This window comes from Astatotilapia calliptera, chromosome 7 (genome assembly GCF_964374335.1).
Source record: "Astatotilapia calliptera chromosome 7, fAstCal68.1, whole genome shotgun sequence".
Taxonomy (NCBI): Eukaryota; Metazoa; Chordata; class Actinopteri; order Cichliformes; family Cichlidae; genus Astatotilapia; species Astatotilapia calliptera.
Window position 1 is genome coordinate 52,755,828 of NC_137428.1, and position 112,058 is coordinate 52,867,885.

Genomic DNA, 112,058 nt, shown 5'->3' on the forward strand with positions numbered 1-112,058 from the left:
TATTCGGCATGTCCGGTGAAATGTCAACAGGCGAAACAAGCATGGCTCACTGTAGAAATGCTAATTAGCACAGTGTCATTCTTCTAATGAGGGTCTGGTTGGCTTTCTCTTCCAGGCTGTGTTGTTCTTAGCTGTACGTTTGTGCGTGTGCTCCTGTGTCCATAAACAGGGGAAGGGGGCTCAGCGTTGGCACGGAAGCCTGTTGGTTTAATTTTAGACTATCGCCTAATGAGAGGCAGTGTGGCTATAGATGATACCGTTCTCCCGATGAAGTGTCATTACTGCCAAAGAGGGAAGAAATATTGAATTTAAATTAGAGGACATGGCTTGCAGATAGAAAGGTTCTGGTTTTTTTTTTTTTTTGTTTAAATTACATTTTAAAGCAAGCAGGCTCAACAAAATGAAGAGGATTTGTTGATTGTGCAAGCGCTGGAAAGGTGCAAAATCTCTATGAACGTGTTAATATCAAACCTGAGCTGCAAAACCAGTCTGTAGGTTTTACCACAAGGAAAACACCCACAGCTTCAAAGAGTGCCAGGCTACAAGTACACGACGAAACCAAGTCTCAAAATGTTTTAGTGAACATTTTCAGACTCATGCAACTGATGACTACTTTCTGTATCAACTAGTTAGTTTATATTCATTTGGTAATGTGGTGAAGAAACTGACCGTCGTTCGTTTTGTCTAAATAATCTTCAGAAGCCTTTTGCTGCCCAGTCAAGTTAAAAACCCAAAGATATTCAATTTACTATCACAAAAACTTTAAAAGATAATATTTTGCTTAAAAAAAGGGTGAAAACACTGAACAATTCTGTCAATTTAATATGTGTTTGTAGTTCTAATTTTCAAAAATAATTGTCAATCAACACCAACATGTGATAAAACAACCAGCATGAGCTCTAAAAAGCAAAAAGCAACACCATCAAATGTAATTTCTTGGCTGATTAATAGTTCAAACCCCCCAAATACTTAATTTTAAATCGTATAAAAGAGAGAAGACCAACACACAGTCATCACTGAGAAGTTTAAAGCAGCAATTATTTGATATTTGTCCTGATTAATAATTAATATTACCAACGAACTGAACCCAACAATAATAATAATGGTTCCTTTTTTAAAATCAAATAATTGCTGAAGCGGTTTAATCATCCAGGACATTTCATCAGTTCTCCCAAAAACATTCAAAACTTAAGAAGATGACTTGTGCAGATCTTACAGAGCAAAACAGAGACACTGTGCCCCTAAATGCCATTTAACCACAAAGCTGATACATCACCTTTATCTCCGTGTGTGTCAGTAAGGATAAGTCGCCTCAGTTTGTGCATTCATTGCATGAAGCCAGTTCAACTGTCATAATCCCGGTGGTTGTTTACTTCTCGACGTGTCTGCTGTAACTGACTGACAGCAAAGAGAGAGGGGTTGGTTCCCTCGCACACCCAAAACCCCTCCTCCAAAAAACAAAAACCTCCCCTGACCCTCCCTCCCCTCTCACAGTGGGATTAAAACAACCTTTTGTGTCTCTACAATAGAGGTTAAACATTTCCTGGTATCACATGAACTGCTCGCAGAATCCACATAGTTACTGGGTGGCAATTTCTAGTATTTTATGCAAGAACATGAAATATTTTTAAAGTTATTTGTTTTTATAAGACGTAACAGTCTGCGAAATGAGGCAATGACAGAAGCGCAACATCCTGCTATATGAATCTGGCAGAGCATAAAAGCAACAGTGGCACTATAATTGCATGTTAAATCAAACTGCACCCAGTCTACAGTAAAATAATTGTCAGCTGCACTGATTGTGCTCGAATCAATGCGGCCTTCGAGGCGTTCAATAGAGGGTGGAGGCTGAACAGCAACGTAAGAAAAGAAAAAAAGAGTAAAAAGCCTCAAGGCACATCCGAAGGACTTCCTTTCCCATACAGTTAGACACCAGAGAAAGTACTCACCTACAGTCAACAGATGTCCCCATGCAATCTAATCTAGCTGACACAGTGAGAGGAAGCTTATTTATTGCCGACTCCTCGCCAGCATTATTGCAACCCATTTTAAGAGAATAGATGTGAAAAGTCTTTTGACGTCCGTTAGCTATGGTTGCAGAGGGTAACAATGGTTTGAAAGAGTCACTTTTCTCTGGGCCCAGCCTTAAATAACACCCCCTCGCTACAAAAGCACTGAAAATGTAACTTTATCTGCATCAAAGAGGATTCTCGCTCCGGCTGAACAAGGACCTCAACCCTGGTATTCAAAAAGCCCACGTATTTACTCCAGAGTTTTTATGTCTTTATGCTTACATTTGCTCCACAGAGTAATTTTTAAAATTGTTTTTTTTTTTTGTTGCAAGTAACTATTCGAATTATGATTTTAAAAGTGCAAAACATTTACAAGAGATTAAACTAGCCGTTCACAGTTTTTGTTGATCTGTGACTTGTAATTGTCAGAAAACAGCATCACACATTAATTCCAAAAGGCACACTTCCATACATGCACACAGATGTATAATAGCTTAAAAATAGGCATACAGTAAGTGGACATGGTACAATGGAACATATCTCTCTAAAGACAGATATCAGGAAATTAATATGCAGAACTTGTAGGCAAAGGACATGAGTTTTGACACCATTGGCACAATATTTATCACATTTTTGGTTTCCGTTCATAGCTTAAGGTCTATTGACCAATCACATTTGTTCAAAGAGGGATTGCACTTGTAGATATTTCATCTTTAAGCTATTATTAATTACTATACATTGTTAATAGTTCTTCTTCACTTTTACTGAAGTATTTTTTCATTGTTCAAATGCTTGCATAAAAAAAGAGAGGGTCTCCATTCACTGGTTGCGCTTTTGGGAATACCCACTTCATAATACTCCATGGCATATGACATCTGTCTGCTCCAGTGGGAAAAGCTGAATGGCTTCACAACATGGTCATTGTTGCAAATCGCTGTGAGTACATAACGTCCACCCACTCACAATGATGAAAACATCAGCCCACAGACCATCAGAGTGTCACTGGTGGTCGGGAGGCTCGAAACTTTTGCACTGCAATTCCAGCTTAATCTGCTAATGAACAGCTTCGGTCGTCCTTTTGTGTAAACATAACTCAGCGCGTTGAGCTTTCTCAGCATCTACCGTCTCTGCATGAGAAGCCATTAACTTAAACAAAAAAATGTATCATAAATAAAAGCATTCATTGTAGCGGACGTCTTTCAGGGAGATGATGGATAGCAGTGAGGTGTACGTATTGTGGTATGAAATGAGTGAAAGGGCCATATTTCACTGAGCGAGGGGCGTGATTGACCAAGTCTAATGGGCATTATTTCTGCACACTGACTCCGTAGTGCAGAGACACTGGGCGATCCCTGCCGGCCCATTTGCTCTTTCAGTCTCACACTGAGATAGGACCGGCGCCCTCCCCGGTCTTTGTCAAGACACCAATAGAAGAACGATATTTCAATGGCAACTGCATATTTCAATAGAAACTTTTAACAGAAAAATAAATAAATAAAAAAACTTTCATGTTGCCGTCTAGACCTGGCCCTCGTAACCGGAGCTGCGCACAGTGTGCATGTGACTGTTTGTGCACACTCATAAATTCATTTGTCTCTGGCGGGGACTCTTTTGAGCTTCCTATTCAGAAATGTGAATGGGAGTGAAATATGATTGGCCTGGAGAGAGAATAAGAGGCTGGGTTCACAAGGCTATCGAGGCTGGGCGGGCGGGCGGGCGGGGGACACTTGAAATACTTCATTGCCTGTCAGAAACAGAAAGAAAAGACAAGCATGGATGATTTAGCCTTCTAAAGTTTGCTCCTAATACATCATTCCCACACTTGTTTGCCCAAGTATATCGCACAGTAATGTTTTATGTCTTGTTTTCAGGTCAAATTTCAGTTATTAAACTGTTTAAATGTGCTTTGTATAAAGCAATAAAAGCATGAAAATGGTCTGACAGGACACTGCAGAACCGTCCTCGTCCATGCCTGCATCAAATTTAGTCTTGTTAACTCTGCCTGAACTCATTAGGACACAATAACACCGAGGAGATCAGGTGTCTGAGGTATCATGTACCAAGACTATCACGAGATAACGTGGGGTAACTGGTAAAGTATCAAAGGAGCTAAATGAAGGTGTAGGAATTTCACGGGGAAACAGAAAGCATTTCACAACAAGCCGCGCTGATGACAGAGGCATCGGATTCAGCTGCAACAATGAGGAAAACAAAGCTGCCGGCGTCTTAAGGGAATTTACATGAATTACAGAAAGACGGCCCTAGGGACGGCCGCGACCTCTCCTCAGCTTTTAAAAAAAAAAAAAAAAAACCTAAACAAGACCCCGATCCCGCCTATCGGCGCACAAACACACACGGCCACGCACGCGCACAGGAACACACCAGCAGAGAATGGTGTGACTGGTTTCCATGGTGCCATGAGGCTCACTGACAGGGCTGGAGTGTTAACATGCTCAAAGACAACAGGGAGGATGATGGTGGGGAAAAGAAAAGGACGGAGGGAGAGAGAGGCAGAGAGAGCACAGTAAAAAACAATAAACAAAAAAAAACAAAGCGTGTGTAGAAAGGGAGAGATTTACCACACAGAGGCCATCCCTGAGGTTAAGGACCTGTAGTGCTCTGTATCGTATTTCTTTTTTTCTACTCAAAGACCCTGACACAATTCAAAATACACAATAGTTCAACTTAACAAAAGCCAGAGCAGCAGCGTCTCTTTATTTCCTTCGTGCTACTAACTGTTTATAACATCAGTTCAATTTATGTACTCTAAATCAGCGGTCCCCAACCTTTTTTGCGCCACGGACCGGTTTATGCCCGACAATATTTTCACGGACCGGCCTTTAAGGTGTCGCGGATAAATACAACAAAATAAAACTAGTACCGGTACCGAAAAAAAGAAGATTTACTCATAACACACGTGAAAAGACCCAGGAAAACCGAGTAAACGATAAAAACGATAACAAAATAACGCTGAAAACCGATAAAAATCCTGAAAAACATACATTTCACACCTGAGCCTCAACTGAGCCGGTACCAAACGACTCACGGACCGGTCCGAGGCCCGGGGGTTGGGGACCGCTGCTCTAAATTGTTCGGGGACAATTCTGTTTAATTTTACTTCAATATAGAGCACATATTGTAGTAGTTATAATAACACTGTACTAACAGTTTAAGATCAACGTTGTAAAAAGTCAGTCATAAAAAAGGGCAGAAAGGCCAATATTGCTATGGTCTAAGCTTTTGAAACAATTTCTAAATGAAGGCAAATAAATTACTTTAAAGATTAAAGATTTCTTTTCATATAAAGTGTGTGCTTACTTTTAATTTGGTTTCTGCAGTCCTTCTAATGGCCAGCAGGGGGAGACTGACAAAATAAGCAAAATTGTGTGTGTAAAAGGTTTGTTTCACTTCATTTATGACTTGAGTATATTTTTTCTTGATGGCTTGATTCTGTGAAATGGTAATTTAACAGCTTATCAATGTGCTTATTATATAACTTACAGTGTCCACAAGAAGGATAAAGCAAGATAAGCTGTAGGATGGCCCTAACTTGCTACCTTTGCCCCACCTGGCTCATCAGGTGGGGCAAAACAAAAATTGTTGTTTCAAAACAAAGGCATGTTGCAGGATGTTCTCAAAGGTTTGTCTCAGAGTTTCACAACAGGACCTCACTAAACTGTGGCTGATGTGACAGTGGCTAACATCTTTGATATACAGTTTGTGATTTTACCAAAACTTTCTGTTTGCATGGAATCTGTTGTAGTGGGAAGAAATATGGAATGGTACCATCAATGATATGAATCATAGCAATCTACTGAGCAATAATATGGAGCAAAAGAAACAACAATAAGACAATCATACCAGTTTTAAACAGCTTAGATTAGAGGAGCTTACTAATTAGAACTTAAACCGTACAGTTAGTACATCTGTAAGGTCACTAAAGTTCCCTCATTACTCAGAACAGCTGTGAGTGAACACAACAACAACAAAGACTTTGTGGGTTTTATTGTCCACTTCTTTTCTCTCCCAAATAACAAGGCTAACATGGACTTGTACAACCTGTCTGATGGTCTTATTGTTCATATACAAAGGCATTTGATTCTAGCTCTTTGGGGATTCCCGTGTTATAATAACAGGCAGCACAAAAGGGTCAGAAAAACAAAACCTATGGTGTAATAAACCACAATTTTCCATTAGGACCCGGTAATCCCACACAATCAACATCACAGGCCTCAGAAGAAGTACAAACTTACAACTGTCAATACAAACAATGTACTTGCTGACTTACCTGTAATATTGTCAGAGGCATCTTTATGTTTGTTTGTACAGCCTTTCTACCTTCTTGTTTGTTAAGTTGCTCAACTTTCCTCTGCAATAAAGGATTATATGGATATTTCCGCAGTGCTTATTTTCAGTTTTAACCCTCTCGAGGCAGGCGTTGCCGATTTGCAACAGTTAAAAACTAACAACCTGATTACCCCACATACATATTTTATGAGTTTTTTTTACTCAGAAGTACCACTGCAGGACTTGGTTGTGCATAAGCAACAAAAAACTTAATTTGAGCCTGAGAGGGTTAACTCTCAAGCAGTCCAGATAATATGGCCAAACTGTAATAGTCTGCAATCATTCTGATCATGTGAGCGTTTTTAAAGCGATGTTATTGTGTTTCCCGATTTCAACACTCGACTTGGTGAGTGCAATCGCATTAGAAATTAAATGAATAACAACTGACACTGCAATAATAATCCCAGCACTAAGATTTAGCTTTGAGGATGTGGAACACCTTAACTGCTTTTTCAGCCACTAAAACAGAAATTCCTGCTCCTGTGGCTATTGTTAGCTCACCATGTTCAAGCCAAAGACTTTGACTGACTTGCCAACCATAGCCATACAGTATATAGCAATATGGCAACCATCCATGTGATAATGAAGCAAGAGAGGAAGTGCTGCAGCCAGGTCTGATATGGTGTGTGCATGGGGCTTGTCTCCAACTGCAGAGAGCACCAGCTGAGGACATGAGGGGAGGTGGCAGACATCCAAGAGTTTTTCTGCACCAACACAGAAAAGCCCCCCAAGCAGATCTCCCCCTCTATATGCTCCATACTGTCACCCATAAGAAGATCATCTTCGGCCCAGTGAGCAGTAAGCATCCATAGATGTCAATACACCCACTCCCCAACACACACACACACTCACCCTCACTCTCTCTCTCAGTATGTGCATGTGCACTGATCCCCGCGTCCATATGTGTCCACAGAAGGCGCAGGCATGTGTGCACCTCCTTTGCTTCCCCACCAGGACCAATTTCCATCCACCGTCTGTGAGAGTGTGCGATCGATGCTGCACGGGGCGCGTCATCCCGGCTGTTCATTACCGTTGGCAACTCTGTGACCATAAGCACAAACAACCTGCCCCTCTGATGCATTGCACACCAGCTAGAGACGGATGAATGGACGGAAGTTTAATTTAAAGCTGTGCATTAAGCATTAACCTATTACTTTACGAGCAGCTAAAGGAATTTCACTTAACTTTGCTGCCTGAGTGTCTCCAGAAGGAATCTTTGAAGTGCATGTTTGTGGCAGCAGCAAGACAAAGGAGAGTTTGCTCCCTTCTTCATCTTCATCCTCATCTGAGCCCTCTTTCCAGCTCTCATACCACCTGTCTCCTCAACGCAACCGCAATCTCTCAAGACTATACAGAAGCAGTCAGGGATGTCAACAAACACAGCTATTATTTCAGTTTAAATAGGTTCATGTTACATACCAAATGTAACATACTAAGAATTCTAAAGCAAAAAACACACAGCCGGTATAGGAGGCTGCAATGAATGAGGAGATAAAGTTCAGACAGTCTTTGCTTTCTCTGAGCACAATCAAAGCTTCCCCTCAAACAAACAACTACACACTTGGACTGAGAGCAGACGGAAAAGCCAAATCCAGGGAAAACAAGTCTAGCCCTGCTCTCTACCTCTCTTTTCCATAAGCAGAGAGGTGAAATTACCAGCTTCCGAGTGACGCCCTAATATAAAGTCTATATCACGTGCAGTGGCTCAAGAGCAGAAACAAGGAAATGAAAGTTTCTGCTCAGTCTTTAATGCAAAAACTCCTGAGAGAAAAAAAGATGGATGGGGGGGAGTGTCAGTGACATCAGTCGTCATGAGTGGAGCGGTGAAGGAGACTGTGCTGAAGGGTATAATCAGGCTGTCTACAACAGACTGAGGCTGCCACACACACACACACACACACACACACACACACACACACACACACACACACACACACACACACACACACACACACAGAGACGTGCACGCACACATGATATTGCTGCTGAGATAAAAATGTAAAGGGAGGGAGACAGATGTGTCTGTTAGGAGAACAGACAAATGAAAGGTGCAGATGTGCAAAGGACCGCAAAGGTGCTGGCTATTCATACCTGAGATTCCAACACGATTCCACACATTCTACACATTTTACTTCTTTCTTATAACCACTATGTGCCTTTAAAGATGCATTTTGTGTCACCTATGTTTGATGTTGTTATGTGTTCTCCTTCATGTGTTCTTGTTCTTGTCTGATCTGAACTGAATTTGGGTGTAAGGCTGGGCTTGATGCTGATATATTATATGACTTCTCCTATTGGTGGAGCTTTAGTAGTGGAATATTGCACTCACACTTACTGGGTTAGGTGGAAGCTTGTTACTGGTTGAACACCATATGTAGAAGGATTCGGTGTGTCCATGGACTGAAACGTGTTGGAGTTTTTGTAACCTAACCTTACTGTGAAAATACAGGTATTTTAATTTTATTTTGAAAAGAGAGTTTTTTGGATATTGAAGCCTACATGTATCCCTTCCAAATTACACCTCAAATATAGTGGGTTGAATCCACAAATGTTTGTTTTTGTATGTGTGACTATGTCAATGAAAACATGAATCCCCTGTCGTGTGCACAGTGTGTGTTACCACTGGGCTAATGGCTGGTAAACATAACTAAAGGTCAAGGAAAACACTGAGGGGATGGTGAAATTACCTCTGTATTGCCTTGGCTGTTTTCACTTGTAATTTCATGTTAATCATTCCTCTGCCTTTTCCTCTTTACTGCTAAAGACAGTATCCACCATTTCAGGTAAGACATCTGTAACTTGAGCCGCTGATTTACAGACGTGAAAGTTGTAACAAACTCCAAATCCAGATCTTGGCGAGAGAGGGAGATTATCCAAAATGTTTTGTTCTGGTGATTAAATCATAACACTTCCTGTACATTTCACATTAAAAGCATTGCCTTGGGCTGTTAATAGACTCATTGTTGGTGAGCTTGGAAAGGAGGCAAGAGCAGGCGGCCACAGCAGCAGGGGGCAGAGACAAAAAGGCTGCAGTCTTGACGGGCAGTTTCCAACAACCTTCACATACTGCTAAATCTAATGGAGTATTGCTAGAACAGTCTAATCAGTCTGCAATAAGAGTTTTTCTTTCTGTAAAGCTGGGAAACTTTTAAAATCCTATATAGGAACGTGACTATTAGTATTCGCATTTTAATTGTCATACTCATCAATAATATTCCTGTGTCTGATAGTATCAGTTTATTTCTGTTGTGTCAGGTACCAGGATCCTCACATCTTTAATAGCAAAGTTACTGCAACAATTTATAAGCCTGGGACAAAATTTAGGAGACTTTTTTTGTTTTTAAATTATAGGAAAAAATAATCAACATTCTCTTCCTTCAACCTTCTCCTCCCTGTCTTGCTTCTACAAATATCTGAGGTAAATACATATCCAAACCAATATTTGTGTACTCAAAGCCTGGCCGTCTCTGTTTGCCCTGAAAAACACGTCTTTGCAGCGGTTGGTGTTCCCTAACTGGCCCCAGTGGAGGAAGACAAAGCAGCCCTCCATGCCTATCGGGATGTTTCCATCCCTCTCTCGCACTCTAATCTCATTCCTTCTCCACCTTTCTCCTACATCCACTTCTCTTTTCCTCTCATCTTTGTTTTTTTCTCTTTCGCCTCCATGCTCTTTGGTGCAGGTGACAGCACAGGGACAATGGGATGATATCACCACTCGACTCTTAGCAGCTTGTGCATGCTGCACAATAACAGACTGCTGCAGCTCAAGTGTGGCACACTGTAAAGTTTATGTGTGAGAGAGAAAAGAGTAGAAAGAGCACAGGAGACAGAGGGTGAGAGAAGGAAGGGTGGCAGGGGAAGCAAAGAAGGGAAAAAAAAGCAAACTGTACCGCTCAACAGATCGAGAAAAGGAGTGGAGGGAGGAGGGAGAGTGAGAAGGACTGTGTTTTCCATGTTCGTGAACACTCTAGTGGTCATGCGTGGATGCAAGGTACACTGAGCCTATAGCCTCTATGCCTACAGCTGTATCTGTGTGGGCAGGACTGCAGACTGTGCTGCCTTTTAATTGCAGCACAGCTCCTTCCTCCTTTCTGACAATGTCTCACACACATAAACACACACACAGAGACACACACAGAGCAAACAGAACGCAGCACACCTGCCACGAGGCAGATTGGATTTACACTGCATCAATAATTCACCCTCACATATATCCCCAAACACACCCAAACGCACACATGCAAGCACACTGAATGCAGGCCGTCTAGAGAGAAGGTACTGGCCAAAACCTGCAGTACCAAAACTGTGTTTGAATGTGGCAATGACCATGTAGTTAGAGGATAACACATATCACAGCCACTGATCCTGAATCATTAAAGCACAAATTACCTCAGTTTTTAAACCAAGCACGAGAGCTTTTTTTTTTTTGGTGTTTCTATTCTTAGAAATGCATGACTAAAAACCACATCCTCGGGCTTGCTATTCTCAAGATCCATCACCGCATCTCATCTGAAGCAGGCTGAGCACAAGGAACACTGTCACAGTGAGACTTTCATCTCCAACAACGTCTTATGCATTAGCCAGAATCTTGGCTGCCCTTACTTTAGCAGCGGAGTGGAGGATGCAAATGGGCTTCTGTTATTGTTGTGTTTGTCTGATGTTTTTCACATCCAGCCAACACTTCACAACGTCTCTATTGTTGCCAGCTGTGGCCAGGTGTTATAACAGCCTGAACACAGGGAAGACGATCCCAGCTTCTCAAGGCCCAGGTTCATGTTCCCAGATTGCAGACTGCGCAGCACTAAATGTACTGAAATTTAGATCAGACAGAGATTATTCAAATTCTCAAATTTGAGGAGCTGTGAGAAACACACGCCAGGCACTTTTCAGATAAAAGACTAATTATATATCAAAACTTTGAAATGATCTACTGACTTAAGGTTTTTAGCAGAAAGAAGAAATTTGTTAGCACTCATCTGCGCCAAGTGCAGACAGATTTTTTGTTTAGCGTGTAAACCCTGGAGGGCTGATGTTTTCTATAAACTGATGTATTTCTTTTTCTTATAAATCCACTTCAAGGAAATGTATTTCAATGCTTGTTGTGCTAGCCAAATGTTTGGCCTCACATCGACTTAAAGCTACAGGATTATAATGCGCTGTTTTAACAGTATGAGCTCCTTTAGAAGGAATAAATCAAAGTAATGCGATACACAATAGAATATTCATAAACTTATTGTTGCAACCCAAATGGCCTTTGGATTGATGTGTACATCTGATGGATTCAAATGCCGTAAAAAAGCTTGCGTATTGATCACATGTGCCATTAGCACTTTGAACCATGCTTTTATTGGAATCACTTAAAAGTGCATTCCTGTATGGTGTTTTGAGAAAATGGATCCCTTGCAAATGCATTCACAGTGGATAGATGCTTCCATTAGGCTTAATATGAAAATCATCAGTAGTGCAAACATAAACAGAAAGCTTGACCTTGGAGGATGCGATGCAAATACCACGAAAACAAATGTGAAAGTGCACTGTCCTGTTGATCCGAGAGGACACTTTAAAGGGAAAGGTTGGATTTTTCTGGGGGTTATTAATCTATTCAGTTGGATGTTAAGCACAGAAGGGGGCAGGAATCTTGAAGAGTATCTAACAATTGGGCTTTTATTTCCTCAGAACTGCATAATTATTGAGGTTAATTCAACTCACAGCTTGTGTGCCATTGTCTTTGAATATGGCTGCAACCGCTTAAATGAATAAATTAGTGACACAACGAAGCTAAAAGACAAGCTCTGCCTGAATGCACAATGTCAGAGACACTGGCTCCGAGCATAAGACAAAAAAAAACGCCGTCACTTGATTTGCTGGAGACAAGCTTTGTATTTTACAGGCCCGCGTTTGATCAGTGATACGGTTTCTCTGGTATCTGTGCGACATGCTCAGTTATTCGCAACTGGAGGGATTTTACACAGCCTCCGCTGTATATGGGTTAGTCTCTGTGGTCTGCGTTCCCTCGGCTTCATTCTTGATAAGGAAAACTAACATTCCTCCGGTTGTGACAAGATGCCGTGTACTCTTCAGGGAAATGATACAACAAAATGGGACAGATGCTCCCCGCTAAAATAACTTAGATGACAGCACAGACAGCAGCATAAGAAGAAAAAGTGATGGAATGCGTTTTAGGTGAATAGATGGCAATTTTTCCGATTCAAAAAATGTGAAAGTGTTGACAACACACTTAAAAGTGCTCTTCCCTTACTTACTCACACCAAGTCTCTTCCTGGGGTGGAAAAATAAACTGGTAAACAACTGCTTTATAGCACATAAAATGAAGTAGGATGCAATTTTTAAATAAAGTACAACTCTAACCCTTTCACACATAGTGGTCACTGCAGTGGACAGCTATGCAATGGCTGTTTTCTTGTATTTGTGTAAGTGTTGATGGCATACAATCAGACCCCCTATTGGCAAGCACTTTGGCGACAGTGGGAAGGAAAAACTCCCTTTTAACTGAAAGAAACCTCCAGTTCAGGGAGGGGCAGCCATCTGTTGAGCTTGGGGGTCAGGGGAGGGAGACAGGACAAAAGACACGCCTTTGACCTAGAAATTAATAATAACTAATGATTACATGCAAACTGGTGTATAAACACAAAAAATAAGAAAATCAAAGATATTCTGGAGTTGTCTGGAGCTAAACTGGCATGTTGTCTGTTGATTAATGGTGCATATTTGCCTGTGTCTGCATCCCATTGAACAACAATGTCTTTAAAACAGTTTATTAAATGGATATACTCTTTAGAAAAGCTGCTCAGGGGGACCACGACACTGTGCAGCTCTGTGCACAGTGATGCTCTGAGCTAAACGCCAATCAGCATGCCCAAACATGCCCACAACGCCAATGCCAGTATACTGATGTTTATCAGGTTTAATGTGTGCAATTATCAAGATAGACAAGTGTTTTAAAAAGCCAAAATTTGCTCAATAGCAATTAAAGAAAACACAACACACATACACTGAAAACGAGGATGTTATTAGAAAGTCTACAGCAGGTTTTGCAGGTTTAACAAACTGAAGCCTTCTGCAAGTCTAGACTTCTATAAAAAATAAGGCACTAAAAGCATTACTGGGGTTATTAGACTATTCAGGACTAAATGTCACAGTAAATTGTTGAGTATTTGCTAAAACTCTGCAATACTAACCTCATAATACCCACAAGAAGCAAAACATTCAAAACACCTTCCTATGTGAACCAGAAATCTCTCTGCAAACTTATTGCAATGCATGCATTAACTTGATCCAGAATGCTGCTCAAAATTAACTATAAACAGCAGGAATGTGCGAGTGAGTTCATCTTAACACTCAGCCAGCTGCAACCACTGCAGGTATTTCCCACAGTGCCATTCTTCCTCCAAGGTGTCATTTAAATATACTTAAAAACATCCCCATCTGCGCTCCTGTGTCTGTGGCGCCGCTGTTATTTCTTCAGGCTCTTGACATGTATGATGTGTGTCCTTGACATGACTGATGACCAGCTGGAGGCCTTAGAGAGCTCTTGGCTAGGAGGATAAGCCCTCTAAGTGGTGCCGAAGGGCCAAAGAGACCTTAGCTTCAGGAGTAGCTTCCCTGTCTCTGACACCCCTTGTATGGGTGGAGAGGAATCTGACTGTGACCAGTCTGTGAGGTTGGGTACCTCTGGCCTTTCAGGGTCCCTCACTGCTTGAGTGCTTAATTACTCACTACACCTCTTGCTGTCAGGCCACCACTAAGTCCACCATTAGGGCTGGTTTAACGCTGTCTTAGTTGTTTTTCCATAAGAGGTGGAGCAGTAAGACTTCATAACAAAGCGAGGCCTGAGGGCAGACAACTTGGAACAAGCTGAGCGTCATCAACTTGTCGACAACAAACAGCAACACAAGAGAAGACAGGTACTAGTCGCACAAAGATAATGATTTAACTGCAGGGGGTTTCTGTTACACCGGATAAGCCTCTGCAGTTGAGATGTTTCCACTTGTTAGTTCTTGATTTTTGACTTCCAGAGAAAGAGGTCGGAAAAGATCAGAGACCTCATCTTAGAGAAAACTTGCCACAGCTGTATCAAAGATCAGGGCCCGATGGAATAAGAGATTAAATGATCTGTTTTAGGTGGGTACGTAAACTGCAAGTTTCCTCCCTATTTATCTGCTATGGGTGCAACTGCTGACAAGCTCATATGGTGTCACAGTAATCTCTGTATTCAGATAAGTCTAAAAAGCCCTGGCCTGGGAAGAATAGGCTGGATCAGCACTTTATACTGCATTTCCTCTCTCCATGCAGTGATTACAATGCCAGTTAAAGCTGCGCGCTCCTTTTCCTTCCAGCGTGCACTCATTATAGAGTGGCAAGTCAAAAAGCCCCACACAGTGGTAGGCATCCTGATCCCGGTGTGCCTTTCACATGGTAAACAGTTTCAGATGGGCCCTGTATTGTACTGCTAGAATACAGCATCTGCTTTATGGCATGGAAAAAATGCATTGTCACCAAGTGGCAGTGAAAGGGCCATTGAAGAGCAGCCAGGGCTTCACCGAAACGCTGACGCTTTGACCGTGACGCGGACTAGTGGCTGGTGGTCTGCCCCGTTTGCGCACTGAGGTTGTGAAGCCGAAGGTCAGGCCATAAAAATAAAATATAGGTGCACGCGACTAGAGTGACAAATGATCCTAGTCGTCTGGCCAAGTTTGCAAACTGTCCTACTCAATATACTGCATAACTCCAGCAGAGCTAAAAGGTCTCCAGAGATGCTTTGTATCTAGGCTCAATGCAGCAACATAGTGAGTCAGAATGCTGCAGTGAGCACTGGAGCTCAGCCAGACTGGAATGAGACACTATGCAGAAAGAGACAGAAGATGGCCCTTATCCTTTAACTCGCCATTAAACATTTAGAGCGGCACTCTTGCACTTGGAACCACTGAGATCAGCCACTGTGTGAAATGTGGGAAAACTTCTTCATATCCCGCTATCATAAACGATCCAATAAATGCATCTTTACGTGGAGCTGTTTATACCACATAATGCATTCAGTATTTCCTCTAAGATGGGTTAGTTCTGTGTAGGAGATGAGGTTATGGAGGAGAGGAGGGAAAAAGGTAGATGTAGTACAACGACAGAACTTACTGAAATTAGCCTTTGCAGATTAATCTGATGTTATCTTGAGTTATATTTAATCCACACACTGCCATGCTTGGGATCAAAGGGAATAAACTAATCATAGCAATTCATGTTTAAAACTCAGCAAATGAGTATTCAGGACTGAAGTGATACTCTGGAAGCCAACGCAAAACATTCCCATTAAAGCTGAACAATATGAAGACACATACAGTGTTTACTGAACAACGTCTATTAGAGTTGCTGCTAATGATTCATTTATTTATGATAAATACATCAGATTAAATGGCCATTTACCAGGCCATTTAATCTGATGCGATACTCACTAAATTGTTAAATTAAATGACTCTCAGCAGTTTTTCAGGTCCGAGTCTGCATGTTGACAGGTTTCTTTTCACCACCAGTCTAAAACCCAGTGTCAGGGAGTTTTTATTGTTTTATTTGCTTATGCTTCAAAAGTTATGTTATACATATTTCACCAGACACAGTTTTCTGTAGAAACAGGAAGCTGACCCTGTGACACTGAAAAGAGACCAGTACAGAAATACATATCCGCAGAAGTTGACTTGCATTATATTATTCTTAGAAATTGACTTGCGACACACATACTTTGTGACACACACACACAGCTTACACACAGACAGCATCAGGACCTGCGTAACAGGAAATGTGATTATATTTGCATATTGACGATGTAACCTATAAAAATAAACGAATACTGCAGTTCGGTGTGATTTGCTCTGAGCTTTTCACCCGTGCAGCACGTTAACCTACACAAGTGTCTCAGTGTTGTTTATTCACCTGACTGTTTGTTAACTGTAAATCTCTGACACCCAGAAATATGTTGTTTATCTAATTCAGAGTTGCGATGGGTGCTGTAGTTTATCCCGGCTACCATCAAATGAGAGGCAAGGTGTACTCTGGAAGGATGTGGCTGAAAACATGTCACGCAGCTAACACAGAAACAGATACGCAATCGCATTGCGCGCAATAACCAATAATCTTAACCTCACTAACTGCATGTTTTTGGACCGCGGGAGGAAACCAGAATACTCAAAGAAAACTTCTGCTCCACCTAGAAAGGCCCTGGACAGATGGTGGATTTGGCCTTCTTGATGTGAGGTAACAGGGCTAACCACCACAGCAGTTAATTTTTTTTTCATTATTTCCTATTAGAATATTCTACCCAATGTATAGGGTAATAACTGTTTCATAAAAACTAAATAACCTGCATGTGAAGGGAGCGAGGATGTCGATGAAAGCTGGAAAAAACATTGAATGGATGCTGTTATTCCCGAGGTCAGGAGTGAAACTTCAAACTCCAGCTTCTCACCTGATTTTTTAAAGAAAATGTAATATATCACAAGATATTTATATACAATGACGTACACATCCACGTAGCCCACAGCAACAAATTCACCTCCCCTATTACCATATCAAGCACATGCCTCAGATCCTGCTAATTTTAGCATTACAACACAGATATGTTGAAGTTGCTCCGGTTTGAATTAATCGAGCCCCAGAGGAGAATGAAGGAGGTTAAGCACGCAATTGTCCAATGTTATGCTAAAGAGTCACTTTTATACAATTTTACCATGTCTGGTGTGAAAAAAGAAGTGGCATGTCAATCAAACTGAAGTGCTATGACAAGCTGTCCTGGGTGGCCACCTATTCCATTATCCTTTAACTCCGCACACAATATGAGTCACGTGGGTAAAAATGGATGGTTTCACAAAGACACTACGGTTAAAAATTGAACCTGTGCCGTAGATAGCATCAGATCAGTATTAGCTTGTATTCAACACTCTTCTTTTCATTCTTTAAACCAGCCATTTGGAAGGAATTAATTCAACAAGGCTGTCAAGGACAAGGCTCTGCCACTTCTGCCAGCGCTTTGCTTCCACTCAAAATTCATATCCAAAGTCCCATTTCAGCTGAATCACAGCTCAGATAAACAGGCTGAGTGAAACTAATTCAGAGGCTTTTGTTTTGGGGCCAAAAGAGCATTTTTAGCTTTCAGTCTGGCTGCATTTTGATGCGAGACTGAGGGGAGAAAAAAACCCCAATCACAATCAACTCCCGCGAGAAGGCGGGAAGAGATCACAAGCTCTTGCAGCCTTTTAATTTTGTGGCTATGAGTACAAGAAGGAAAATGTAATGATAGTGGAATACCAAGAGCTGTACTCGCATACATAAAGTGATACCTTGATGATAGACGGGAAAAGGACAAATCCTTAGACCTCCAGCAGGTGCACTGTCTCCAGGATCAAAAGAAGAGAGCCATATTTTAGCTGCATCCTGGTGAGATGGAGACCATGTCCTGGTCACTTGCACATCCGTGTCTTTTACCCCATCTTGACCCCCTCACTGTCCTCCACTCTTTCCCCCTTCATGCCCATTTCCTTTAGGGGAACAACTGGTCAATAGCGGTCTCCCGTTGTGAGTTATCTTCCGAACAAAAAAGCTGTTTCGAGCACTGTGGTGACCACAACAAACATGGACTTTTTGCTCAGTGGAAAATCTACATCCAACCCACATCTTAAAGTTGGGACAAAAGAGAAGATACTTTGGTGGGTTTTATTTGTCTCTGAAAAAGACAGATTTGAGTAGGAGGGGGTAGGGGGTGAGGGTGGGGGGTTAAAAGCTCTTTCAAAGCATGTTTTCTGTTCTCTAATCTGTCTGTCGTTTCCACCCATACAGACACACTTCCAATTTGACTTCAAAGCTCAGGGGATTGTGAACGATACGGATGAAACTCTGCATGAAATCAGTTTTTTTTCTATCATTATCTCTTCGAAACACACTGTAGCTATTTGCACTGTGTCCTGCTGTGGCTTTGAATGTTAACACAAACTCGACTTTGGTAAATCTCGCACTGCGATTTTTGATTTTAACTTAATTTACACCATATATTTTTTACGTGACTCAGCTATCCACGCAGTTGAGTGGGTGAGTAGATTCGGTTTGTATGGATTTCATTGCCAACACCCCCCTCTAGGCTTCCCCGGCTTCAGATTATGGGAGTAGAGTTATCACAATCTCCCAGGACCAGGTTTTGGGTGCAGGGCCAGGGTAATCCTATGGAGTTTGACTTAGGTGCCTGAAGCTTAATTAGATTTTTTTTTCACTGCAGATGACTGTGGAGAATCCAATCAAGTTGACCTCCATGTAGTTGCCCTATTGTGGACGGATTAAGCGCTACATCAGCGAACAACGCCTGATTTTAAAAGGCAGCAGTGGAAGAAGAAAATCTAAATTCATAAAATCTGCAAGCATATAATGAACGCTACTGGGCTGTACCACTGGGTATCATTGTATAAACTTGTAAGCTCTTGAGATACACGCAAACCTAACCCAGACATTTCTGGGATATCATTAATGGTCTCATCTAATGTGTGAATACTGACAAACAAAAGTAAAGGTTACCAAATGGAGAAACGAAATCTATGAAAAGTCATATAGAAAAGACTTAAAAAGGAAATGAAATAAACAAAGAAAAAAAACAGAGGCAGAAACCAAGCCAGAGTGGTGGAGATCCGTGCATAATCTGCTCTCAGGGCACGACTGCTCCTTTTTATTTTTAAACCCCATACCTACAATCATGGATTATAAAACAGGTCTAAATAATTCCATAAGCACTGTGCATATCATGATCTCAGGCACAGGCTTTGGAAACCTACAGTTTTAATCATGATCCTTCAATCGGGGAAAACTGAGATTTTAACTCAGATAGCAGCTTGACTGATTGTGTAAAAGCCTCAGATGTGCACAGCTTATGTAAAAAATAAATGTATAGAGAAATCTAGGAATACTTCAGAATGATCCGACCCTCACCTCCCTCTGAGTACATTAACAATTTAATCCATTATTCCAAACCAAACACATTTCATGAAAGCAGCAGAGAACATCTAAAGAATGCCCTTTGCCTTATGCATTCCCTTAAATGTCAACTACAATCAAGATATTGACAGCAGAACTGTGAGCTATATGAAATCCACCTCAGAGTGAAAGTGTGCTATTTTTCTCTTGTATCTGTGGAGGCGTGCTCCCTGTCATGCAGTAAGCCCTTTGAGTAACATGTCCACTGTGGCTCCACTCATTGAGAGATGTGGTCATTGTGCCTTGAGCCCCTGAGAGGCCCAAAAACCAGCCAACCTTGAAGACCCGAACATTAGGTCTGCCTCAAACCAGAATCTTTTCAGCTTGTACCGGCACAATGCCGACTAACACCAACACCAGGACTGCCATTCAATGCCAAGGTCCAAATATAGTGTGAAAATGTAAAGAAAATAGTAAACAAAGATTATTATTGAGACTTTTTCTTTCTTTGAGAGTCTGCATTAGGTTTTTAACACCACAGGGCTCTGGCTGTCAACAATGGCACATTGACAAAGCCTCATTGATATTTCCACATGGAGAACTGAAAAAAGCCTAGTGTTCGCCCAGACAGCTCTTAGTCACACTAGACACTTGATTGGGTTATCAGGCCAGCCAGCCACAGCGGAGATCCTGATAAATGAAGTTGCCATGCCCATTCTCCCTTCCTCACAGATGGGCCGAACTAGCCCACAGAAAGGAATGATCTTACTGACAATTACATTCCTCCAGTTCCTGAAGATGCACAGCGCTGAGAATCCAGCACAGGACTGAACACACAGAGATTATACTGATTGCTATTCCATTGCTCACGTTTGATTCTAAATTGCTCTGGCATAATACCCTCGAACACCAGAGAGGATGACCTTGGGTTTTAGTTAATAAATCAAATTCACAGGCTTCCCATAGTTGAAAAAATTGTGCTTTTGATATAACAGGAATTTTAAAATGCTTGAATCTACTTGAATATACTGAGTAATAGCAGCTTGAGATTTAATTTGAATTTAAACTGATTTAAAAATTTTCAGTGCAGAGGAAATATTTCCAGGCTCCTTCTTCCTGCACTTGGGTCCATCAGGGGACACAAGTGCTGCTATTCACCATCATATTCTAGTCCAAGATTAAATGATGATTTTCTGTATTGATGGTGTTAACATTTTTAGAGTAAAGGGGCAGAAATACATACTGCATTCGGCACATTTTAACATTCGAGGTTCTGCATAAAACAAATATTTGACGTTTTTATGTGATCATATTGTGTCAAGGGATCAGCTGACAAATTTCCAAACTAAATTTTATAAAAACTTAACAAAGTCAACTTCCCAGAGATTATTGCACATCACAGTGGGACTGTGACCGGTGTGGAAAAGCAGAATCAGCTGCAGCTGCAATGCAGAGTGAGTAACAGTAATGGCAAACATGCATGATGCTCGTTATTGTTTCAGATAATGGATGGCCCATTTGAACCTCTGTTAACATGTGGTCCGCGGATCGCTCTGCCGATTGGTTTAAAGGCAGGAAAAGGGATTTGATGTGGCAGCATCACTAAATTTGATGAGTCTAATGGTTTTCTGACCTCAATCTTCCCTAATCATTCTGAAGCCTGGACAAAGATTATCTGGTTATAGATTATGTTTTTTACACTACATGTGGACAAAAAAAATAGCAGCTGAAGTCAACACTGTGTGCTTTTGATATCTCTGTGAATGTGCACATTTATCTGCTCTACAAAGGAGGAATCAGAGATCCTCCCTTTGATTTGTTTGCCATCCTATTCCTCTGTCTCCCCGAGAACTGCTTTTTTTCCCAGGATTCCTGTGGTTGTATTTGGGAGGTTTAAGGGATGAAAAAGAGGGGAAGAAAAGCTCATTGGTCTCAGCACTGCAGAAACGGCATCCAGAGCCAAACTGTCATCCCACTTGGATTAAGGGCCCTTCAGTGGTGGCTGCTGAGCTTCTAACATGGTATCTTACCCTCAGCCAGGGTGTGGGAGGGGGTAGAGGGGTGGAGCAGAGGGTAAGGGCATTAGAGCGCCTGGCCTAAATAAGACCTCGAGGTCAGCAAGTCCTGAACCATGGCAAAGCCACTTTGTGTTTCCATGTCAACTTTATTCATGAGCTGACAGCGAAGTGTCTCCTTCTTTTCCTGTTGATTCGCTGTTGCATCATGCGCTGGGGCAACAAAGATAATCTAAGCCTTTGCTCCGCTTATCTCTGCAGACCCCCACTTCTGCAAGTTTTGTTGGATGTGGTGTTCAACAAGAGACTAGTAAGGCTGTGGAGGCTTGGGGATTGCGTTGGATTTTTGGCACGGTACAGGCCAATTTTATAAGCAGAGAAAGAGCTGTGGTGATGTATTTTCTGAGCTATTAGTCTACACAAGTGGGCTGCATCGCAGTGCCAACAAAGAGTGGGATGTGCAACGCGGTTTTGTTTTTTTTCTCCTTAAGCTCTATGCAAATAGGAAGAAGATGGAAGCTTGAGAATGGAGCAGAAAAGCTTTCAAGTGCACACTGTTCCTGTATTCCCTGCAATTTTGGCCAGCCTGCACCCTGCCAGTGGAGCAATGCCCACCTCCTGTTGTTTTCAGGACAGGAAAGGGAAGCACCGGTTGTTGTTATGTGCTGCCACTCGGCCACCAGCTACCTCTCCAACATCTGCTGCCCATCCAAAGTTGGCCAGAGCTTCAACAGGCCCGAGGCTGTCGCTCCAGCAAGGACTGCCTCTCCAGCCCTCTTCAGCTGTTCAAAGAGAGGCTCCAACACCACAGTTTCTATTGTGGATCTCCTTCAGGATAACCCCTGCATCACCCCTCCCCAGCATTATCACCACCCCCACCCACCCACACACATACTGCAAGGCAAGAGGCAATAAAAGCCTCCCTGCCAGTAGAGAAAGAGAAAACAGACCCCCTTTGTTCCCCCCTGCCCATTCTCAGCGTCCATGGAGGTACATGATCCACCCCTCCTCCCTCCCCCTTGGAACCCCAAAAGCTTGAAAACACTCCCACTTCTTCCTTTTCCTCCCTCCTCCTCCCCTAGCCAGTAGCAACGAAGCAGCGCATCTGATGAGATCTCAGAAAATGCACTCCTGGAGCAAACATCGAGTTGAATTTCCATTTGTTCCCATTGGATCTCTAAATTCGAGGTTGAGTGGTTCAGATCACCTAGTTAACAAGGAGGTCTAAAGGGGACAGAGAGAGAGCATAAAACCTGCAACATTACGTTCCATTATCTCAATGTCCCATTTCAAAAGGGTCTATTGCTGTCACCCCCCTGGCACTTACTTAGGACGGAAAAGAACATCCTTAAATGCTTTGTACTTACTAAAGGGGGTTGATAACCTGACATGAGTAATATTAGGGTTCCCTTGGCAACCTTGAGTGACTGGGCTTGATGACCGTCATGGTGTGAAGCTCCAACGTAATGATTTGGTCACAGGGGGCCATCCAAGGAGGTCTTCACTGACCTCCATCCATCCAACATCTGTCCAACTACCTGCTGTCCAAAATCTATAGCCGAATTTAACAGTAAATCAACTGAGCACAGCATCTCTGATCAGCAGGGCTTCCGAGTCGGGGCTATGACTAACAGCTTTTCCATCACTTAAAGTAACAATAATGCCTCTTTTTTGTTGTTTCCAGAGCTTAATCCAACATAATTATTAACATACAGCTCGCTTTTTTTTATCCAAACCATAGCCAATGGTATTTAGTTTATTTCAAAAGATGACTAAATAATAATTCCTCACATTTGAAAAGCTTGAATTTACTCAAAAACAAACACGCTTAAAGGATGCTCATTGTTTTCTGTCATATACTGTTGCAAAGGCAGATGGCCAGTATGTGCCAAGTAATCCCTACTTGCCAAAAGCTCAGGCTTTAGACTGCTCTGTTTCAGATATTAGTGTGAGAAAACCTTAACACGTGCGAAGCTTGAATCAAAGCATTTTTATAATTTTACTTTTATTAAAATTATTAGAAACATGTCCAAACAGCTGATGATGAATTTTCTGTCTGTGCACCAATCGATCAAATCATCAGACCCTTGTGTCAGCTATTTAATGTGCTGTTACAAGCAATGAAAGGAATCAACTACTGGTTCCAGTTAAAACCCGGAACCAATCCATTATGAGTTAAATGCGTGAAAGCTTTTGCACACCAAAGTCACATCCAAGTCTGTTTTTGTACAGTAATTAGAGTCAGGTCCAGGTATTTGAATTGATGATACAAACCTGTGCAAGCTTACTTTTTTTCCTCACATGTAAATCCAATCAGTAAACAACATGGGGATCAATAAAAACAAATCTGACCTATAGGAAAACTCAGCAGTGGCACTGGTGTTAATAAATTCTTGTCAATATCCATAACAGCAAGAAGTAAAAGGAGAAGCCGAAACCAAGACATCTATCTAATCGAGGTTCACTTTGTACTTTTTACTTACTTTGTTTACCCATTTTTCTTAGTCATCTGTTGCCATTTACTCCCGATAATAAAATACAAGTCTACGGTGTAAACACCAACAGTTGCAGCTGTGTGGAGGGATTTACAGGAATGTGTCAATTCCCATTAGAGCTGCTGCTTAACTGACTGTGAAACTCTAATTGTACCCACCAGCTTGCAACCAAGCAGGCCCGACTCACAGAGAGAGACAGAGAGAGAAGGAAAGTAAAACATGGGCACATGTAATGAACATGTATGAATGCCTTTCTTTGCTTCTGCATACGTTTGTCCAAATTACAAACAGTGAAAGTGATCAGGCAGCTGTGAAGCAGGCAGAGCACCGTTCCCTCTGTGGTGTGATAATGAGGCACTCATCAGTCCCAAAATGAGACGAACATGCCTATGACAAGGAGGTCCAAATGATGTCAGTGTGCTGCGCTGCTGTGCGTGATAGCTCCACTGGGATGAAACACCCAGACCGCAGTGACACTAATGGGTAGGCATGGGCCTCCATCATTCCCCAGGGAATTTAGCCTCATCACAGCCGAGCAGCACGGCGTTTCTATTCACAATGGCTGCTGGATCCTCTTCACTCGGGACACGAGAACACGTGTTGCCAGAACTCACTCAATCATTCAGTCAATCAGCTGGAGTGACTTATGATGGTAAATTATTGATTAGTGCGTGTGCACTTTTGCATGAAAAAGAAATTATTGCAGGGGGTATTTATGGTTGGTTTCAGCGCATCAGTCATAATTTCTACAGGAACTGGAATCAATATCAAGATATTCGCTGAGATCTGGGTATATATATATATATATACATACATAATGTGTGTGTGTGTGTGTGTGTGTGTGTGTGTGTGTGTGTGTGTGTGTGTGTGTGTGTGTGTGTGTGTGTGTGTGTGTATAGCATGTGCAGATACCAGATTTTAGGTAAAAACTGAAATAGATGAATTGCCAATTAATTTATTATTGTATTCCTCAATTAATCAGTGAATTCTTTTTTTTTTTAAACAAATGTCAAAGAAACTTGAGATGTTTTCTTGTTCCTTTATGTTTTCAGCGCTCAGACCGAGGTCTAAAATATCTTCTGTTCACCATCATATAGCATAAAATATTTCATTTGAGAAACTGCACCCAGAAAACTGTTGCTAACGTTGTAAGATCTAAAGTTGCTAAGCATGCCAGATTTGTATCAAATATCAACTCACTGATGGATTACTGAATCATTTACTCCTGGTTCTAATGCCTAGGTTGGCCTTAATTGTTGTAATGCCTTCATATTCCCATTTCCAGATTTTAGCACTTAGTTAATTCAGAACATAGAAACTATGAAATGTCACATAAATGATTGTCAAGACTTAGAAAAAAGAGACACTTGTGATTAACCAGAAGCGATCTTTACACTGACAGGTCCCTCTTACTAAACATCTACTGAGACTAGCCATCTCCCACCCTGACTTCAGCTTCACTTTGCCGGAATCGTGTTATTGTTTCATCTCGGAATATGTGCTGCTTCCCTAAACAAGCATTACTCTGACATGACTCAAATGTACCCTTGATGAAATGGCAGTCTCTCAGGTTCAGACCAGTTCCTGAAAGAAATTATGTCATCATTACAACAAGTGACACAGAACAAATCTTCCTTTCTATGAGGCACTTTGTTCTGGCCTGTGAATGTCCACGGACGGCTGCTTAGAGAAGGCGCGTTGATCACTTCTCACAGAATAGCCTGCGTTTTTCTGCAGCCCACAGAGAGAAATTGGTGGCATTTTCCCTCCAACACCCAAGCTTTTCCCATAGCCCCTGGAGCAAAGTTGCCCGTCGCTGGTTTTAGGTCAGCGTGCAGTGTGACTGACTGGTGCTCTCACAATAACTCTGGCCAACGTGTGTCATGATAATCCCTTAGTTATGCAAATCTCCCCGTCTAGAGTCATTTGTGATGAGTTTGAAAGTAAAGAAGGCAGCACAATGTAGGTCGCTATCTTGTCCCGATTTCTCCACATTTGTCAAATGAGGCTGAAATGTTATGTTAGCAGCACTCCAGTAGCTGTGGATTAAAGCCTCTCTGAGCTCAAACTACAACCTGATCAAGAGACTACCACAAAGCACACAAACTGTCTGGGACGTACATTTTTGCCGCCAGTTTTATAAATTAATGTAAACTAGACATAAGGCAAGGATAGAGGGATATTGTTATCGTCTTAACCAGATTAACTATAGTCTGCTTGGAGTGAATAAACATTACTAGAAAGTGTGTCAGGCTTTTCAGAGCAGTAAGCGCAAGGCAAGAGCTTCAGACAATAACACAGGGGTCATTAGCATTGCATTAATTTGGCCAACTGAGCAGGCAGCGAAAGTGTGCAGTCAAGGCATGTGTGTCTGGGTGTATGTATGAGTGAGAGTGTCTGGGGATGAGCAGAGGAGGGGAGGAGGAGGAGGAGGGGTGTTGTTGCATGATGGTGAGTTCCCCCTTTACTGAAGCTTTGACCAAGGGGCAGACAGACGGGGGAGGAGGAGGTGGAGTGGGAAGACAGGATTGTGTGAAAATATGTTTGGGGTTTTTTCCAGCAAATGAATTGTTTTGACTGGTGGATAAATGGTGTGAGATGAATTCTGTGAAATCTCAGGGGGGCCCCTATCATAATCAGATTCAGTCCCATGAAGGGAAATTAGACTCAGCAAAGTGACTGGTCAGTCAAAACAACACAGAGTTGTGACATAAATATGAGGGGAATCAAACATGTGGGAAGCAAATCAGCTTATGAGGGATTGTGCGTGTATCCAGACAGCGATTTCATCAACACAGGACAATAAAAAGCAGCTGTCAAGTACAGTAGAGCTGTCTATCTATCTGTGGGAATATCCACTGTATCTACACCATGTGATATGTGATGATCGAAGCAAAAAAGATCAAGTCCAAAGACAATATTCGCAAATAAGTGCCAATGATTTGTTTTTTGTGTTTTCCCCCTCAGCATCTTTAACGCGTCACGGTACGTGTCAACCCTTTGATTTGACAGTCGTTCACCGGAATATGTCCCACACCTTTTCGCTCTCTCCGACGATCACCTAACACGTAAAATATCACCCAGAACAGCGCGGCGTGTTATTTAAAATAAACCACTCCTGCACACTCCCACCCCCCGAGAAGGAGCTAAAAGAGGGGCAGTTTTTCTATCGGCATCCTTCCAACGTGCCACAAAACTCCTGTCAGTGAACTGTAAGCCACACGACACGTGCTTATTATGAATGGTCTAATTTAGCTCACCTTACCTCCTCCCTGGGCGGTGAGAAACACAAAACACCGCGGGTGTCTTCAGCCTCCCGCGACAGAGCGAAGCCGTGAGCTGCGGTTATTCACGTGGAGTCCCCGCTCAGAGCGCCGAACCTCTTGCACTTGCCTCCGATGCCTCTCTCAGCCACCGGTCCCCTCCTCTCTCTCTCCCACCAGTTCACCGACATACAAACACACACACAGGCGGGGGCGCGCAGCAGCACCCGGAGGCGTGCGCACGCCCATTGCGCGCACTGCAGCGCCGCTGCTGATGTATGGTGGCCTAAAGGCAGTGAACCATTCCAGAAAACTGTCATACAAATACATACAATAGTGCTTTACCCCCCCTGAAGCCTCAAAATCACAGATGGACAACATCTGGACAAGCTTCTTTTTTTAAGTTTTTCTTTTAATATAAAAAAAGCCAGACTGTATATTTTAAAGGCCAAACGATGATCCTTTTTATTATTATCTAACAGCGGGGAGTGGCTTTTTCATTTAACTGTTTTCTCGCTGTTTGCTTTAAAAAGGCGCCAAGTACAAGAAAAGCTCAACACTGAAATACGTACATTTTTTCCATTAATCGGGCTGAAAAAAATAAAAGATTACGTTTAAATAAATTTTAAAAAAACTAAAGTCTGATTCACATATTAGTCAAATATAAGTGCTTTCACCTTTCAGGGAATTCCAGCTGTTCTGGAAACTAATTGCTTAAAGACAGTTGCATGTTCTGAAGCATGACAGTTTTTCCTGCAGGCAGGTTTGCGCTCATAACCATATAGCAGCAGCCCGTGGGATCAACTGAGACCTTTGCCGGATGAGGTCATGTGACGTTAAAAGGCACACTTTTATCTCAGACTGCTCTCTTCTATCACTGCACATTACACACATGCATTATCCGAGGCTTAGCAATGGTATCCATCTGCAGCCGTGGAATCACACAAAGAGTAAGTGACGTAGTTTTTACGCGGATAAGCCCGGTTTTGGCAAAGAGACAGTTTGTGGTCTGCCATGCAGGAGCCGGTTGACTGAGATTAGCTAAAATTAGGTTGTGGCATAAGATGAAAACGGGTTTATAACGTATATGTGAAATCACCTGAGGGAAAAACCTCCAATTATGATCGTAAAAAGCTTAAAGAGCTACAGAATCAGCTTGAAAAGCGCAAGTCCCTCACCGCAGTACACTATTTTCCAACTTAGCCAGCATCCCCTCTTTAGTTATATGCGAAGAGTTTCTTTGATTTGCTTATATAGTGTTAGAAAAAGACAGAAAACTGAGGCGTGATTCCCCAGTGGGAAACGCTCCAATATCCTCCCCGTCATCATCTTAAGGGGGCCAGGGAATTCTCACCAACATTTGCCTCCCCACACGGGGAAAATACTGTAATTGTCATTGCCTCTTATTTAAAACTGCCTCCAGACATGTCTGCATACGTCTTGAATCTCATTAAAATATTCTCTTAATTTCCCCCATGCACATTATCTGTGAAATACTCAAAGGGATTTTCACAAGTTCAAGGATACAGCACCACAGAGGCAGAGTATATAACACTTTGAAAGTTGCAAAGTGAACGCCGTCAAGGCTTTGTGTTGAAAAGCAAAACCCATTAGAGGAGACGCTGTGTCTGCCTCACTGGCATCGCCAATTACGGTGCCTTTTACTACAGTGGATCCTTGAAGTCCTCTGCTCACTCAGATGCAAAACTTTACGGCACAGATACTGTGCGGGAGAGAAAGTCATCTCTCTCCGTGTTTACGCCACTATTATTCTTTGTTCTGTACAGAACAAACCGTGCACGGCACCAACAAGCCAACCATGAAACGATGTTGTCCACATCAGAGGTAATTATTAACTCACACAGCTTGAACACAGGTCAGCAGCCCAAATCCTATAGGAAAACACAGCAGTTTAAAAAACAGCATCAGACATCAGATGCTCCATTTTTTCCAAAGTTTTCGAACTTATTCACAATTTGTAAGTGTAGTCAGTGCCAGTGCTTCAAATAGGGTGTGACTGAATGCAGTGCAGTGGCATTTGTTTGCACTGGTTTGGTTGTTCTCAGGTTAAAGCTGGGATATTAATATATTATGTGATTGGTCCTTATCTGGGAATGAACGGGGAAATTTATATGATTTGTTATTGCTGAAATAAATGTTACTTATTCATTTATTCCCACTGGATATTTTTATTTTAAATTTCAAGTAAGTTGTTGACCATCATATAAAGAGCCGATGAACCCCTAACACTGTTCCTCTGCTCGGTGTATTGGCTGTGCATCACTCTATCAGTTGCTTTTTTTCCCTTTCAAAACATTGCTATCATGTTTTTGCAATTGAGCAGCTTAAATCTTATCTTAACATCATTCGTCAGCTCCAAAACTAATTAAGTACTAATGAGCTGGGTTTATTAGCTACAGATAAATGTGAGGTGTAATTGAGCAGCAGCCACTTGGAGGATAAACTGTTGTTACATGAAAGCAAAGATGAGAGAAGGCAGTATCTGTCGAAATCTCCTCAGGATCCATTTCGGGTATAGACCAAAGAAACATATTCATATTTACAGTCTGGAGGTTTGGCCAAAGGTGCAAAAGAAATCAAATTACTGATGTAATTAGAGCTGCGGGACAAGTTCATGAGTCAGAGCTGTTTACATCAGGGGAGGATGCATTTCCTCTCTGTCTGCTGTGTAATTACATTACATGACTTCTCTGTATTGACAGGGAGCAGCCTTTAAAGCCTGTCTAACCATGTTAATACACAGGGGGCAAAAACCTGATGGGAATTCACAAATACAACATAGGGACAACCTGTGGATGTTAGTCTTCATGTGACTTCATGGCCATTCAATATGGTGTTCTGGATTTCCCATTAGAAAGCTACCTTTGCTCATTTATCACTATGCTCCTTGTAAAATTAGTAAAATAAGTTGCTGCTGAAATAAAAGAAAAATAATTCTCTTTGTTGTGGTGACTCATTTCAGCCACAGGAATGGGTTTTTTTAAACTATCTTAAAGGCTAAAGAGGACTTAAAATGGTTTTTAAAAAATCCCTAATAATAATAACAATCATAAAATTAAACGTAAACTTAAAATTCTTATTCTGGGCGTTTAATCCTTATTTATGTTTTACTGTGCCTACGTGCAGCTCTGCTCATCCTTTTTTATCCTTTTTCCTGTTTAAGGCCACCTTCTTTACTTCCCCTCTCATTGATATCACACAAAGAGCCAAGAGTACAAAAAACCCTGAGTTTCAGAAACTGAGTTTTGAGCAGCCTAAGCTTCTTCTTTTTTTTTTTCTTTCTTTTTACAGAAATGACTTGTGCATACACTGATCTTATTATCTGAAACTTATTATCTGAAGCATCCACCACTTTAACAGTATACAGTTATGGTCAGTAGTTTTCATACACTCATGGGAATCATGGCATGAATGTCATGGTAAAAGGCTTTTAATGATTTCTTTAAACTGTTTAAATTGTTTTTTTTTTTTTCAGGATAGGATACCACATCCTTAATTACATATTTAATGACCTTTAAAAAGAAGAATTGGGTGCACAAATTTGAATTTATTCTCGATATTCCCTAATCCACTCAGGGTCAAAGGTAAACACACACACACACACACACACACACACACACACACACACACACACACACACACACACACACACACACACACACACACACACACACACACACACCGATATTTGGTTAAATGTCTCTTAGCAGGTTGCACCTTGACAGAAGACTTTTGGTTGCCATCAATAAGCTTCTGGCATAATTCTGGTTGCATACTTGAGCACTCTTCTGGGCAGAGTGTATTTAAAGTGTTTGGTTTTCTGATAAAGATCTGGCTTTTAAGCACATCTACATAATGTCAACAGGGCTGAGGTCAGACTGTTGGGAAGGCAATCCCAGCAGCTTAATGCTAGCCTGCTTTATCCGTTTCCAAACCAGTTCGGAATGTGTGTTTGGTATCATTGTGCTACTGGAACACTCAGTTGGGTTCAAGTTTCAACCATGTAGCTGATTCGAGGTGAAGTGATCTTGTCAAGTTAAGACAATGTAGAACCTTCAGCAACACTTATTAATAAGTCTGTATATGTACACGTCTGGCCTGTGTGGAATACACTCAAATTGTTCTCCCAATTCCCAAAGCTTGTGATGAGTGTATGTAAACGTCTGAGCATAACTGTATATGGCAGACAATAGTAAAAGCATAAGTAGTCAATTTTTACCAGATTCAGTACTTTAATAAAAACAACTAGAGTATAAAAGGCATGCTTAGCTTTAACGTACCTTCAAGTATCTTGGTGTCCACATCTCCTCAGACCTGACATGGGCTGCCCACATTCAGGTCCAGACCAAAAAGGCTAGGCAGCGCCTGTATCACCTACGACAACTGAGGAAGTTCAGGGTCTCTCCAAAGATCCTCAGGATTTTCTATACAGGCGCTGTGGAGAGCATCCTCACACAGAACATGACATCGTGGTTTGGGAACAGCTGTGTGAAGGACCAAAAAGCTCTCCAGAGAGTGATCCGTACAGCAGAACGCTGCTGCAGGATTGCTCTCCCCCCGCTTCAGGACACCTACACCAGGAGATGCCGGACTAGAGCAGCGCAGATACTGAAGGACCCGTCCCATCCTGGCAACAAACTGTTCCAACTTCTGCAATCTGGTAGAAGGTTCCGCATCTTCCAGGCAAGGACAGAGAGACTCAAGAGGAGCTTCTATCCCCAAGCCATCCGTGCCCTAAACACACACACCCGCCCTCTCACATCATCTATAATTGACTGAGTCAGGACTCTTCCAGACACTAAACCAAGGCACAATGTACATTTCAATTCCTTTAATTTTAAATATGTTTATATTGTCTATCCTGTTTTGCACATGTCGAGGAGCGTGTCAGGCTACATTTCACTGTGTGTTATACTTGTATAACTATGCATGTGACAAATAAAGAACCTTGAACCTTGAACCTTGAACGATGGGTTGCTGTATGAGCTCTATACCAGACTTGATGTGAAAAGACCTGCCTTGTGAATTTACACCCCCCAAAAAATACCCCAAAACAAAAACAAATCTACTGCTTTTGCCTTTCAGGAATTTAGATGCACTCTAAACTTCTAGAATGGGATTTACTTGTACGAGTCTTCTTGTTTACATACTAGACGTAACACAAAATCCTTGCTTTCGGTAGAATCTGCATAAGGCGAAAGTAAACAAAACATCAGCAGCTGGTATAGGTGGAATAAGCAGCAAAAGGCTGTTTTTGTACACAGGAAAGAACTCGTGCCTTTTCCTCAGACTCAGATACTGCAGAATAGCTCGCTCCCAACACTACAAGCAAAAGGCTGAAATTACTTTAACTATTTAATCCAGGAAGCCAGAGATGATTTACATAGTGATTTTCATGATTGTCTCATTTCTACTTGCAGTGAAAAATGTTTATGAAACTGTTTTTATGCTATATTCATTCAGCGCCACCATATTGCTTTTATTTGCTCTGCCCTTTTGCTAAATTCTAGATAAAACAACATATTTGAATGACCTATAAGGTGTACCATTTCAGACTACCAGTGACGCTGTTTATTGTGTCCTCTACTGTCTTTGGCCACGGATATGTTTTCATGCGTGTAAGCAGTTGGTGGAGAGCTGTGTCAGAGCACTGTGTTTATGCTGCAGGGAAATGCCATCCATCACTGGCCAGAGCTTTTACCCAGGTGCCTGAGCACAGCCTTGTACAGTCATCTCGTCTCACCTTCTTCTCTGTTATGACAGGCAGCTCAGGGAAAGGCCTTCAAATTATATTCCCATGGAAAATACACCCCTATTTTTTAAAAAACAACAACATATATTTGAGAGAAAAAAGCGCACACTCACACTGACCACACGTATATCTCTCCTCGCACTGCTGCTCAGAAGTTTGGGGTCACATAGAAATGTCCTCATTCTTGAAATGAAAGTGTGTTTGTTTTACCATGAAAGAACATTAAATTGCATTGAATTAAATGGTTAGTTCACAAAGCCAAGATGTTTTTCCTAATTCAAGTTTATCATGCTAAAATACTAGTGGATCATTTAAAAAAAAAAAAAAAATCCAGTTATACTGGAACAACTGCAAACTCTTGGCTGAGCATCAGTATTTCTAAGTTATGACTGTAATCTTGAAATGCCAAAACACAAAAAGACTTTGCGTTTGAAAGCCATCACAATATTCCTGTTAAGTATTCTTGGGGAAATGAAGGCTAATCCATGCAGGAAATTGACATCAAACTGAAGATTTCATACAATGTGTGCTCTTCACTGAGCTGTGCCAATTGGCTAGAACAGAATGACACGAATAGAAAAAGAATGGGGAGGCCTCGGTGCACAACTGGGCAAAAATAGACAAGTAACGGGAACCTCAGACGATGCTGGTCCTTTAGGCAGGATTGGAAAGAAAAAGCCATATCAGCGACCGGCCACTGAGAGAAGTGATTAAGGCCGGCCAGCAAGTCCAGATACTGGGAAGAAAGTGTTACTTACACACACAGATCTAAGTTAGAGGCATTTGGGCCAAACAAAACACCATCTGTGAGATGCAGAACAAAGGAAAAGATGCTTTAGGGTTACTTGAGTTCATCTTTCAAGCATGGTGGAGGAAATGCAACAATTTGGCTGCAGTAATGTGTGAAATCTGTGCGGGATAAAAGGGATCTGAAACCAGGGAACAGCTTGTGGGATGCACTTACATGATCGAGGGTTTAAATGTCTCCAGATCTCCTCACCAAACTCACAGCTAGGATGGGAGTGCAGAATTGTGTTAGAACAATTCTTTAAGTTACATGTAAAGAAATAAACTACTCCTATATTAAAATATATATCCTGTTCACGTGTTTCCATGGAAAATGTGAAATTTTCTGTTTGTGACCTGAAACCTTTGAGAGATACTGTATTATGTGCCCAAGTAACAATTTTTCAAATCAGAATGAGCTAATCAAGCCAAGCACCCTGGACAGTGAGCCAAGAAAGTGGGGGGTGAATATCACTTCAGATCTCTGCAGTCGTAATTACGCAGTCGTTGAGTACTTGATAGCCTCTTCCCTCCACCTCCTCACTTCCTGGGATGAAGTAAAGAGAAGCTGCGGCTTTCCTCCGATCACAATAATCTAATCTTCATACAATTAGGAGGCAGAATGCAGCGCAGTTCAGTAGTGGGTTTTAATTACACTCTCAAACATTCTTTACACGGGACCAACAAGAGATGAGTGGAATTATATTAATCTGGGTTATATCTGTGTTGGCTGCAAGCCCTCTGGGAGTAACCGACACAATGTCGTATCAGTAATACGGTACGTGACCAGGTTAGGCGCCGAAATGGACGCCTGCAATGCATTTATGTGCAGCAAAAGTAGCAGCGTACGAAAATCATTTTACATCCCAGCCAATCAATAAGCAGCCATCTGTTTTAATCCAGCCCATCAGATAAACCCTGTGTGATTTCAACAAACGGTACAGTGCAGTAGAGTCGGGACTAAAACACAGCACTTCAAGGTGGAAAGGGTGAAAGCGGCTTTTGAGAACAGTCATCAAAGGGAAAGAGGGCACACTAAAGACAGAGGAGAAAATGTGAGTAGCCTGCAGGGATTCCAGAAAACTGAACAATAAAAGCACACAATGATAAAAGCGCTTGAAACAACTGAACTAAAAATACTCTGCAGTTTAAATAACACATAAAAATTCACGCTTTGTGACAGTGAGGCTCTAGCTGGATCCTTATCACAATTTACATACACGTGACAAAAAAAATAACATAAAAAACCCTTGACCCCTAGGGCCTCTCTGTTAGGCTGTGTTGGTTTTTTTGCAGGTTAAACATACTGCAGAGACTTTGAGATGATGAAGATGGCTGTGCGGATGCAAGTTATCTATGATAAGAATGAAAAACTGTAGAAAATATTCCTTAACAGCCAGAGGACATTTTGGAGTCTTAAACAGCACTTCATCAACAAAATACCAACTGAGTGACATGTACAATTAATCCCAAAGCCCACTGAAGCTGCTGTGGTAGCCTAGCACCTTACTAACACACTGAGGTGTTTTCCCCATAGACATCTTTATTTTTTATCATCATATGTAAATTGTACTGACATACTTTATAGCTCTGTAACGCTTCATGTGGGCCCCTCGTGTATCAGTGTTACTCTTATCAAAATACAATTACACAGTTTAGCAGTAGCTGTATTTGTTGTGCAAATTTTAGTTATTAATTTTAGACTTTTTTTCTTAACAATGCAGTTTTACAAGTTATACATTTACTCAACAACACATGAAGTCCATCTATATATATATATTCTTTTTATGTGAGAATATAAATACTGGTTTGTGAGGATGTACTGGTTTTCAGTATTTTAAACAAAAGTAAATGATCAGTAAATATCCACATGGTGGGAAGATCATTGTTAATGCCACCATTACTAGCTTATCTGCGAAATAAAGTCTTTGTGTTCTATGTTTGAAAGGAACATCAAAGGAGATAAAGTTATCAGAATGTTAAGTTAGAACATCGACACCACTTTTACCAATATTTATCAAGTCCCAGCAGCTAGTTAGCTAACGTTAGCTTTAAGTCTTAAATTGAGAACAGGTAGTTTTTTTTCCCAGGCAGATTCTGGATTTTATTACCTTTTGAAGAATCCAGACAAATTTCAGTCTTTAGTTCAGTCTTTAACCTAAGCCAATTGTCGGCTGGAGATAACTGAGCATCTGCAACACAAAATCGGCATTCATTTTGGCAAAGAAGTCATTTAAATGTTAAACTACTGCCATCAGCTGCTGTAGAATCTCTACTCACGGAGCTTCTAAATCCACAAGCCATTTAAAAGATCTTCTTTAAATGCTAAGTCAAGTGTTATACATCGGATAAATCTTCATTGCCACAGATGTTAGCACATTTAAACAAAATCACATCACAGTGTCAAGTGAGAGTGAGGAGGCGGCATTTGGCATGTTGTATACATTATCTACTTGTGCACATACATAATGTTCTTCAGAGCTACAGGGCAATAAAAATGACACTTGGACCTCGGTAAGTTTCCAGGTTCGTGTGGACCAGAAAAACGTGGCTCGAGTGGAATCTAAAACTTGGACGAGTAAAAGGGCAGACCATTATACATATCAACCCTGAGCCTGGCCCAGTCAGTCATCTTCTGGGTGGAGCTTTTCTCTCGGGTCAGGAAACGAGCTGCCTTCTTCAGCTTGTCCTCATTCCTCTCTAGGTAACGCAAGCCCTCAGCCTGCAGCGCGTTGAGCTTCTCTTGGCGGTTCTCGTCTAAGGAGAAATCTTCGCTCATGTAGGGGTTGAAGCGAAAGTAAGTGTTTGGAGGAAGGAAGGCGTCGAGCATGGCGTGAACCTCTGGAGGGGGAAGGAGAAGTAAGAGTGAGGTCATATAAGAGAGAATAAAAAAAATTAAAACACAATTCACTTCATACTGCCTTACTAGGGGCTAGCAAAGTCAAACCTTATCTATCAGCGCTGTTATAGGATTACAAGTGTCACTGAGTAAGCGCTCAGGGCTAGAGTGTGAGGTAACACCAAGTGAAAATGTCTAGCCTGTCTATCACGGCTGTTTTCATCTGCCTTGCATGAGCAGTTTAAAATCAACATCCTACAAATGCAAACAAACAGGCAGCGGGTAACAAAACAGGCCTGAAGCACCCAAAAAGGTTTCTGTCTGAGTTCCCACAGTATTAAAACCAACCGTCTCCAAGGCTCTGCAAAACTCTACAAGGAGTAACTTATCTGGAGGTGATCTGGAGAGTTTTTATAGAGCAAATCAGTGTTAGACTATTGTGTGCTGAAAAGTTATACACAGAGACAAGAACAGCTTACTCACAAGAGATAATGCATGTGGTTAAATCAGAGATGAACCTTGTTTTCATTACTTTAATAAAGCACTCGTTATTCAAAATTTTATACTGTCAATCATAAACAGTTTGGTCTTGTGCAGTGAGCTGGATGCCAACTGCTAAAAAGTGTTCTACTATTTTCCCTCTGCAGAAAGGATTAGTTGTTAGATAGTGATATCATCACCTTCCTAGTGAAAGTCCCTTTTACCTTTCACCTACCAAATATGGAAATCCAAACACAAAACAATAACACAAAGACTCCAGAATTGCTGCAAACCTTTCAGACTCGTTTCTGTGTCTTGTAAGACATCCATGTATTCACCAAACAAACTGAAACATGCAACCTGTTTGCTTAAACACAGGATACTGTGTTTAAGCAAACAGTTTGCACGTATATTGGATGTACAAGGTCTTTATAAAAGGAACAGCTGTTTCAAGAACGAGTGGCCCAGGGTCATTTTTCCAAAACACGTCTGAAGATATATAAAAAGTAATATTCTCCATCTTTGTCACTGAAACCCTATTAGATCTGCTTTATCTATCCGCAACAACAAACACAGCTAAGCTTGATACACCAAAGACAAACTAGGAGGCTTGCGAGCACTAAAGCTTTTGAAAAAGAGGAAATCTGTGATAAACACTCTTTCTAATCTGCTGTTTCTAAATAACAAAAGCCCGCAAGAGAGCTAGGAAAGGGATTAATCCCAAAATACAGGATGAACAAGTGCAGAGAAGCATCTAGGTCACACACACACTGCACCACAGCAGCAACAGGGAGGGGAACAAGCCAAATTTAGGCACAGCAGAAGTGCCCATGTCTAGAGGTGATAAGGAGACAAAGAGGTTGCCGCTACAAAGGGCCACAGTGGGATTTATCTAGAACAAAGTCGACCTGCGGTGCAGTGTTTTCTAAAAAGATACCATCAAAAATCCTAAATCTCCCCCTTAGAAAAGAAACAGAAACAGGGAATGATCACTGCTAATGTACATTTATTTAATCTTCTTGTGTAGAGGAAATACTATAAACAGACCTGAAACAACACTGCAAACAAAGGCAGTTCAGTTCACAGTTTTTTGTACTGCAGCCATCTTTACACTATGACTTGATCCTGTCACGGCAAGTTTCAGGCTTTCATCACTCCTTGGTTGACACAGGTGTGCTTTAGAATTTAGTTGTACATTTAGCAGCTGTCAAAGCTGTGAAACACTGGCGATCACAATAGGTCGCCATCATTTTGCGGTGCATCCTTACCTTCAGTGTCTGTCGCACTGCTGATGACGTTGGTGAGTTTTGTTTTGAGGCTTGTATATGCAGCGTTGCTTTTGCCAGTAGATTCAAAGCGACCCGTACCGAGCGAGACCACACACTCCAGAGGCGTGTCAGGCCACAAGCACTGGCACTCATGTATAGCAAGTGCTGTGGGGTTGTTAATCAGTAGACCTCCATCCTGTGAAAAAACAACAACAAAAAACCCAAAAGTGCTGTTAGGCAACCTGTTTACAGGCTAGGTTTGGTGTTTCATGCCAACACCAAAGTCAGTGAAACCAAATAATTGGGGTTTGAAACCTTTCATGGATTTTAACAGTCAATAGACAAAATTTCAGAAGAACATCTGATAAAGTGAAGAGGAAAAATAAAATCAATCAATCAATCAATCAATGTGCAGCTTTAGTGCTGCTTGTAAGTCTATTAAACAAAGAGTCCCAGCATTTCCCCTCCCCTCACAGTTTCAGTCAGACTTGCTTTGATATCGAACAACTGCCCATGAGTGCTTTCGCTTTGGATCCATATTGTACCCAAGGCAGTGGGGGAGTAACTGGAGAGGCTGCAGAATTGTTGAATAGGCATGAGGCTGAGGGGCCGCAGGGCTGGCACCAGGATCAAACACACAAGGACCCATTCTCATTAAGGAAGCCGAGCTTGGGGGGGTTGGGAGCCGCAGGGCCCCAAATGTCTAGGGACACAGTAGAGCGAATGGTGCTTGTTTACATGGCCGTGTACACACATGTTTGATCGAGAGCACATGCTCAGTGCATACAATAATGTGTGCATTTCTGATAGCGTGTGGCATACGTACACACACACACACACACAGCAATGGGGGAAAACACCTCGCGTGTATAAATTTGAGAGTGCGATATGGAAAACTGTTCCATTAATCCAACATAAAATTGCAAAGCTCTGGCTATTGTAGCTGAACTGGAGGAAAAGCTCCCGTTACAACTGAAAAACTTAATGTACAAGTTCTCTACGAAAACCTGGAGTGCTAAAGAGAATTGATTTGGCATTAGATAACAGTAAAACAAGTTTAAGGGTTTACTGACACACTTGCAGCTCAGCTATGATTTACTTAGACACAGAGTTCTCTGCGTCAACTGCACTGTCAGCAGCTCGCTTGCACTGATAAAAGCTGTGCTGACACAGATCAAGCAAGTCTGTGTCATCAGTTCATACTATAATGAGAAATGCAAATAAATACAATTTAAAAGACACATTTTCCATTAAAAAAAAAGAAAGAAAGAAAGGCACACAAAACCTCCCAAAACATTTTAATGATATTTGAGTAGAAACAAAGGTTATGATTGATCTGTTCAGTTTGGACAAAGAGCCAGCTGCCTTTGTATTAATCATAAAGGCATTCATTGACCACAGATATCATGAGTTACAGGCTATAGCTGGTGTTGTAATAATGAATCAAATGGATAAATAACTTCTGGTTGTATTGTCGTAAAATAAAAAGTGTAAAAAAAAATCTTCATTGGAAGGTCAAATCACAGAGTAAGGTGGTGGATAAAGACAGCTGCAGACATGAGCAGTCATTCCTATTACACTAATTTCAAGTACTGCACACTGCCTGGAGGATGCAAAGACAGTAGTTTCTACTGTGTTCTACTGTCCCGTGGATGAGTGCATGGATTCCCAAAAAATGTTCAGGCATTTGTTCGTCCACACGGAGCTTAGCTGGGCTCAAGCAGACCCGTGCATACTCACAGATGGGGAAACTAACACTTTGCTGACCTCGCATTACATTTCATTCCTATCACAGTATTGATATAATTATGATTCTGTTATGATTATTACAGTAGTTTATATATTGCACGCCAATTTTTAATGATGGCATTGATATCAAGAAAAGAAATCAAGAAAAAAAAATTCCCTATAGTGTAACTGCAAAAAGCACAAATTGTGTATTTAATCACCATATTATGCTCTCAATTTTTCTGTGTGTTATTTCCATTATTCAACTTGTCTCCTTGCTTAATTGTTGCCGCTCTCCTCGGCAAGTTTCTTCAGTTTCACCAGACTTCAGTTCACTTTATCTTCATTGAAGCAACACCACGAGTAGGCGTGAAGTACTGACTCTGGTAAATCAATCTGGGGAAGAAATTTATTTAGACTACCTACATGATTCAATAAAACATCTTCATTTGACACTAGTGTGTTAAACCCATTGCAGGAGGAAGCTTTACACAATGCTGCTAACATTTTATTCTAACAGTTTGTATAGTTCACTTTTTCAGGCATTCTCTCATAAACAATGCAGGGGGCTAATACCACACCAATAAGCAGATCAAGAGAAAACTGACTAATTTCATGAGATATGAATGGATTTATATATCACTAAAATTATTATGTACACGCTTCATCTCCTTACTTTTCTGTGATAGTCAACTAAACTTTTTCAGGTTTTGAATACCTGCTTGGACCTAGCATACATTCTGAAGACATCACCACAGACGTATTTATCAAGGACGAATGAAATAACTGAGAAAATGTGACACATGTTCAGTCAAAGAGCCATTAGAGGTCAATAACATCTGTACAAAAGAATGGCAGGATAACCTTTGCAATAGTTCTCTATGGTTTCATGCACAGAGTAAGTAAACCAGCTGACGTATAACAGGTTAGTATTGGTTAATAGGTTAACTGGTTAAGTCGCAGCCCAAGTGAATACTGGACTAGACCATTAACGATAAAAATGGGGGAAGGGGATTTTTTTTCCCTTTATTTAAACAAATTGATTTATACGTTATTATGACCCTGATGAAAGCCACGAGCCGAAAGACGTTGGTCAGTTAATAAAGTTGTTCCTCTTTACCTTCCTGCATCCTCTCCATGCACCTTGGAAGTAGGTGAAGTTGTGCCAGAATTTGTTGTTGCTATTTATGCACAGAGTGACAGACATAAAGATAGAAAGACACTGCCAAGCATTAAACTACTGCAGTGGTTAAAATTTAACTAACATGAAAAACTACAAAGACACGTGTGTCTAATAATCTGTTATGATAATGTGTAATCAATCATTACTACGATGATCTAAAAGTTAGTTGCTGAGATAATAATTAGAGCCAGAGCCTCAGAGAGCACCATTTAACTGGCTGAGATGGAAGTCATACAAAGAAGGCTTCACTCTGTGACAGAGCATAGAAGAACTGCTGAGGTGGCCGTTTGTCCAAAGCACATCATTATGCACCAGTAGGTTGTCTGGCAGACCGAGAAATGAATCACATAAAAAAAAAAAAAAAGAAAAAGAGGAAAATGCCTGGATTGGATGTGCCCGTAATAGAGACTTAGGGGAACTTGCTGCACTGGGCACCAGTCAAACCCAGCTGGTAACAAAACAACTAAGCAGTTTTCTTATCACTCACCCCAGTGTGAGAGGCTCCATTTTCTGAACTCTGCGGCAATGATGGCAACAGTCCGGGTCCAGTTATGGCTTCTTTGTGCTTAATAGCTGGGGGCAAGTTTCAGAGGCGCAGTGGTCGCGCTTGCACACAGTGCCAGGGCATATAACTTTAAAAGCAGACTGTGCAATGGTTGTCTGAGCGAGGGACTTAATGCTTTAGCTTGTCTGCATCTCAGTGCACCTGCTGGACGAGCCCAGAGCGGGTAAAAAAGGTCAAGGCAATTATGAAAAATATGTTTTTGATAGAAAGACCTATTGCATCACTGAAAGACTGCTAGGCTTTCTTTCTGTATTCTCTCTCTTTTTAAAAAACAAAAAAAAAGTCATTTGTATAGTCATCTTTTTTACGCAGGTGTCCAAACAGGCTGGTAGTACCCCGACTTTCCAACAGGAGCACTATTTAACATTATTACTGCAAAAACAACTTTTTAACCATTTAAAAATAAGTGAAACTGTGAAAAGAATGTTAAGAAGAAACAGACATGACTATATTAAAGACTATAATGTAGTGTGTTGCAGAAAAATCTAATGAAGTTGGCATGCTTACTAGCTACTGCCTGGTTGCATTCTAATGTAATTTTCTCAAGACATCATACATATTGTCCATCTGTCCAACACCAGAGGAGCAGACTTGCCCAGAGATCATGTTGCCTTTTTATATGCTCTACTATTTTGACCTCTTATCCTACAGTCAAGGGCAGGAAGTCGATAAATTGAATGGCAAAAGCTAGAACCAGAAGATGAGCGAGTCAGCTAGAGTTTGATTTTAGCCTTGCAAAGCTTCCTGTACTTATGCTTCCTGGAATGCTAGGCCAGGTGAGTTTGCAAGTTGAGACTGCATAACTTCTGCAGCCAATCATCACAAGGTTTGGTTGTTGGATTATTTGAATACGACAGTACTGTAAGGCAATGGCAGACACAAACAATAGTTGCTTTGACAATAATTTTACACATTTTTTTTTTTTTAAAGTGTTGCTAAAAGAAAAAAGTAGCATTACTTGGGATTTGTTGCATGCTATTGCAGGACAGCAGCAACTCCTGATAGACTAAGATACTCTACACACTGTTTTTATCAAAGTCCAACCGATAGAGGACTTTTTATACTAATAACGAGATCTGGCAATTTAAAAATTCAATACTCCAATGTACTGGACAACAATTTTTTTTTTCCACGAATTTCCCTAACAACTCTTACACGTATTATTTATTCACTCGTTCACGCTCTGCCCGAGTCTGCTCAGATTAGATGACTGTTGTGTTTGCAGCTTTCCAAACCAACAGTAAAATCGCAGAGAACCCTCTGGTGGACAAACTGTGCAACATCAACACTTATAACATGGTTGAAAGGTGAAAAGTCTTTTTTTTTTCTTTAACTTTTTCCATTTTCATTCATTGGCCAATACAAATACCAATACTTTACCTTTTTACACTGGCCAGTACTACATTTTCACACAAAGATTCTTGAGGCCAGAGCACATCTGGATGATGAATTAAGCTGAAACTATGATCCACTTGGGACAAACTGCAAATAAGGCTGCATGCAAAATGGCACCACTCAAGCTGTCTGTCAAACACGCAGCATGACGCGAGGCAAAGGTCACTTCCATTTACGAGGATTTAGAGCTGTAATGCTGCTTATACTCGAAATGACTCAATGTCACTGTAAACAGGAATGCCATGTGTCTACAGACTAATGTCCTCAGAGAGTACACCCCTGTCAGTAGCAATCATTTAACCCCCTTTGAGGTTAAATTCTCTATCAGATAAAGAGGAATGCCAACTCTGAATTCTGGCTTTCATAGAAGCTTAATGATTTCCTGTGACAGTGTTTGAGTCTTTCTTCCGGTGTTATGGGTTAGTTATACTCTGAGGATCAAAGCTCGTTTAGCCTCGCCTTTGCCCTTCAGGGTCTAATGGCTAATTCACAAATGTGCTCATCACTTCTATGAGTCTGTATGCAAATATACCAAGTTTTCACCTAATTGGGGCTCCCACACCCAAGGGGACATTTTTTCAAAAAACCGAATGGCTTTAAAAAGATGTTGTTCTTACAGCATATTCTGGAATAAAAATTTCTCTCAGTTAAATGAATAATATTGAGATTTGCATGATTTATTTACACCGCTGCTTAAAAAAAATGTCTCCACTGTCATTAACTTTTGGGAGCTTATCTTCATTGTGTCAGTTTAAGCTGCATTATAGGGGGAAGAGCTGATTTGAATAGCAAAGAGGTGCTATCGTGAGATCACTAAAAGTCATTTCACGCCCCAATGTATGTCAGCTCCCATTAGCAGGGACAGCAAACTTCATCCTATTCATCCAGCCTGTGCGCCTCTGCATCCCTCTCCCTCTCTAACCCGTGGGTAAACCTTCAATACTCATTTGTGGAAGGGTTCATTATGAACGACCACAACACAGAAAAGGAGGGAGCGTCAGCTTAAATCTAAATGAGGTGAACCTTTTGAAATAGAGCCTGGTGTAGCATTCAAATCTCAGCTCCGGGGAGAAGCTTTAGTCATTACACTTTCTTCTTTTGCTCCTCTGACAGGGATGGACTGAGGAGCACTAAGCTCTGTAGTAATTTGTTATGACGCCCCGCCAATGAGGCTCCCTTCTCACAAATGATTAATTAGGGAAGAATTACATAAGTCATGGACATCCGATTACGTCTGTCACAATACCAGAATGTTTTCCAGAGATGGTCGTTCACTTGATAAGCAGATAATTAGGCTGCCAGGAAAAAAAAACAACTATGAATCTTCCAAATCAACTCATACCATTTGCACACAAAATGAAGCCATCCCAGTCACTGCCTGTGCAATCAGAGAAATAAATCTGCTCATTGACCAAAATGAATTCCCCAAATGGTTTCCAATACACATAAAAAGCATCATTGTGATCTGCAAGGATGGAACTGAAACGGTGTGAGCACCAGTCCTAAATGGTGGCCAGGTCAAGTCAAAGGGCTTCATGCCATATTAAGTAATTCCATGGACTAGCTCTTCACTTGACCTTATAGCTTTATGGGCCCCTCAGGTCACCGTGACGTTCAAATCATCTTCCCAGGCTATAAACAGAAGAAGGACTCATCTGTAAGGGTGCCAGCTTTGCCCCCAGGCAGCCAAAACAATTGAGATATACTGCAGACAGTTACCTTTTCCCACACGTTCTGTGAATACACGACCACACATGAACACCCAATATTGAAACAATGAATCATCCCTGTCGACTGCAGCCGCTGAGATTAAACTGTGACAATTCATGAAGCGATATAAATGCCTTCAGAAGCTCTCCTCCATATTTACTCAGCCTAAAGTCACTCTAGGCCTTATGCACATATTTGACAGATTCATATTAAAAAGCATGATTTCAAAACTCATCCCCTGGACAATTTAGTCTAGATTACCCTGCTGCTTTGCTAAGAGGATGATGGAAGACACACCTCCGTGACAATATATTGCAACGCGAGGTTTAAAGCCGTGAATTCTTTCCAGGGTCTGCAGTAAAGAAGTCATCTGAATGTGATGCGCAATTGTGAAAAGGCGAGGGAGGTCAGAGACGAGGAAGATTTGCTGAAGCTTCCACACAGCAGTCAGTCAACATAATAAGTGGACCAGCATAATCCTCAAACAAGTGTGCCAGCTCAATCGAGTGTTTGTGCATGTGAGAAAAAGTGTGTTCTACAGAACAAAAGAAAGAAAGAAAAGGCGATTTGAGCAAACAGAGGTGATGTGACAATCAGAGGTGGGTGCTAACAAGTTACTCAAGTGCACATAGCTCAGAAAGTGTAACTTTCAACTAAAATGCACTTGTTAGAGGAGTTTTAAAGAAGCACAGGTTTCACTCTCACTCGAGTCATTTGTTGCAGAATTATCACTCCTACAACTCTATTATGCTTGACTATGTTACTAATTTGACTATTTATCTCCTGCCCTTCTATTAATGATGACAGAACAAAATAACAGCCAAATTATTCACAACATTGTATAATATTGCATTTAATTCCATTTAATTATAATTATAGCACTTTTGAATTTATCCAACACCACTGGCAGGTCTGATTAACAGATAACTGCAGTGCAGTAAGTGAATGAGTGAGCGCTGCTCTGAAGTCAGTGCATGTGAGAAGTGAAGGAACAAATATGCTGTTTGCAGAGTTTAATAAAATTAACAATGAAATATCACCTTATTATGTCTCATTGAGCCTCAATGAGACAGTAGAAAATAATATCGCCAATCAAAAATGTGAGATTTACTTTCTTATTTAGCTACGAAAGGTTTTCACATATGCCTGCCTATCAAATCAGAATTTAGCAGCTCTCATTGTGCCTCACACTGCTGCGCTCATTGCCATTATTTAGTGTCTGTTTTATGAGTTGCCGTACTTTAATCAAGTGAACTGTGTGGCTCGCATCAGTCTGTGTTATGCTGAAACCTATTCACACCCCTTTTTGCTATTACAATAACAAACTGATTCATTTAGTTTAAAGCTTTATTTTCATATTGTATTTTATTACAGTAGCCGAGATGCAACGTTAGATAATTTTAGCTTTTTTATCGTTGTAATTTTATTACGCTGTCTGAAACAGGTCTCTTTTGTAAACAAGACATTGATTCTCAATGGGATTACCTGCATGAATAAAGGCTATATCAAAAAATAAATAAAAACTAAAGACAATTGGCATCTTTTGAAACGATTACTTTTGCTTAAGTATGTGTTTTCATAAGGCAGCTCTACTTACAGTAGGTACATTCTTGGAGCCACTCAAGCCACCCCTGTTAAAAATGGGAGATGGGACTTATTCTCAAAGGACAAAGATCCTGAGTCAGTCTCAGAAGAGGAAGCTGTCTGCAGCATGGCTAAAATGTGAGCTCCATCCTCTAACAGTCTGCAGGCCAAGTTCCCAGGGCTTAACATGGGAAGAGCAAGCAGGGATGAGAAAGAGTTTAAAAGCTCTGATTCACACCCTGAATCTACAACATCTCCTCTCTCCTCTCTGCTTCATATGAGTTAGTGCCATATACAAATATATCATTTATGACCAATAATTCCATCTCCAGAGGCCTTTAAGAGGGGAAAAAAGAAAAGAAAAAAAAGAATTAAAATGTTAGGATCTCTTCAGTTACACCTTAGAATGCCATTTAATTATGAAAGCCCCTCTGCTTTTCACGTCATTCATAGTCACAGATACCACATTTAATGCCTTCCTGTACTAATTTATGTCTACTCCCTCGTTCATTAGTGACAAATACGTATGGGAGGGCTGATGTGACCTATTCATTTGTGGCTGAGTGAAGCCTTTCGGCTGAGCATGGTGCCACGTTGGGGCTCCAAGGGGTCGCGCTGGGGGTGGTGGTCCACTAGTCCAATGTCTCCCATCAAATGCTGGCAGGGGTGGGCACAAAACAAGCTCCCATTCCTTCCCATCGCCTCAGGAGACACCATGGCAACTAGGCCAAAAAAACAAACAAAAAATGGGTCCTCCTCACCATTCCTGGCATGCCCTGGCATCCCCTGTGAAATGTCTGAAGTCTTTTACTTCTGTGTTCTTTAGAGTCGAGATAACTGAGCGAGCTTTAATGTGGAACATGCGCCTCCTCTCTCGCTTCATCTCATCTATCCTCCACCCCACCTCTTTTTCCCTTGTTCCCCCCTCACTAAAGGATGATCTCCACGGCTATGGTAGCGAGTGTGAGGCTTTGATAATGCCATGGCTCTGCTTCAAAGGTCTCGCTCCAAGTTACAATTTTCCCAGTGTTAGTAGAAAGAATCTATAGAATCTAGGTGCTTCTCCATCAGGTTTCCATTCCAGCCTGCAGACTCACAGAATCATCAACAAACACTCATCTGTCTTCGAAAGCTGCTTGAGAAGTCCAACCTTCGTTCAGCACATGCCGTTACAACTGTTGCGTTCGCTGTCACAAAAGGTTGATTGTCTGAGGGCTTGAATTAAGTGGGAAAGTCTGTGGGCGTCGGTGGAAAAGAGTGAGATGACTCTCTCTCTAGGGAATCCTGACATCATACACACAGCATGTTATGTTCACAACTGGTCTCAAGCAGGCACCAAATAAGTCATCAGACTGGGTGGCATTTTGAAGATGGTCAAACATTCACATGGAAATTAGAGTGCTTAACAGAAACCGTATATGAACAGGAGCTTGTTACGGGTCCTGCTCTTGGATTTTACTGTGTAATCATAATTAGAAACTCATTAAAATTACATCTGAACTATCATCACTCAGGTTTCCATTAGCTTGAGCAAAGTAGTCTTTGCTTCAGCAAAGAAAACTGACAAATAGATGAGGATAGAATTACTAGCTCTCTATAAAAAAGTCATTTTTTTAAAAAGTATTTCTAATGTGCTGTTAAACATCTGCTGATCCTATTCTGCTTATCCTTCTCAGGATTGGAGCCCATCCCAGCTCCCATAAGGCAAAAGGCGGGGTACAGCCTGGACAGACTGCTGTTAAGCGCTTTGAGAACTTTTCCAAACATCTTGGTTTTATTTTGGATGCTTGTATTATTTTTATTTTGCACACACAAAATTTTTTGATTTGACAAAAATCCAAAATTTCAGGGTCAAATTCTTAGCCTCCCAGATGCTAATAGTTAATTCTGTACCCTTCTTGCTGGATAATAGCCTGCAGTTATGTACTAGTTTTCAACAAGTTTCACCTGAGTGACCCAGCCCATTCTTCTTTGGCGAACCTCTCAAGCTACTCCAGATTTGTTGATCTTCTGGCATGAACCTCAGGTTTTCAGTTCACCCCACAGATTTTCATTAACATTCAAGTCAGGGCTTTGTGCAGGCCAGTCAGAAATGTTCTCTTTTGTTTCTGGAGGTAGATCTTCACCAGTAGCGGCACATATTTTGTGTCATTGTGTTAAGAGACAAAGCGATGAACTGGACCGCGTTTTGCTGCTGAATGCTGGAGATTTCCCTTTCAAAATCTTCACATATCCTGCTTTCTTCTTGATTCATTCATTGAGCAGATTCCTGGTTCCAGATGCCCTGAAACATCTCCACAGCATAATAGTCCCACTACTGTGGGGATGCCGTTGTTTCGATTGTACCCCTCTCCTTTCTTTCTCCAGATATAACCAGTCTACATAATCTTTCTCCAGGTTGTTCTTGGCATACTTCAGTTTGACTTAAAGGTGTCTCTCAGATGTAGAGTTTTGTTTTTGAAGCCCATTCAGGATTCTAGTGGCTGTCATCTTCGAGACTACAACACCTGTCTCGGTCAAGTCTTTCACTAGTGTGTTGGCAGTTGTTCTGGGGTCTTTAGACACATCTATCACTGTTTTTCTTGACAGAGTCTTTGAAATCTTTCACTTCCTACCTCTGCTGGGCTTGTTCTGTACTGTGTAGCTCTCTTTTGAATTTCTTCATGATACTTCACACTCTAGTTGACATTTGGAAACACTGTGACTGTAACTTCATATATCCATCTCCTGTTTTTCAGGGGGCTAATAATATTGACCCTGGTAATTGAGTTTTTTTCTGATATTGTGTGCAAACAGATATCATTTATTTTTTCTATAGAAACTAGTATGGTGGGAAATGCAATGTTGAAAATCCCTTGCTAATAATTTTGTCCTTATCTGTGAGTCTAACTTCATATGATGCCTATATCAAAATCAACATAATCCGAATTTACCAAAAAGATACCATGAAGCCTTTGATACACTAGGATTAAATTAAATTGACTGATTTAGGCAAGTTATTTTATCCTCTTACATCTCAATAGATCTTAAAATTTGAAATGAGAAATCAAAACAAGGAATTCGGGTAGGTAAATGTCAGCTTAAACAGCATGAACTCAGTGTCTCAGGAACCACAAATAAGGTGTGCTTTAAAATATACACGTTTGGTAGCCAGACATATCCTGGTGTTACATACAAATGTAAGTCATCTTCAGGATAGTAAATACAAGCAAAAACACTCCCAAAACTGCAAGAGCTGTGCAAACGCTCCGTATGCACATGAATTCTCAGTCAAGGCCTTTGAATATTCTTCAGAGATTTTTTAGGTTAAAATTAACCCTAGCTCTTCTTACCAAGAGCTCTTTCTAATTTTACTCAGTTCTTCAGCTGGAATTTTCTCTTGACAGACTTGAAATAAAAATAAAACAGCTGCAACTGATTTCATGTCAGATGTGTTAAATATATTAAACTACTGATGGCGTCTCATCTCAAAGTACGAGGCCTCCTGCTGGCCGCCAACTAAGTGATTTTGCAAAAGCAGCTCCATAATTAGATTGTCTGTATTTTCTTCCCAATGAAGCAGATGTAGCAGTCACACAGTTTTGTGTGATGAGGGAAGCTCTGGATTGGGATAATTTATGCATCAGAGGGAGACCTGCTAGACGACATGCTGGGGAAATCTCCCACTACAGGTGGGTTTTCATCATCCAGTCTCTTTCATTCTCTCTCCCTGCACTTCATTCACCTGCACACCTAACACAGCTTCCAATTAGGAGTGCCGGAGCTCGCCCGTGTGGGATATTGCCTTTGATGTAAACACACTCTCATTCACGTGTGATGGATCTACACTAAGTTCATCAGAGTCTGTTCATCTGTGTTTTTAATGTAAATTTAAGGAGATTCCCACACTTGTATGTGGCAAATCAAACACAGGCTACGTCAACTGAATACTTAGACTGTAGTGGAACATTATTCCCCACCTTTTCCCACCTGTGTTTTTGCCTTTTTAAAATAAGCAGCATGACTACTCTAAATAAAATAAAACAAGACGTTTACCCAGTTTCTGGTGTGACTTTCCTCATAAGGTTTCTTATATCGTCTGTGCTTTCTGCCATTCCATTTGCGTAACAGAGCAACCTCTGTTTTCCATTACAGAGGCTTAATAATTTTGCTGATTTATTGATCAGCAAAATGGCAAAATGGACTGGTGGTTTGTTATGTTGCTGATGGCTAATGCGAACCTGTTTAATGGAGATGGATTTAAGTGCGTCTCACGACGACTCTACCCCTCATTCTTCTGTCAAAATGTAGCTGACTGGAAATAAATACTAACAGAAAGGAAATAGAGTTCCTCCCTCTCACTTGCTCTGCAGAGAATTTTTCTCATTAGAATTCTCAAAATCCTTCGAAACTCTCCAGCATTGACACTGACTGTGCGGGGCATGTTAATCTAGAAGACCAAGACTAAAAGCTTTAATACTGCAGCAGCGGACTGCAGTTGAAAAAAAGAATTTGCATGAACACTAAATATCAGCGCAATTCTCAGCTGGCCAGCAAAGGTCTTTCGATATGGCACGCTGTGACAACAATGACTTCTGGCTGAGTGCATGAAGTACGTGTAACGCTCTGACTGTCAAAATGTTGCTGAACAGAAGTAATTATAGGATGTGGACTAGAAAAACTTTACTGGAAAAATCTGTTTTCCCTAAAATGACTATAAACCCTGAACTATTGGTCAAATTATACAAACTGTATTCATGTTGAACCAACAGTACAGTTTATATGCCAAATCTGAGGCTATTCGTCTACTAAAACTAAGCTAAATATGAAAGAACATTTAAAACAAAATAAAATAAATAAAAATAAAAACAAAAATACTGGCGGCCACCAGTGGCCCTCAGCCTCCAAGTAGATACTAGAGATGGCACGATACCACTTTTTTATGTCCGATACCGATACCGATATCATAAATTTGGATATCTGCCGATACCGATATGAATCCGATATAGTGTTTTTTAATCAACAAAACTGTTTTTTAAATATCTTGCTGCATTTTGTATAAGTTCATACTCAAGTTTAAAACAACAACTACACTAAAGCTATTCTGTTATACCTGTATGCAAAAAAAAAATTTCATAGTTCAGCAATACTGATCAATCTAATAAACTTAGACCTACACCATCCTCCCTATTCTGGTATTTTAAAGAGTACTTAGCATAAATATTAAGCAACCTAACTAATAGGGTTCCAACTCCCAGCAACAACAAAAATAAATAAATAAAAAATAGGGAACCACCCCTCACGCTCCACCTCATGATGCTTAATCGACGTAATCAACTTTAATTTGATGCAGTGTGAAAAAAAATGCACAGAAATCAATTATTTTTCAAGAAATATTAAATAGATTCAACATCTTTCTTCAACAGAATTGCAGACTGCACAGATGGTACCTTCCCAAAGGAAAAAGTACTATAGCTTACTAGGGTATATATATATTAGACTTAATAGTCACTATATACAGTAATTGACTTCTATTCATTTTGCATCAAATTAAAACTTTGGGTGTCAGATAATTATTTATTAAAAGCTCGACATTTTAAATGAGAATAAGAAAGAAAAGTATGTCTTTGTGCCCCCTTTTCCCTGTTAATGCCCTATCGGCCCCCCTGGCTAAACTTTGCTAGATCCGCCCCTGCACAGTTACCAGCGTCAGCTACGTAGAAAAAGATCCTCGAGTAGAAAGTAATATTAAATACATTCTAACAACAGCTGATCAAGCTTAAACGTGCTGCTGTTGTTCAGCCGCTGGTTTCCTCTTTCTGGTGCAAAGTGGGCCAAAAGCAAACTAGAGTCACGGACTCGCGACAGAAAAGCCGATCAGCTGATCGTTAAGCAGTTTCATGATTGAAGTAGCAGCAAGAAGAGGCAGTCGTTTGTTAAGCTTAACGCAGGAATGCTTTACAAACATTCAGAGATGGACTTACACACTTGCTTTACTTCTCTCGGGATAACTTTGTCAGAGATGAAATGCCGGGTTGCTAGCGAAGCTCCAAATGCTATCCAGACCACCGACAGGTCCCGCATGCCACAGCCGCTCTATCACGTGATGCATACTGCTCCGACGTGCTAACGTTCTGAGGTGAGTTACGGCGTGTTGCAAGTTTTGTGAGGTGCTTTCGTGATATTTAATGGATCGGATTACATTTTTTATTTTTCTCCGATATCCGATCCAGTAATTTAGGTCAGTATCGGACCGATACCGATACGTAATATCGGATCGGTCCATCTCTAGTAGATACAGCAAAGGTATAAATTATAAAATCCTATGTTGCCTCATTCTCGCATTGATATAAAACCAGCTAAATTAAAAACTGACATAAATAAAAATGTCAGTTTGGTGAAATTTGTCAGTACAGCCAGTATCAGGAGGATTTCTCCCTTCGTAACAGCTGTGAATGGGACTGACCTGGTGGAGATCATTCCCCAAAGGGAACTCCTGGAAATACCCGGGGGCTGCTGATGTGGCGCGGATGGCCTGCCAAAGCTGATGCTGGCAGCCCCCAAGGTAGTGTGAGCACATCCCAGGTAGCAGGTTGTAGTTCCTAAAAACATATGCCTTCAGAGGAGTGCCCCGATTCACAATGGTGCTCACAGCTGCCACCTGTGGGTGAGGGCATCAACATACAGGGTGACTTTCTTTTTCAGTGTCAGGTTGTAGTTGAACAAAAGCAGACAAGAAATGCAGGCATAATATCTAGGTCGACATTCTGACAGATCAATTTTATGTCATCACTGAGCTCTGAGCCTCAGAGGAGACATGCTGACATCTGAAAAGCATATACTCTTCTTTAGGCCCACTTTCTTATGGCTTTAGAGCCTATTTTTATCTGTCAAGCAGAACAGTAAAGAGAGGGAAATGGAGAAAGAAGGTTTCTGAGTAATATACAAGTAAACAAGGTGAGGCAAAAAACACGCTGGGGGAATAATGAGTCAGACCATCTCATAAAGCTCACCTTGGGGCAGTCAGGGTTTCTTGAAGTCTCCACCATGAGGTGAGAGCCCATTTTCTCTCTGTGGAGGTTCACAAAGGTGATGTTATTTTCTAGTGTAGAGGGTTTAGAGTAGCATAATGACTAAAGGTAAATGAGTTCCCTTCAAAGGAATGCTGACTGTGATTAATCATACAGTAATCTTTATTCTGTAATATAGCTTTCAGACTTTTTCAACAAGCAGCTTTTTTTGTTGTTGTTTTTTTTAGGCATTTCTGTATTTTAATTGCTCCCATGGCTGTCGAAGAGCCATTGTTGTTGCATGGCACCACAATAAAGGAGAAAGACAAGGTGCTCATCTAGACACTGATCATGAACTATAACAGCAAAACTCACTTGAGGATGTTCTCCCACGCTTCACTGTCATAGAAAGCGTGGTTCCAGCCCATCTTCATGGTGCCGACAAATACATTCTGCTTGAAAATATCTGAGCCCAGCTTTCGGTACAGATCATCACACTCTTTCAGAGGGATCTGGAACATGCCTAGCATGAACCCGAGCACAGCACCTGAGTTAAAACAACCAGAAACATTCAAATGAGAGTGACTGAGATGTACTGTTAATTGAGCTGCTGTAAACAGGAGGTAGAGGAGGTTCAGACAATCCTTTGAGAAAGCATCGAGGAACAGCTTGTTCTCGTCCTCAAAGATGATGTTCATACAGTAATGAACCAGGTTTACTGGAAGGAAACTTACTGAAGGATCATCTGTTATAACCAGATGCTTTGGAGATCAGTTTACAGGATGTGAATAGGAATAACATGGTTAGAAGACTGATCAAGTATTGCCAACAGGATTAGGGAGTCACAATGGCACAATGTGGGCAAAAGTGCCAGATGTGGCCCCAATAGGTTTCTAAATGTGTGAGAACACCATTTGATTTAGGAGGCGTGTTGTCACATTTGACAACTCTCACTAAATCTGAAAATGCATTTTCAGATTTAGTGAGTGTTTTAATCTCCAGCTGGTGGAGATTAAAACATATAACTGAGAGAATGCTGGACAAACAGAAACTTCTAACAGTGATTAAAGCCCAATGTGCTTTGCAAATAAACAGCAGGCTTTTAATCTATTTTTAATCAGTTTGAGGTTGGTCCACAGCTCCCCCTTGTGGTGATTTAACATCAAGGAAGCACCTAATGTACTTGACAGTAAAATACTTGTAAATTTTATGAATTCATTTTATGAATTTAAAATCAACTGTAATGAAAGCAAAATTTATTGTGCAATTGTACAATATTAGTTCTCACCCAGACTGAGAGGAAAGGGGCTGCTGGTGAAATTGAGGTCGAAATTCAGAGCAGAGCAACAAATAGGTCAGTGCTGCCTGTACTCTGCTAAGTGTTGCACTTTGTTCAGATAATCCATATACATGCCTCTGACTATACAGAAGTAGGGCAGGAGGACAGCGTACCTGTGCTGACACCACAGATATAATCAAACAGTTTGTAAGTGGGTTTCCCAGTCAGGGCTTCTAGCTTCTGTAACGTCTGAAGGGCAACAATTCCCCTGAAAGTAGAAAGCCAGACAAATACATGGATACATGCATGAGACATTAGTAACCAACTCATCATCAAGAGCACAAGATTTAAGACTAATAGAAGAAGTGTACAACCTTTGACACTATAAACTTGATATCATCAACTCATATCTTAAAGTAAAGATGAGTGTGGGGGGCAGGGGAGTAAAGCCGAGCGTGTACCTTAAACCTCCTCCATCTATGGACAAGATCCTTATTCCTCTACCTTTGACAGGTTTATGATAGCCCACCAGAGCGAGTGCTTCTCTAACGGCTGCTCTCAGACCCGGATCGTTAGCCTGTTCCAGACGGAGGAGGCAAGGGATAACTTTCTCCTGACAAATACAAACATAGCATGACAGTCAGCACCGGAAACAGAAAATGCTGTCAATCCACCATGAAGTGGTGTGGACTAGATAGTAGGAATGTAGAGGTGAACCGTCTCTCTGTTACGAGACGTAGCTGCGCTCTCAAAACCAAAACTTCAACATCATAACGGGTGAACAAATATGAAAACAAGCAAAGTTCAGGCATGCATGAATAAACAGTCTTCTTTTTGATTGTGCATTATATTCTCCTTGTTTTGATAATGCATCATGATTACTTCCTGTTAGATTTACTCTTTCCTTGTATTTCTCACCCTGCATCCCATCTAATTCTGCTGCCTGATATCAGTCAGCACATAGTTACATAAACCAGGGCACAAACTATCGACGCTTACTGAATCAGAGGTCATCCCCACGGTTTCCATGAAAAAGGCTGAAACCAGTTTCGCTCGTTCACCGGTCATTATTTATTCAGACTGAATTTAGCAAAAAATACACAGTGCAATCAATTTGCAATGAGAAATTAATGTTGACCTTCGTTGTCATGGTTAAAAATGGATGGGGGTCGATACTGGTGTGACCACTGCACATCTGTAAAACCTTGATCATAAATAAAATATGACAGCTAAAGGTACTGCAAACAGACTGAGCAATGTGACCGAAATAAATGCCGAAGATGTCTGAAGAGATTCTTTTCCCCCCCTCACAGCATGAGTGCATGAAAACTTAAATATCATTACATTTATTTCTGTAGCCACTTGCAAAGTGAGGCTCTCAATAATATGAGAAACCAAAAACTGAATTTACAGAGAAAAACAACCTTGGTTTAAAATACTCTAGATTAGTATTTGTGGTATCACTGATGTGACATAAATCTATGTAACAGTGTGCAGTCTGCATTTAGAGCTGTGTGTAACCTGCTGAGCGCAGCTCACAGACTGACATTTTGCAAGCATCGGAGAATTCTCAAATACAATCAGAAAGCATAATGTATATGATTCTCATGCTAATGCTGCAGAAGCTCAGCAACTGACCACACAGCATATGCAGACCGTACATACATAACGTGGAAATTAACATGTAAATAAAAAGAAACATGCTGCTGAAAACTGTTTTGACAACTCCGTCAGCTCTCTATAAAAAAACATCACCCACGTGTGGATGTTAATCTGCTGGAAAATGAACAAGAAAAACCATCTTTACTGTGTAACGCAATTGGCTGCGTGTACGCCGCACACACCCACACAGTGTTTCTGTGTTTTCAGCTCTTTATTTACAGTTTTGCCTTTTCAGGTTGTTGTTGCTGGCTGGTTCGCACAGTTGCTGCGACAATTGCGCGCCCGCAACTGTCTGCTTTCAGTTCCCTCATCCTCTCGGATCCTGGCGTGCCGCCCAAATAGGGGAGGCATGATCTCCAGCTGTGTTGGTCAGTCTCCCCTGGCACTGCCCCATAAACCCACTGCACCACCCCTCCCCTGCAGCTGAGCCACAGACCACACCTCGCCACATACTGCTACATTTCTCACCTTCACTGCAACGCCACGAGTCTCTGGAAACTCCAAGAGGTGGTAACTTAAGTCCTCCACCCTGTTGATATAAACCTTTACATCTGATGCCCTGTGGAGAGCCTGAACCAGTGCCCGGGTTCGATTGTCCACACTCACTCTTGCAATAATCTGTGACATAAAAGCAAAAATAAATAAATAAAAAATACAGTACATTAATTCCTCACTAGGCAGGTATGGTGGTTGCTGTGAATATTATGTATGTGCTTGATATATTATTTAATATGTTATAATAATATCTAAGACCATGTATGTTATGCACATTTAAGTCAATCCAGCATTGCCACAAACTAGATGTCAGACTTGCTTAGATCTCCACAACATAAAGGCCCCCGTAAGCCTATAAAGCGCCCTCTCTCTGTGGCCCTGTAACTTTTCAAGGGGGTTATTTTTGAATGTAGCTTCCCAGAACTCCCAGAACAGCAAGTCAACATCCTTCCAATAGACATATAGAATAACAAGTGCGCTGGTCTGAGTTTTAATTGTGGACACTCTGTTGTATTACACTATACTATACTGGATCATTTTAATATGCATATAATGTTTCACTCAAACACAGACAAAAAGCGTAACCCACAAAATCTGGGACTATTGAAAAAAAGTTTATATTGAGTAGAATGAAAGCAGAAAGTCCTATAGCATGCCCGTAGGATTCTCAAGGAACAGGTTATTAAAAATATATGGCTTACTACAAAAGGAAAAATTTATGAAAGAAATACTGCTGTGCTGTAAGCCCTACCTTTTCCCTTTGGTGCAGAAGTTTCTTGGCTTTCTCCTCCGCAGCCTTCTGCTCGTTACTAACCTCAGCCTGTTTCACTGACACGTCCTCTGATTTCTTTTCCTCCAGTACAGCGCTCGTGGACTCTCCTGTTCTGAACTTAGGAACAAAAGGTGCTATGTAGTTCCCAACAAATGCCTGCACAGTTGGAGCTGAATAAGACAGGTACTGTCCTAAACCCCTCTTTGGGGGAGCAGGGTCTTTCTTATTAGACACCGGCATGAGGTCTGAGGTTTGTTGATCCTGAGAGTAAGTGGAAGAGCTTTCAAGATGCTCTTCTTTCTTGTCCTGAGTGTTTATGCTGCTGCCAAAGTATGAGTTGACGTGATTTGCTACATAGGTGTAAGTCTCACCCAAGTTCACTGAAAAGGTGCTCGGATGGAAGAGGTCTGTGGATTGTTTGGGCATTGTGCTCTTGCTCTCCAAATCATTCAGCGAAGGCTGGAGCTCCTCTTGCCTCCTGGAACGAGTAGCTTTGACGCCAGGAGCAATACGTCTCAGTTTTTTCTCCCTCGGTTCCGTTACAGTTGGGACTATAGCAGTGACAGTCTCTTGGGTAGAAGTCTGAGCATGAGTGGAGGTAATGGAACTTGTATCACATGTGGCAGAAGTGGAAAGGGACGGATTGGCAGAAGATCTCTGAACAACAGGTTTCTGAGCAGTTGATGCTAGAGAGAGAGCAGCATTAGAAGGATTGTAAGTGGATGTGACTGTATTCTCATCAGGTTTGGGCCTTGTCTCAACACTGGCTTCAGCATTTTTATCAGCCTTTAAAGCATTAGGTTTGAGTCTGGAGATCTTTGACATCAGCTCTGTATGTGTCCCACTCACAGCTTTGGAAACTGTGTCCAGCGTGTTCCTGACACGAGACATATGTCGGCTCAGGCCAGCAGACCACTTTGAAGCTGAAGTGTTCAAATACAGGGTGCTGGTGTGGAGGCCAAGCCGATGTCTAACTTGGTTACCTTTAAAGAACCCCACCTTGCGACCCTTGGCCCTCAGGTGGTGAATGTGCCTCCAGCTGAGATAGCATTCCTTATGGAAAACGGGCTGCTGTGCATGACTCTTACAGTGAAACACACCACACAAAGGCAATGATGCTGCTGGTTTGTGAGCATGGGACTGCCATATAAGCAATGCTCTACTTATTTTCACCCAGGTATTTGAAGCCCATCTGTGATTCATATTCTTTCAGTCCACAAGGGTTTAACCCATTCGAAGAAATATCAAGAGTACACCCGTGCTTTCCCCATTCATTAACCTGGTAATGAAAAAAAAAAGTTTACATCACCACTACATACACCCAATAAGGGAAACACTGTATAGAATTAATAACCACAGAGCGTAATGCTATATCAAATCTATCATTGTATCACACACTGTTTATAGTAAATTGTTGACTTAAATTTACAAGTCAATAAAGCCCTTTGGAATGAATCGATTTAAAAATAAAATATTTTTAACAATTGCATAACAGAAAAAAATACCAAAAGAGTTCTTGTTAATCTGGTGTTTGAGTATCGCTCAACTTTTAACAAGCACACTATTTCATTAACTGTCACAGGTGAGAGGACAACAGGTTCACTGTTAACTATGTCAACATCAGCAACTAGCTAACAGAGTACCGCTAAACGCTAGCTTTTATACAGGCCGCACACAAAACAACAAGGCATACCAGTCCTTTGTTTTGCTGTTTCACGAGAGACCAGATTCACTTAATCCTTCTATTAAACGGTCATCCTTGATTAACTATAACACAAAAGCATAACACCTTACGGGAGTGTAATAGGTTGCTCGACCCGATGCCTAATTTCCAGAGTGATGTGACATCAACAGTCGAAAGAAAAACAATGGTCACATGATCCTCCATCTTCGCTGCGATTGGCCAGTTGTCCTTTGGTCCTCTAAATAGTTTCTGTTGATTGGTTAAGCAGATTCTCCACCATTGACGGCTGCATAGGGTACACTTAATATGCTTTACGGTGTATGCCGAATGTGTCCAGGGGAAGCGGAGTCAGCATTTTCTATGAAGAAATTGTCCCCACACGTTTTTTGAAACTCGGGATTTGCTGTTAAAAATTGAAGCGCTGCAGGTGGAATTAAAGAAATGCTACCCAAATAGTTCAATCACATAAACAGCCAAAAACTTTTGCATCAAAATTAAATAAAACCACTTGTGCGTATTCAAATAGTTATAGCGAGTTTAGTAACTAATGCGAGTGCCTGTGGGACTCACAACACTAATTATGGACATTTTAAGAAGGAATATTTACGGCATTGACCGACAGAGGGCAGATAAGATAGAATTCGTCAGGTCTAAAGAGATACCGCAAAACTAGCGAAGAAGACATGGAACTAATCTCATTTCACACTACTCGTCTATAACACCTACTAATAACAACTTAATACCATGATGTTTGGTGTTGGTTAAACGGTTAATGACCGCTTGTGTAGAAAGGAAGCGGCAGACGACACCCAGACAGGTAATTGATTGAGTCGCAGCCTGAGTAGACTGTGATGGGGACCGCTAGCATGTGTTAGCCACGGCAGGCTAGTATTAAGAGAGGTTGGTGCCGCCGTTTAAAAATGTAAAAATGTAAAAGATAAATTCTAATTCAAACAGCAGTAGCCTGTACCAGTTCTTTTCTTATTGGCTAAGTTTTCATTCTCCAAATGTAGGTTAAGACAGATGTTGCGTTTAAAAGGCGGTGGTTCTTCAGAGGCTAGGACATGTGATACTACCAGTTACACCGTGCTGTCTGGCTTGAAACTCACTATTTGTGCTGTACTTTTCTCTCTTGAATGACAGGACACTGGAGCCATGGCAGCTGCACAGTCTGTGCTAACGTTTGCAGTGTGCGTCCTCGTGATAACAGAGCTGATACTTGCCAAGAAGGACTACTATGACATACTGGGAGTGCCTAAAGGGGCCACAGAGCGCCAGATAAAGAAGGCTTTCCACAAGCTTGCAAAGAAATATCACCCAGATAAGAACAAGAGCCCTGATGCTGAAGTGAGATTTAGGGAAATTGCTGGAGGTACAGCTGATTTGTTTATTTTGGCGTATTTTGGGAAAATTCGTAGTTATCTGGCATGTCTTGGATATGATTGTTATTGTAATGTAGCGTTTTAATTCACTATCAAACAGGAAAATTGATATTTAGACTGTTAAAATTTATATTTATGAGTGACAAATGAAATGTGAACAGTACAATGTGTGAATCTGATATTACTACTACTAATAATAATAATTAATGATAAGGAACACTGATGCATGTTGGGGTTTTCTTGGTGGCACATGTTGATCCAATGGATAAGTTTGTCCTTTAATTGATCACCAATTACCTATATTACAGTTTGGTTAGTCATGCCTTTAGTCGGGGCTTTTTCAGCCACACCTTTTTTAATGTTGAGATAATAAAACTCCCTCACTTTGACTGAATTTTGTGTTTCTGTATTTCTGTGCAGCTTATGAAACTTTATCAGATGAGGCAAGAAGAAGCGAGTATGATCAGTTCGGGGACACTGACGCGTACTTCGATGGGGAGACGCAAGGCAAACACAGACAAGGTGCCCACCAACCTTTCACCTTCAGTTTTGATGACATATTTAAGGACTTTGACATCTACAGCCAGAACAGACACGCCCGTCACCGAAGACACTTTGATGAACACTCCAGGTCCCACAGCAGACATAAAAGACACTTTCAAGGTGGTTTTGGAGCCGGGGTTATCAATGATATGTTTGATGATATTGAGAGAATGTTTACTTTTGACAGACACACCAAACAGACTGAAAACCGGTTTCATGGTACGTCGAAACAGCACTGTAGAACAGTAACGCAACGCAGAGGTAATATGGTAACTACTTACACAGACTGCACTGCATCATAGGGTGCAATGTAAATGGCTTAAAAAAATGCCTTAAAAGCATACAACATATTTGTATTTTTCAAGTTGAAGAAAGCCAGTTGGTTCAAAATACTGTGAAGCGTGAACATTTGTGTTAAGCACTGACATTCAGGAATGACAGGCACTGAATAAACAGGCAATTTAGCTTAGTTTTAAAATGAAATAAGCTATCTTTTTCCAACATATTTCCAGCATATTTTCACTTGTGAGTGATTGTTGTAGTTTTTTGCTTAGTGGTGAAGTAAGCAGTTTTGTCAGTATTTTTTCCAAGCACCTTCTTTTGATAATGAAGTTTAAAAACATTATCTTGTTACAATTGTGGAAAAATAAATAACATAAAATTTAAGAAAAAAATATATGTTGCTCAATATTGCACAGAAATGTATGTGTTACGAGTTCGCCTACCACTATTTTGTACAGGTTCTTTGTAAAGGGTTTGTTATTTTAACTCCACAATCACATATACTGGCAGAAACAGTGGCAGCCAGCAGTGTTTTGCTTGCAGCTGTCAAATGAGCAGAAACAAAAAACCTGTAAACCTCCACATGTTGGTTTGTCTAACTTGTGTTTTGGAGTTTTTACTTGAAATAATAAAATATTCTTGTACTCTACAATGCTGGACCTTTTATGAACACTATGATCATGAAATTACAGCCAGTTCAAGAAAGAAATTGGTTGATAGCTGGAAAAGCCAAAAATACAAGTAAGAGAGGATTGTTTGGGACTTGGATTTAAGTGGAAATTGCTTCATCTAGCCTCAAGATAATTTGTCAGATACAAATTATGTTGATTCAAATAAAATATGTTTCACAAAGGTTTTGCAGGCCTAGCAGTGGTTCTCTGATTCACTGAGACCCACAATGTTTCTGACATGTATTACACAACATACCACAACAATGTATTGCCTCCAATATTCATTAATCATTAATAACTAAAGTTTATATTTAAAGAAGTCAGCACAATAGTATCAGCAAACGCTAGTATGCTGAACTTAACATACTCATTTTTTTTTTATTTGAGTTTTCATAAATTAAAACGCTTCCTTATTGCTTAAAAATAAATTGTCAATGTTGCATCAGTCTGGTTGTGTTATTTCCATTAAAAACGTGTTGTTGTGTTAGGGTATGTGTAAAGTAAATTGTGGAAGGACTGTTAAAACTGAACTGCCTCGGAAGCATATAGGCTTTTAATGCCTCTTGTGTACTACAAGCATCAGTGCTGGTTGAGTTTAACACTGTTAATATTCCTCATTAGTTCGCTCCTGTATGAAGTGCACTTGACACTCTGCTATAATGTAGTAAAATAAGCAATAGCCAGGGCATAATAAAATGTCCAGACAAAACTTTGAATTAGAATAAAATTTTTGTCTGTGTTCCTATAAATATTTTGACGCTCACCGTGGTTACTGTTGCGTTGCGGGAAAAATAATTATTATTGTGGGAGTACGGCTCACGATGTAGCCTCTAGGAAATGTAGTTCGGCAACAATCGAATCCCGAGAAAGAGGCGTAGCTGCGTTTGACTGTCGTGAACGTCAAGTCCCATAATGCAACTGTGACTAACTACGTGCGTAGATGTCCGATCCGAAGACAAACCAGTAGCTTTTAGCTGCGGGACATTGAATGACTTTGTACCCGTGTGCGTTAAGAAAGTTCTCTGTTTGACAGGTTTAGAATCGGCGCTAATGGAGGCACTTATACCTGTCATAAACAAGCTGCAAGACGTATTTACAACTGTCGGCGCAGACACAATCCAACTGCCGCAGATAGTTGTTGTGGGAACACAGGTGAGAGACGTCACTTTGCTTGAAAGCTAACTTTTAGTTAGCCTGCAGCAACTTATTGTTTTGACTCTTTGTTTTCACCGCAGTTTTTCTTTCACTTTCACGCAGACACAGTACTATTAACTGTCCATAAAAGCATAACGTGGATTTTTAATTGTTTTAGTTTACTGCCATAGTAAACTAAGCAGGGTTACGGTTGACAGTTTACAGTAGTGTTTATCCACATGTTCTAGCCTTGTGGTTAGTCTCCAGAAAACAAAATCAAGTGCTGTTTTTCTTAATCTAGTTACATAAACAATTTGACCAGACGTCTGTCGTTTTTATGGAAAACACAATTTGTACTTACGACTTTATGAATAACCTAGACTAAATTTAAGTTTGCCAATTTCTGAAGAACACCTATCTACAACTAGTGCATCCCATCAGTATTTTATCTGGCAATTCTTTAGAGATTTAATATACTATTAGTTATATTTATCGCATCTTTGTTAATATTACAGCGGTGAACAATTAATTAAAAACGTCTTTCACCCTACTGTACCCAAGTGCAATTTAGCAGCACCACAAAAACTATTACTGACATGAAGTCAACATCTATAATACAGTTTCTCACTACCTTGTGGAGTAGTGAGACATTGAAGCCTAAGTGGTTTAAAGTGGGAGGTTTTGCCTAAGGCTAATGGGATGTGACTGTCTCAGACGTATTGGCAGGGATGTGAGGGTGTTAGAGTAAAACCAGGCAAGCCAAAGGATGTTTTTGACCCATTAAGACCGGATGCAACATGCTTGTGTCTGTTCTTTTAATCTTTGTCCTTGTCAATGCTCTGCTTCAGTTAAGAGCAGCTCAGAGATTACACTGAAGGTTTTAATAATTGTTTTTTGTGTGTGTGTCTTGTCCATCATTAGACCGACTTATAGCAGTCAGATCAACTTTAGGTTTACTGCTACAGCTGCTGCTCCTACTGTGGAAGATTACCTGGCCGTTTATGTGCATTTTGCTAGCTATGTGAAGTATTTCACTTTACACACAGTTTCGTTAGAGATGACTCAACTACAAACTGAATCAAGCCTACAGCGCTATGCAAGTGTCTCCTTAAATATTGAAGAATCTGGGCAAGTGGAGAATAAAAGAAATCGTCACAGGCCTAAAAACCTACCTGTAGCAGATGCACAGTATCTGAAAGTCATGTCCTTAAGAAATAGGGTAAAAGTCCAGCAGTGACCTGAGAGATGCATCTGGCTCTTCAGTTGATACATCTAGTGTTCACCAATCAGAAATGGTGGCTGTCAAGAAGCATTTCTTAAGGAACTGAAAAAGGTAGAAAGGCTGAGCTATGCCAACATTACACAAAAACTGAACTGAAAATCAGCAGGTCTTCAATTTCAAATCATTCAAATCCTACTCCTGAAGACTACTTAAAGAAATTGCAAGAAAGTTTGCCTTAGAGAGTTCAGGCTGTGAAGAAGAATAAAGGTGGTCATATGAAAGTTTGACTTTAAAGCTCATTAGAATTTTACAAATTCTGTTTCTGCCTTATGTACTGTGTTTCCATATATTTTTGCAGGTTTAAATAATCGTTGCATTTATTTCCTCCTTTCCATGTAAAACATAAAGGAATGAGGGGTGGCTTGAGACTTTCACACAGTCCTGTATCAATAGAAACACCATCCCTTATACTGGTGATAATGCATTATAGCGCTTCCCTCCTGTGTAGACAAAAATAGTGCACAGGTTAAAAAACTTGAATGTTTGTCAGAACTCCAAACTTTAGTTCCTAAATTAATACTAGTTCCTCTACTAATGCCTGAAAACATTTGTTCAGCGAAAATGGGCTTTAAAAAATAGTGTAACGCTAACCTCTCATGGGGCTTCCTGTGTGAGAGTATTGGTTCATGTACAGCAAATAGAATCAGACCAAAGTGATGCTTTTTGCTGTTTCTGACCATGTAATTATAAATGATGTTCGATTAAATGAAGCCCTGATTAACCACACCGGTAAAATACATTTATTATGGTCGGGAGGTTTTTCTTTTGTGTGGGGCACCAAAATCTCGTCTGTGAATGCAAAACTCTGTGTCAGTTAAGAGGTTTTTTTTCTGTATGCTGAAAACAACTTTTTCTGGCCAATGAATGAGTCATTCATACTTGAGCCTTTTATATGAGGTGATTTTGTTCTCCACCCAAAAGGAGGGAGTGTGTAATTGGGTTTGTTTGACTGTTTGTTACCAGTCTGGTGTCCAGTTTTCTAAGTACTGTGTTTAAATTTTGCATGGTGGTAGATACCAATAAAAGCTCGAGCTGATTTAATTTTGGTGAAAATCGGGTCAAGATTACGCCCTTTGGGGGGAGTTTTGTTGTTTATGATCTTGTTGTTGTTACTTTCTACAGAGCAGCGGGAAGAGTTCGGTTTTGGAGAGCCTGGTTGGCAGGGATATTCTGCCACGAGGGACTGGTGTTGTCACACGCCGGCCTCTCGTCCTCCAGCTAGTGCACATCGACCAAGAAGACCGCAGAAAACCCACAGAAGAGAATGGTAACATAACTGTCCCCTCTTCTAATTTTTATGTCGAAAATGAACATTTATATTTTTCTAAATAGTTAGTTTTAAAGTCAACTTTTTACACATTTTCAGCCTTTGGTGTTTTCTAACGCATTTTTCAGACTGGCATTTGTTTAGTAGTTGGATTAGTCCACTATGCTTCCAATTTTCTGACAAAATTTACAGCTTTAATAAAATGTAAAATAAAGGGAGCTCTTTAAACAGATTCTTAATTGCTTTTTATTGTTAGAGCAGTTAGAGTGACTTCGTATTGATGGTGTTATTATCTCTGATTGAGAACAGATGCCACCCGCTTCTCAGTAAAAAACAAAAACAAGGAACTGAAATGTGCCAAGATCCTGCGTGTAGTTTGTCCTGCCCTCTGGGAATGACTGCAGAGTTACTCTGCATTACTGCAGAGTCTCATGCAGGGGCTGCAGATTGCCGAGTTAACTCTTTTCTCTCCTGTCGTCTCTCTTTAACTGCAGAATCCAAGAAAAACGGACGCCTTTACAAAGGTCTCCTTTTCCCATGTTCTGTATCCCACTGTGTTTGTATCTTATGTAATCAGCCCCCCCACCGAATCCAACGCTCCCCACCACCCATCTCTTTTCTGTATTTGTCCCCATCTTGCTTTGTATTTGTATAGCTTTTCCAAAACTGCAAAACCATGTGGCTTCATCTCATGCCCTTCCGCCCAAATAGGCTGGTGTCTGTCATTTGAAGTTTGTTAGAGAGAGTTGGCATATTCTGGTCAAAAAATATACAATTGTGTTGAAAATAATTATAAGGGCCTCATAGAGCAGCTTCCTTCAGATGAACAACAGACCCCAACCTGTTGATTATTGCATCAAAAATCAGCTTACTTTGATTTGTTTTGTTTTTTTAAATAGCCTTTCTAGGTTTCTGCTTTCCAGAATGCACTTTATTTTTGCTTTAGGTTATTTACTTCCTTTACTGTTATGTGAGAACAGCTCTTCAGCTGTGGCGCCTTCTCCTCTGAAGAGTTTATCTTTCACATCCTTGCCGGCAGAAAACACATTTAAATCAGGGATGTAATAATAGTAACGTTTGTCTCAAGGCCACATCTATCACGTAATCTGTATCTAAAACATCTGTCCTCGACTTTGTATTTCTGCAGGCATCGATGGAGAAGAATGGGGCAAATTCCTACACACCAAAAACAAGGTAGACTTTTCAGCCTATTCTCCACAAGGTTAACACTCTCATGCCCATGCTGTACTGTGTATTAGAAACATCTGAATATTTCAAATACAAAGGTGAAAAAAGACACATCTTTGTTCTTTGCCCCATATTTACTTTGACACATATGCATTGAACAGGACGACATTTTCTGGTTTTGCGGCATGCCTCAAATGTAAAACATGTTACAGGATCAGGCACACACACCCTTTCAGCTGCTAAAAATATCTTTTTGGCCACAGGGCTAATGTCCTCCAAAGCTACATTGTGTCTTTTTCTGAGTTTCATTTACTGTAGTTCTTCATGTTTGAACAAATAAGCTCTTATGAGGTGCTGAGAGCCTCGTGATATCAATTGGATTTTCTCAGGATTTCTTTGTAAGTGTTCCCTGTCATATACTTTCTGCTCCTCCCGGCTGTCCTTGTCTTTTCAGTGTCAACAAATGCTTTTTAAAATTAATGTTGCTCATTCTTACCCCCTTAATATTCATGGTTAAATCATCTTTTCAGATCTACGCAGATTTTGAGGAAATCAGACACGAAATCGAGACAGAAACGGAACGAATTTCTGGCAGTAACAAAGTGAGTGTCAAACATGAATGGAGAAAATGGATGAGCTTTAAATGTCCACACCAACCTGAAAGGTGCTTTATTATGTTTGCAGGGAATTAGCGATGAACCCATTCACCTAAAAATCTTCTCTCCACAAGTTGTGAATCTCACATTAGTGGATCTTCCTGGCATCACCAAGGTAAGACAAGTTTGCTAAGCTATTTGTACGTTTTATAACAGGAACTAGGAAGCATATTGATCCATATTGTACATTAGCTGATTTAATGATTTTTTTCTTTGTCCTTGCTCATGTATCTCTGTCCAGGTCACATTCATTGATTATTCAGATGAAAGCTAGTTACATGTAGCTTGAAAGGACTGATAAGTGTTAAATAAATGTGCTTACATGAGTAGTTATGTGGTTGTAGGCTTTAATACCCCACTGCTATTTATTAATCAGCTGTGGTCATCTGCCATGGATAAAGTCTACTTGTATTTGTTAAAACAGGTACCAGTGGGCGATCAGCCAAAAGACATAGAGATCCAGATCAGAGAGCTGATTTTAAAGTATATCTCCAACCCCAATTCAATCATCTTGGCTGTGACTGCTGCCAACACAGATATGGCGACATCAGAGGCTCTCAAGGTGGCCCGTGAGGTTGACCCTGATGGTAAATGGCATCCCTGTTTTGCTTTGGTTTCCTCTTCTCTCCTGGTTGTTTTTAGTTAAATCAGCACAAGCATTTATTTTCATTTCTCCCTCACACGTGCTCTTTGCTTTTCTTTCCTCAGCAGTGGTTTTTTTAACATTGGGTTTGTGCGTTCTGTGTTTAGGTAGGAGGACGCTAGCAGTGATAACCAAGCTTGACCTGATGGATGCTGGTACGGACGCCATGGATGTCCTGATGGGCAGAGTCATCCCTGTTAAACTGGGCATTATTGGAGTAGTAAACAGGTATCGGTGCAGTGAGTGGTCACACAAGGCAAAACTGCGCCTTTTAAGTTCAACTCAGCCTCATAGTTATTTTTGTTTGTGCACTTGATCAGGAGCCAGTTGGATATCAATCAGAAGAAGCTGGTGGCAGATTCTATTCGAGATGAACATGCATTCTTACAAAAGAAGTACCCCTCCCTCGCAAACAGAAATGGAACCAAATATCTGGCTAGAACATTGAACAGGTATGAAAGTGATACATTATGTATGTATTTAAATTTGAAATATTGACCTTTTTTTTAGCCTAATTGTTTGAGTTTTAGTCCCTTCCTGACAAGATGAAACAGCACTGGCTACACTAGTCCGTAACAAGCCTGCCGACTTCCTTTCTTATTATCACAGGTTACTGATGCACCACATCAGAGACTGTCTCCCTGAGCTGAAGACGAGGATCAATGTGCTGGCAGCGCAGTATCAGTCTTTACTCAACAGTTACGGTGAACCTGTCGAGGATAAGAGTGCCACGTTGCTGCAGATTATCACCAAGTTTGCTGCAGAGTACTGCAACACAATAGAGGGCACGGCCAAGTACATCGAGACAGCTGAACTGTGAGTTACACAACTCTAAACTGCATTTACTTTGTTATGCCACCAAGGGGCGCTAGCATCATACTTTCCTTAATGAAAGCCCATTCTGCATCTGAGTGTGCTTTAATGTGGTCCTTTCTCCTCCTCAGGTGTGGTGGAGCACGGATTTGTTATATATTCCACGAGACGTTCGGTCGCACGTTGGAGTCAGTCGATCCTCTGGGTGGTCTGACAACCATTGACGTGCTCACTGCAATCAGAAATGCAACGGTTGGTTTCTGTGACATCCGTTGATTTGATAGTCTTAAAAGGCACTTTTTTCAAAGCTTACACTTTAATTGCCTTTGTCAGGGCCCGAGGCCGGCTCTGTTTGTGCCCGAGGTTTCGTTTGAGTTGCTCGTGAAGCGGCAGGTCAAGCGTCTGGAAGAGCCCAGCCTGCGCTGCGTGGAGCTCGTTCACGAGGAGATGCAGAGGATCATCCAGCACTGCAGTAACTACAGCACGCAGGTCAGACACGCCCTCACCAGCGACTAAAGCACAGAGGTGTGCTGTAATTGCCGAAGGTTGTAACATTAGGCTTTCATTTTGATTGATTGTTCATCATCTCTGCAGGAGTTACTGAGGTTTCCAAAGCTTCATGATGCTATAGTAGAGGTGGTCACATCCCTTCTCAGAAAAAGGCTCCCAGTCACAAATGAAATGGTCAGGAACTCCTCACACTTGTGGTATTTATAAAGGAAGTTAACAAACAGCCCCTAATCTGAAAAACCTATTTTCTGAATCGATTTTCAGGTACATAACTTGGTTGCCATTGAGCTGGCGTATATCAACACCAAACACCCCGACTTTGCTGATGCCAGTGGCCTTATGAACAACAACATCGAAGTAAGAGATTGGCCACTACTTTCATTTACATTTATTTAATGCAGTGTTTGTGTAATCCTCTTTTGTCACCTCACACTGATTGTTTTTAATTATGATTTTTCTTTTCCAGAAAAGGGAGAATTTTCTCTTCTTCTGCTTGTGATATTTTTCAAAATTTTGTTTTTGTAGGAGCAGAGACGGAATAGACTGAGAGATCTGCCCTCTGCCGTTCCCAGAGATAAGGTACAGTTTGTCTGTCTGAGAGTAACTGCTTTGTGGTAACGCACTTTAACTTCTTCTTTCCTGCATATGTAGATTTATTTAGTCAGGGCAAAACCAGCTGTTCACGTATACATGCATATATAAAGTTATAAGAATATAATAAAATATACAAATAAAAAAATTATGTGCTTTCAGTCTGCTTAACCTGAAGCTGCCCAACTTGTATGTCGGGCATTTCTTCTATCTTACTGTATGTAAGGCTCATGCACACCTTCCGCTTATAGCTCCTGTCCATGCTCCTCTCCTTTCTTCCTCATGTCTTTCTTTAGTCCCTTAGAGGTCCTGGGGGGCAGTCTCTCTCCCCCACCGAAACTTCTGCCCATGAGGGCGAGGTCACTAAGGTGTGTCTTGTTCATTTCCCCTGCCTGTGTCTACATCTGCCCACCCCCAGACTTTCTTTGATTCCTTTAAAATCAGCCAAACTGTGTTTCTTTGGCTCTTACACTTTGATTTGCATCTAACCCTATTTTCTGCATGCTGGTTGCACGGATAGAAAAAGCACAATTCCCAGCTCAACTGAAATGACATGAGGTTTTTGTTTGTTTTGGGGTTTCTTTTAATGGGGAATTGAAGAAAACCTTACTAGCACTGGTAGACTATATGATATGGACACTCTTTGTAATTTTATTATATATTCACTCCAAAGAAAGATATTCAAGATCTGGTTTAGGTAAATCTGTTACATTTTGTGCCAAGAGCCATTACACTCAGGATTTATATCAAATTTTATATAGTTAAATAATTTTAAAAAGCCTTTGTGTCATGATTGCTTCACCCAGTCACACACTGCCTGTCATTTTATCCACACATTCCCTTTGCTTGCTCAGTTCACAGTCAGGACAATGAGCACCAATCTGGATGAACGTCTTTGTACTGAAGTCAAAGAAGACCTATGGCATGCTGATATTTGAAGCATGTCAAAAATTATCAGGAAATTCCTTCTGGATGTGCTCTGTTTTTTTGGGGGTTTTTTAAATGTTGGATCAGCTGATGATTTTACTTGTTTTCATTACCTCTTATATCTCTCCCCTCTGTAGGGAGCAGCCAGTGTTTCTCAGAGCTCTTCTGTCAGTGACCAGACAGACAGTGGCACGGGCAACTGGAGGAGCATGGTGAGAAAGGGCGAGGAGATTCCAGCTGGTGACAGGGCCATGCCCCAGCCTCTTATCACTGCAAGTCCCCAGAAGGGCTATGCTGTCAACCTATTAGATGTGGTGAGAACTCTGCATTTGTATAAGCAGGTTTAAAAATTGTTTTTGCTCGATGGCAATATCTGGTATTGGTAAAATGTTCTGTAGATGTATTGTAAGTGCACTAATCTGCCGAATATTATAGCTATTAGAGTTTCTCTTATTTCATTGTCAGCCTGTTCCAGTATCAAGAAAGTTGTCTGCTCGGGAGCAGAGAGACTGTGAGGTCATCGAGAGACTCATCAAGTCTTATTTCCTCATTGTTCGGAAAAACATCCAAGACAGGTAAGGATTCACGGTTTTTCATCTGCAACAGAGTAAACGTTAACATCGTTAATCCTTACTATACGTTTTACTGCGTTTGGCCTCAGTGTACCAAAGGCAGTGATGCACTTCCTGGTGAACCATGTGAAGGACTGCCTGCAGAGTGAGCTGGTGGGTCAGTTATATAAGACGACGCTGCTGAGCGACCTGCTGACAGAGTCCGAGGACATGGCTCAAAGACGCAACGAGGCTGCTGACATGCTCAAGGTGACAGATTCATCACAAAAAAGCATGAGCCAATGTCATACAAAGTTATATTTTATCCAGTAAATATAATATTGTGGCGTGTTGAGGGAGCAGCTAGTTCTCTCTCATCATGCCCTAGGACGTGCTGCTGTTTAGATGTTCTTGTTTTATTGTTTATGGTTACGTTACTTTTAACTATTATCTTAAATGTTGTGTTTGTACTGCGGTACAAAGTCACTGACAGTTATTGTTTTATAGAAAGAATGCAGTACCATAAATGAGTTCTGTTACGCTGTTATTGACCCTCGAAGCACAGTGTAGCACCAGCAAGTGTTTAATAAAGAGCTCCCCCTACCAGCTTGGGGTCAAACAGCAAGCTCAATCTGTGTGTGGAGCTTCCTTGTGAAGATTCCTCTGCATGCCACAATATATAACTTCTTTTTCCAAAGACAAAGAAATGTCTTATGAATTAGGAAAAGCCTTAACTATTTAGCATGCTTTGTTATTGCAACATTAGAGATATACATGGTTCCTCAGTGCTCTGAAGTTATTGTTGCACTGACTGTTCTGTGAACACAGCATCTTTCTGTACAAACGTTCATTTAGACATTTGTTTGAAGCCAATATGAGGCACGAGAAATGAATCAATCTAGCAGATGATTTTTCAAATCTTTTTAGCATAAAAATCCCTCTACTTACCGCAGTAAATCAGACTTGTGATTCTCTTGTGTGACTTGATGGAGAAACTGTACATCCCAGTATGATCCTAATGCGGTGTGATGACGACATTAAAATCAGTTATTAGATTACATCTGTCTTCTCATCTCTGTGTCTAGGCGTTGCAGAAAGCCAGCCAGGTGATAGCAGAGATCCGAGAAACCCACCTGTGGTGAGGATGAGCAATCTTCAGCAAGCTCTCTTCATCCTTGTGGGGACCCTCACTGTCTTCATGTGGACCATCCCACCTCCCTGTCGAGTCATGCAGCAGCTCAGGCTGTAGAGACAACTCAGAAATGCACTGGTGTGGATATGTGTATATGGAAACATAGTTTTAATGTACAGCAAGGAAGTAATAATCAGGGGAAGTACATTTTAGTCACTCGCCATCGGCATCACGTATACTTCTGTCCTAGATTATTATATTTTTCTTAATGTAAGTAAAACAGTACATAAATAATATTATACATCACGACTATGTGGGGCCTTGCTGAGGAATATGCGCTCCAACTGTAGATTTTGATTAAAGCTACAAATGAAAACTCATGTGACACCATGTATATGCCCTCTTTATTGGATTTTGAAGTAATTTGTGCACTGCAAAAGAAATGCACTTTTTTGTAATTGTTAACATACCCCATACCAATACATCATACATTCATTATTTCTTTATTTCTTTATTTTTAAAGCGACACAAGAACAATGCAAAAGTAGACACATTTGCTGTTCAGTGTGAATTTTTGTGTAAGAGTTATTATAGTGGACAGATTTACACAGAAACACTTGTTTTGTACTTTTATGACCATAGCAACTGACACATAACCTTACACAATAGAAGAATGAACACATGGACAATAGACACCAGGGTCCATCGCTGGTGTCACCGTTTGCCTCGACTCTATCTTGTAGCAGCTTTATCTCACACGGCCCATCTTGCCTTTTCCACGACCTTTGGCACTGAAAAGGTTCGGGATACCAATGAGTTTAATAAACACGGATATCATATAGTTTCATTATTTAGCAATTCGACATGCCATTACCCAGGGTACAGATGTTAAAGACGGAAATACAAAGACTGTGGGAGTCATGAGATGATGTGGAAATGATTAAGTTGGTAATATTTTAAGTGCAGAAATTTTAACCGCAAACATTTAAGGCTTTTGACTTCATGGGGGTATGCTGTCAAGCTGCATGCTGTTTGTTTAACAGAAAATAAATTCAAACTATAAGAACAGGGTACGTGATGTGTTTTTCTAATAATGTCACAGATGATAGATTTCTCGAGTATCCGCTGAGCTGAGTGACACTGTTTTTTAGAACATAATACACTCATAACTGCGGTCTCTGATCTATTTTCTGATTGTGAGTGGTGAAATCGTATCTTAGAAAAGTGTGAAATGGAGAAACAGAAGCTTTATGTAAGACAAGAAACCTTAGAAGGTCATCAAAATAGGAAGAGATCCAGCGGGGGAGCTGTGTGCTTACCTCTGGTGATCCTGAACACGAGAGAGAAGCAGGTTGATCTGCAACGGCACATAAACATCTCCTCAGTGTTTCGAAATAAAAAGGCTGATAATCTTACACAACGGGGTCTAACGTGAATCGTGAAACTAGCAAACCACACCAACAAATATCAATAAATGATAAATGCAGGATGGTTGCCTTCAGGTGCTTCTCGTGCTGTTGGTCATAAATACACTCAATGTTCTATTTTGTCTTTTTAAATAATGACAGTAATATCACAGAACGGATTAATAGTTCATGACTTACATCATATTTCTGTCTTTTGAGTTTCTCACTGAGGTCGAACTTCTCAGCCTCCAGCCCCATGAGTGACTCCCACAGTTCTTTGGCTTTATCCCTAAAGTAGAAATTCATACCAAAAACGTATCAAATTACCTGTTACTATTAAATATGTTGCAGTATTAACACGAGTTATCTGTGGCCAATATTTAGAAACATAATGAACTATGAATACTGAAGAAGCCCTGCATAGTGTTGTCATACTTGAGTTTATCCTCGCTCAGGTGATCAACGTTAAGAGGTTTCTTGCGTTCAGCCAGTATCTTCTTCTTCTTCTCTCTCTCAGTTGTTTTCTTGCCTCTTCTGGTGTCACTCTGCTTAACATAACATAAAGAATGAGCATGAATCCGCCTCAACATTCTCTATGTATTATTATTATTAACTTATTTTAAACTGCATTCCAGCATATGTACAAGTAATCCTGAAGTCTTCAGAGAGCTGGGAATGCTCAGTTTCAGACATTGTTTTCCACCTTCAAGGCTTCTGTTTATCAAAGACAGCCAATCAAAAGAGAGAGCTTAATGGGAGAAGAGTCGTAAAGGTGGAGTAGATAAAACCAGCTTTGTGGGTAAACTGAGGGGCCCAGTACTTTTAACTGTAAATCATGCAAAGCTACTGCAGTTGGAGCATCACAGTGGACTATCCACTCAGGTGATCCATTCTTATTAAGTCAAGCAAGCAGATGTCTGCTTCATACTATTCTAATTCTGTCATTCACAGGAAACTGAGAGACCTTCTGTCCACCACCGTACTGCTGAGACATGTTTGAGAGGGCCTTCTTCTTCTTTGCGTCCTCATCCATCTTCTTCCTTTGTTCCTCCTGCTCCTTACGCTCCTTCTCCTCCTGCATGCAGCACAAGCCAATCATTCAATACTGTTTTAGCTGCAGGTGGAATAATAAACAGTAGACTGAAGGTGTAAATCCACGTCCGTACCGCAAGTCTGTTCTGTCTCTCCTTTTCTCTCTCCGCCCTGATCCTTTGCTGCTCGGCTCTCTCAGAACGACGCTTCTCCTAAAAAAAAACAACAACCAAGAAACACACAAAGGTGCGCGCAGTCACGGTGAACTTCAGCCGGGTACAGACACTGTGACTGCTCTGCAACCAACTCACAATTCTATTAACGAGGGCAATGAGTTCTTCTTCCTCTTTCTTCCTCTGGACGAAGTGAGCCTCGATCAGAGACTGCAGCTCAGCTAGATCCTTCTCCTGACGTTTCCTGTAGATATCCTGCGTCAAAAAACCAAACATTGTGAGAAATGTGTCTGGTCAGTTTCAAACAGAGAGACGTTTGATGAGGCTGACTCACATCAAAGTCCACCTTTTCACCATCAGGGATCTTCGGGGCCGAAATGTTTGCCATAAACCTGCAGGTGTGAACAGTTTATCGTTGAATGATTCGTCCTAAGTGAGGTTTAAACTGCTCAACGTAAGGGAAGTTAAGAAACGTACTTAGGCTTGGTCTTTGAGTCATCTTGTGCTGATGACCAGGAGCACACATGATTAGTAAACTGGGAATGAAATCAGGTGTATAAAATAATGGGTAGATGCAATTTTCTTACCATCTTCTTCCCTGGAAGAGAGCAGAAACATTGCCACAATTAAAAATGTCCTCTTAATTACACAATAAAGAAATGTTGCACTCATAATAACATGAAGATAAAAAAAAAGTGTAAAATTGATCACATACTGAACTTCTCCCTCCCCGACTTCTTCTGTGTCAGACATTTTGTTAAGGGTGAGCTCTGCAAAATGGACACCCTATTAGCCTATATTTACACCAACAACTATTTCTGATCATTAAGCAGCATAGTAGATCCTGAGATAGCAACCGTTCACACAGTTTACAATGAGGGTCAGCGTTGGATCAGATATCTTAGCCTGGCCAGAGTTGAAGATGTCTATTCTGATCTTTAACTGGACAACAGCAGCAACACAATAACTGGAAAACACTCCTACTCAATATGCCCAAATAAAACACTTCTGTATGCGTATTTAAAGGGTACACACATAGTTATTCAACTAAATGTGATCAAAGTCCTGTCACAAGTTTGAAATTACTGACGACAACTATAAAAAAGTGTTTTATTACTGTGCAGATGGTGATGCTGTAGGCAGAACGGCTTCAAATGTAAAGTTAATATCTCCAGTTAAGTTTGAAGTAAAACATTGAAATTCTACTCATGTATAGAATGTGTTATTGTCTACTTATTATTATCTGCTTATTATTCTGCCAATAACAAGTTTTTATTATAACAAAATGTAAAAGTAAGCAAAAATGATGAATTTATCAATAGTGTCTGTGTGCGTACATGTTCAAGCTGCTGTACAGTCACAGAAGATGTTATAAAGATGCCATGGAGACAGTTTTGTTGGATTTGTAATGTGGCTTAAAAAGATTTCAGCATGCTGCGAAAACAATCCAAGACCAGATTTCATTCAGTGATAAACTAACTGATCGATTAATTCAGTTCAATATTTAAGGTTAAACAAGATTTATTTGGTAACATTTCCCCACACAGAGCATGCGTGCTCTTACCTGTGACCCAGACAGAGGAGCTCAGAGGCGAGCGACACACTCCAGCTCCTTGAACTTAACAAACAGGTTAAGCATCAAGGATACATAGTCCAGCCCTTCTGACTCATGTGATTGCAACACCCTATGGCTGATCAGTCTATTGTTAGAGAGCTGGACATTACAGACACACAAGGAACTAGATACTAACACACACACACACACACACACACACACACACACACACACACACACACACACACACACACACACACACACACTCATACGTGCTACATGTTTTGCAGGTAGATTCCTGCCTCGTCACCCTCCACTGTGTTTTCAACACACCATAATTTCACAAATGGTTACAAATGACAGCATTTCCTTTCATTGGTTAAAATTAAAACAGAACCAGAACTTTTTTTCCTCCATTTTTTTTTTATTGCTGAAGCCATACATACAATATTTGTAAACAACTCAAACAAGGCAATCAATAAAAAAAATGCTGAAAGTGTCACAATACATTTAGGCAGAATTGAACGTATGTGCACTGCTGACAGGAACACCGGGTTACATTCACTGTTAATTACAGGCTTTTTTTTAAACAGAGTGCATGTTGCGATTGTCTTGCAGGTCTCTAATGTTTCTGCAACGCATAAAAAGCTGAAGTAGGTGGCATGTAAATGCACAATAGATAAGCAAAGCAGCCAGACTATAACCTGTTTGTTGAATACAATAAGATTTGTTCACTGAACTGTTGTTACAGTAGATACTTGCATACACAAGTATTCATAGACTTTTTTTTGCAAAAAAAAAAAAGCCATAACAGTAACAAAGCTGGATGTTATTCGTGAAAATGTTTCACGCAGCTGTAGCAGGCCTAGGCAGGATGTGCCAGTGTTAACTTATGATTTGAGGTGTGGATCCTTGTGTGTTTTTTAATTAGAATTTTAATAAGAGCGCCTTTATCAAGGCTTATCGGCTTTCTAACTATTATTGTGCATCATCCATTTTGGAGTTGTAAATTTGACTAAATGACGAGTGAATGAACTAAGAGCCAGTTGCCTTTTGAAGTTAATCACGAGGTGAGTGATCAGATAGTCTGTGTTTTCTCTGTGTGCTCTTCATACTACATCCGAAGAGTCACACTGATGCCATGCTCACAATAGGAATAGAAACTACAATGTTCAGCAGGTAAAAATATTTATCACGTCTTCCATTTTTAGTGAGTACGTTTGCATGACAAGGTATTTAAAAATGACTAACAGAACATGAATGTCTAATAGATTAATCCATCCAGTAGACCAGGGGTTGGGGAATCCAGGCCTCAAGGGCCGGTATCTTGAAGGTTTTAGAAAACCTGTAGGACACTGGCCCTTGAGGCCTGGCGTTCCCCACCCCTACGTAGATGTTGATATATTTCTCTCTTGAAGAGCTGAATCACTCGGATAGTTTTGCCATCCTTTGCGAACATCAAAGTCATTCATTTAATGGTTTATTTATGAGTGTTTGTGCACAACTTATTATTGTTAAAAAAATATTAAAAACTTTTATCAAAATTGTAAACATTAGCCAAAGAGATTTCTTTATTGCTTCACAACCACAGACTTGTTAATTACGTCTAACTGATCTATATTAAGTACATGCAAAGGCCTTATTAAATACGTCAGAAACCCTTTATGATGGATGCCTTAGTAGAAAAGAAAACCTACAAAACAAGTAAATTATATACAAGCTTTTCATCCAATATCCAGCTGTGGAGTACAGTATACTTTCTATGGAATCAAAACCATAACTTTCATCACAAAAAGCAGTGTGCATGTATCACTATAAAGCAAGAATACTAATTACTGGGTATAAGCTATATGACATAATGTCAAAGCCCAAATGCACCACATGAATTATAGACCTGCTAATGAGAGCTGAAAGCAAAATAACTTGCAGAATGCTTGAATGAAAAATAGTGACAGCAACAGCTAATGGACAGTTTTAGTTTACTACTGAGTATTAACCATGTAAAAACAATTAGAAAGTGTAATATTCTTTTAAATTTCTTATAGTCACATATCAAGTCAAGCCATCATCTTTTCATTTTTGATGAAACTCTTGAAGCATGGCTAAGTCAAAATAGGTGGCAGTGCAAAGGTACTGATACTGTAAAGCTAGAGCTGGAAGACTTTGACACAGGAATCCCATTATGTCATTCCCTTCTCCCTCATTGTGATGCGAACCTCATGCAAAATACGGGCGTGCTGAAGGGGAACAGGTGTGAACGTAGAGCAGCAGAAGTGTGAGTTTGAACAGGTGTAACTGGGATGTCAATGGTTAGGGTCTCACTCCTGCTATAAAAGAAACAGAAAGATATTAAAGATCAGTTTCTCATTGTGTCCATTGCTGATAAAGTCACTGTTAGAGTAAGGTGAGACACCACAGGTGAATATGTGAATATAAACAGAACAGATATCACCTTGATAAAATCCCACAATATTATTTACATTACATACAAAAATTTACTATTTCTTCTGCAAGTTTCTAAAATTTTATCGAAATAGACAACAATGTGCATAATAACCAATAACCAATATATAAATCTGAACAATGAATAAATTCCAAATGTTGTAAATTTTATTTTGTTGGTACAAAAATCTTCTTTGATGTTGGAAATCTACTTTTATCCCTTAATGAATAAAAAAATATTTTAAAATAGAGAAAAGTAGAAAAAATGCCATGTTTTTAAGGTATAAACTATTTTATATATATCAGCCTCTAAATGGTATTAAAACAAACTTTAGTAAAATCATTGAGATTACAAAACTAAAAAATGCTTTTCTTGTTTCCAACACCACGCTTCATGCTTACACTGTACTGAAGTAACGGTGCACGAGTCACGGTCATAATCGTTATTTTCGTATACTCTGCCTTAGTGGTGTGTTTTATAGAGCAACCTGAAGCAATTTCTACAATGCTGTGAAAAAGTATTTGCCCCTTTCAGATTTCTTCTTTTTTCTTTTATTTTCTTTTTTGCATATTGTCACACTTACATCTTTCAGATCCTCAATCGAACAATTTTTTTACACTTTTTTTGGAAAGCTGTGTTCACTTTAGCTTGCCACACTTAGGCCTGATTCTTGGCAGATCTGTTAAGTCAATCAAACAGAACCTGTCAACAACCTTCCACAAAATGAAGGAGCCTAAAAGATCTTAAAGAAAGAAAGAAACTTAAAAACAATGAGAAACAAAGTCACTGACATCTATCAGTCTGGAAATGCTTACAAAGCCATTTCTAAGGCTTTGGGACTCCAGTGAACCATGACGAAGGCCTTTATCCACAAATGGAGAAACCTTGGAGCAGTGATAAACCTTCCCAGGGGTGATCGTCCACGAAAATTACTCTGAGAATGCATCTACAAGTCATCCAGGAGGTCACAAAAGAACCCAGAACACTATCTAAAGAACAGAAGACTTTACTCGTTAGATTAAGGTCATGATTCAACAATACAGAGTTCCAAGGAGAAAACCACTGCTGACCAAAAAGAACACAAAAGCTCGCCTCACATTTGCCAAAAAACATCTTGATGACATTTGGGAAAATATTCTGTGGACTGAATAGACAAAGGTTGAACTTTTTGGAAGGTTTGAGTCCTATTACATCTGGCATAAAACTAACACAGCATTTCATAAACAGATCATACCAGCGGATCATACTTCAGGACCTTGACGAACCATAAATTCTGCTGTCTAGCAGAAATCCTGAAGGAGAATGTCAGGCCATAAGTTCATGGCCTGAAGCTCAAGCTCACTTAAGTTATGCAATAAGACAATGATAAGAAACACACCACCAAGTCCACCTCTGAATTGCCCCCCAAAATAAAAATACAAACAAAATGAAGGTTTTGAGTAGTCTGGACTTAAATCAGATTGAGATGCTTTGGCATTATCTTAAGCAGGCCGTTTCCATCCAGTGTGGCTGAACTAAAACGATTCTGCAAAGAGAAGTGAACCAAAACTGCTCCACAGCAATGTGAAAGACTCATTGCCAGGTATCACAAACACTTAATTGCAGTTCCTGCTGCCAGTGGTCACACAACCAATCATTAGTTTTAGGGAGCACTTACTGTTTCACACAGGTCCAGGTTGGTTTGGTTAACCTTTTCCCTTAATAAATGAAATTTTCATTTAAAAGCTGCATTTTGTATTTATGCTTATTGTTAAAATTTATTTGAATATCTGAAACATGAAAGTGTACCAAATATGCAAAAAACTAAGAAATGAAGGAGGACATACTTGGCCATGTTTGATATGGGCCTCAAACATTTTAACAGACAATTTAACAGACAATGCTTCCACAGATACAAGAGGGGAAAGCAGCTTAAAACTGATCAGTGCATATTTTCCTTCAAGTGTGTCAACTTTAAAACATAAAGATCATCAGCCACTAGCCTCAGCATCATTAATCAATGCTTTCACGACCATTGTTCTCTATAAATACAATATAATGCATGTTCAGTGCCGCTGTTGTTGTTGTTCAGAGTTAGGACACTTTGCTTTGTGACTGAAAGCTGTAACTTGGTCATTTGCCCTTTACTTCATTGCTCAGCCGTCTATTTCTGATGAAGAAGTTGGAAGGCTACAAGCAAGGAGTGCTATTTAGAGTTGAAGTTGACACTCGACAAACACTTTTCCACTCCTATTGTTCACACTTTGGCCCAAGCACTGATGCCTTCATGTCAGAAGAAACGTGATATTTGAACACGAAGAAGCAAGGCAGCTTTATTATGCCAAAGTCAATATCTTTTTCATGATTTATGTTGTAAAGTCAAACGTTTTAACTTGTCCTATGTAGCTGTGGTAGCTCATCTTAGGTTTTTATCATTAGCGCTGAGTGAATAAGCCTGGTGATCGAGCCCGATTTGCTTCTTAAATGGCTAGTAATCCTTTTCAGCAGTCAGTTGTAATGTGACAATCAAGCAGCTGCACTCTGGTATGCCTGACAGCTCTCTGACACTCCGCACGGTTCCCCAAGTCCAGGTGGAACTTGGGGAACAGCCCACAGCAAAAACATGACAGTCATCCCAGGAGTCTGGAACTTTCTTTATACTGGGAAACAAGGTCAGGGTGAGTGTTTTTTTAAATATAGATCGCAGTGCCACAGAGCTGAGCCCGTGCCCAAAAATCTCCAGCAGCAGATTTGATTTACAGTGAGCAGCTACGCTGGTAGAAAGAGAAGTTGGTGGGTAGTAGTAGTTACGAGCTCCTGCTGGGCTATAAATCAGTCAAGGCTTATTGTACTTGTCCAGTACATGTTTTGAAGAGCAGACACACTTCATCTCAAGTTTGCTTCCCCCAGGACTGACCAACATAAAGCCCTGGTTTAACATGTACGATGTTCAGCTTTGCAGTGTTAAAAGAAGTATTCACTTTGCCCGAGTGAAAGTAGAGCTAACCCCAATGTAGAGACACTAAAAATATCTCCAGCAAAAGGACTAATTTGATATTTTAGGAAATGTGTGTTGTCATTCGCCCTTTATTCTAGGCTATCTATTTCTGATAAAGGAAGTGGTGACCTATACCACACTTAAGTTTGTAAATACAAAGCTACAGCTATGTCTGTGAAGGAAGAAAGGAAGGAAGAAAGCTACAGCTAGCAGTTGGTTTGGTTACCAAAGGGGTTCTGGTCATTGGAGACTCCATGAACAGGAAGTCACTGGATAAAGACAAATAGTCTAGAATTTAACCCACTTGAAATCACACGCAGATTTATTTTCTTTTAAAGTTTCTAATGACCTTTTAACTTTTACCAACTCGGGAGATTCTGTTATTTTAATATTATTAGACCTCAGTGCTGCTTTTGACACAGTAGATCACAGGATTCTTATCTCTTGACTGGAACAATGTGCCGGAATTAAAGGGCTTGCTTTGGAATGGTTTAAATCCTACTTATCTAATCGTACTTTCTCTGTTAGATTCAGCGACACATTGTCTCCAAAGACGACCCTTTTTTGCGGGGTCCCCCAGGGCTCTATCCTTGGTCCAGTCCTTTTTTCAATTTATATGCTCCCGTTGGGATTTTTAAAAAATATGGAATTTCGTTTCACTGTTACGCAGATGATTCTCAGATTTACCTTCCACTAAAATGAAAATCTGTGAATCCTCTGAAGGGACTGTTTGATTGTCTAGAAGATGTCAAGGCATGGATGGCTCTAAATTTTCTAAATCTAAATGAACAGAAAACTGAGGTCATTGTCTTTGGTCCTTCTGACCATTATGACCATGGCCCCTTAGAAAGTGATAAAAAACCATTTGCAAGAAATTTAGGGGTGATTTTTGACAGCAATTTAACATTTCATAAACAGATAAATAATGTAGTCAAAACCAGTTTCCTTCATCTTCACCTAATTACAAAAGTTAAGCCCAGACACTTCACACCTCCTCTATTCACCCTGCTCACTCCCCCCCACCCCCAACTGCAGTATCCAATACACACTCAACACAAGGCTCCAGCCTGTCTCTCTCAACCACCCAGGTTAGGAGGGAACTGAGGAGGATTAATGGCAAGAAGGCAGCGGGTCCAGATGGCATCAGCTCGAGGGTCGTCAGGTCCTGCGCGGACCAACTGTGTGGGGTGATGGAGCACCTCTTCAACCTGAGCCTGAGGCTGGGAAGAGTCCCACAGCTCTGGAAAACCTCCTGTGTTGTACCAGTGCCAAAAACTTCACACCCCAAGGACCTCAACAGCTACAGGCCGGTGGCTCTGACATCCCACCTGATGAAGACCCTGGAGCGGTTGGTCCTGGCTCAGCTTCGGCGCCTAATAAGCTCATCACTGGACCCACTTCAGTTTGCCTACCAGCCTGGCATTGGAGCGGATGATGCCGTCATTCACCTCCTACATCGTTCCCTCGCTCACCTGGAGACCGCTGGAAGCACTGTGAGAATCATGTTCTTTGATTTCTCCAGTGCCTTCAACACTATTCTTCCCTCGGTTCTAAAGGACAAGCTGGTGAACTCTGGAGTGGACCATCACCTCACTACCTGGATCCTGGACTACCTCACCGACCGACCACAGTATGTGAGGACTCAGGGCTGTGTGTCGGACAGGGTCGTCTGCAGTACGGGGGCCCCACAGGGAACGGTTCTGGCTCCGTTCCTCTTCACCATCTACACTGCAGACTTCTCCCACAATTCCACCCAGTGCTTCCTGCAGAAGTTCTCTGATGACTCTGCAATAGTCGGCCTCATCACTGATGGGGACGACAAGGAGTACAGAGGTCTGACCCAAGACTTTGTGGACTGGTGCCAGCTGAACTACCTCCAGATCAACGCCAGTAAAACCAAGGAACTGGTGGTAGACTTCCGCAGGCACAAGCATTCTCCACTGCAACCACTGAACATCCAAGGTATGGACATTGAGGCTGTGGACAGCTACAGGTACCTTGGTGTTCATCTGAACAATAGACTGGACTGGACTCATAACTCAGACGCCCTCTACAGGAAAGGGCAGAGCAGGCTGTACCTGCTGCGGAGACTCAGGTCGTTTGGAGTGGAGAGCCCACTCCTGAAGACCTTCTATGACTCTGTTGTGGCTTCTGCTATCTTTTATGCAGCAGCATCTCTGCTGGGGACAGGAAGAGACTGAACAGGGTGATCCGAAGGGCCAGCTCTGTTCTAGGATGCCCTCTGGACCCAGTGGAGGTGGTGAGTGACAGGAGAATGGCGGCTAAGCTGTCATCCCTGATGGACAACATCTCCCACCCCATGCAGCAGACTGTGACAGCACTGAGCAGCTCCTTCAGTGGGAGACTGCGGCACCCACGGTGTGGGACGGAGAGATTTCGCAGGTCTTTCCTCCCCACTGCTGTCAGACTCCATAATAAAGACTTTAACTGATCAAGCACACACATCCATACATATGCAATAATACTAAGTGCAATAATCCTTTCTGTCATCGTTGTATTTTTACTCAGTTGTATATAGTATTTGTATTTGTATTCTATTTTTATCTTATTGTATATTTATTTTATTTTATTCTACTGTATATAGTATTTTATTTTATTCTATTCTGTACAGTTGTGTACTGTATTTATTCTTATTGTATTCTAATTTTTGCCTCATAACTTTTGCACTGTCCACTTCCTGCTGTGACAAAACAAATTTCCCACATGTGGGACTAATAAAGGTTATCTTATCTTATCTTATCTTATCTTATCTTATCTTTCTCTGTTTCAGAGATTTTGAGAAAGCGATCCATGCCTTCATCTCATCTCGCCTCGACTTCTGTAATAGTCTCTAGTCTGGTGTCACCTCTTCATCAACTGGCCGACTGCAGCTAGCTCCTAACTGGCACACACAAGCGAGATCATATATCTCCTATACTTGCATCACTACACTGGCTGCCAGTCAGCTTTTGAATTGACTTTAAGATCTTAACACTTGTTTTTAAGTCGTTGCATAGACTAGCCCCTACATATCTTGCTGTCAAAGGAGCTTGCAAAGAAAGCCCCTACATATCTTGCTGATCTCCTAACCTGGTATTCTCCCCCAAGATCCTTGAGGTCTGCAGACCAAATGCTTTTGGTTATCCCTAGGTCCAGATTAAAACACAGAGGAGACCGGGCATTTGCTGTGACTGCCCCCAAACTTTGGAATACATTGCCTTTGATTATCAGATCCTCTCCAACACTGGATACTTTTAAAAGTCGTCTAAAGACCCGTTTTTATTCTCTGGCTTTTGATTCATCATGAGTTTGTTACTATTATTCTTTTTTATGATTTTATTCTCTTTTTATGATTTTATTCTCTTCTAAAATACTATTCTGTTTTTTTTTTATATTTATTGCCTTGTCCATGTTATTGGACAGTACTTTGGTCAACACCTGTTGTTTTAAAACTGCTATATAAATAAGTTTGAACTTTGAACTATTGTTTTTTAAATGATCGGTTGTTTGCCCTAATTTCCCATCTCTGTAAGCTAGCTAGGTGTCACTTCATATTAACTCTACCATAAGAGAGTCTATCTGTTTAGTATTTGTTAAACCTTTTCTCTGACATTAAACAAGGAACAACTATTAAACTCTTTTAGTGGTATATTATAGTTATGCACAAGTGTTACTGTATGTTAGACTATTTATTTTTACTTGTGCAATGATAAATGTTCAGTATTGAGTAAGGGTACTTAGTTACATTTGACCACTGCATACAGTCACTTCAGAAGCTTACCATTAACGAGAAAACTTGCCTCCCACAGCCACCTGTGCAAGCAGAAGGAATAAAGGAAACAAAATAAATGAGGGAAGACAAATCATCTACTGGTATTCAGGCAAATTATCATCTAAGTATTCACAGTGCTTTCTTTTTTCCATATTTTGTTCCAGATGGATCAAATTCATTTTTCACCTCAAAGTTCTTCATACAGTGCTCCATAATGAAGGTGAAGGTGAAAAAAAAAATGCTTGATACATTCTCTGACATGTATTAAAAATAAAAAAATAACATGTACATAAGGATTTACAGCCTTTGCTCAACACTTTATTGAAGCACCTTTGGCAGCAGTTACAGCTTCAAGTCTTTTTCAATATGATCTTAGAGGTTTGGGTCATAGTCCTGGTGGAAAATGAACCTTCGCCCTAGTCCAGAGTGCTTTTGTGCAGCTTATCATCAAGTACATCTCTGTAAATTGTTGCATTCATCTTTTCTCTGACCCTGACTAGTCTCCCAGTTCCTGCTGCTGAAAAACATCCAAAAGGATGATGCTGCCACCACCATGCTTCACTATAGAAATGGCACTGGCCCGGCCATGAGCACTGTCTGGTTTCCTCCAGACATTACTCTTGGCATTCAGGCCAAAGAGTTCGATCTTTGTTTCATCAGAACAGAGAATTTTGTTTGTTGTGGTCTGAAAGTCCTTCAGGTAAGCATATGGCAAACTCCAGGTGGGCTGTCATATTCCTTTTGCTGAGGATTGGCTTCCATCTTGCCACTCATACAGGCCTGATTGCTGGAGTGCTGTAGAAATAGTTGTCCTTCTGGAAGGTTCTCCTGTCTTTATCAAAGTCACCATCGAGTTCTTGGTCAAGTCACTGACTCGGGCCATTCTACCCTAATTTCTCAGATTGGCCGGGCAGCCAACTTTACCAAGAGTCCAAAGTTCTTCATTTACAGGTGATGGAGGCCACTGTGCTCCCAGGGAGCACAGTGGCCTCCATCAGTGGCCAGAGAAATTTCTGCACTTTTCCCCACATCTGTGCTCAATGCCTTAGACTTCATGGCTTGGTTTGTGCACTGTCTAGTATGGGACCTTATATAGACAAGTGTGTGCCTTTCCAAATCATGTCAAATCAACTGAATCTACCACAGGTGAACTCCAGTTAAGTTGTAGAAAGATGTGACAGATGCTCAGGATGCATCTGAGCTCAGTTTTGAGTATTTTTATTTATTTATTATATTTTGTAATAAATTTGCAAGAATTTCAAGCAATCTTTTTTCACTTCGTCATTATGGTGTATCGTGTGTAGAACTTTGAGGTGAAACACAAATAAGACTATAACATGACAAAATGTGGAACGAGTGAATTACTGGAGCAGCCGTGTATCTTATGTTTTTACTTAAGATTCCAAATAAGTAACATCAGCTTGGAGTCACATTTTCACAAATGACCACTTTCACTCATGTATTAGGTAGACTACATCAAGAAAAACAACTATTACCACATCATTGTAAATCCTTTAAAACACTAACATTGCCCCTTCAAAGAACAGTGTCTGTGTCTTTACCTTTCCAGGCGTAGAGCCCTTCTTTGCTTCCCACATGCCACGCTTATTGCCCACATCAGCTGGTTTCACATCCTGTCACAAACAAAATGCACAAAAAGATTGTTAGCCCTGGGAAGTGCCAGAAGAAATATTTAGACCAGCTACTTAAGCAAAAAGTATAGAAAAGAAGAAGCTTTTATCCAAAGAAATTTCTCAGCAGAAAGCACAGAGGTACTATGAGTAAATTGTCTCAAATGTTCTTCTCAACCTACTTTAAATTAAATCAGATAACTGAAAGTGTGACCATTTTTATGGTGAGGAATGAGAAAAAGTAGCAATAACTTGGACTGTCTGTAAAACATTGGAGAGCTTTCCTTATCGGTCCTCTAACAGATTTGAAGGGCTTTATAGAACTGCTTTCATCCTGAGAAGACAGTGATTCCTTAGTAAAGGGTTTAAGTGACATGTTTAAGCAAAGGAGAACTAAAAACTAACATCACATGAAGTATGAAGTCATCAATGTCCAGGGAGTAAATGTACCAAATGATTTCCCTTCAATGGATGCAAATACAGTTCCCAAACATATTTATTAGGCTTCTGGTTATTACTGGTGATATTGGTGAAGTATATGCAAAACCTTTACCAGTTTGACGAGCAGACAAAAAGCAGCAGGAAAAGCTTGAGTGAGGATAGCTGAAGGAAAGAGCACAATTAAAGAGGACAGAAAGGCTGAAAAATACCACTAGCACAGTAAAGACACAGTAAAGATTTAATGCTAATATCCACACATGCACCAGACTGCGGTACAGCTTCAACCCATCAGGGGGAAGTGTTACTGCAAGAGTAACAGCAAGGTTACAGAACTTCTCTGGCCAAGATATTTGATACCAAAGTTATCTTGCTCATAAATTTTGCTTAAGAACAATGTCACACGTCATCTACCAACCTTACTCCCCATGAATGTGTCTCCAGACAGTTTTTACTAGCAGCTGGTGTCTGACTTTAAGAAGAGGACACAGTGCTCACTGACTACCCTAGTACACATTTATTTATGCTATATGACCATAAAGAGAACAAATTAAATCATTAAGTTTCCATCTACTTGTTGTGACATGTCATAATATGTGATAGCTATGAATAGATATGACCCTTTCCTCCTTTTCCAAAGGACACTCAAAGTATGGACTCATCAGTAGGACTAAAACATGCATTTCAGGGAGAGTTAAATGCAAACTGAGATTTCTGTTTGAAAATACTGCAGTTTTCTGGAATATAGGATTTAAATACAAAATAAATTATGTTAAAAGGAAAGGTGTTTCATGGCTCTTCTGTTGTCTGCAATAGATAAATACTTTTTTTTGCTTCTGTACAAAGATTTCTCATGGGTTCCTGGTCAAATAAATTAATTGAAGCTTTTCCCATCATGTGTACAAGAACTCAGAGAAAGCCATGACAGCATATGCTGTTCAGTAAACTCTCCATGTGGTGCTGCTAGACTTAAGACAGCAGCACCGTCCAGCCCTGGAGTGCAGACCCAAAGGCTGCAGCCAACAAAGGACAGGCATGTTGATGTGCAAATGAGCACATCAGCATGTGCAGAATATCAAGGGATTACTCTGCTGAAGACTGGCGTCTGATTTACAATAGTGTGTGGATGTGTGATCACGGCAAGGATTTATCAGGTCTTACTGCGGGCTTTGCTGCTGCTGCTGGTGCTGGCTTTGCAGCTGCTGATGGCGCTGGTGCCGGTGCTGCTGCTGCAGGTGCTGGCGCTACTGTCTTCTCGCCTTCTGCCGGCTTTCCCGTCCAACTGTTGACACGTCCGGTCACACTTCCTTTGATACCGGCCACATCCTGCTGAAGAAACACTTTAAATATGCAATCACACACTAAACCACACTAAGCCTCTTTCTGTCTCATTCTCCGTTACCTTGTTTGCAGGTGAGGGACTTTCAGAGGTGCTGCCCACGTTGCCTTTCTCCCACATACTTTTGATGCTGCGTGTTCCCCCCGTAGGAATATCTGCCACTGGAGACTTGGGAGATTTTACATCTTTGTTTCCCTGTAAAAAGATAATAATAATAATAATGGACTGCATTTATATAGCGCTTTTCTAGGCACCCAAAGATGATTTAGTTACATTTACATGGGCAAACACAGGAGCAAGCTCAGGGACACAAATAACAACATAGATTTAAATTTACCCAAGAACATTAATGTACTTAAGCACAATTTTAAGATAACTGTGCTTCATTTCAATTTATCAATTTTATTCTACTATTTACTGAGATAAAAAGCCTCAAAATGATGATCGGCACTTTTCAGAGCTTTGACATTAGGTCCATGTTGCAATACAAATATAACTAACTGTAACTTTTAATCATTTAGTACCAAGTGAAGAAAATACAGCTTTAAAAAAAAAAAAATTTAATCTACACATATTTAATTTGAAATATACACCCTTCATATGTGTATATTTCAAATTCGCAGGCTAACATTGAACATTTTATCTGCTACATTTACTTAGATAAGATTTTAAATCTTATCTAAATTTAAATCTTGATGGCTCCTCAGTCTTAACAAATATTTACTGTCCAGCTTTTTTTTCCATTACCATTTTAGTCAGACTCACATTAGTTAAAAATAATTATTCTTTCCATCTACAACCTATATTTGGAAGTATTGCTCTGTTCTGGGACCTACCCACCCATCTATGTGCATACATGGAAGTGTGGGTAAGAAAGGCCTGGGACAGGGAGACCACCAGCAAAGATCTCCCAAAGGGTATGGAGCAAAGGAGGAAAAAATTACAACAGACAAACGCTAATCAAGTCAGACACCAGGATGAGCTGGGCTGAAGGTGGGTTGTAAAGCACAAGTAAGCAGGATAAGCAGCTTAAATAGTGGCTGCAATGAGATTTGCCAATAGAACTATTTCCAGGTAATCATTTTGATTTGAAATAGTAAATAAACAGGCATCGCTAATTAAATATGTGTAGATTCTATTGTATTAGGTGGAGAATCTTAATTGGTGTGATTAATAATACCTGTGTTTACCTTCTATTTCATATGAAATAGGTCTACTGGATGTGCTGAATGTGAGTCATTATGAACCGTGGGTTGAGCTTGACTGTGTCATCTGACTGAACTAACACTACACTTCACCTCTCAGCCTGGTTTGACCCATTAATAGAGATGAGTCGATGACACTTAACCATACATAGGATGTGAGACTTGCTCCATTTAAACCATTTACACCAGAAAAATGTGTTTCTCGTGTAGCTGATGCATCATACTCTGACTTCAAATGGACCATCTTAAGGTTGTTGCATTGGTTGCAACTTAAAAGAATATATGTTCAAATAAAACATGACTATTACTGCTACCTTTATTAAGGATGGTGATTAATATTTAACATAGAGATCAGCTCTCACCTGGATGGCAGAAGTGTATTGTTCCATTCTGTTGCCAATCTTGGAGACAATAGGAGTGTGTGACACTCTGGCTGTGGTGCTGCACAGATGAACCAGGCACTGGGCATTAGTAAAAGCCACCAACCACTTATTTATCGTTTTCTCTTGTACTGGAAAAAAATCTTTTTTGTGGCTTACCTTTTCTGGGCTGATTTACTGAGGAATTCTGCCTTCTCCCCAATCTGCACAAAACAATGTGGATTTTTACACCAAGTAGCGTTTCAAAGCCACAAATCACATTCTGCAACTCAATTCAATTCTATTTATATAGCGCCAAATCAGAAGAACAGTCAGGAAGGGGCAGCAATCTGCCATGACCGGTCAGTGCTGTGAGGTGGGGGGACACGACAAAAGACACACTCTACAAAAAAAGCTATGGTAGCATTGCACCACAAGGTGTCATTATTTTTTTTAATCAATAGCATACAGCTTATATCAGTGGAATTAAAACCAGAACTTGATAAGGGAATGCCAAATGAACAAAAACAGTAGTCAGGAAAAAATGTTTGACCATAAAGGGAGAACAACAATATCTGTGCTCCACTTCGCACAAAGCATGGAAACAGGGGGAAACAGGTTGGCTGGCTCTGTCATCAAGTAACAAAATGAACCAGGCAGCACTCCAAATCATCTCACAGTATGTGAGAAAACCTAGATTTGAAAATGAAACAGTGTGTTATTCGCTTAGTACATGTCGTTGAGTCTCTGGTTGCCTTCCAACCTCATGGTGACAAAAAAAAAAAACTCAAGGAATTTCTTTCAATTACATAAAAGTTTATAAAAACCAGATACATTATTTATACAAGACAGCTATATTTTACGGCCTGTACTATTACAGTGTCACTATTTTCAAGAGTTTACTCACACAAGTTATAATAAAAGCATTTTTCTCTATTCAGCTGGGTTTTCAGATATCTGGCTATGACTTCAAAGTTTGTTATTATTATAGTGCTCAAAGTATAATAAAGCATTTATTTAAATTACTCTAAAAATATACACAGACACTTTTTGTTTCTACTGTGGATAAGTGGCCATATGTTTAGCTGGCTTTGCAGGATCTGGGCAAATACAACCGAGACTGTGTGTGTAAACTCAACTCAGTGAACCTTGTGTGACAACTAAGCCGTACGAACCAATTCTCAGACACTCACCTTAGAGGAGCCTTTGGGACTGATAGTAAAGGTTGGTTTTGTAGACCCCTCCTCCATCTGTTTCTTCTTCTCTGCAGCCTCCGCCCTCCTTTTCTCTATTTCTTCCTTCATCCTCTTTCTCTCCTCCTGTTACAAAAGCCCCATTTTGCTGTCACATTTCTGTAGCCACACATATGATAAATAGCACATATCCAAACCCATGCACTGTCTTAAATTGGTATATTTAACCCCTGAATGTCAAATAACACATCCTCGCCTGCTCCTTGGCTTTCTTTTCCTCTAGCGCCTGTTTCCTTTGCCTCTCCTCTTCCTCGAGGATCTTCTTCCTCTCCTCTCTCTTCCTCTTCAGCTCCTCCAGCTCTGCCTCGGCACCCTGCTGCTTCTGCTTCATCTTCTCAAACTCCTCACTTTCCGCATTGTTTCGTCTGCGCTTCAGCTCTTGCAGTTTTCGCTCAGCCTCCTGTCGCTCCAGGTCTTCTGCTTTAGTGGAGGGCGGATTGTCCCTGCTCGCAAACAGGCACAGTTTATTTAATTCACATGTTAAAATATGCAGATTAGACTTAACAGTGATCAAAATCATTGACTGTCTATAAGCAGTGGTCCCATTACATTGTGGAGACAGTTTGCCAAGATGTACCTTGATGTCTTTTCTGTTTTCTTTAATTTACTTTCAATGACAGCTCCATTCTGTTTGGTTGGTTCAATCTTTCAAAAAAGACGGGAAAAGAAAAGTTTTTCTTCCATAAAAGAAAAATAAACACATATTGAATATTGACAGCTAGTATTGTTTTACCTTCTCCTTAAACCCAAATCTCTTCGGCTTCTCCTCCTTCACACGAAGATGTGAAAATAAGAGAGAAAGAAAAGATCAGCAAGCATCCAGTGTTACACACACACACACACACACACACACACACACACACACACACACACACACACACACACACACACACACACACACACACACACACACACAGGACAAAGGCCATCAAACAATAGTGGAGTACTGGTAGTGAATGCAAAGCAGATGTAAGCTAAAGAGCTATGACACTGCAGCATCCTTGATATCACCACCTCCAGCAAAACACTGCGACTGCACTGGGATCTGTGACCAAACCACAAAACCACATCACACAGCAAAGCAAGAACAAACCCACATAAATAAAGAGTGTTTTTTTACTTTGCAAATAGTTACATTAACACAAAAGTCCCACAAATCCCATCAATACCTCCTCTTTCTTCTTCTTCTCTTCCATCTCTCTCTTTTTGCGCTTATCCTCTTCCTCTTTTTTCTTCTTCTCTTCAGCCTCCTTTTTCCTTTTTTCCTCCTCTACTTTCTTCTTCTCTTCCACTTCCCTTTTTCGTCTCTCCTCCTCTTCTTTCTTCCTTTGTTTCTCCTCTTCCTCCTTTTTCTTCTTCTCTTCCATTTCCTTCTTTCGTTTTTCCTCTTCTGCTTTCTTTTTCTTTTCTTCCATTTCCCTTTTCAGTTTTTCCTCTTCCTCTTTCTTCTTCTTTTCCTCCAGCTCCTTTTTTTGCCTTTCCTCTTCCTCTTTTCTCAGTCTCTCTTCCACCTCGGTGTTCTGCTTCTCTTCCTCTTCTTTCTTTTGTCTCTCTTCCAGCTCTCTTTTCTGTCTTTCCTCCTCTTCTTTTTTCATTTGTTCCTCCATCTCTTGTTTTTGTTTTTCCTCTTCCTCTTGTTTAAGCCTCTCCTCAGTTTCCTTCTGTTGTTTTTCCTCTTCTTCCTTCTTTCTCCTTTCCTCCTCCTCCCTTAGTGTCTTTTCTTCCTCCTCCTTCTGGAGTTTTTCCTCCATTTCCCTTTTTTGTCTTTCTTCCTCTTCTATCCTCCGCTTTTCTTCCATTTCCTTTTGATGCTTTTCTTCTTCTTCTTGCCTCTTCTTTTCTTCTTCTTCTTCATTGTCAACACCAGGCGCAGGCTCATCTTCAGCATCTTTATTTTCTAAACCTGGCTCCTCAGTGTCCACCTCTGTTGCTGCAGCCTTCTCCTCAGTCTCTTCCTACAAAAACAAATTAAATTTACTTCCCGTCAGTTTTATGGAGTTGGATTAATGAGTCTAAAAGAGGTAAAAAGACATAAAACTCTACCTCATTTTCTGTTGTTTGTGTTCTTGATTCTTCAACAGATTCCTGACAATCACAACAAAAATAAATCAATTAATCAATAAAAAAAATCACAATATAAAAACTTTTTTCCCCAGTAAATACATTATAATTTATAAAACAAACAAAAAGGCTGAAACACATCTTACCTTCTCGTCCTCCTTTGTGTCTTCTTCTTCTTTCCTCCAAGAGTTAGTATCAGTTCTCGTCACCTCCTCCTGGGCAGATTCCTCCTCCTTCTTCTCCTCCTCCTCCTCCTCCTCCTCTGTATTTTGTTGCCTGCTGATGCTGATGAAAGTCTGCTCTTCCAATGTGACGTCTGTGCCATTGGTGGTGCCAATTGTGGGATCGAGCTCCTTCTGTCTCTCCATGGCCTCCTTCATCCTCTTTTGCCTGCGTTCCTCCCTTCTGGCGAGGCGCTCCAGCAAAGCTTGATCATCATCTGCCCCTTCGCTTACGGCCGTGGAGGACTCTGTCTCTGTCACGCTGAAAAATTAAAGAACAAAAACAAAACACCAAAGATTAAATTCAATCAAAGTCGAACCTCAAAATCTTGGCTGCTATCAAATGTTTTGGTCTGATCAAGTGTGATGAACCCACAAGTCTTTCTGAGTGGAATTTTCTCCTGTGGCTAACCAGCGAAAACATCAATCCAAGAACCTCACAACCGCTGGAGCTTTCCAAATATTAAGGCTGGAGGGCTTTATCAATACCAAACACTTAGATAGGCTGTAGAGCTGCTGCGTTTTTCTTTTTCTCTCTCTCAGTGACGCTTACGCAGGAACAAAAAAGCATTTGAATAAAATTAAATGAAAAAACACTTTTTTGTTTTTTGTGACACAGTTAATTTGTGCAATAGGCCAAGGTAATAAAATGTGCTGCTTTTATACACAACAATTCAACTTGTGTGTAAATTTATTTTTCATACGTCAAAAAAAAGTTTTTTTCATTAAGAAAACCCCTAATGGGAAGTTACTTATTTAACCTCATTCTAGATGATGGCTACACATCTTACCTGTTAGTGTCGATCACCTCAGTCGTACCAGATTCCTCTGAGTCTTTCATCTTCTTTCTCTCCTCCCTTGCGCGTCTCCTTCGCTCCCGAGCCTCTTCCTCATCATCATCATTGGTGTTACCTGTTCTGAAAGAGCACATGTGCAGAATTACAGTCTTTTGTTTAAAATGCATTTTAGTTTTTTGGGTTAAACCATGAAAACACGTCAATCCACGTGAAAGCTACTTTGGCTTAATGGCAGCTTTTGTGCTAAAATATCACTGTCTAGTGTTAATGGCTAAAACACCCAATGAATCCAAGGTCCACTATTGATGAGCTGTCTTTAAAAATTATACTCTAGATCAGATTTCTAATCCCTAAACCTAACCAAGGAAGTTAAAAGAAGCAGAAAATAAAATTGGTATAATTTGTGATAAAAGGCCCGAAACACCCTGTGAAGTTAAGCCACAACTGATGATGTGTCCCGCTGGTAAAGCTTTCAGGCTGCCTTTCTTCATAGTAGCCATCCCTCAAGACTTTCTTCATTTGAAGCAATGCATTATCAGAGATTGTAACATCTAGTCCTTTATTGAATCTGTAAATGCCTTGGTTTGGAGTTTGTGATATAGTTTCGGCTCATGTTTTGTTTTTTGTTTTTTGCCTATCACTTTGCTTGTGTATGCCTATTAGTTTAACTTCCTGTCTCTGTCTTTTTACTACACGTTTGCCTACGTGAGAATGCTGGATCGTTCCCAATGGTACTTTCCTCTTCTAGTATTTGTACTAGTATTAAAAGCTGACTGCAAATTCACTTTGACGCTGTATAGATGAACAGATGAAAACAAATTATGGACCTAACTGTAAATGCTTTGAGCTCCATGGACCTCGTGGTTGTGCCTACTTTACTTGTGACACACTATGACATGTTATGTAAGGCTTTAGTGTAGAGTGGAGTTTCCCATACACATTTTATTTTATGTTTTTAAGAAACCTAAAGTGACAAAACAAGTGTTTTTCCTGATAAAAATTTAAAAAACTTCACATAAATCAAAAACACAATTTCCTCCAAAAGAAATATGTGATATGTGACATTTTTATGTTGACCACATGAGAAGCTAAAGCCATACCATCTAAAGCTGATTTTAAAAGACACGATGAAGATTTGAGATACCACAACTGAGAGGAAAATAGTCTATAAGAAATAATTATAAACACACGTGCTACACATGCAAATGTCACATCCAAGAAGATGCGTGTACTTCAAAAGACTGGCTCACTTGGGACTTAATACTACAACATGTAATATATGAAAAAGGGAGAAAAAGCAACAGAATAGGGATGCAGAACAATGCTGTTCCTCTCCATCAACCCCATATCTCCTGTCAGTGACTTTCATCCAGCTTTGAATGCTTCCACAGTTAATCTTTCAACATGCCTGGGAGTATCTTTTTAAGTATTACCAGGCTTTATGAGACAGAGAGGGAGCTTGAAATGGTCCATTGATAGCACACGGGTATTATTTCCCTCTGCTCTTCCTGAATCTGCGAGGCAATCTTTTACAGATGTTGCGAGAGGTGGAAGGCAACCGCAAGAATCCTTTCTGTCTTTAAAACAGCAACAAAGACCCAAATGAGGCGGAAAGCCAATAAATCCACAGGCAAAGATTTCTCCAAGTGGCACGGATCACCTAGAGAAATCAGTGAGGAAGCAATCCAATTAGAGAGAACCCCAGCCCAAACTTAGAAGCTTCCTGACTGAGTGCTGTCAAAATGTCACAGTTAAATTTCAGACAACCAGCCCGAGGGACACGAAGCATAATAAATGAGGGGAAATATGATGGGAGCTACTTGGCTAACAGAGGTGCTGAGTGAAATGAAGGAAAGAGGCTAAAAAGCTCAGCTCAAGCAGTGTAAGTCTGAAGCCCTCGGAGCAGGCTATTATGCACTGGAATAAAAATGACAGTCAAAACATTCCAGTGTCGGCAGCGTTTGGAGAGGAACTGGAAGGCATAAAAGGAAGGGCAGGCTGGTTTGGCATGGCCGGCTGTGAGAAAATTGCAAGGAATGCTCTTCGTTGCTTGGGCACTGATGGCACATCTGATATGACAGCACCCGACTGGAAAAAGCACAACATGCTGGGCTATGTTTGGACATCTTGATTATATGATCACATAAAGGATTAAAGTGATCATAATCTTTTCAAATCCATTCAGAGAGTAAAATGCAGTGACCGCAGTGTTTGATCATCAGTTTAATTAGCTCTGCGATTAAACACTTCTGACATCTTTAAGTGTCAGCATCTCTCACTTTGTTTCTACTCCACCTGAGGTCACAGCAAGTACAAACCTTCTACTTTACACCACTGGGGTGGATATCAGCACCATCTTTTAAACATTATTGTTTAATTTACTGAGCACATGAAAGAGACTGAATGAAACAACAGAGAATGAAAGGTAAACCCAAACAGCAGCACAGATGACGGTCCCCTTAATGAGCTCAGGATAGTGTGGAGATCATTGGGCCATTATCGGCTCTTCCTTCTGCTCCGTGTGGAGACAAAAAACTCCATCATGCATCCTTCCATACATCAAACAACATATAGTATGCATATATAGAAAGGCCTGCTCACTGAGCATGTGTCCATGAGACGAACCAATCATCGGAGGGCACAGAAGAACGATCAGAAGAGGAACATCTTGTTTAATGTTTTCAGAATGGCTCACTGCACCCAAGGGTTTAAAAGTGTCACCACAGATGTGACTGGGAAACAGCTGCTGTTTAAAAACTAAAAAAAAAAGTGTGTGTGTGTGTGTGTGTGTGTGTGTGTGTGTGTGTGTGTGTGTGTGTGTGTGTGTGTGTGTGTGTGTGTGTGTGTGTGTGTGTTCGGAGTGGGTGAGTAGGCCCTGCTAATCAAATATAAAATCTATCCGGTTTGTTTTGTGAGCCGACACAAATACTTTGCATGCTAACAATGCTATTGAGGCTTTAATTCAAGATGATGTGGTGTAAGATGTTCTGATATTCACAGTGCATTCACCCTTTTTTTGTGAGTTTCACTTGTAATTTTAAGTCTGCATGCTCAGGACTGTGTCTTTTGTGTGTGTGTGCATGTGTTGTTTTGCGCAGGTTTTACAGGATTACTCACTTTTCAGCTTCAAGGCGCATCTGCTCTCTCCTTTGCCTCCTCAGCTCCATGCGGCGGTCAAAGTCGTCATCCATGGTGGCCAAAAGGTTCTCCTTGCTTTCTCACTAAAAGACACAAGTATAATGTCAGCATGAGTATCCTAAGTTAAATGAAATGGACATTTACTTTTTAATGCACATGTAAAAAAAAAGTTTAAACTCAATTAACAGCAGCTTGTAGGGTCCAGATTAACAGACACACATTGCAATATGACAAAGGGCCCACCCAAACTTTTTTTAACATATGAAAAAATCAATAAAAACTTCTGTCTGCTGGTTTACAATACCTTAGCAATAGCGAAAGTTTAATCCACGGACAACAGAGACTCCTCTCCTGTCATATATCAGCTCCCACAGTCTGGTTTATATCTCAGTCCTTCTGCAGCGCAAAAAGAATTCCTGCTTGTCTTTGCAGTGACTACAACTACCAGAAAAGGCAAAGCCTGCCTCTCTGCTCTCCTCTTTTTCTTTCTCAGCCTCCCTCCTCCTCAGGCAGACTCCTGCTCGCTCCCTCTGACTCTCACTTTTCCCTCCCTGATTTCTGAATTTGGACTTAAACTTTGTCTTATTCTGCTTACTGTACCTTGTCTGCTTTATCTAGCTTATGTCAGATGTGTCGGTTTTAATTTATAAAGGTTTCCACAGAATTATTCCGTGCTTCTAAAACGCTATTCACTGCACAACACTTACTGGTCACAGGACAGCTTTGCAGTGCGCAGTGGTTTATATTTCAGCAATTAGCCTGGCATGACGTTGGTTTTCAGTTGCCAAAGAAAAAAAAATGCCATTAGCCTTTTAATTACTTTTTTCCAACTAATAATTACTATAATGAATAATATTTGTAATTACTGGCTCTGTACTGGACAGATACATTTGTTATTAAATAGAGGAAGAAGAGTGCAATTTTTTCTCTCTCATTAAATTATTCAAACATGTTTGACTCCTCGTGTTTCCCTATGCTGTTATTGTAGTTTCATTGAAAACAGATAAAGAGATCCAGTGGGAAACGCAATCTACAAACAGGTTTCTTTGAACTTCAGAGGCGGGGCATTCCTGTGCATTTAAAAGGTAATTAGAGTTTCCAGCATCACAGATAAAATCATAGTTCTTGTAAAAGGTTGCCAAAGCTTATAATCTACAATCAACTGTTCAGCTAGATCAATCAACTGAAAACCAAAGCCCCCATTTTAGTAATAATAAAGCTGTAATCTGGCCTGCAGGGTTTCCCAAAGCTCACTAACGTCATACAGCCTGTGCCCAGTAACTAATTGCTAGTCTTTCTGGCTTAGAGAAAAGAACTGAGGGTTCATTTAAATGCACAGACTTAGATAAAATGGCTTCTTAGGCTGACACAAAATCCTTCATTTATAGCAGTTTTTGTGTCCACAGTGTCCTCCCACTACAGACATGGATGCTAAGGTAACTGATGGTTCTTGGCTGAAAATGTGAGTGTGAGGGGGAACTTTTGTGTGTGTGAGTGTCTGGCAGTCCTGTAGGAACCTGTCTAGTGAAATCCTGCTTCTACTCCACTGTCATCACATCCCTGGTTGGTTAAAATAGCTGAAGGACAGCAAATTATTGAAAAGTTAGGGAATAAACCAAAGTATATATTTATAAATGGGCTGCTGCTGATCCCACATTTGTTATTGGAATAAGACTGCTCAAATCCAGTGTTCAGCATGCAATAAAATTATAGTTTTCCAAATGTTTGCTCTTTCTTTGGATGAACATGAAGTTGTGCAACTAGCCAATTGCTCCTACAGTGGGGCAAAAAAGTATTTAGTCAGCTACCGATTGTGCAAGTTCCCCCACCTAAAATGATGACAGAGGTCAGTAGGGATGGGTTCTGACATAAACGGTAGTAACCAGACCGAAAAGCAGCGCACATTTTGGTGCTTTATTTCGGTGCTTTTTTTTCCTGAGCTGTGATACACTTCTAGCCAATCATTTTACGTTTCCGAGGATAGTAGGCGGGGCCAGGTACGTACGTTCTTTTATGCAGAGCTACAGATTAAAAATGCCCAAGGCAAAGCGGTCAAAAGTCTGGCTGTACTTCACAGCAAAATATGCAAACTCAGCAGCCTGCAACAAGTGCTTTAAGCTGATACTGTGATACTGTCAAAGGAGGTAACACCTCGAATCCGAGGAAACACCTGGCGACGCATAGCGTTTTTTATTTTAAAAGCCGAGAAATGCGCCGTATTTGATGGCAGCAGCAGCCGTTCTTCTCTGCGTGAGTAGCTTAATGTTGTTTGTGTGTAATTTACGTTGAGTAGGCTAACCACGTTATTACATTAATGCATGTAAGGTAAACTAGCAAACATCATCATAGCTACATGCGGCTGTCTTCTTGTTTGATGGCAGATACTCCCTTCACCCTGGCCAAAAAGGCTAAAATGACCAAAGAAAAAGAGGGAAACAGCTAAACATGAGAGGTTTTTGGACAAAGTTTGTATTTTTTCCATTGTTTAAGCACTGCTTCCAGCTAAGAGTGATACCATATATGCCCCATAGCTGCAGAAAAGGCTAACATTGTTATCTTTTTACAAAAAACCAGCTGAATATGAGAGGTTTTTGGACCAATTTTGTGTTCTCCATTCTTTAAGCACCGGTTTGAGCACCGTTTGAGCACCGGCACCGTTTCAACAGTACCGATTTGGCACCGGTATCAGATAAAACCTAAACGATACCCATCCCTAGAGGTCAGTAATTTGCACCAGAGGTACACTTCAACTGTGAGAGACAGAATGTGAAAAAAAAAAATCCATGAATCCACATGGTAGGATTTGTAAAGAATTTATTCGTAAATCAGGGTGGAAAATAAGTATTTGGTCAATAACAAAAATACAACTCAATACTTTGTAACATAACCTTTGTTGGCAATAACAGAGGTCAAACATTTACTATAGGTCTTTACCAGGTTTGCACACACAGTAGCTGGTATTTTGGCCCATTCCTCCATGCAGATCTTCTCGAGAGCAGTGATGTTTTGGGGCTGTCGCCGAGCAACACGGACTTTCAACTCCCGCCACAGATTTTCTATGGGGTTGAGGTCTGGAGACTGGCTAGGCCACTCCAGGACTTTCACATGCGTCTTACGGAGCCACTCCTTTGTTGCCCGGGCGGTGTGTTTTGGAACACACTCATGTTGGAAGACCCAGCCTCATTTCATCTTCAAAGTTCTCACTGATGGAAGGAGGTTTTGGCTCAAAATCTCACGATACATGGCCCCATTCATTCTGTCCTTAACACGGATCAGTCGTCCTGTCCCCTTGGCAGAAAAACAGCCCCATAGCATGATGTTTCCACCCCCATGCTTCACAGTAGGTATGGTGTTCTTGGGATGCAACTCAGTATTCTTCTTCCTCCAAACACGACGAGTTGAGTTAATACCAAAAAGTTCTACTTTGGTTTCATCTGACCACATGACATTCTCCCAATCCTCTGCTGTATCATCCATGTGCTCTCTGGCAAACTTCAGACGGGCCTGGACATGCACTGGCTTCAGCAGCGGAACACGTCTGGCACTGCGGGATTTGATTCCCTGCCGTTGTAGTGTGTTACTGATGGTGACCTTTGTTACTTTGGTCCCAGCTCTCTGCAGGTCATTCACCAGGTCCCCCCGTGTGGTTCTGGGATCTTTGCTCACCGTTCTCATGATCATTTTGACCCCACGGGATGAGATCTTGCGTGGAGCCCCAGATCGAGGGAGATTATCAGTGGTCTTGTATGTCTTCCATTTTCTGATGATTGCTCCCACAGTTGATTTTTTCACACCAAGCTGCTTGCCTATTGTAGATTCACTCTTCCCAGTCTGGTGCAGGTCTACAATACTTTTCCTGGTGTCCTTCGAAAGCTCTTTGGTCTTGGCCATGGCGGCGTTTGGAGTCTGACTGTTTGAGGCTGTGGACAGGTGTCTTTTATACAGATGATGAGTTCAAACAGGTGCCATTCATACAGGTAACGAGTGGGGGACAGAAAAGCTTCTTACAGAAGACGTTACAGGTCTGTGAGAGCCAGAGATTTTCCTTGTTTAAGGTGACCAAATACTTATTTTCCACCCTGATTTACGAATAAATTCTTTACAAATCCTACCATGTGAATTCATGGATTTTTTTTTCACATTCTGTCTCTCACAGTTGAAGTGTACCTCTGGTGCAAATTACTGACCTCTGTCATCATTTTAAGTGGGGGAACTTGCACAATCGGTGGCTGACTAAATACTTTTTTGCCCCACTGTAGGTGCCCTCCTACTGCTAGTAGTGCAAGCAGCAACACTTAGTCGGTCGCTGGGCCGTGCTGATTTAGAAAACATCATACCAATTTTTTTGTGAGACTGCAGCTGAAAGTCATGCACCCTGTACTGAAAATAGAAAATAAAATCAGTTTAGTCTTGAGCCAAAAAGACTGCAACTATCTTTAGGAAGCTCTAACCCATGACAAATAGGCATTCCTGTCTTTCACAATAGAAACAGAACAAGAGCCAGCACTGGGAGATTACATCACACTTTTTAACTTAAGGTCAAACAACTCTATTTTCTAGCCTTAGAAACAATCATACAATACATTATAAGGCAGTTCAAAGAAAGCTTAACCCGGCTAGCTTTACTTTCATTCTTGGTCATATAAGGTTATACTAAAGAGGGCCACTTCACTCTCATCGCTGTATTTTTGTTTCAAGATTTTCAGATCTGCAGAGGAGCCCACCAACAGTAAGCAGCAGAGGTGGGACCAAGTCATTGTTTTGCAAGTCTCAAGTAAGTCTCAAGTCTTTATCCTCAAGTCTCAAGTCAAGTCTCAAGTAATGTCAGGCAAGTCAGAGTCGAGTCTCAAGTCACTGGTGTAAAAGTCCGAGTCAAGTCACAAGTCTGAAACTTTGAATTTCAAGTCCTTTCGAGTCTTTAAAAAAAAAACAACGAAAAAATAATGTTGCAGTTATGCTAAATGTAAATATTAGACCATGTAATTTTAAAATCTGTGTTTTTCTCAACACATGACAAAATAGTGAACTTAGAAAATATACACAAATTGTGAAATTGCACCTCTTTAAAATGCAGCTCAATTAAACCTAGCTCCAAGAATAATTTTCACCGACAGTTCTGAGATAAGCTGCATGTTATTCTTGGATGCGGTTGTAGGACCAGCTTTAAAATCGCATGACAAAAATATCATACACATTAAAAAAAACTGTATCACCAACGTAGCCTGGAAAACATTTGCTAGTTAGATGAAGTCAGCTATCTCATCTTAGCATATTTATATGCATATTTATAATCATACGGTTCTTGGAGTGAGTGCATACACTCATGAAGTTTAGTAACTTCCGGTCACTGCAACAAGCCCAGGTACAGTTTACCGACGGATGGGTACAGGACCTTGAAATGCACCGTGTAGAACGAAAGACCATCGTACGTATCATAAGTTTACCAGTCTCACAAATTGTCGTCATAAATACACATTCCTTAACCGTTTATTAATAGGACCTTTGAGCTCAACGGTAATTAATTAGTAGTGGAAATAATTTCTGGTAGCATCACAGAAATGTAGCAGTGACAATAATACTGTATGCTGTAATCGTACTGGGCAATTAGTGATACAAAAAACCTGTTTTATCCTGTGAATAAAAGTATATGTTTTTGTCAATGTACCATAATAACAGAAGCGAAACGCAATATTGTGTCAGGACAATTTACTATTTATGCACAATAAACAAAGGAGCATAGCGCGACAATTTCTGTTCAGCGCCAGACTTGCTTGTAACCTATATCACCAATTATGTTATGAAAATGACGTATTAAGTACTAAAAGACACTGACCTTCGTGTAAATGCTTGGAGCAGACTAACCTGTGAGCTGGAGGGTTCTGGGACGTTATATTTGGTCTTTGAATGGCTGCAATCCAGTCGCCTTTGTCACTTCGGAAACATGGCTCGAACAATTTCTCTTCAACGACGTAATCCGATAACAACCGATCTCTTTACCCGTCGGCTTCCCGTGGCTGTCATGCGACCGGCTATTGCAGTTAATAATACAACAGCTTCTTGACATTTTTGTGTTTCTTTTTATCGCTGTATAACTAATTTTAATTGAAAGCCTGCGTGCGCTAGTACCGCTTGCCACGAGTTCCCAGAATCCTTTGCGGTTCTACCCGTGAATGACGTCACATTTTCAATCTCTATATAATATGCATGTTAGATTTTATATTTGGGGTAAAATATCAAGTCTTTTCAAGTAAACCGGTTCAAGTCCAATTCAAGTCCCAAGTCATTGGTGTAAAAGTCCAAGTCAAGTCACAAGTCTTAGAACATTTTTTCAAGTCAAGTCTAAAGTCATAAAATTAATGACTCGAGTCTGACTCGAGTCCAAGTCATGTGACTCGAGTCCACACCTCTGGTAAGCAGTGCATCATAATGGGACATAAGCATGTCACAGTTTAGTTTGTACTATGACCGGTACCATACACAGTCATTTAGACTTACAAACAAAATGAGCCAAAAGCGTCCCTTTCCCTGAAACACCCAAATCTGTTGAGTTTCCCAGGAAAAGGATGGCACTCTTTTAGACTTTACCCTTGTGGGAAACTGAACAGAGATTTATTGGCACCGAAAAACTGACACCCCCGTTTTGATGCTGGACTGAACCACCACTTACAACCACTGGCACTTTATATAATTACTGTATAATTTATCCATATCTTACTGATCTTGATTGCACTACTGTAAATGCTGTATAGACAATCATACTGTACAATACAATAATTATAGTTTTACAACTGTTTATTAATACTTGCAATTGTATATCTATAATCTGCTATAGCTTTTCATATTTATAACCATACGTATAACCTGTTCATAGCCTGTATATAGCTTGTACATTCACTTCAGTTATAGCCTGTACATACTTATTCATAACATACCTTCATACCGTGTACATTGTATCATATCTCTAATAGATCTATATTCTGTAATATATCTATATTATTGCTAATGTACTTTCAGGATGGATGCAAACTGCATTTCATTGCCATGTACTTGTGACGTGTGCAATGACAATAAAGTTGAATTCTATTCTATTCTATTCTATTCTATTCTATTCTATTCTATTCTATTCTATTCTATGCTTTTCTAATAGATTGCTTAATATATACATATAATCGACGGTGCTCTATAGAGACCAGAATTAAACAAGGACTTTCTCTAAAATCTGGAAGAACAAGCTAAAATTCAGCATTGGAGAAAAAAAGCTAAAATGAACATTATGTTCTCTTAATAACACATGCAAGTGCAGTTATTAGCAAATGTACTTCAAACAGCATAAAACACGTTTTTGTTGGGGACTATTTTCTGTCAGCACCAATGCACAATGATTATATTGTATACTACACATTAGCAATCAAGCAAAAGGCCTTGTATTTGTTTGCAACTACAGTACATTGTAGTGTTTTGCAAACCATGTGCTATACAAAGAAATAAATGATGGATATTTGGTCAGATCAATGAGTCATTCGGTCAGATGCAGCATGAAAGGGAGTGCAGGGGAGAAGGTGGGTTGCAAAGCAGACTGGAGATTCTCAGAAACTGTGGCCTGTCTAAAGAAGTGCCCTTTATTAGGATTCACCTATTGGATGCACATCAGGGTATGAGTTGGGCTATCAGCTGATGTACGCTGACAATGACCAAAGCTTATTTGCCAGGATTGTGAATGAGGATGACTTTCTTTTCTGTGTGAACTAACTGTTAGACTCACTTGTCACTTGTTCACTGACTTAATCCTTCTCAGGGTCACAAGTGACAACCTGTTCATCACTCTCTCACAGCCTCATGGGATGAGAAGAGGTCTGAGCATCATAAAAGGTGGTCTGAATTATGGATTCTATGGAGCATCACGCAAGGACTGACTGAGCTGAACAACTCAGAGATGTCTGAATGGTGAAGCAGGAATGTTTGGATGGGCTAACGCAAACATTGCCTCACTGGTCTGCTGATGCCAGTGAAGATCTCTATTTATAAAGGTTCAAATCTCTTGAGAGTTTTTAGACTTTATAATGTTTAAACTTTCTAATGTGATTGCCTTTCTTCCCAGCTTTTGTCTACACTGAGAGACATGCACTTAACAGCACAGACATTATTTCGTTTCTTTTCTTTTCCAAATATTTATTTATAAGTGACTTATGTATGTATGTATATATATGTATATATTGTACTATTCTTAGTTAGCGTATTGTCTGTCTTGTCTTAATGTTGGTTTAAAATGGAGCACTGTAACAAAAAATAATTTCCCCCAGGGATCAATAAAGTATTCTGATTCTGATTCTGATTCTCCGAGTTCCCCATAACAGACAGATGATTTGTATAGTTCAGATTACCTCTAGGAATAACTTTTTCTATATTTTGTTATATATATTTTGGTTGAAGGCCCAAAAATATGTGGAAGCACTGATCACACTGGCACTTTGATTTAGATATATTTCTCCCGCTACTTGAGCACACTGCTTTCATGCAGCAAAAGAATCACAAAAAACACACTGTTCATGAATATTTAGCCTTATATGACTGGCTTGCATTAAGTCAGATGTAAAAAAATCAAACTCTGACATTTACAGCTAAACAAAACTGTGACTTCTGAGGGAATGCGTTTACTCCAATGAAACCAAAGACAGTCAGAATATGCAGGTACTTAGCCTAACTTAGCATAAAGACTGTAAAGCAAGCCTGGTTACACCTAAACAAAAAAATCCCTTCTCATCACCTGTACACATCACTAACTATATATTTATATGTCACTATTCATCTGTTCAGTGCGCATGTCATATCTGTCTACACTGCTATTATTTATCCCAAAATGTCAACGGCGTCAAACCATGTATATTTGTCTATAAATTAAACAGAAATGTCTATTAAACATTTACAGGTGTTGGTAGCTAACCGATTTTTTTACAACTTACAACAGCTCCTACCTTTCCCAGCCTTCATCTCAAGCTAAGCTAATCATAATTTGGGTTTTTTCTTTTTCACAAAAAAGTCCCCCCAAATCATTATTAGGTACTCTATTGCTTTAAATGATGACAGCACAATCTTCTGCTACCCTGCAGCACTGTGCCATGCTGCTACCTTACTAGTTCTAATATATAAAACCCAAACCAATAGTGGGAATTCAACCTGATAACTGGAGAGCTTTCTGAAGCAGCAATGAATGGCAAAACTTCACCTTTAAAGGAAGCCAAACAACCAGCTGCAGATCATGAGGAAGCACATTTTGCAAACATGGCATAAAGTCTACATCACAATAATATTCAGTCAGTGCTAATGTACTAAGTACATTAAAAGAAAGCCTGCAGGTCTCTGGCATATTCAGATAGATGTGACTGAACACATGTACCTATAAAATTTTAAGTAATAAAAACAGTCCTGGAAAAACACAATAGTAACCCATGCCAGTGTCCCTTATCCAAAGCGGTTAATTCACAGTAAGCCCACGTTTGACTTCTTCGTTTCTGAAAGCCAACTTGGATTTAGCCCGAGAATCCCTCAAGTAGTCCATCGAAGCTCGTAATAAGTCTTATAAGCCTTTCACTAAAAGCCCCGTAATTACATCAGCTAAATGCTTCTCCTTTGGCTCTCCAGTTTTGTGTAAACACCATGTGCTGTTTGTATATTGTCGGCCTTTGTGATTACTGCCTTACTGATGGTGTCTTTACAGAGTGTCTCCAAATGTATCAGTCAGACATCAAAAAGAGCCTGAGACAGAGACTCTGTTCTGTTTAACACTGTTCCTAATGTGTGATTAACATTTGGTTTGGCATGTAAGAGAAAACTTCACATCTTCAATCAGGAAATGTTCACCACAGACAGGCGCACAGCTGGATACTAGTAACTGCACAGCTCTGTCTCTATTGCAATGAGTCCAGCAATAACTGTGGATGCAAGAAAAAAAGGAAAATAAACTTTTCCAGCATACTACTCTTCTAAATTATGATCATTTTAGAGAAACATGCCAGCAGACTTTATAGCTACATGTCAGTTACTGCTGAGATTGTTGACTCTGAGGGTGACAGATACTGTAAAGTAGCCGTTTCCCATTGTTTCCAGTCTTTGTGTTTTAGGTGGGCCTACAGTCACGAGGTCAGAATAACTATACATGAATATTTCTTTAATCGATTCCTTTGACTTGTATTCTGTCTGACTGGCTAATTGTAAGGTTGGTAACTGACATCATATGACTGTTTAATACCTGCCCAAAACTGCATCAGCTAAATATCTACAGCACATATAGGATGCGCTGCAGAAACTAAATCAAAAAAGACAGACAAGTTTCTCACTGAAGGATAAAAAAAAGTACTTCAACACATTTATATGTAGATAAACAGCTGCCAGAGAGGCGTTTGCAATCAATCAAGAAGCCACAGCTGCTTACTCCACATGACCAAACATGGTCACATTCAAAAAAGTCCATCACCAGGATACAAATCACACACAGTTTACAAGCAACAACATACTGTACTGGTGACCTTTTCTGTTGCTCATTAAAATATTTGTAAAAAGAGCCGAAAAGGAGTCTGTGCTGTTTTGTGGCTGTTGATGTGAAGATTTGCAACTATCTTGTCAGCTTTGCTCAAAGCGACAGGGGCCTTTAGTAAATTCGAGCCCTTCGGCTCTTGACTCTGCAGCACCGATTGGTTTTATTAAACAAATGGTTTATAATAGCTTATAATCAGCTGATGGAAATTGTTGTTTGATTGCTGATAAAACATTGCAAAGTGGGAGCGATCATTAACTGGAATGAAATATGTGTGGTGACACAATTCAATAAATAATCCTAATTCAAAGCCAAGTTATCGCTTCATCCTCAGCCGGGCACTCAATGGAAATAGATGCAGCTACGTGCACTCCCTGCTCCACATCCCATCAGCTCAGATGGCGTACTTGGCCTCCTTTTAAGGAAGTACACAGGCAGTGTTAGTTGTAATGTCCCTGCCATGGACAGAGATCGTGGTTTACTCAAGAAAATACCTGCTGCTAAACAAAGTGGTAACCCAGGAATAACTTATTTCCATTGTGATCACCGTGAATAAGCTTTCCAAAAATAGTGCTGGGAGGCAAAACCCAAACTGGAAGGGTGATTATTAAAAAAGACCATGAGAAAAAGCAGGACCCTTGAAATGATTCCTAACTCCAAATCATTCTTCTCTTGGTGTTGGGAATGCTATTTCTCCTGTATGGCAGACTGATCGCTGACAAATGACTTCATTAACATTAGTGCCACTAATGTTCACCCTTTAACCTCTTGTAATTTGCTCATGTGGAAAACCATTTCCTCTCCCATTTAGAGTGCCCCACCTGTACAACCAGAGACCATGCAGTGTGCTTTTCTTTCAAATCGCTCCACTGCTGAGGCACAAAGACCCGTTTGTGCTCACATTAAAACACCAGCAGCTGAATTTTTCCCGTATCACTTTCTCAGTTGGCAAACTTGATTCACAACTTTTTAAATGGCTGATTTTCAACTCAAACTGCAGCAGCTCCCATGTGTTCACGCTCAAAAGACATTTTGTATTTCCATCTGTATCCAGACACAGTTGGCACCATGCAGACAATAGCGTTTGTACTGTACTAATTAAAAAGGGGGAAAAAGTCATACACAACTAAACATTAAACATAAATATCTGAATTGCTCTACTTTCTGAGAATGTGTTCTCTTGTACTTGTGCATACTGGATATGAAAGACTGGAAGTCCAATGCGTTAACAATATCTTTTACATTTTGTGCATACACAGCTGTTTTCACTTTCAGGATACAAAGTCATCCCGATTTCTGTAATCAAGATGGGTGAGGGAGAATGCTCTTCAAATCCAAACACATTTCCAGTCCCAGACTAGATCAGCCTCCGGTCACAAACTCGCACGCTGCAACCGAGTGTGGTCCAGCCTTTATCTGCAATACCATCTAAGGAATAGGAGGCCGACTTGGCATGTCCACTACACCAAACAATGTGTCCACAGCCAGACGTCCGCTTAATATATGAGCAACAGAAAACTAAAACTGAATTATGGCTTCGACTTCTGTCGTTCTGTTGCACAGAAAGATGCAAGTATCTAAGCTTCATGAAAGGAGGGAGGAAAAACAAGAATATGGGCAGCTGAAACCACTTATTTGCAGAAGTCCCCGCCAGCAAATTGTACATGATTAAGCTCACAATTACTTCATGAAAAGGGATTGTGAGACTTGTTTTGTTTCTGTCACTCCTTGTTAGAGTTCTTTTTCTATGCAGCTTGGATCCAGTAGAATCAATTTTCTTTATAACAATGAAATTTCCTTTCTAGTATTAAAGATAAAAATATAAACACAGTGTAAAAAGATATTTCACATCAACTTCAGTTTTCATGATACCTCTTTCCCACTTTTGTCTCTGCTTGAGGATGTTAAAAACTTGTATTGAGGGAATACAATTAAGTTCTCCTAATATCTCTGTGTGGAATGTCTCCCATAGAGATCTAAACATTTAGTTTCTTTAACAATGAATGTCGTGCACTTATATTTATGTTCTATTTCTTCAGTTTCATCTCTTTTCAAGCAATCTAGAATGAGGATGGCATGCTCAGATGTAATAATTAGTACTACAGAAGAAGTACAAAAGTGAGGCATCCATATAAAATATAACCTAAAAAATCTTTTCAAGAGTCTTCTTTGGGGTGTTTCAAAATCTGAACCAGCCCGTCTTTTTGTCCTCACATCAAATGATACATGAAACCACTGCAAATTCAACAGTCATTAGCAGCTGTAAATATGTACTTCACTCCGATTATACAGTTTTTTCCACACAAGTCAGTCTAAATACAAAACACAACATCCCTATATGCCTGCCCTAATGACCTTGTGAAGCGACATCACACATTATGATTAAACTTACCAGGCCTGCAGACCAAAGCGGCTGGAAATCAGCAGGCACAGAGCGACCAGGGGTTTATAAGCAGAGCATGCAATGTGCAGCTCCGCCTGCTCAAGCTGCAAACTCACTGAGTTTCACAGGGTTGACATGAGTATGCACACAGGTTAACTTTAGGGATGTCTTTAAATTGCAGTGCAACTGATTCCTCTGGTTGATAAAGGTTAAAAATATTAAACATAGATTCAATTTTCTAACTTGAGCTTTCTTTTCTATGCAGTTTAGCAGTGCTGCATTATTGTGTGTAAAAAGCTTTCTGACTGAAGTGCAGTATTTGGCTTCTAGATGTATTGGGTTAAATGACAGATGTACTTAATGAGCCTATCTGATTGTTAAAGGATAGATATAAACACGGTGGTCCATACATTAGCATATCAGTTAAATACATGTATTGCTCCTGCCACATAAGTTGGAATAAAAACAATCACATTGATCATTTCATT

General features: G+C 40.5%; 6 protein-coding genes across 45 annotated transcripts in view; 2 read left to right on the forward strand and 4 right to left on the reverse strand.

Moving 5' to 3' along the window:
* Positions 1-27,296, reverse strand: part of nrcamb (neuronal cell adhesion molecule b) — an 84,790-nt gene extending 57,494 nt beyond the window's left edge. For 10 of the 30 annotated variants that reach the window (XM_080304645.1, XM_080304624.1, XM_080304629.1 and 7 more), the window contains exon 1: positions 1,277-1,413. The gene's annotated coding sequence lies outside the window, so the exon portion shown is untranslated. Of the gene's footprint in view, positions 1-1,276; positions 1,414-27,089 lie in introns of those variants that run through there. The other 20 variants (XM_080304646.1, XM_080304636.1, XM_080304632.1 and 17 more) reach the window with 7 other exon arrangements.
* Positions 27,297-35,728: 8,432 nt separating this feature from the next.
* LOC113026520 (calcium-independent phospholipase A2-gamma) lies at positions 35,729-59,531 on the reverse strand. Of its 4 annotated transcripts, none has more exons than XM_026175413.2 (10): positions 59,395-59,531; positions 57,580-58,879; positions 56,802-56,951; positions 55,133-55,284; positions 54,845-54,939; positions 53,768-53,939; positions 53,396-53,453; positions 52,849-53,043; positions 38,239-38,434; positions 35,729-36,492 (listed from the first exon to the last, which is right to left on the reverse strand). In XM_026175413.2, exons 2-10 carry the CDS (start codon positions 58,801-58,803, stop codon positions 36,215-36,217), a joined length of 2,520 nt encoding a protein of 839 aa, XP_026031198.2. In that variant the 5' UTR covers positions 58,804-58,879; positions 59,395-59,531; the 3' UTR covers positions 35,729-36,214. The 4 variants fall into 4 exon arrangements, with proteins under 4 accessions (XP_026031198.2, XP_026031199.2, XP_026031197.2 ...); XM_026175414.2 differs by having other exon boundaries at positions 59,390-59,492; XM_026175412.2 differs by having other exon boundaries at positions 59,294-59,438.
* A 389-nt stretch (positions 59,532-59,920) lies between these two features.
* On the forward strand, positions 59,921-62,140 carry dnajb9a (DnaJ heat shock protein family (Hsp40) member B9a). Its single transcript, XM_026177063.2, has 3 exons — positions 59,921-60,101; positions 60,428-60,656; positions 61,087-62,140. The coding sequence occupies exons 1-3, from the start codon at positions 60,057-60,059 to the stop codon at positions 61,509-61,511; spliced, it is 699 nt and encodes a 232-aa protein (XP_026032848.1). The 5' UTR covers positions 59,921-60,056; the 3' UTR covers positions 61,512-62,140.
* A 943-nt stretch (positions 62,141-63,083) lies between these two features.
* dnm1l (dynamin 1-like) lies at positions 63,084-73,236 on the forward strand. Of its 4 annotated transcripts, XM_026175415.2 has the most exons (20): positions 63,084-63,314; positions 65,701-65,845; positions 66,340-66,369; positions 66,993-67,039; positions 67,564-67,635; positions 67,718-67,804; positions 68,114-68,276; positions 68,440-68,560; positions 68,653-68,784; positions 68,942-69,148; positions 69,277-69,397; positions 69,479-69,634; positions 69,740-69,829; positions 69,920-70,012; positions 70,181-70,234; positions 70,543-70,614; positions 71,311-71,487; positions 71,639-71,748; positions 71,835-71,994; positions 72,810-73,236. In XM_026175415.2, exons 1-20 carry the CDS (start codon positions 63,213-63,215, stop codon positions 72,864-72,866), a joined length of 2,196 nt encoding a protein of 731 aa, XP_026031200.1. In that variant the 5' UTR covers positions 63,084-63,212; the 3' UTR covers positions 72,867-73,236. The 4 variants fall into 4 exon arrangements, with proteins under 4 accessions (XP_026031200.1, XP_026031201.1, XP_026031202.1 ...); XM_026175416.2 differs by lacking the exon at positions 66,340-66,369 and having other exon boundaries at positions 63,085-63,314; XM_026175417.2 differs by lacking the exon at positions 70,543-70,614 and having other exon boundaries at positions 63,086-63,314.
* A 12-nt stretch (positions 73,237-73,248) lies between these two features.
* tnnt2d (troponin T2d, cardiac) lies at positions 73,249-77,288 on the reverse strand. Of its 2 annotated transcripts, XM_026175420.2 has the most exons (12): positions 77,032-77,288; positions 76,183-76,237; positions 76,055-76,065; positions 75,945-75,972; positions 75,802-75,859; positions 75,606-75,722; positions 75,429-75,506; positions 75,227-75,337; positions 74,698-74,807; positions 74,461-74,551; positions 74,176-74,213; positions 73,249-73,647 (listed from the first exon to the last, which is right to left on the reverse strand). In XM_026175420.2, exons 2-12 carry the CDS (start codon positions 76,218-76,220, stop codon positions 73,605-73,607), a joined length of 723 nt encoding a protein of 240 aa, XP_026031205.2. In that variant the 5' UTR covers positions 76,221-76,237; positions 77,032-77,288; the 3' UTR covers positions 73,249-73,604. The 2 variants fall into 2 exon arrangements, with proteins under 2 accessions (XP_026031205.2, XP_026031204.2); XM_026175419.2 differs by lacking the exons at positions 76,183-76,237; positions 77,032-77,288 and having other exon boundaries at positions 74,698-74,810; positions 76,055-76,060.
* Positions 77,289-78,569: 1,281 nt separating this feature from the next.
* On the reverse strand, positions 78,570-111,608 carry LOC113024954 (uncharacterized). 4 transcript variants are annotated; one of them, XM_080303826.1, is made up of 17 exons: positions 111,580-111,608; positions 98,636-98,739; positions 95,513-95,638; positions 94,647-94,983; positions 94,483-94,524; positions 93,609-94,394; positions 93,173-93,208; positions 93,017-93,084; positions 92,636-92,882; positions 92,380-92,505; positions 91,367-91,410; positions 91,190-91,268; positions 89,686-89,817; positions 89,445-89,612; positions 87,777-87,848; positions 86,224-86,255; positions 78,570-79,349 (listed from the first exon to the last, which is right to left on the reverse strand). In XM_080303826.1, exons 2-16 carry the CDS (start codon positions 98,707-98,709, stop codon positions 86,226-86,228), a joined length of 2,367 nt encoding a protein of 788 aa, XP_080159952.1. In that variant the 5' UTR covers positions 98,710-98,739; positions 111,580-111,608; the 3' UTR covers positions 78,570-79,349; positions 86,224-86,225. The 4 variants fall into 4 exon arrangements, with proteins under 4 accessions (XP_080159952.1, XP_080159954.1, XP_080159951.1 ...); XM_080303828.1 differs by lacking the exon at positions 111,580-111,608 and adding an exon at positions 98,961-99,147 and having other exon boundaries at positions 89,445-89,609; XM_080303825.1 differs by lacking the exon at positions 111,580-111,608 and adding an exon at positions 98,961-99,147.
* Positions 111,609-112,058: the final 450 nt, after the last annotated feature.

What these genes read in the sequence shown, in the direction of transcription:
- LOC113026520 (XM_026175413.2), bottom strand. Translation starts at nt 58,803, where the DNA reads ATGAATCACAGATGGGCTTCAAATACCTGGGTGAAAATAAGTAGAGCA. An exon ending in TGGGGAATGATCTCCACCAG is followed by an intron (nt 38,435 to 52,848) that starts GTCAGTCCCATT and finishes GTTTTTTCACAG; the next exon opens with GATGGAGGTCTACTGATTAA. An exon ending in CAGTGCGACAGACACTGAAG is followed by an intron (nt 36,493 to 38,238) that starts GTAAGGATGCAC and finishes TTCCCCCTCCAG; the next exon opens with AGGTTCACGCCATGCTCGAC.
- dnajb9a (XM_026177063.2), top strand. Translation starts at nt 60,057, where the DNA reads ATGACCGCTTGTGTAGAAAGGAAGCGGCAGACGACACCCAGACAG. An exon ending in GGCAGACGACACCCAGACAG is followed by an intron (nt 60,102 to 60,427) that starts GTAATTGATTGA and finishes CTTGAATGACAG; the next exon opens with GACACTGGAGCCATGGCAGC. An exon ending in ATTTAGGGAAATTGCTGGAG is followed by an intron (nt 60,657 to 61,086) that starts GTACAGCTGATT and finishes ATTTCTGTGCAG; the next exon opens with CTTATGAAACTTTATCAGAT.
- dnm1l (XM_026175415.2), top strand. Translation starts at nt 63,213, where the DNA reads ATGGAGGCACTTATACCTGTCATAAACAAGCTGCAAGACGTATTTACA. An exon ending in TCCCAGTCACAAATGAAATG is followed by an intron (nt 69,830 to 69,919) that starts GTCAGGAACTCC and finishes ATCGATTTTCAG; the next exon opens with GTACATAACTTGGTTGCCAT. An exon ending in TTATGAACAACAACATCGAA is followed by an intron (nt 70,013 to 70,180) that starts GTAAGAGATTGG and finishes TTGTTTTTGTAG; the next exon opens with GAGCAGAGACGGAATAGACT.
- tnnt2d (XM_026175420.2), bottom strand. Translation starts at nt 76,220, where the DNA reads ATGTCTGACACAGAAGAAGTCGGGGAGGGAGAAGTTCA. An exon ending in GTGAAAAGGTGGACTTTGAT is followed by an intron (nt 75,723 to 75,801) that starts GTGAGTCAGCCT and finishes TTTTTGACGCAG; the next exon opens with GATATCTACAGGAAACGTCA. An exon ending in AGAGACAGAACAGACTTGCG is followed by an intron (nt 75,338 to 75,428) that starts GTACGGACGTGG and finishes TGCTGCATGCAG; the next exon opens with GAGGAGAAGGAGCGTAAGGA.
- LOC113024954 (XM_080303826.1), bottom strand. Translation starts at nt 98,709, where the DNA reads ATGGATGACGACTTTGACCGCCGCATGGAGCTGAGGAGGCAAAGGAGA. An exon ending in GAGGTGATCGACACTAACAG is followed by an intron (nt 94,984 to 95,512) that starts GTAAGATGTGTA and finishes TTAATTTTTCAG; the next exon opens with CGTGACAGAGACAGAGTCCT. An exon ending in AGAAGAAGAAGAAAGAGGAG is followed by an intron (nt 93,209 to 93,608) that starts GTATTGATGGGA and finishes CTTCGTGTGAAG; the next exon opens with GAGGAGAAGCCGAAGAGATT.